At 36.8% G+C, this 101468-nt stretch overlaps 2 protein-coding genes, 1 long non-coding RNA gene and 2 pseudogenes across 4 annotated transcripts in view; 4 read left to right on the forward strand and 1 right to left on the reverse strand.

The window, feature by feature from the left end:
- The window catches only part of UTP4 (UTP4 small subunit processome component), a 25541-nt gene extending 7803 nt beyond the window's left edge, over nt 1-17738 (forward strand). Inside the window, exons 6-17 of one of the 2 annotated variants that reach the window (XM_039851786.1) lie at nt 1033-1244; nt 6152-6323; nt 6435-6526; nt 7651-7747; nt 8544-8608; nt 9547-9669; nt 10061-10217; nt 11847-11953; nt 12993-13088; nt 14661-14846; nt 16302-16412; nt 17535-17738. In XM_039851786.1, the coding sequence (XP_039707720.1) occupies nt 1033-1244; nt 6152-6323; nt 6435-6526; nt 7651-7747; nt 8544-8608; nt 9547-9669; nt 10061-10217; nt 11847-11953; nt 12993-13088; nt 14661-14846; nt 16302-16412; nt 17535-17651 (1535 nt within the window). In that variant the 3' untranslated portion in view covers nt 17652-17738. The remainder of the gene's footprint in view (nt 1-1032; nt 1245-6151; nt 6324-6434; nt 6527-7650; nt 7748-8543; nt 8609-9546; nt 9670-10060; nt 10218-11846; nt 11954-12992; nt 13089-14660; nt 14847-16301; nt 16413-17534) is intronic. The other variant, XM_039851787.1, reaches the window with a different exon arrangement.
- Nucleotides 17739-26033: 8295 nt separating this feature from the next.
- On the forward strand, nt 26034-98127 carry SNTB2 (syntrophin beta 2). Its single transcript, XM_039851899.1, has 7 exons — nt 26034-26659; nt 61260-61473; nt 71984-72194; nt 78123-78265; nt 89610-89806; nt 96088-96272; nt 97985-98127. Exons 1-7 carry the CDS (start codon nt 26074-26076, stop codon nt 98072-98074), a joined length of 1626 nt encoding a protein of 541 aa, XP_039707833.1. The 5' UTR covers nt 26034-26073; the 3' UTR covers nt 98075-98127.
- On the forward strand, nt 26666-58297 carry LOC120593921 (uncharacterized). The gene is made up of 3 exons (XR_005650463.1): nt 26666-36350; nt 37729-37786; nt 48805-58297. It is a non-coding gene; the product is annotated as an uncharacterized LOC120593921 (long non-coding RNA).
- Nucleotides 36793-36911, forward strand: LOC120593988 (uncharacterized; annotated as a pseudogene).
- On the reverse strand, nt 96781-96899 carry LOC120594017 (uncharacterized; annotated as a pseudogene).
- Nucleotides 98128-101468: the final 3341 nt, after the last annotated feature.

The raw sequence follows: 101468 nt of genomic DNA on the forward strand, positions 1-101468 counted from the left end.
TCATAATAATATTTGTCAAGTGTTCTTTACCCTGGCTCTGCTTCTTCCTTGTTATTTTTTCTCTTAGTCTGGCCCCTGCCTTTCATATTAAGGCTTTCCTTACATGTCTGGTGAATGCTCTCATTACCACATGAGTGGAGCCTATTGCACACAGGCTTCACTGAAGAATGATCTGGCTGGACTGTTCGGGGAACCTCTGTAGTCAGGCTCTTTAGACCTTTTTTTGTGTGTATGCTGGTTATAATTCTCAGAAATGGTTTTTTAGTCTCCTGTCTGATGGTAATAAGCCTGGACATCAGCATTCTAAGAAGAAGAAAACTGGTGTTCTCAGCATTCTGTTAGTAAAATTTCATGTACTCTGTTTTCCATGTAGTAGTCCCACCCTCAGTTGTGCCTGATGTCCCTCTTTAAGGTCTCCAGTTTTCTGTTGAGGTGGGGTTTTGGGAGTTGCCCGGCTTCTTAGGGGCTGGGCATCTGAGGAATCTAAAAGTTCCTTAAACTTACTTTCAGCCAGTCCTTCCTTTTCATCCTGCTTTCACCTGTTTCTAAAGTATAGGGGTCACCAGTTCCTCAGTTTTCTGAGGATTCCAAGTTGTAAATCAGGTGGCTTCTTGGCTTTTCCCCTTGTTGACTTGAAATATAGTTTCAGGGCTCTGCTAAATGAGTTACCACTCTATGTTTGCTTTCTAGTTCCTAAAATTTTGTCAATGTTGTCTCTCCCATGGAGTTTTGGATAAGAGCAGAATGTAATGGTTGTGTACAGTTGGCCAGTTTTAAGTGAAGTCACAAATGTCTCTTTTCCATTTCATTCCTCCCCCCGCCCCAAAATTGTCACCTTCCCTTCCCCCTTCCTCTCTTATCTTTAGGCAGACATTTTGGTGTTCTGAGACTGAGTTCACCATAACTGCTATTTACTGGCTGCCTGTGTTTGGTGCTCAGGCAGCTAACTTAACATATGCCTACCACAGGCAGTTTTTGAAGACTAAAGGAGAAACAAGTACCATTTAAATGTGCATTTTTCTTATTTTTCAGGGAGCGCTACTCATAAGATGCTTGTGGATAGGCAGTATATGGGTGTATCTAAGCGGAAATGTATCATATGGGGTGTAGCCTTCTTGTCCGATGGCACTGTAATAAGTGTGGACTCTGCTGGGAAGGTGCAGTTCTGGGACTCAGCTACCGGGACACTTACGAAGAACCATCTCATCGCAAACGCTGACGTGCAGTCTATTGCTGTATCCGATGTGAGTATAGTCCCTGTTTGGAGCAGTTCCTGTACAATCTGAGGGATGGGTAGAGAAGGCCATGGCATTGATGGCACCACAAACAGTTCCCTAATTCTGAATGATATACTGGACTATGCATGTGAAAAGACACGTAATTTCCCTAAACTCTCTTATTTTCTAACAATTAATTAGAGAATATTCTCTAAAAGATTAGTTAGCAGAAAGGTTTTCTTCAGATACTGTCACCCCTAGTTAATCCAGGCTGATTATAGATAGGGCATAAATATTCTAGAAGAATCTTGGATGGCACTGTTTCCTCTCCTTGTACAACTATTCTGCTTTCTATCTTGGGAAATTAGAAGATAATTTTATAGTGATTGTGAAAATGTTAATTTTCTCATATTTGAGTGAGACTTAAGGAAATTTGTGTTGAACAAGTGTGCCTCTTCCCTTTTGGTAACCAGAATTCTTAATCAAAAATATTTGGATATTTTAACAGTGAGATATGCAATTGACTTTGAGGTTCGTTGACTAGATCCTTTATTCTTTACCTTCTTAGTTTGAGAATTATTTGCTATCTTAAATGTGAAGATCTAGTTTCTAGTATAGAAATCACTTACACTTGCTTTTCTTGCCCGTAAAATATTCCTATTCTATGAGAACAATTTGATGTCTGTTAAAGCCATGTAAAACATTTAGATGTCACATATGAACGATAATAGAAGTATAAGTTGAAATGAGTGGGAGAAATTCTTTTAAAATAGAGTCTTGATCCAAAATGGTTGTAATTATTAAACTTAATTATTAAGTTTAGTATCATTTAAAGTATACTTACTTAAATATGCACTTGTTTCAAAGACCAAGGAAAATGTATATTTACAGGAAAAATTTACAGGATATATTGCATAATACAATACGTAACTGTATTAAGAGAAGGGGCAGATTTATATGTTAAATAGCCTACATTATATATTTATATGTTAGATTTTTATGTACACACAGTTTTGCCTATATATAGACTATCTCAAAAGATTTAAAAAATGCAAATGATGGTAATTTCTGGAGAGGAAAGTTGTGGGGGACAGGTAGGAGACAGGCTTAATTTATACTGTATACCATTTTATACTGTTTGATCTTTTTTCTACCATGTGCCTATATTACTATATTGCATTGAATCTTAGGTAGAAGTGATTGTAAGACATGCCATAATTTTGTTATCATGGGAAAGAGGAAACTGCCAATTAAACTATACCGCAGTGCTTTTTTTAAAAATAAAATTTGTATTTTATATTATAAGCATATAATATAAACTGACAATGTGCATTTTTAAATATAGAATTTATATTTTACTTTAAGACTTCAACATAAATTTTTGGCATTTCATTCTGTGCATATATAAAAAGGAAAGTATAAATGAAAGTGATTAAGGTATTCCTAAAACCTCTTCACATTCAGAGTTGAACTCTGAATCACTTTTTGACTCGGTCATCAGGATCCATGTTTGCCAGACATGCTTCCCAGCCGTCCACAGTGTTAGTGATGATGCTGCACTATGGTTCCAAGCTTTTCTTTTATGCTTTTGACAACCTTTCTGAAGTTTTATTGTTCTCTTTATCTGAAGATGTCATGCATGCTCAGTTTGACAGATTCAAAATATCCTGATTTCAGAGCTATTATTAAAATGTGGGAAAATGTGTGCCTGAAAAACAATAAATTGTGGTACTTTTTCAAAATTGTACAAATTCCAGCCCTTAAAAATGTTTATCATAGACTCTGCCATTGGGTAGACTTCGGTTTAAATCCCAGCTGTACTGCTTAACAGCTGCATACCTTCCTGAGGCAAGTTACTTCTTTCTAAGCCTCAGTTTCTTCTCTGAAAACAAAGATGCTAGTGATAGTTCGAAGAAGGATTAAATGGGTAGTGCCTGTAAAGTGCTAAGTACAGCTGGGTAGTGCCTGTAAAGTGCTAAGTACAGCTTCTGGCACAGAGCGAGTGTGGTATTGATATTATCATTTTCACATCTCTTTTGAAACTGATCCTAATTTCAAAGCTTTTCTCCACTACACCCTCTTACCAGAACAGCTGATTATTTTAGATTTCGTTTTATTGAATTTTTATTGACTAAAATGTGAATAGTGGCAAACACTCAGCCCTTTGATCTTCTTAGATGTCTTTCACCCTCATGAAGTAGGAGAGTACTGATTCCTGCAGGGTATTGTAGGGAACATGTGCTTTCATTTACAGAGCAATCCTTACATTTTCTGTGTGAAGCAGTCACTCTGATTAAATTAGGAGACACACCCACACCCACACCCACACACACACACATACCCAAGTCTGCTTTTCCCTTGCTTCATTCTGGGCCCTGAGAGAGCCCTTCTTTCTTTTCCTTTTCAGTTCTTTTATGATTCTACTCAGGGAAAGAGGATGTGGAGTGAGGGAGACCTGACTTCTTAATCTCTCTCTGCAGGTGGGACTTCAAGCAAACTGCCTTTTTTTAAAAAAAAAAAAAACAAAAAACTAAACTAAACTATTTAGTTGGAAGTTGGGGGAGAGTGTGTGAGTTAAGCTGCTCAGCCTTGGGCTCAGCCTTGGGCTACTGGTTTTCACTTAGAGGAAGTGAAGGGGAGGCTGGTCTGGGCCACTTTTTTTCTCCACCAACATATGCTTGCAGGTGACCTCAAAGAGGGCTGGCACAAGGTTGAGGGGGTGGGTGTGGCACAAGGTCGAGGGGGTGGGTGTGCCCCAAGCAAAGGCTTTGGAGGCAGATGGTCATGTGTCTTTACCATGTCTTTAAACCTTTTGAAGTACCAGTTTCCTTCTCTGTGTAAATGGCTCTTAAATGATTAGAAGAAAATAAAGGTGAGATCATAACTCATATAAACATGAAATGGAAATATGTCAGATTTTCTGTAACTCTTAACTAAGAAAACTGGTGAGATGTTGCAAGCACTTCAAAGGAGAATTCAGAACTATATAAGGCCATTAGGTATGCTGAAATGAGTTTTTAGATTGTTGCAAGACTCAGTGTCTACAGGGCAATAATCAGTTGCATTCCATCAGGCAAAATATTTTGCTTTTCTATGCAAAAGAATCTTTTGTATCACTCTGTTTTCTACAATTTACAGAGTTGTGAAATAGACCATCAAAAAGCTCACTAGACCAGGACACCAGTACTTTTCATGCCCATTTTAAAGTGTTCCACAGTTTCTCCCAATAGAGTAAATGATGCTTAATTTTGCAAGTTACTAAAGGATTGGAGATATGACATATGTAAAATTTCTAGCACAGTAATTGTGTATTTGATGGCAGCTCTGTGTTCAAACATATTCAGACATCTCATTTCTCTTGGCTAGCTGACCAAGTCTTTATACTATTTGATTGGTTAACTACTGTTCCTAGTTTTTCTCACTCCCCTATCAAACATCCTATCTTTATTTTTTTCTTGCTCAAAGTTACGTGTATTTTTGCAAACTGGAGTTAAAATGAAAATGGTCTTAAGAATATAGAGGGATTAAAAGAAATAATTATAGATACACTAAGACCTTTTAAAACTAACAAATCACAGTGCTCAACATCCTGGTAAGAGAAAGCCTCAAACTGGGTGCCAGGGAATCTGAGTCTTTGCATGCTACTTATCAGACCACGTCCCCTCCTCAGCCCACCCTCTCTTCATCTCTAAAAAGAAGACAGCATATTTCAGGGATTTTCAAACTTTAGTCTTTTAACTACCAGTTTTGAGATTACCCTCCCCCCATATTCTCAGTATTTACATTAAAAAAATTTTTTTTATTGTGGTAGAATATACATAACATAAAATTTGCCATCTTAACCATTTTCAAGTGTGCAATTCAGTGACATTAAGTATATTCACAATGTCACGCATCTATCACCTCTCCATTTGCAGAACTTTTTCATCACCCCAAACAAACTCTGCACCCACTAAACAACAACTCCCTATCCCTCCCTCTCCCAGCCCATGGTTACCTCCATTCTACTTTCTGTTCCTATGAATTTGCCTGTTTGGGTACCACATGTAAATAGAATCATGTAATATTTTTTCTTTTGTGTCTGGGTTATTTTACTTAGCATAATGTTTTCAAAGTTCATCCATGTTATATATAGCATACCAGAATTTCATTCCTCTTTAAGGCTGAATATTCCATTGTGTGTGTGTGTGTGTGTGTGTGTGTGTGTGTGTGTACACACACCTCATTACGTTTATCCATTCATGTGCTGATGGGCATTTGGGTTGTTTTCATTTTTTGGCTTTTGTGAATAATCCTGCTGTGAACGTTGGTATACAGGTACCTGTCTGAGTCCCTGCTTCCACATCTTTTGAGTATATATTTTCATTACTGTTCTTGCTTGATTTGGTTTGTTTGTGTTTTGTTTTTAGGTTTTTTTTGCGTATTTTTTTATATGGATTAAGAAACACCTTTTCTACTTCCAGGTATAGGATTATCAGTGTTTTTATTGGGTTATGTAGAACTTATAAATAAATTTTCTATTCAAGAATATGGTGTGGATTTTTTTGTTTAGGCCATTTTTTATTTCTTTTAGAAGGACGTTGGTTTTTTCCTTGTATAAGCCTAGCACATTTCTTGTTAAATTTATTCTTACGTGTTTTATCTTTTTGTTGTTGGATTTCTAATGAGGTTTAGTTTGTATGTATGAAAGCGCTGTAACAGTTTGAGATACATTTTGTTAAGTTTGTCAGTAGGGGGCACATTGTATTCTATGAGTGAGCTTGCTCCTATGATGGAATTGTTAGCTTCTGGAGGAAAAAGAACTCTGTAACTTACCTTCCAGTTTTGGACATGTTTTCCCCTAAGCTGCCCAGACAGACAACCTCAGGAAATATTTTTCAAAGTGGGCCCTGTTTTGCTCAAATTAAATCTTCCCTGATGATTTAATTTCTCAGCAAGAAGACAGTTTCGTGGTGGGCACAGCCGAGGGGACAGTATTCCATTTTCAGCTGGTCTCTGTGACTTCCAACAGCAGTGAGAAGCAGTGGGTAAGGACAAAGCCGTTCCAGCATCACACCCACGATGTGCGAACCGTGGCCCACAGCCCCACAGCACTAATATCTGGAGGTAGGTTCTGCTCTCAGCCAAGCTACTTCTTTACTCTGCCCAGCTCTGATTCTTTTCATGCAGGACTTTTTCTAATTCTGATGCCTTCCCTCTGCCCTCTACCCTTCCCAGGCACTGACACCCACTTAGTCATTCGTCCTCTCATGGAGAAAGTGGAGGTAAAGAATTATGATGCTGCTCTCCGAAAAATCACTTTTCCCCATGTAAGTATCACCTCTTAACCCCTACCGTTCCCTTATCTCCCCATTCCCCTGTCCCACAAGACCCAGCACAGCTCACACTTCCTGAGCAAATCTGTAGCACTTCTGTAATCACGTGCCTTCATTCTCTGTTTCTGAGGCAGGCCTCTTGCAAATACATTTATGGGGGCCAAGAGATTTTATAGCAGCACTCCTAGTCCAGTTCATGGGGAAATCATTCTCTTTTCCAGATAGCTGTGGATTATGGAGAGTTTGTTTTTAAGGCTATTCTCTTTATTATTCTGAGTGGGAGGAGGAAAGTTCAGGCTCCCAGTGTTCCTTTTTAGATAAATGGACATCTTCCCAAGCTAAAAAAACCTCCTCCCCACTGCCAGCTTCTACATTCCATTCAACCAGTAAACCTTCCTGAGTCTACATCTTCATTATCTCTTGAATCTAGTCATTTCTCATTGTCTACACTGCCATTATCCTAGTTTGGATAGGTGTCTTGATTCCTTTACAGTAGCTTGTTAATGACCTTTTATTTATTTACATTTGTGTCTTTCCAGCCTATTTATTGAACTGTTCAGAAAGCAACTTTGTGTATCTCCCCATGCTTAAAAGTCTTTGGTTGGTCCTTGCTGCCTTCAGCATAAAAACCCAGTTCCTTGGCATGGCTTATGAAACATGTCTTGATCTTGCCCTGCTCCTCACCTCTTCTCTCACACACTTGCAGCACCCCCAGTCTAGGTGTTCTGAAAGACTCTTTTTATTCTCTGTAATGGTCTTTTACCTTTGTGCTGTTTCACATGCCATTGCTCTGCTTGGAACCTCTTGCCCTACGTTCTTTGTCTGAGTAGACTTTGCCAGTGAACTTCATCTGGGCTCCTGTCTTTACCCCCATGAGACTAAAGGAAATATCCCTTATATTTTTTTCATGACATACTGTGTTTAGCCATGTTAAAATTGTTAACACATGTACTATAATTGCCTGTTTAATTCTGTGTCAGCCGTGGTAGTACATAGGAAATGTTTATCAAGCAAATGGATTTCAGCAGTAAAAGATGTGCTAAGATGTCGCTGCTATAGCTAGTACTGAGGCAGTAGATGACCCTGGCTTATTTATCACTTTCAATTCTTCGATATAGCGACGTCTCATTTCCTGTTCAAAAAAGAGGCAGCTTCTTCTCTTCCAGTTTTCTCATCACTTGGATCTTTGGCGACTGGGATCTACAGTTGCAACAGGTAAAACGGGAGAAAGTTTTTTCCACTTAGAAAACTAGAGAAAGAAGGCAGAAATTAGAATTGCAGTTGATATTCTACTTAGGGAGGTAGATTTTTGTGTCTGTTAGAACTCATGGTTTTCCCACCAACTAGATAGAGCAAAGGGGTTTGCTTCAGAGTATTAGAATAGTTAATAAGATACTAGATTATCTGGTAAAAGTTTGTGATTCCATATGGTACAGTAAGGTAGTAGAGGGGGTGCCGAAAGTAGCGAAGGTGATTGTTGTAGAATCATAGTTTGCCATGGCTTGACTGGGATCAAAACAGGATATTGAAAAATGACAAGATTTAATGCGGGATAATGATAGCCCTGCATGAAAAAGAAGGTCACATGGATCTTCTGTCGCTGGGGTGACAACCTAGTAGCCTTTTATATGACCTGTTAAGGAAATGTTTGGGTTCTGTTGCTTTGTATTAGGTTAGGTTTATATTAGATTTAGGTTCCAAAATAAACAAATAAAATTCAAGTTGAGGCCACGCAATCTCTCCTTCCACCTACCTACACGCCTGGCTGTAGGGTAGAGCTTCGGCAAATTAGCAATGTACTGTAGGCCATGTCCCAGGCACCCAAATAGAAGCTAAGAAAATGTTTATGGCGTATGTCCCCAGAAAACTGGATGTACTAAGTCAGGAGTTTTTCTGATTTCCCACTGGTAGAGGTTCCATTCTACCCAGAAATGACTTTTTAGAAGAAAAAAAAAATAAGCAAATAACCTTTCTTTGAGAAGAAACACCTCAGGGAAATTTCTTATTTTAGGAAAGCATGGAGATACTCTGCCACTCTCTAAAGATGCAGATCATTTGCTGCACCTCAAGACAAAGGTAAGGAAGTGTAACTGCGTTCAGACTCCGAAATCCAGAGCATTCTTCTCATTCTCAGTTTTTGAGAATTAGTTGTCATCATAAACTGTATAAAAGCTAGTAATTTGAATGAAGTACTGTGTTGACAGAACTGAGTTTCCTGTTGGGCATTCAAAATTTATTGGATGAATGAATACAGGAAATTGGGTTTTTTTTCCTTTGGTATTACTATGAGAATAACTATATATACATACGATGTGTGTGTGTGTGTGTGTGTGTGTGTGTGTGTGTGTGTGTGTGTGTATGTATATGTATATTTAACTCAAATGGTACAAAAGGATATGCAGTGAAAAATGAGCTCCCTTCTTACCCTAAATCCCCGGTCCCTCCAGAGATAATCACTGCCAATAGTTTCTTGCATATCCTCCCAGAAAAAAATTTCACTCATGTGCATGTGTATCTATCCTTTCTTTCTACAGTAATGGGAATATACTATACAAACTGCTTTGTATCTTTTCCAAAAAAATATTTAATTACATAAATATTTGTGAATACATTCTTACTGTAAAGAATTCAAACAATATTGGTAGTTTATATCCTTGTCCACCTCTTTAATTCTAATACCTTTTCCTGAAGTAATTATTGTTAATTGATTAACTGTATAGCCTTCCAAATCTTTTTCTGTGTGAGAATATGTGTGTATATGTACTTATTTACATTTAGCTGTTTCATGAGTTTTTTGAATTATATAGATATTACATTAAATTTTCCCTTTGTCCACACCATTTAGATGCTCTGCTTCTGAAATAATCATAGTGACACACAGATAGGAAGTGTCAGGGTTATGTGTAGGTGTTTGTAGATATGTCCAGAGTGGCAACACGTTGGGGGTTCATGTCACTGTGAACCTTGTTGTGTGAAGTTTTACTTGAATTCATCCTAATTCCTAACATTGCCAGGGGCCTGAGAACATTATTTGCAGCTGTATCTCCCCGTGTGGAAGTTGGATAGCCTATTCTACAGCTTCTCGTTTTTTTCTCTATCGGTTGAATTATGAACATGACAACGTAAGCCTCCAAAGGGTAAGTGATAAAGCAATATATGTTTGAACAAGAAGAAAATTTATGTGTGGTTTTTGTGTGAAGTGGGAATGTTCTAGATAGGAATCCTTGTTCAGCTAAAGCTGTCTGGAGACAGCTGTTACAAAAATGTCTTATTTCCACTTTGATTTGATTTGTTTTTGGAGGAATAGTGAAATGTCAGAAAGTGCCAGTTAAGTTCAGGCTTTTGAAGCGATGAAGGAGGGAGATGTATAGGTTACCACAGGCATGTCAGTATTCTAGGCCCTTGGTCAATTCGCTTCCTTAGAGACAGGAAGCATTAATGTAATTTAAGTCTGGCAGTGCTGATTTTTGATGGCCTCTAGGTTTCACTTCTCTCTCTTACTGGTTTCTACTACTGGTTCACTCCAAGGTTTCCAAAATGCCAGCGTTCCTTCGCTCTGCCCTTCAGATTTTGTTTTCTGAAGATTCAACAAAGCTCTTTGTGGCATCAAATCAAGGGTCTCTACATATCATTCAGCTGTTGGAAGGAAATTTCAAGCACCTGCATACTTTCCAACCTCGGTCAGGTAGGAATTTGGTAACTGGCTGCGGGAGAGAGCTGTTAGGGTCATCAGTCTCTGATGTATCTTCTTTCCCCGCTCCTTTTAAACTTCATTAATAGTTGGGGGTTCATTAATGCTCTTCTCCCTGCAAATATACATTCATATGTTTGCAATTTAAAGTAGGAGGAGATATCTGGCAAATGAAAATGCTTGAGGAGATCTGAAATGTTCCTCACAGCTACTCTTTTTCTCACTGAGCTTTTGATTCCTTATTTGGGACCAGAGAAGTTTCATCACCCTTCTTAGAGTTTTTGCTTGTTAGCAGGACAAGAAGAAAGTTAAAATCATCTGTAATCCTGACACCCAGAAATGACTTCTATTAAAATTTTTGTAAATTTCTAATACATTTTTGTATATAGTTATTTTATGGACCTGTTAGTTGATTGTTTTTATAAAGATGAACTTACACATAGAATTTCATTACCCATCATATAATGTTTGTGACCATTTTTCCATGTTCTTTGACAACTGGAATATTGAATGGGTGACTATGGGGTAACTTGCATGAATGGGTGACTATGGGATAACTTGCTGAGTTAATAATTGAGGACTTAGTACCCAGCTTAAGCTGGTAATTTTTTGGACATTTCCCATGGGCCTTTTCCTTTCTCTCTTGCTCTGATTATAGCAGCTTCACTATCATTTAGACTCCATCAGTGTGGAAAATCTACTCTTAATTTAAACTCACTGTTCATAAGGTGCTTGAGAAACATACAAGAAGTGAAACTCACAAGTTAAGAGTCAGATAAAGTAAACTGCCAGTTTTTATTGAGTACCTGTATATGTTTTTGTTACAAAACTTAAAATTCTTTATCTTGAATTTAGCACCCCTTAAAATTGGGCTCTGCATATGTATATAATTTTATTTTTTTCTTCTTTCACATTTCACTTTCCCCTTATAGTCAAGCTGGTTTCTTCATAACCTGCAAACTTATGTATTTCAGTCCTTGTCACTTAGCTCATATTCTCCATCCTTTTCTACCTACCTCACCCATCCTTTAGCTTCTGGTTTATTTCTTGTTTTAAAGCTTTTTTATTGTTTGGTGGTATTATTTGCAGCACATATTTGGCAGATAGCATCACTGTATGATTTTTGTACCACATGAGTCTTCGTGTTGCCAGATTGGTTTAAAATCCCCTGCTGTCAAAGATGGCTCATTTGCTGCCATGCTCTCTCAGTGCTAAATATGCAACAGGTACCCAATAAATTAAAGATATGCTTCAAGTGTATTAAATTGGCTGTTTGTCCCTAACTTTGATTAAACACCATTTGGTAGGAAAGGAGTTTGAAACAAAGTATAGATTTTAGTGGTAGCTCTTACTCTGATTCTTCATCCCCATGGTAGACTCAGCCTTGAGCAGGTAATACTTTCAGGTTTATCTCTCTGGCTCTTCTTTACATGAAGGATGGCTAATTAAATGAAGATAGTAGACAGATTAACTTATCCAGAAGTTATTTGCAAAATTATCAAGAAATTATCCTATCAGTAATTTAAACTATCCTATCAGTCTTATTGGCTTTTGCCATCATCTTCAGGGCAGGGGTGGCTGTCAACACTGAATTCAGACTTAACTGTTGTTCTGTCTTCACAGGAACAGTGGAGTCCATGTGTCTCTTGGCCGTCAGTTCAGATGGGAATTGGCTAGCTGCGTCAGGTACCAGTGCTGGAGTCCATGTGTACAGCATAAAACGTCTAAAGGTGAGCTTTGGGTTTAATAGCAGCAAACAGGAGGAAGTTTGCCCTGCAGTTACAAGACTCAAGGCCAACTGGCATGACCCAGAAAATTACTAGACTTTTTTTTCAAACCAAGAATTTTTCCTGTTTTACTCATTTAGAACCCAGAAGCTATAATCTATCACATTAAAATCAGTCAGTGGGAACAATGAAACCACTGGTGCACAGAAATTTGAAATTAAGGATTCATGAGTGATGAATCCACATCTAGATTTTTCCTACATTTTGGAGAGGAAAATTCTGACTCACCCAGATGAATAGTTGCAGATAGTAAGTTTCCTTTAATAACTGTCCTTGTAATCTCAAGATATTTTTTTAAATTTAGTAAAACCAGAAATTTGACAAAGGAATAGCACAAAAACATTTTTTATTAATCAGTAATGATATTGTCATTCATATGTGGAATCATTAATGATCCCCTACAAGTCTTTGTCTTCATCATAAAAGTGAGATAAGCACTACCCAAGACTTAAAATAGGCATTGAAAGTTTATAGAACCCCAAAATTTAGCACTTAATGGGTTTATCTGTTAACTGCATAATTTAATCTTTAACACATTGTGGCAAGAGCATGTAATGTTTGCTCTTTGAGCCTTGCCTGGCATTTAAAAATGTATTCCTGTGTAGTAGCATACATGTCTTACAATTGTACACAAGTGTCCATGCCTAGGCATTGATTTCTTTTAAATCCAGTGGTTAAGTTATAGATTTTCGGTTTAATGACATATTTATGAGCAATTCACACAGATGTAGAGATAGCAAGGAAGGCTTTACTCTGAAGTTCTCTGCAGATGCTTTCAGTTTTGTAAGCAATTAAACATACATTTTTTTAAATGAAGTTAAAGTTTATTTTGGGGGAAAATATCTGATGTTTATGGGAACTTCCATAGAACTCTTTGAGTTCCAAAGAACATTATTTAAAAACAGTTGATTTAGACCACCCAGTCTTTCCTGAGGGGATGTATCACATAGAATTGCCTTTCGTTTCTGTTATTTCTTCCCAGCTTCACTGCACAGTGCCTGCTTACAATTTCCCTGTGACTGCTCTTGCTATCGCCCCCAGTACCAACAACCTCGTCATTGCACATTCTGACCAGCAGGTAAGAGATTCCAGTGCTTTCTAATTCCTTCCTGCTGTATGGTAACTTAGAAGCTGAGATAATGACAATTTTGGAAGACCCTTTTTGTTTTAAGGGACTAGATGATACAATGGTAGTTTTCTCCTGTGCGAAGCAAAGCTTCTATATTTGGCCTAGGCAGATCATGGGCCAGTGAAATGTGAAGCACTGAGATTCTAGAGTAAAGAGGTAAAAGAAAGAGGAGGAATTTTGAAGTACTAGTTTTACTGATCGTTTTTGGACTAGAGGTGACATGGACTCAGATGTTAGGCTGTTCTCAGGGGTAGAATAAAATTTTGAGAATTGACAGTGACTAAAAGATCATTTAATTAATCTTCACTTTTTGCAGATGAGGAAATCAGGCCATAATGAAATCAGGTACCTGATACCAGCCAAAATTAGTGTTTGGTCTGCTGCTTATCAGTACTTTCATTTCTTGATTTGTAAACTAGGCATGGTAATACCCTCCTCACTGAGCTATTGGAAAGACTACATGTGATCTCAGAAGCACATTTAAGTAGACTGCTAGGCAGACAATGCTTGCTACTTTGATTAGCAGTTTTACATGCACATATGTGCACACATACACATTCTATCCAAAAAAATGAAATCTCTCATTTCAGTTTCATAATTCACAGACTGAAAGATTAGTGAAGCCACATCCTTGTCCTTGTCACATGTAATGATAATGTCTATCTGATGCCTTTTACTGGCAGTTGGTCCCATAAGTGCTTCAGTCATTAGAACTGGTGAGAAATTTTTTTAGTGTCTGTTAGATTAGCAAAGATCAATAGAGTTGATAATGCACAGTGCTTGAGAGTATAGGGAAACAACACTTCATACATTACATAAATTACTGTGATTCCTTTAGAGGACATTTTGGCAATATCTTTAAATTTTTCTAATACACATAATCTTTGATTCAAAAGTTCCAATTTTGAAAGTTCTTCCTACAGATAATATGCTTTCAGTTGTGCAAAAGACATTGATACAGAGATAATCATTGCAGCCTTGTTTGTAGTAGCCAAAGATTAGAAATAACCTAAATGTCCATCAAACAGACTAGATAAATAAAAGTGAGTGGATTATTATGTATTCTTCAAGGGGAGTATGAATGATCTATATATATATACATATATATACACACACACACACACACACACATATATACATATTGACCCATATATTGATATGGGTCAGTCTCCAAGATACAATGTTAAATCTAAAAGCAACATACGGAACAGCATGTCTGTATGCATAAAACATCTCTGAAAAGATGTAAACAAGAAACAGCAAGCTACTTTTGGGGCAGAGAGATGCCAAGATTGCAGGATGTCATTTCATTGTAAACCTTCCTATGCTGTTTGAATTATTTATTGTTGTGTAGTTTACCTTAAATTTAAAAAAACAAACAAACAAAAACAACCAAGAAAGCATAAGACTGAATGTGATTCAATCAAGGTTTGTATAGATATTTTCTGGTTAGGAACGAGGGAACCCTTTGGTCTTTCTGGGTACCAGCCTGCATTTCCTCTGTGTCATGTCCTTCCTCAGATATTTGAATTCAGCATCCCAGACAAACAGTATACAGAGTGGAGCCGGACCATCCAGAAGCAGGGGTTTCATCACCTTTGGCTCCAAAGGGATACTCCCATCACACATATCAGTTTTCATCCCAAGAGACCAATGCACATTCTTGTCCACGATGCCTATATGTTCTGTATCATCGACAAGTCATTGGTGAGTTCTTCGCCACTATTACCCATGCGATCATTGACTCTTTTTTACTTAGGAATCTTCAAGTTCTAAAAGTATCAAATATAATAAGTTAGAGGATGGAGAAACAGAATCAAAGTGCCCACTCTTTTCTTTGGTTGAGAGGAGCTTTCATTTTGCAGATTTTCTCATTTTTGTTTCCATGTTCATTAGGCTCCCAGGGGAGGAATGGGCCATTGTTGCCCTGGTTTTTGCTGATCTGACTATTTCTCTGCTTTGCCTACAAACACATAAACTTAAGGAGAAAAGTGATTAGGTCTGTATTGAGAAAGTAACCCTCATGAGGTAATACCATTGATTTGGCTAAATCACTACCACCTTTGCACTCTGAGTGACTGGAATAATGTAGTTTCTTCAAAGGAGATACAGATTGTGGTTTTGACCACTTACGCTCCCTCCGCTGAATGTACTGAAACACTGCAGCCTTTGAGGTCTGAAGGCCAAAGAAAAAGTCTAGCTAGGAAAATTCCATTCTTCATAGCTGTGATTTAGGTGGGATGTGAGACGGTTTTCAGTTCTAGATTCCATCTTCTCCCAGTTGCTGTTTAGGTTCACTCCAAATTTATGTGTGTTTTCTGGGCAGGAGCACTGTGGGCTGTGGCCGTGCCTGTAATGCACTTTGGGCTTAGATTACAAGCAACACACGGTGTTTTGGTATATCTGTGAAGGTGGGGGTGGAAGGAACATGGAGAAAGCATCAGATGGCTCTAAAGGCGGTGTGCATGTTGATGTGTCACTGGAACTCTTCTCCTGGGCCCTGTGTTCTCTGGGCGTGGGAAGCAGAGCTGGCTGACAAGTACATTCTGCAATTGGAGTGATACATGAATGGCCCCTCCCACTCGCTTGCCTCTTTGTAACTCAGCCCAGATTGGCCCATATTTTCTCCCAGGCATTAGTGATAAGTCCATCACTTCCTCTTGCCGGGTAGAGCTATTTCCCAAGGAAGTCAGAGATGAAATATCACTTGCTTGGCCAGAGGCCATCTCTTGAGGTGTCAGTGACATCAGTAGGGGTGGTTTGTGTTACAGTTTCTCCTGAGGAGAACTTCAGTCACTTAGTCCATGATCTGGTTGGGGGAGAATCTAGAAAGCAGAGCATTCATGGGCTGAACTCCTGCAAATGCCAGTTTGTGTTTCTGTCACACCAAATATTACTGACAAGACTGGCCAGAAGCCTCAGCTGGGCTCTTTGATCTTGCCGACAGAGTACCAAGCTCTCTTTGCTGCGTATTCCCGCCCTCTGCATATAGCTGGAGGAATGAGTACTGCTCTCTTCCTGAAGTAAGGAGAGTCAGGGAGGTAGTAAATGTATAATATGATGGTTAGAAGATGGTATTTGCCTGAAAAATTACTGTAGTCTTTTGTTCTTTAGAAACCCAATAAAAATAACGATTTAAACAGTATATCTTTGTCTTTTTAGCCTCTTCCAAATGACAAAACCTTACTGTACAATCCACTGCCTCCCACGAATGAATCAGATGTCATCAGGAGGCGCACAGCACATGCCTTTAAAATTTCCAAGATATATAAGGTAAAACATCTTGCATTGTATTCTGGACAGTTGGTTCTTTGTGATATTATCAAAATGTAATAAGATGTCAAAATGTCACCCTTATTTTTCATGCAGAGGACCTAGTTTTGAGAGACAAGTGACCTTTCTGAGGATGTTTGTCCTTTCCCGTATGGCTGTATTTCATTGTTCTTGCCTCAGTGTGTTAGAGGCAGGCACATCATATTTAACCAAAATGAAATACATAGGGAGTAAGAAATGATGTTGGAGCTCACGTGGGGTCTTTCTGTTAAAGCTGGATTTTATTTTATTTTATTTATTTATTTAATTCCCCCCTGCCCCTTCCACCCCTGACCTATGGATGTTGCCGCTTCCCCTTAAGAACTGGATCTCTGAAGGCAGGGCGTCTCCTCCTACAGGCTCATGGCGTGCACCAGGGGCCTGGCACACCTGGGGGGCCTGGCGCACCTGGGGTATGGGCTGTGGCTCCTCTGGGGCTCTAGCCCAGGACCTTCTGCATGTAAAGCAGACGTGCTAACCACTACTCTATGAAACCACCCCTAAAGCTGGATTTTAAATTCAACTTCTAGTTGGAGAATATTCCACAAGATAAGTCTCCAGTGAATGGAAGTCATTGACTTGATTATGATTTTCCTTTCTGGGCTAGGCTTTTCACTGTATATAAAATAAATAAATATTTATTGAGCTCCAGCTATTTGTGCCACCTCAGAAGTTCCATATTCATGCTTCCCAGATTGGAGATTCTTGGGCATCCTGGGACATTTTCTAAAGGATGTGCAAGAATTTTTTTTAAGAGGGAGATCTGTGAATTATTCAAGTATGATTAGCTTCCTCATGCATTTGTAACTTAACATTTGTCAATAATTTTGGCTCCAAAGCCCTCAGTTAACACTGATTCCTAAGAAATTAGATTTTCTATACAGAGAAACATGAAAAATCTTGCTGAATCTTTTAGGAACGAACTGTGAAAAGCTCCCAACCTTTTCAACCATTTTGAGTCCTAGGGCAGGAAGAGTTGTTAGAGATTTATATCCCACCAGCCTTGAATTAGGCTAACCTTTTAGTATCCAGGACTTACCCTGGAGCCTAACTCCTGGTAGAATCATTCTCATCTCTCTACAGCCTCTACTCTTCATGGATCTTTTGGATGAAAGAACACTAGTGGCAGTAGAACGGCCCCTGGGTGACATCATTGCTCAACTCCCACCACCCATCAAAAAGAAGAAATTTGGGACCTAAAACGGCGCTGTCAGTGTCCTTCCTTGAACTGTTCTACCCTGTTTGTTTTCACAAATCATGATAATAAAACAAAGTTATTCTTTAGGACTAGTCATTGAAAATGTTACCTTTCAGAATAGCGGGCAATAATTTCCTTCCATTGAATGAACGTGAATGGGAATGCCAAGGTATTTGTAGCTGGAATAATGTTCCGGGTAGCTACAAATTTATCCAACTTTTTCAGGATCCAGTTTGTACTTTAGACCATAATCTCAAAAAATAAAAAATAAAAAATTATAGTTAACTCTCTGTTCCCTCGCACATGTCGGAGGTTTCAGAGTGCTGATGACCTTCACCGTCTGCCAGCCTCTAGCCTGTAGCCCAAGCAAAGGTGTGAGGACCTGCCTAACATTGCCCTAGAAGGCAGGGAACCCAATCTTGCTTACTAAAGATATCCTAACTACCAGTATCAATAGTCAGCCTATACTTCAAGAAAGAATTTTAACTCCAGTGTTCCATCTGAAAAGCAGATGCTTTTGATAGTCAAGTATTAATTTTATTTAAAGGGAAAAAAAATAGGCTTTGAGATATCAGTCCCATTAACTCTCTTTTCACCTATTAATTGCCAATTTCAAAGGTTAAGGAAACATTGGGCATTTTGTTAAGAAATAGGAGTGGAAGTGGGGACCAGAAAGCCTGCCATATATATTATCTTTTCTGTCTTCCTTTACTTGCTTTGACATTGTCATTCCCGTGGGTGTTATCAACTGACTAGTTTTAATTTGATCTTTTACATTAGAAAACGAAGAACTATACTTAACCTGAACTGAGTGGATATATTTCTTTCCCATCTCAGTGAATGTATTCTGTTGCATGCCTGTGGAAACCCAGTATGTGTGGTTTTGTTTGTGTGTTTTTGGGAAGGAGGGCTGTGATACAGGTGGAGAAGTATGTGGGTTCTGCTGACATAGTAAAGTGCTGGTTAAAAAAACATTTTGCTAAATGAACCCTACTCTTGAGTTTGGAAAGGGAAAATATTAGAATTTTAAGGAGAATTAACAGAGGTAATAAGAGGCAAACAGAGCCCAATACTTTATAACGTAAAGGACAACCTATTTCAGGTTCATTTGCTAAGAGTTAACAGATACAAGGTTTAGAATGGACACTGCTTCTCAGCCCTGCCTGTTTAGATTTTTTTACAGAGATAGTAATTTAAACAAATAAGTGCAACTTTTTAGGTCCTCTGTGTAAAATAACGTTCCTTTTCTCTTACTTGGATAAATGTCCTCAGTGTGGCATATTCTCCCTGTCTGCATTAGACTGGACTGTTACAACCTTTCAGTAGACAGGAAGATCCTGCCCTTTCTAAGAGATGTTTTAGGTGCTCTTTTGTGTGGTTGAAACCAAAGTTCAAGTCACCAGTCTACATTGAATATGACCAGAAGGAGGCTGGGATGCCTTAAATATTAACTCTCTTGCCTTTCACTGACTGTAGAGCTATAAATTCAAGGAATCTTTATTGACTGGAGTCTTAAGACTTGATTTACTTAACCTTTAAACATTCCGAAACCTTGTGGATCATGGAGAGTGTAATTCTGACAGAGAGGCTCACATTATCTGAGTGAAGAAGTAAAACTTCAGAAAGTAGAAGGCATTCCTTTGCAACATTTCCAGCCACTGGTTTGTATTTCCATAAATGGAATGGGAAGGAAGAGCTTTGGGCCTTGAAATCTTCTTAAGTAGAGAACTTTTGAGTACAAATGAAGCAGAAACTAATTGGGGTGAGTTAGAGAATTTGGGGGAAGAGAAGGGGAAGCAATATTAGATAAGAGGACACATCAGTGCATGTGTTTGGGGTGATTTTACTTTGGGAATTCGTGTAACCTAAATGCCTTATGTTTCTGTTTCAGGCATTTTGCAGACTGCAGCTCATATTTGGGTTCTACAGAAAAATTTGAGACCAGCCTAGAAACAGTCTTTTTTTGCTGACCTGACTCAGATGCTTTAAAGATTCACTTTTCTCATATAGTAAATTAATAATCTGACCTCTAGATAGATAATACACCCTTCACCATGGAGATTACAATAGATTAGACTGGCATATCGGAAGAAAGTTAGAGATTATCTAGTTTGGGGGTTTTTAAGATTTTTTTAAGCATCAAAACTTTCTTCAAATGGAACTTTATCCTGAACTGCAATACATTATATAGAAAAAGGTGAAGCTGTTCTGGTGGTTGGGAGGAGGGATGGGAAGGAAGCAGAGGTTTGTGAAAGGAACTGTGTGTTTCTTGGCCTCATATTTTATGCTCATGGCAATAGAGACCCAAAAGAACAAGGGTCACACAATGGTTTGGTAGAGGTGAAGGTGGCATTCTTACAGTTATTTCCTCACTGTCTCTTGGTTATAGAGACCCAGTCATAAATGTGATGTGATTAGTGGGCATGTTATGCAAAAGATTTTTCATTTTACAGACAGGGAAGGTATTTAAGCATTACTTGCTCTGGATGAGCACTTGATTTAGCTATAACCTTGAGTGCTGTTGGGCATAAAACTGTAGAGTTATAATGAACAACCTAGTATATTGTCTGCTAGTGCTTGCATGGGACTGTGACGCGGGTGAATTTTTGGGAGTGGAATTTATAGCTCATATTGTGTCCGTTTTCTTTCACTTTTAGTTGCCCTTTGGAATGGCTGTATTTTGATCGGCAGTGTTTGAAAGTACTCATTTCCTTACACCTGGACAATATAGTGATAGACTAGTTTTAGCCCATCTAATTTCTTTTGCTAATGAGCTTGCTTAGTTTTTTATGTGTTTTGTCTGTTTAGCTAATTGTGTAAATTGCATATTCATAATCTTTTTTCTAATGCGTTTTTTTTCCTTTCATATTTCAAGGTATTTTCTGGTATAGATCAGCTCTATGCAGTAAATTGTCTGTGGTAGTGGAAATATTCTGTGTCCATGCTGTACAATAAGATAGTTGCAAGCTACATGTGGCTATTGAGCTCTTGAAATGTGGCTAATGTGACAAAGGAACTGAATTTTTTATTTTATTTAATTTTAATTTAAATATCTACATTTAAAAAATAAATAAATAAATATCTCCATGTGGCTAGCGGGTTTCATATTGGGCAGCACAGACCTAGCTGTTAAGGCTTAGCTTTGTGTCAGTCCTTTGTCTCCAGGAAGTTAAAGAACTTAATACTCATACATTTAGTGAGTACCTACTATATGCTATGTGCCAACAATAGATGAAAGATGATCTCAGCCCTCAAGAACTTCACAGCCTCGTTGAGGAGAGAAACAAGTAGATGAACAATGCTACAGTAGAGATGAGCACAGAGAAGGGGTTGGACAGAAGGTTGAAAGTAGGAGGTGGTACTAGAGCTAATAACTCTTAGGATTGGTTAGTAATTAGTAAGGTGGAAGGGAGAAGAAAAGAGGCATTCCTGGAGCATTCTCAGTGTAAAGGCCTGAAATGAGGGAGACATAGCCTGTCCAAGGGTCTGCCAGTACCACATGGTCAAAACAGCATATATTAGATATAGAGGAAAATGAGGCTGAGAGGGCAGGCAAGGCCTACCATAGAACTGAGAGGCACTCAGATTCAAAGGAATGGCACAGTGGAAATGCCTCTTCGTGTAAGTAAGGAGCAGAAAAGACTGGAAGTTAGAAGAGGGGCAGAAAAACAGGCTATTGTGTAGGTTCTTGACTTGGGCATCTATATTTGTTTGCTAGGCTGCCATAACAGTGTCACAGACTGGATGGCTTAAACAATAGAAATTTATTTTCTAACAATTCTTGAGGCTAGAAATCTGAGATTAAGATATTAGCATTGATTTCTTCTAAGGCCTCTCTCCTTGGCTTGTAGATGGCCACCTTCCAGTGTTTCGCATGGTCTTCCCTTTCTGCGTCTGTGTCCTAATCTCTTATAAGTGACTTCATTTTAGTTTAGTTACCTCTGAAAAGATCCTGTCTCTAAATACAGTCACATTCTGTGGGTTAGGACTTCAACCTATAGATTTAGAGGAGACACAGTTCAGCCATAAGAGTCCGTGGAAGGGCTTTAGGGTCTTTGTGAGCCCTGAAGTTTGAATGCTGAATTTCGCACTAGTGTGCTTTTGTTTGAGGCATGTCCACAACATTCTGATGATTCCCAAAGGGATCCATGATCCCTGCAATTGGCTAGTTCATCAGCTAACTCAGGAGGGAGTTAAAGCTGTAGGATGAAGGCCTAGAAATACCATATGCATCAATAAATATGATTTGGTGTTCAATAGTATATAAAAAATGAGAGTCGAAGCTGACTATAAGACTGCAAGTCTTATGAAATTCTGTCCCCCAATTCTGTAAATTGGGGTGCAGGGGGGTCTTATTTGAGGACCTTATTTGAATTTCATGGCAAATTGTGTAATTTCCATGATTGTCCAAAAAAAACCTGGTAATTTTCCATAACTAAGTGGATTCACTGAAACTAACCTTCTGCTTAGTATGTCTTTGCTAATATTTTCCTAAAAAGAAAGTCACAGAGCTACAAAACTGTCACCAGCTGCTTCTTATTAGTAATGTGGTTAGCAGATGTGGGGTTTCATAGTCATAAAGCATGAGATAGTTAATCCATTTTTGTGGGTTTCAGATGGATAGTGATTTATCTTGGGATTAATTTTAAAATGTGCTTGCATCAGCTAAAAGACATATGCACCTTTCTTTCCCTCTTTCACTTTGTTTCTGCTGGAAAGAAGAATACATTTTAGGATGTTTCTCCTGGAAGGCAAAAGAGTACTGCCCACCGAAAAGGACAGTTGATCTCACTGTCTTCTAACTGGAGAAGAGTTATGCGTGGATAATTTTTCAAAGTTGAATGTTTGGTTATCTTACAAACTTATTTCTCCCTTTGACCTCTTTCGTAGTAATTGAGCAGCTCTCGCTTTTGTTCCACTGGCATCAGGCTGTTTTGTGGTAGTGACCAGGCTTGCTAAGGGCTCCAATTTGGCCTGGGGCTCTTTTTCTTTATGAAATTAACACTTAAACCTTGGAATGAGCCCCAGATCTACTAATTCTTTCCTTTGACGGACTCTTGGTGATATGTACTCACTTTCAGCAGAAGTGTAGCTTTATACAAGATCTCTTTGTCACCAAAATTAATTTGGTCATTTGTCCTCTAAGCCTGGAATCAAATGATATCATGGCAGACTCATTCCTAGATAACCGTCAAAGGTTTTGTTGTTGCTGTTGAAGCTGAAGGTCAATAGGTAATAATAATAGCAGTGGGTACTTTTTATGGAACTCTTAGAGTGTGGCAGGTACATTGCTGCTAAGTACTTTGCATACGTCACTCCGGTCAACCATCCTCAGATGTAGAAGGTATCTGAATTTCTCCAAAGAAGAAACTGAGGCCTATGACCTCAGCCCCTTCATCATTGTCCTATAGCTAGTAAGTGGCTGAACTGCAATTTGAACCTTGTGCTCTTAATTACCATGCTAAATTATGCATCTACTATGAGGGAAAAGGAAAAAACACCCCTGGGTTTTGAGAGGGCATAGAATCAGAGCCTGAGTCATAGAATTATAGGAAATTCTAGAACTGAAGAGAGCTAATTTAACCCTCTAATTTTAAAGCAGCAAAGATCTTTTCCTTGTTCTGAGAAATAGTAAGATAACAGCTTCAGCAGAGGAGAATATATATTGATGGGTGACAAGAGTGGAAGGTTATTAGGAATTATTTCCACTGTTTCCTTTTTTAGAGGTAGATTAACACACCTGTTCAAAAATTATCTAAGCTTGTCTCAGCATCCCTAAAGAAGCTATGGAAACAGATGTGTACTCTTTTTATTTCAGATTTCATTATCCACCATAAGTTGATTTCCACTGAGTAATTGAGATTTCTAAGATGGTAATTTTCACTCTGCAAGGAACCAATAACCTTCCGAGGGATTATTTGAAATGACTACTGTGCAGGAGGCACTGAATTTCAATCTTATGTTTAATGAGTTCCTGTTCTGCAAGGCAATATTTTTGGAATAGTGGGGAAGAAGAAGTCGGGTGGTCTCTGCCCTTCTATATTTTAAAATCTATTTGGACAAGACAGCCAGTCATAAAACAAAATTATTTAAAGGAAAAATCCCAACAAATGGGGTAGGGAAAACGGGAATAAGATCTTACTAGGTGGAAAAGTGGTTGAAAGGGGCAGGAGGTGTGTAGAAGGATGGACTCGGGGATTTGCAAGGCATCAGTGGGAGACACTGGATGAGTTTGGCTGATCTGAAAATAGTAATGAAAGAGATTGTTGAAAATTGATTTCAGTTCTGATAGAGAACCTTGTAAAAACAGCTTGTCAATTGGGAATTTTTGTGGATGTATTTTAAAACTACTTAGTAAAAAAACCCCAACTAATCCCAATCTTCATTATCTTCTCCCAGGGTTAAATATTTTGTTACATAACTTACTGTCTTACCTAAGTGCCCTCATTTACTATTTGGTTGAAAGATCTATAACTTCCTCCAACCCTATTGACCGAAAGGTCTTGAAACTTTTAGAATTTCCAGCATTTCTCTTACTGATAAAGGTGTCCTCAAATGCCCAACCTCTGGGTGATTACATATGTAAAAGTGTTCAAAGTAGTGCTCATACTCTAAGGAATCAGCTGCCAAGTGCTCTCTAATAAGCAGAAATTTCACATAACGCAGGCCTCGGGGGGCTTATGCCTCAGCTGGAGCAAAGCCAGAAATGTCCGTGACTGAAGGTGCACTTGGGTACATTGGGACCAGCTGGAACAGTGAGCTGGCCTTCCTGCAAATTGATTAGGAGAGGGCTGAAGAGTTGAGCTTCTGCTGACATATGCAACTTGGAAAATCCTGCTCTACTAATTGCAGAGAGGATTCTGCTGTAATGATTTTTTTGGGTAAGATACTTTTCTCATTTTGAATTTTTTCTTCATTTGGGCTCTGGCTGCTTTCCAGTTTCTATTTTTATTGTTTAAACTCCTGGTATAGGAAGTTTTGCTTACAAATGAATGCGTGTTCATAGAGTGGTGCATCGGACATGGCTTACGAGCTTCAACATGTACTTCGTGAGCTAGCAGGTATACAGCCCCGTTTACAGGAATTGGTGCACACTTCCTCTACTTGCAGCCCCCCAACCCGTGCCTTGCCAATGAAAACATGAGGTTTTCACTTTTACTGAAGTCAAGTCAGAGGTCACCTTGACCTTATATTTTTGCTGAGATCTCTCTCAACAGTGTGATTTCTGGACCCTCATTTTTGAGGTCTGAGATATGTAGTAAAGAAAAGCACTGAACCAGGAGCTAGGAGATCTGAGTTTTCTGTTTCCTTACTGTGGACTTTGGGCCAGAGTCTTTGGCTCTCTGGACCCCAGTTTCCTCAGCTCTTCCAGCCCAAGAAGCTAGAGGAAGCAGGTAGATTGCATCACCCATATTTTCTGATAAAAGCCATTGCAGGCTCTGCAGAGTGCATGCAATTTCTGGAGCCTCCCATCTATACTTGGTCCAACAAAATGCCTCCAGGATAAGAAAGTCAGATCTGCAAAACCAAGTCCAAACTCTTTGATATTTGATTTTTTGAGGCTTTTCACACTCATATCCTGCTGCCTCCACTGATCTTGTGCTCTGTTCACATTGGCATTATGGAATTCTTCCTAAGTAACCATCATTCTGCAAGTAACTCTGAGTCCTATACCAATCATACCTGCAAGGACTGAAGAAGCTATGATCCCCTCTCGCATTACAGGCAAGTAAACAGGTGACTACAGAGCAGATTCATGTCTCTGGACCTTTGCTTATGCAGTTCCCTCTGCTCCACCTACCTATTCGCCTTCTATTGTGATCTCTGTGAAGCTGACCCCAGGCCCAACAGAATGTTGCTTCTACTCTGCTCTCAGGGCGTTTTCTGTGTGTCATTTAACCACATAGTATCACACCAGGTTGGTTGGATCTTCCTTTTCCTTCTCTACCAGACCGCTAGCTATCAGCTGCGGTACATTTTACTCAGCTCCTCTCCAGGCCTCAAAAAGAGCACAGCGGCAGAGCCCTAAGTAGATCCGAATGAACCAATCAATGCAAGAATGAACGTGCAACTCAGTCTTGCAGTCTTGCAAAGTGCTTCTCGAAGCTGATCTTGCTTGCCGTGCCCACGCAGCTCCCGGGAACTGCACGGTGCAGGTCGGAAGTTTGTGTGGGGGGGGTGGGGGGGACCCGTCGGTAGCGAACATAAGGAGAACATGAGATGGACCCCCACAGCGATCCTGCTGCCCACGTCCGGTGAGCTGCAAAGGAGTGGACTGCGGGCAACTCCTTAACCTCCCGGAAGCGGCTCCTCTCCCCGCCCCCAGGTGGGCGTAGCCTCATGAATAATGAATCACCGCGTGGGGAGGGGCCGGGCCCGCCCCCTCGGGCGGGAAGAGGGAAGCGCTGAAGCTGCCTGACTGGAATGAGGGTAGCTGCGGCAACTGCGGCGGCGGGAGCGGGGCCGGCCATGGCGGTGTGGACGCGGGCCACCAAAGCGGGGCTGGTGGAGCTACTCCTAAGGGAGCGCTGGGTCCGGGTGGTGGCCGAACTGAGCGGGGAGAGCCTGAGTCTGACGGGCGACGCCGCGGCGGCTGAGGCCGAGCCCGCTCTGGGGCCGGCGGCGGCCGCTTTCAACGGCCTCCCGAACGGCGGCGGCGGCGGCGCCGGCGACTCGTTGCCCGGGAGCCCGAGCCGCGGCCTGGGTCCCCCGAGCCCGCTTGCGCCACCGCGGGGCCCGGCTTCTGAGGCGGGCGCGTCGCCGCCGGTGCGTCGGGTGCGGGTGGTGAAACAGGAGGCGGGCGGCCTGGGCATCAGCATCAAAGGCGGCCGCGAGAACCGGATGCCGATCCTCATCTCCAAGATCTTCCCGGGTCTGGCGGCGGACCAGAGCCGGGCACTGCGGCTGGGCGACGCCATCCTGTCGGTGAACGGCACGGACCTGCGCCAGGCCACCCACGACCAGGCCGTGCAAGCGCTGAAGCGCGCGGGCAAGGAGGTGCTGCTGGAGGGTGAGCGGGGCCGACGGGCGGCGGGCTGGCGGGCCGGCGGGCCGGCGCTCACTTTGTTTCGGCCACCCTGCCCCTTTTGCAGAGCGAGCCCGTTCCCTCCCCCTCCGAGGCCTCGTCTTCCCCTCAGCTGGTGTGGCCCGGCTCTCCCCGGACTTAGAGCATGGAAAAACTGATGCTCCTTGCAGGAAAAGTTGGGCAGCCGCCGAAGTGTAGCTTGCAGTCCCCTAAGGAAGACTCGGTTGAGATTTAGTATAAAGCAGCCGCGCTCGAAGCCTCGCCTCTGCACATTAAGCTGACACTAAGAACTAGAGGGCCGAGTTCTGGAGGTCTCCTTTTGCCTCCTAAGAAGTACCGGGTTAGCGCTTTCTTCACTCATTTTTGGCTCCCCGGGGCGGGCGGGTCTGTTTTAAAAAAAAAAAAAAGAAAGAAAAAGAAAAAAAATCGTCTACACCGTTGCCAGCGGTATGCTTGGGCGAACCACCAATACGCTGGTTAATTTATGGGAATTTAACCCATCGTTGGCTCTCAACAATAACCATAGGAGATCATAGCATTTCCTTGAAGCGAGAAAGCTGAAACAGCAAGTTTGTGTGGTTAATGAGCCTTGTTTAACAGTAGAGGCTCACGTGTTCGAACATTTACTGCCAACTAGAGTTTTGCCCCTTTTGCAAGAGACTGGTGCCAGCTTCCTACCATTCACGGGCGTGCTGCTGCAAGGCTTTAAGCTTTTAGAAGCCTGAAATGTTAAATCGCAAGATGTGTTTGAATAGCCAGGAGTATTATTTACTTTAATATATATGTGGTCTGTAACCTGTATCTTTTATGGTGAATTTATGGAACTAAGATAGAATTAAATCTCTTCTCCTTGGAGGAATCATGCATGTTGGAGGTGATAGAGTATTGTAAATGTGAGCAGAGAAGCCAGTTGCTTACTTCAGTTTTTGAGCGATTGGCTTTCTTTCATTGGTGAGTCAGTCATTCAGTGAGCATTTATTGCTGGCCATATAGAAGAGAATATAAAAGACGATGGATCTATTTGGTCTCTAGTTGAGGAAATAATAGAAAAATGCAAGACTAACAAGTTCTTGATTATGTAGTGCAAACTATATATAAATGCCAAGGGAATGCAAAATTAGGAATTAGTGGAAATCAGGATTAGTCAGGGAGGACTTTTTCAAGGAGCTGAATCTTGAGCCAGGTCTCCAAGAAGGTGATGGACATAGGCAGAGATGAGTCAGGAGGGTATTCCTGGCAGAGGAAGAACAGAGGGAAGGGGTAGGGAGCAGGGGATAGGAAGAGACCAATCCTCAAACTGAGGCCAAAAGTCCAACCTGGCAAGGTGATTTTCACTTTTTTCAAAATCGCTGGTAAATATTTGGCAAAATATTAGTTTGCAAGTAAATGATTGAATGTGCTCCAATTGTGAAATTCCAGTGTCCCACTTTATAATATCTTATTTATAAATCTTATTTATGTCTCACTTATAGGTGGGACTAGACACTGCTCATAAATTAGTGTTAATAAAAGAAGTAGAATTACAGATTGTGGCTTGGGCGGCGTGTGTTTGAAAAATCGTTTACCTTAAACATATACCTTAAAGTTGGCCTCGCTGAGCATTTGGTTATATATTCTTAGAGCCAGAATTTGAATATGGTACTGTTTATGTAGTACTTAGTGGTGATGGGCAGACATTTCAACTCTTTACACCATAGTTTTTAAAATATAGTTTTTGTTTAAATATAATTTGAAGCTGCTATTTATACCAATTAAATGAAAATCACCTAGTATTCATTAGTCTAAAATGGACCACATATGCGTTTAGAAGGAGGGTTTGCAAACGACGGCATAACATTTTACTGAATGCCTTTTTACCTAACACACAGGTTCTGCTTTATTTTCCCACTTTGGAGAAGACAAGCAGGTTTTGTCCCTATATGTTGGGGGGAGTATGAAATTGCACTTCCAAGCCAGGGGATATAAAAATAAAATTACTTAGAATAAGCAAAAATCACTGAAAACAGTGACTTAATTGAACCAGTCAAACTATTTAAAATAGAGAGCTGATGTCCCATCTAGGTAGGCCACTTTTAAAAGAGGTTTTTATGCATAGCTCTTAAAATTTTGGAACTGTATTGTCCTTTCATTAGATGTCTCAAAACTTGAAAAACTGCCTAAACATAGCACAGTGATGCTCTTTTGTGGTGTGGGCAGGGAATTTCAGGCATGCCCTTGCCACCCCCAAGCCAAAGAAAGCTGTAGTCTCTGGTTGCCTGCGGTTAGGGGACTGAGTTAAAGTGTTCCTATTTATCTTATGGGTTGGTAGGGATTATTCATTTATATATCTAACATTTATTCAACTCTGCCCTGTGCCAGAAGCGGTTGGGGATACCTAATTCCTGCCCTCAGGAAGTTTGGAGTTGAGATAACAAATAAGTACAGCAAAGGGCTAAAGCAAAGGGCTGTTAACAGGACACGAAGGAGAGATCTCTAGAAGACCACAGTGGGGGTCAGAGGTTACAGTGCCTAGGAAGAGGTTGATGGAGAAGTTGAAGCATGAATCGAGCCTTCCCCTAAGAAGAGAAAGCTGCCACCAGTGAAGACATGCAAGTGAGAGACATTAAGAAGGTATTCTGCTGAGTGAGGGTAGAGTACAATTGTGGACTTTGTGGTCAAACAGGAGCTTATTTCTAGCTAGTGGTTTGTAACCCCTAGCAAGTTACTCAACCTTGCTAAACCTTAGTTTCCTCATCTGTAAAACCAGGATGGTGATAATGCCTCCTTCAAAGGTTGTTATTCATTTGACATTTTATGTGCTGGGCCCTTTTTTTTAGGGACTGGAGTACAGCAGTAAACAACAAAAAACAAAGTCTGAATGAGGAAGGTAGGACTGGGTCATGAAGGTGTGCCTTGCATTAACAAAGACACTCTCAGAATAGCCAGGATAACAAGTTGTTAAATCTAAGGCTCTATTTTACTTGAAAAGAAATACCTGATAAGAATAAGAGTTATTTTAAGTGAACAGGTTAAGAATGAGTTTGCATTTCTTGGATGCCAACATCTTTTTCTAATCTTATTGTCTTGTTTTCCTGTCATCTCTGGTATAAACCAACTTTTTTTACCCTTAAATTTTGCGTTTAGTTTCCCATACATCTGACTTTTCCTTCACACTTGCTGCTCAGAACCTTAAAACTAGCTGTTTACTGTGTACTTGTAGTTTTGGCTAGTGACTGTTAGGATTGATGTTAAAATTTGCAGATATACAGATTGTAAGCATAAAGGGTGACTACTTACCTATCAGATATCGTATGTTGAATTTATCCTGTATCCTGGGTGCTAGAAATAGGATTTATGCAGAAAGCTTCTAGAATTTATATTTTTAGGGCTTTAAAATTGGCTAAATGAACAAGAATTAGATTATACATCAAAGTGTTCTGGAGAAGGTTAGGAAAAACTATATTAAGTGTCCAGTTTAAGGTTTGATATTTGAGAAAAGATCAATATTTTTGAAGCAATTCTCATTGGAATGTTGTTGGAAAATCATTTTTATTGCCTAAATATGATTTTAAAAATATTGTTATCGGATCTATTAAGAAGAAAATGGTTAAGTGTATAGAGGAAGTGGATTGGTATGAAATTTAACTTTAGAATTAAAAATAATTTTTGTATGTAGAATGGTTAGAGATTTTGAGTGTTATATATAATATGGCTCGTTGTATATGTTAGGGGACATGTAACAAATACTGCTGACATTATTAGGCTACTAAAATAAAGAAGTTACTTTGGATTCCTTCACTGCCACTTTCTTCATTGTATGTTGAATAAGTTGAGAGTCTCCTAGGGAAACATTTTACATTTTCTATGAGGCTGGTGTATATTAATTAATGTAGCTCTTAAAGAACAACTAAATTGTCAGGACATTTGTGTTTCTCTGTTCTTTTATTTAGCTAGCCTCTTTATATTTCACTTGAATGATTAGATGTGTTTATATGAGAAGCTATGTCTTTGTAACCAGATTATTTCTTATGGAGTCTCTTTCATGCTAAAATATCTTCAAATTATTATCAAAATGAGAAGTTTATTCTAATACAGAGTGGTTATGAAAATTCTAAGAACATTTTTAGAAACCATAACCAGGCTTTAATTTAGATCTCAACTGATAACTCAGTAACTTGAACTGATATAGTTCCTGTTGTGTAGACCTTCTGGGATAAAGGTTACTTTACTTTGTGATCAAATGTGTGTCTTTGTACATAAGAGATGAGGTACAGCCTGTGGCTATGGAACAGTGGTCATTTAAGGGTCCAATCACTTTCCTTGGCTAGATTAATACACTGTCCTATCTGAAAAACAAATAATGCTGCTTGTTTGCTTTTTCCACTAAATAGTATAATAATGCGTTGCATTTTTATCAGAACTTTAAAATTATCTTTGCATTTTTATCTGTATTTTTTTCATTTGACCTTTACACAGTCCTTTGAAGTGGTGGGCTGTTTATCTTTGTTTTACAGACGATTACACTGCAGTTCATTAAAGTTGAGTTACCAAAGGTCTCAGAATTTCTTTTGATTTTTAGAGGAAAATTTTTAATGTTTCTTTTGGGCAAGAGGAAAAATCTTACTTAGAATTTAAAAAGTTGTAAAGGCTCATCTTCCAGATGAGGAATTAATGACCAGAGAGGTTAAGTGGCATGTTTAATTAGTGGTGGAACTTGGACTAAAACCCAGTCCAGTTCTTCTTCCCTTGTACCATGCTACCTACAACCAGTTGGTCAGATCTTTTAGCATCTCCTATGCATCATCATGTTGCATTGTGTTAAGAGATCAGTGTGCAAAAAAGTTGAACGTGGTCCCTGGCATCAAAGCACTTGGACCAAAATTGGAGAGAGAAAGCTACCACATCGAGAGTAATTGCTAAAATATGTAGTACTCGCTCTTCAAGAGTTCTCTGAAGGGACTGATCCATTGAGGGATGGAAGCGTTGAGCATGACTTCGTGGGGAAAGGATAATTTGATCTGAGGCTTGTGGGACAGGTCGCTTTTCTATGTGGAAGGCAGCCCAAGCTGAGGGGTAACCTGAGCAAAAGCCAAAATGAACATGATATATGATAGGAAGTGAGGAGAATAGGATTGGATTTAAGGAAAGAAAATTAGTCTGTGTATATAGTTTGGAGCTAGATTATGCAAGGCCTTGAAAGTCAGCAAAGGAATTTGGTCCTTTTCATTCTTCCTTAGTCAACATTTATTAAGTACCTACTGCAAACAAGTTGTTCCCATAGATGCTGGGAATTCAAAATTGGAAGTAATCCCTGCCCCTTAGGCAAATAAAGAAACAGTTATAGCAGTGCTTTAAAAGAGGTGAGAACATGGTGCCCTGGAGACAAAGAAGTGCAAAGGGATAGCACTTCAAAGATGAGAAAGTGATAAGTATACGTGTGTTAAGAGAAGTAAAAACAGATAAGGTATGGGAAGTGTATATTGGGAGAGCAGGCTGGAAAGGCCAAATCATCAAGGGCCTTGTATGTAGTGCCAAGCAGTGGTCTCTAAGTGATGTTTACATTTACTTTTCAAGAAGATCTTGAGCTTTATTAATATTGTGTAGATGACACTGAGTCTCTCATTTAGTCTTTTGAGACAGTGCCATTACACATTCTATATACAAGGTGATGTCTTGAGGGAAAAGTGGAAGCTTCACAAGGCAGAGGGATTGAGAGTAGTGACTTTACTTATTTGTCTTTATTATCACATTGCAACTTATTGCAGTTTACTTCTTGAGTCTGAGTGGATTTACATGATATTATCAGCTTTTAACTAAATTCGTCTTTACACAGCGAACAAGTGGCTTAAAGATTTGCACAAAGAAACCATGGGTTGAAGATAATTCTAACACCACAAACAATAACAAAAAGATAGAGCTGACATTTCTTGTAGTAGCTCTTTGACCATATCTGTCAGGAAAACAGCCTAAAAAATGAAATTGCCAAGAAGACTATTTGAAATGTGGATTAACACATCATTAATGAATTTTACCCTAAAAATGTATTGTACTTTGAGTCATATAGTAGCTAATGATAGTATGACTTCATCAGGGATGTTTGTATTTATTTCATCTTTATCTTATTCTTTCTTGAGTTCTATATTTTATGTATCTTTTATAACATATGCATTAATAAATATTCATAGATGGAGGGTGTCCACTCACATTTTTCCTGATGAGTGTGTACCATTAAACATTTTAGGCCTGGAAAGGCACTCAGGCTTTACAGTCCTTTAAATGAGGAAGTGCTTCAAATGAGGGAGTGATGTCTTACAAAGTTCAGAGTGGCAGATGGAGTGTAGGAGCTCAAGACATGAGGTAAGAGAAAGCAGTTATGAGGGTGTTGCAAGACCCAAGGATAATGAGACTAGATAGTACAGTATAAAGCTGAAAAATATTGAGGAGATAGAAACAACAGGTTTAAATAATCAGTTTGTTTGGGGGCTGAGGTAGAGAGAAAAGTGGAGGATAGCTCCTAGATTTTTGGCTTGGGAAAGTGGATAACTATGAAACAAAAATGAACGGGAGAAGCACTAGTTTCTTGAGTGAAGATAAGTTTGATTTTAGACATTTTGAATTCGAGTTACCTGTACAACAACCTGGTGCAAAAGGCCAGTAGCTGGTTTGAAGTACAGGTCTGTAATTCAAGATAGATGTTAGAACGGAACTGAAGATTTGAGATGTAATCATCGAGAGAGAGTGCAAATTAAAAAGAGAAGTAGAATTAGGATGGAAGACCGCAGAACTCCTCCATTTAAAGTGAGAGTGGAAGAAGAGGAATCTGGAAAGAAATGAGCCAGAAGGTAGGGACAAAGTCTGAAGCAAATGGTGCAGTAGAAGTCAGGGAGGCAAGAGTTTCAAAGAGAGAGAGAGATGATCAGTATCTTCACATGCTACAGAAGCCAGGAAAGTCAAGAACAACTAACTAGTCCATTGGATTTGGTAATGAGAGAACAAGATTGTTAGAGTGCTCATAAGAGCAGTTTCAGCAGCGTGATGGGAGCAGAAGGCAGTGAGTTGACTGCGCTTTTTAAAAGCTTCTCAGAAAAATAGAAGAAGCAAAGATGGTAACTAGAGTTGAATGAAGTGTCCAAAGAAGGTTTTACTTTTGTGGTGGCTTGTTTTTTATTTTGTTTTAAATGAGAAAGAATTAGCACATACTTGTATAGCAAGGAGAAGAGGCCAACAGAGGGAGAAAGAGGTTGAAGAGATAAAAAGGGTGGAGAACTGATGCAATCTATTTTTGAGCCAGGAAGTGACACGATGGGAACAGAATTTTGGGTTGGCAGCAGTGGATGCACTGAATGCAATGCAAGGAGGAAAGACCAAAGGTAGGAAAACTACAGCTGTTGTAGCAAAACACAATCCACAGAGGTGATAACCATTGAAGAGGTGGGGGTGATAGTGGTGGTAGTGGTAGCACTGGGAATACAGAGGAAGATTCAGTTCAAGAAATATTTTAAAATAGGCTATTCTTGCCAGGGGAGAGCAGAATCCATTGGGGACCTTCTCCTACCCAGACAGCCTCTTTCTGACTGCCTGTACACCCAAAGAATCTCTGGCAGTGAGCCTGTGTTACTAGCACAGGCGTTTGATTCCTCAGAGATATTGGGGTGGAAAATTGAGAGCCACTGTTTTAAAGGAAGAAATGACAGGATGTGGGGGCAGACTGGATATAGTGAATTAGCCCTGAGATTTCTATCTAGGGACAGTGGAAGATTGGTTGTTACCAGTGGTGGTTGGGGGCGGGGGGATGGAATAATTGGGAGGGTGTTAAATTTATATCATTTAGCTTTGTTATAAAGCACTTAGGCAGAGTAATTCTGCCAGCTGTGGGGAGTGAGAAGAAAAATTTTAGTTTATAAACGTTATATAGAGTTACACAGCATGAGAACATATCCTTCCTTTAAAGGATATTTTTTTCTGGATGAGAGAAATGAGCTTTTGGCTTCCTCTGGAGAAATGATAGTGCGTTCAGGCGAGTTTAATATTTTGTGCCTGGAGAAATACAGTTAATTTAGTTATTTTATTTAAGTACTATTCTAAGGAAAATACACTGATTCCTTCATAAAATTTGTGTTTGATCTCTATGTGAAAACAAAACTCATGAAATAGTTTTGTATATGAACAAAGTGCCAGTGACTATGGTGTCAGTAGATTTGCCTTGTGGAAAGAGTAAAGAGTTACAAAACGCAAATTTGCTTTTGTTTCTGTGACTGGCTCCCAAGACATTGCTAGAATGCTTTGATATATTTTGAATACATGATGTGTAGGTTTTTGTTTTTTTTTTTTATTCCTTTGGCTTTTCTACAACATTTTTTCTTTCTACCACCTTCTGACCCTGTTGTTTTTAAATTTGCAAATTATTTAGAACACTTTTATGAAAAGTAAACTTAATGGGATAGAGATGAGAAAGTTGAATCGTGTATCTTTCCACTTAATTAATCTGTCATCTATATATAAAATGTTAAAACTCACACTTGGAAAAGAGAAGCTTTGGTTTTTTTGTTGTTGTTGAAAGAGACTCAGAAAAATTTTAGATTTATTTATTTTTAGTAAAACGAGTTGATCAACTAACAAAAATTTTTAAAAAGCACAGAAATCTATCAAACTAATTCAAACAAAAGGGTGAGGGTTTTGTAAAGATACAGACAGGTCCCAGGACTCAAGGAAAAGCTGAGCCGCCAGGCTTTGGAAATTTTAAAAACCACTGAGGATCACCGCTGAGGATCACGCTCTCTCACACCCTCTCTTGTCTCCTCATCTCAGAGCTTTTCTGTTTCTGAGAATACCTTTTGCAACAGCTTTGTTCTAGTCCTTTTGTGATTTTATTTTTTACATTTAACTCTTTAATTTATGTAGAATTGTTTTTGCCATATGGTGTGCAGTGGAGATTTAACTTTATTTTTTTCAAATAGCTGATTGTCTCAACATTACTTCTTAAATAATCCCCTCGTGTGCATTATCTGTTAGATTTATGGGGCTGCCTGGAGTGCCATGTGGGGAAGGATTCCAAAGCCATGTCTGGGTTCAGCAGAAAAGCATGCTACTTAATTAGTGATGTCTGCAGCGAATGTGCTAGAGTGAGGTACAATACACATGCTACCTACCCATCACTGTAGGAATGACCTGTTCTTTCCTCATTGATTTGAAGTGCATCTTTTTTTATATACCTGATTATTTATATTCTATGATCCGATACTGAATTTTCTGTTGTATTCTATTGGAGTGTTTTGTAACATACCATACTATATGTTGTATCTTTAACATTTAATATCTAATAATTCAAGTGGACTATACCAGTCAAGAAAAATTTGAAAAATAACAATAAATAATTGCAGACTGATATTGTTACTTAATTCTCCAGGTAAAATTTGGACTGATTTTATCATTCTTTTTAAAAAAATCCTTTGGTATTTTGATTAAAATTATATTAAATTCATAAATTAATCTAAAGAGAACTAATGTCTTTGTAATATCTCTCCCATCATTCTGGACCACATTCATCTATGTTCCAATCATATGGCAAGGACTATGGGATGTTTGGATTGGCCAGACTTCGATCAGGTACTCACTTTGGAGCCAGAGAATATGGCAGCCTCTCCTGCACAGCCTCCCACATGGACTGAAAGTGGGGATTTCTCAAAAGAGAATCAAGGTGATGTTACCAGAAGGAGGGCATGGATGCTAGGCAGACATATAAAACAGACATTCACCACAATGTTCTAAAGACATCAGAAGATAGTTACAGAATTAGAGCTTAAATGAGAAACTACCATATTAGTTTAGAGATTTAGAAACTCCATAGATAGTTGTAAAAGAAAACAAGAAGAATAAGTGTGCTTGGGTACAGGTGAACTAGTTAGAGTTTTTTAAAAACTCTTGACACTCCAAAGTAAATAAGAAGTTATTCTCAGCATTTATTTGTGACATTTTGAACACTGCTTTTGTATGAAATTCAAGCAACTTAACAATATACACTATGATTATCATTTTATAATTAAGGACAACAAAAATATAAGAGCTTAGGGACAGGCCCTGAAGTTAGAGATAGATTGGGATAGGGAAAAATCTTTGTCTATCAAAATAAACACTTTTTTGTCTACAACCATGCTACCCTGAACAAACCTGATCCTGTCTGATCTCAGAAGCTAAGCAGGGTCAGGCCTGGTTAGTACTTGGATGGGAGACCGCCTAGGAAGACCAGGGGCTGTAGGCATAAAAAATAAGGGATTGTAAGTTGACAAGGTCCTTGCAATCTGTGAGGTCAACTAAGGGTTGCCTCACCTAAAACAAAACAAAACAAAAAACCCAAAAGTGCCTTTCTCACGTGTTGTTGTGAGGATTAAAGGAGGTAATACCTGTAAAGTGCTGAAACAGTTGCTGGCACATGGTAAAAACTCAATAAGTAAACCAAAATAGACACTTTTTTTTTTTTAGTAAGAATTATTTTGTTTGCAGAAAACCAAACCAAACTAAGGAGAGGTGGAATGTATTGCCTCATAAAACTCCTAAGACTGTGGGTGGATCTAGGTTTAGGTCCAGAGCGATCCAAAGGCTCAAATTATCTTGGTTGCAACATCTGCTATAGAGAGTCTAATTCTGTATAGTCAGCTAAGATGGTGTTGGCAGTTCTGGAAATATATTGCCCTACCTTAGTTACCCCTGCTAAAAAAGAAAAGTTTTTCTTCTAGTCCTATGGGAAAGACTCTGGTTGGCTGCGCCTTGTCTACCCCTTGGACCTATCATTATTTCTAAGATGATGGAGACTACCGTGATCTAGGCTGGGGTCACATGCCCATCTGTGGTATATTGAGATTGGCAGACTCACCACATTATAAAGTGCAGAATGGATGGTTGCTAGGCAAACTTATGTCCACTACAATAATGCAGATGTTAAAGCTGTGGAGCTTAAAATATTTTTGTTGCTAGATTATAAATTTTTAAAAATTAAAACAATACAAATAATGACATTATTGAGAGCTTACTCTACTAAAGATCTTTACATTTATTCTTTTAATAACCCCATGTGATAGGTAACATCATGCCCATTTTAAATGTGAAGAAATCGAGGCCTGGAGTGGTAGAGACAAGGTAATCACTCAGATTTATCATACTCTACAGCTCTTGGTATTTAACATTATAATAGACTGCTTTTCTGATGGGTCACCTTAGGTTAAGAAACTCGCAAATCTAAAGACCAACAGGATTTATTGTTATGATTGGCTTAATGTACAGGAAATTATGCTCTGAATTCTGTATGGCCGTGTCTGTCTGGAGGTTATTGTTAATGTCTCCCAGTCTTTTCATTTCTGATTTTTTTATGCCGGGTACAATTGATAGTTGTATGTGACTAGAACACTGTCTTGGATTTGTCTTCTTATTTTGCTGTAATTGTTGGCTAGTAAAGGTACTGTTAGCTGTTTTCATTGCAGCAAGAGCTGTCTACATTTTACAAAATCACTAAGTTGCTTTATTATATTTTAGAGTACTAAGGGTAAAGATTGTGTATTAGTCTCTTCAAAGATTATTAATTATATTCTAGAATAAAACTTTTTACAATGAACATAAAGTAAAATTGAAAAAATTAAGCTGGCTCTAGGCAAATATAAATTTTGCAAAACAAAAAAATGCTAAAGCGAATTTCTAAAAATCACTGTTCACCACAGATGTTTTAATGTTAACCTGCTTTGTCCACTTACGGTGTAATAAAGTTGATTTTTATACTCATTAATTTCATTTTAGGATATAGAATTATGATGGTATTCACAAGATTAGTATTAAACATTTATATTGAAAATAAATGAAATAATTTTAAATGCTGCCAAGCTGGTTTTTAGCAGCCAGGTCTAGCAGGTCGTGTCAGACAACCATATTTATGTGTGTATTTCCACAGATGTATTTTGATAAGAAAAATGTTTTCCTTGCATGTTTTTCTTCTGCTTCTCTCCAAGGAGATTGTAGTTAGGAGGAAGAAAATCTAGCCCCCTCTTATTTCTCTACCACCTACCAGTTTCTTAACACTATTCTTTTATTTCTCAGATTTCCTCCAACTTCCTCTGTGCTTGGGTCTCAAAGGAAGTCTGCGGGATCATTAAGGCATCTCTAACCCTCAGGAAGTAGTTAAAGAAACTACCTGAGTCTTTTGGTGCCCAAAATGCTTTGATTCTAAACTAAAGCATGAGAAGACAAGATATTTGGGGGGGAAAATACAGCAAAGCATTTCTGACGGCCGTTAGCTCTCTTTGTTACCTTGGGAAAAATAATTTCAGCATTACAAGCCTTAACATTTCTTATCTATTAAAAGTATGATGCCTTCCAGTTCTCATATTTTAGAATTGTAAATATGAGATAATTCAGAGAATGAAGAATTGTGGTTAATATAAACTGACTATATACAAATACATAGATTGCTGGAGAATTAGAATGTAATCAAATTATTTTTAATACTAAAAATATTTTAAATACAGTTGAATCTTTGATTGTGCCGATGGAACTTCAGGATTTATAATACCTTATTGTGAACTTTACTGTTGTAATAGAGATGCATGGAAGTGCCAGATAATAGATTTTATATTAATAGATTTGCAGATAAATCAGCTTTTGTTTTTCCGCCTTTCACTATAACTAGTAACTCATCTTCTTTAGGCTAACACAAGCTTTAGGCTAAAACGATCTTTTTCTTCAAACAGAAAAGAATCACTTAGAGAAGAGATAAATATTGACCCACCTAGATTGCAATTAATTTTGTCTCTGATTATTGTATAACTTGAGGTTTCTTTAGCATATGTGCTGCCCAAGTGAGCCCTAACTTGAAGTTTCTTCGTTGTTTTTTAGTGAATGAGGGCAGGACTCTTTTAATGAATATTGCAAAGTAAGGTCAAAGCCTAGAACTTAGATGCCAGGTAATCCTTTTTGCCCTTTTTAGTGTGAGAAATCATGAGAAATTGGAAGATTATTTGCATAAATATTGTATTTATTTGTGTTGGCCATTGTTAAGCAAATTTACTCAAACACGGTTTAGGAATTTAGATGCTAGGAATATTTTGACAAGGTGGGGAATAAATTTCTTTTGCAAAGAAATTAATATATATCTCATTTAGCATTAGCACACTGGTAGGAAATTATTTTTTTATCTGGTGTTTTGCTCCTCTAGACTGTTCTTGGCACCTAGCAAAGTGCTGGTCACATCACTGGTATTACAGGGCATCAAATCTCAAGTATAAAAAGGGCATTTAAAATATAGTTGACCTAAACAAACAAACAATAAGAAAAACAAAACAAAACAAAAAAGAAACAAAAAAATACAATATAGGTGACCTAAAAATGCTCTCGCAATGCAATTTATTTTTCAGGCCCAGAGAATTGAAATATAAGAAAAACAACAAATTTGTGATACATTAAGTTCAGGATATGATTACTGCTAGGGCAGAAAGAAGATGGATGGAGTCAGGGAGAGGTTCAGAGGAGCTTTTTGTTAGGAAATAAAACTGAGCAAATACGACAATGTTAAGACTGTTAAAGATGGGTATGTGAATGTTCATTATATCGTACTCTTTTAGCATATTAAAATATACAATTTTAAAATTCAGATAAAATAAAGTCCAGTTTTTCTTTGTGCTGGATCACTTAACTATCACTTTAATTCTGATTCATTAACTTTTTAAAAAATAATATGTTCTTAGGTATTCAGTATGAGTTTTGACAATTATATTCATCTGTGTAACCACTAGATAAGCTCTAGGCCACTTCTATCACTCTCAGAAGGTTCTCTCATTACCCTTTCTAGTCAATTCCTCTTCCCATCCCCACTTTTCTGATTTCTTTCACCATAAGTTGGTTTTGTCTGTTCTTGAAATTTGTAGGAATGGAGTCATATAGTAGTTGTTCTTTTGTATAAGCCTCTTTCCCTTAATATCATGTTTTTGAGATTCATGGTTGTTACATGTATCAATAGTTGATTATTTTTCAGAGCTGGTTAATATTCCATTAGACAAGTATACCATAATTTTCCTGTTGATAAAATTTGGATTGTTTTCAGTTTCTGAATGCCATAGGTAAGACTGCTGTGAACATTCTTGTGTTCAGTTTTGTGTATGTGAATATATGTTTTCATTTCTCTTAGGCGAATATTAAGAGTGAAATTGGTGGTTCATAGCGTTCATGTTTAACTTTATAAGAAACTGCCAAACAGTTCCTTAGAGTAGGTATGCCATTTTACACTCTCAACAACAATGTATGAGAGGTCCACGCACTTGCTAACATAAGATGTTATTAATCTTTTTTTGTTAGCCTTTTAGTAAGTGTGGAATGATATTTCTTTGTGATTTTTAGTTTCTGTTTTCCTGATGAATAAAGATAAGCCACCTTTCCATGTGTTTATTGGCCATTCAGTTATCTTAAAAAGTATCTGTTCAAGTGTTTTACCTGTTTTTTTTTTTTACTGGGTTGTTTATCTCTTTATTGTTGGTTTGTAGAACTCTTTATATATTCTGGATACAAGTTTTGTCAGATGTGTATGTTGTGAATACTTTTTCCAGTCTGTAGCTTGTCTACTCATTTTCTTAATGGGGGATTTGGATTAACTGACATTTTTCTTTTATGGTTAGTGTTGTGTGTCCTGTACAGCAAATCTTTGCCTACTTCAAGGTCACAAAGATCTATGTTTCCTTCTAGAAGCTTTATGTGTGCTTCAAGTTTAGACCTATAATCCATCTTGAAATAATTTTTATATATTGACTATTTTTCTTTGCTATTACTTTGCCCCCACCTGACTGACAAGGTCCTTTGAACCCTAAAGATCCTCATTATTTCTCTTTGGGGGGGTAATTGTAAAAGACTCCTCTGTAACTTGTACCAAACACTTTACTAAACACTGCTGCCTCCTATTCATTTATTGTGTTCCCTCTTCAGTGGGGTCTCACTAAGTCTAAGACAAATCGAGTCACCCCTCTGTGTTTTTATAGTTACTCCCTATCACACTTTCTGGTTTTAAAGCAAAATATTCAGGAAAACCATAGGAAAACAGCATCTTGGCCTCAGAGTTGCCACTTGGAATAATGATATTATATGTGAATGCATGCTTATTAAAAGGATTTTGATGCCTTCTTTACCTTTGATTTAAATCTTGTGCAGTGTTAGCATTGTGATGGTATTGTCACAGAACCAAAAGGGCTACTCATTAACATTACTAAATGGGAGAGAGTGCATTGAAGCAAAAGTTGAGGTCTTATAATTCGTGAGACTCTCTTAAATGCAGCTTTGTACTTAAACCATTAGGCTACTTTATTTTTTTGATGTTGATGTGCTGAATGGGGAGGGCGGAAAAGTGGTGAAATTGAAAGGATTAAGGAGGTAAATACAAAAAATCCTTTTATACTGGCTTATCTGTTTTATACTGTTATCATTTTATCTGTTTGAAGAAATCTAAAATTATTTATGAAAGGAATACATTTTTAAGTCGAAGATGGGAAACTGTTGCTAAATCATTGGGTGTTAACTGGGTTAGGATAGAGACCAGAGTATGCTGAAAGGAATGTTAATCCTGCTAAATTTTATTTATTGTCAACAACAATATGCCAAAACAAACAAAAACAAAAAATAAAGTAAAAAACCGACCTGAGAAACTATTCTCAGACTTTAAGAAAAAAAGATTGAACAGTTATTTTGGATTTCTTATAGAGGGTAATAATCTTGAGTTTGGTTAAAACATTTTCTGTGAGCAATCAACTCTTAAGTATTTATGTGAGATTGATCAATTTTGCTGTTTATTTTCCTAAAATATTTCATCTCAATCAGTTTTATCTTGCCCTCTCTGGTTCTGCCTGGTGAGCGAACTGCTACAATCTGCTTTTACTATGAGAAGAAAGATGAATTTTAATATTTGCTTGAGCATAATGTAATTGGAGAGGTAAAGCTACTGCTTACAAAATAACAAAAAATTCTCAAGATTTAAATCATTTTTGAAATATCCACTGTCGTGGACTTTTTCCATATCCTTTCCACTAGTGAGAATGGTAGAGTTAGAGAAGTCTTGACCTCCGTAGAATTCTGCTTTTTACATGTTTTTAACTTGCTGGCTGTTTATGCATACCACTTCCATGATATTATGCTAGCAGTATCTCCTCAGCAGTAGGAGTGAGCTGTACAGCTGTCGTAGGCCAGTACAGGCACAGCCTGGGAGCCTTAATCCAGGCAAGAGCTAGGGTGTCAGTGGCTTATTGTGGTCTAGGGGCAAGTAAAAGGTCGAGAAATCTATAGGTCAACAAAGTAAGGCGATCAGCACAGGCCAGGGTTGCCTGTCTTTCAGGGCAAGAAAAAGGACTAATAAACAATGTACTCAAGTGAATCTATGCCGATGATTGTGTTGTATTATAGAAATAGCATTGGCTTTGGAGCCAAGCAGACCTAGTGTTCTGCATGATGTCGGGAAGATAGCGTATACTTGTAGTTTCTTTTTCGGTCAAATGACTGTGAAGCTTACATAAAATATTTTATATAATGTACCTAGCACATAATCGGTATTTGAAAAGTATTTAATATCCCTTCCCTTCTATATTTCATATCTGGATGGAAAATTGTTTCCGGATTTCATTCTGCCCGTCTGGAGAAACTGGTGCTAGCTAGTTTAGGAGCAGGTCAATGAAACAACCCAGCAGACAGGGCCCTGATTCATCTCCCTCATGTATGCCCCATGTTTAGGTCATCTGCTCCTATAGTGCCAGCTCTTACCTGAGTATCTATAATGTTCAGCTACAAATTTTTGTTTTTAGCATTTCTGTGATCCCTTACTAGCATATCAACTTTAACCATGACCTGGGCAAACTTCTTCGCAGCCACTTATTATTTCATTAAGGGGCTGTCTTCTCTTTCTCTTTGGCTAGGAGGCTTTCTCATTGTTCTTTTCCCTCCCAATTTTTACCTCCAAGTTTGTGAAGAAAGCAAGAGTAACTCCTCATATCTCCCCAGTTAGTAGGCACCGTTTTGAACAAAAATTCCTACCTCTAAAGAGCTTATAATGAAAGGTAATATGGTGATTACTATTCATACCAAATGTAGGTTGTGAATTTTATATACTATTGATATTTTTTAAAATAATGTTAACCTTTGAATTTTTGCCTTTTCTCTTTCATTTAAAGATAGTTTTCTTAAACCCTTTCCTTACCTTTTTAATTGCAGTAGGAATCTGTTGTTTCGTTGTTTCTTGAGAACCTCCCCTTAATATTGTCTTTTAAACTGACACAGGTGACTGGCTTTGCTCTGAGTACGAGGAACCAGAGTGGATAGATAGCATTGGGACTCAGCTGCATTTGCTTCCATGTGGTCACTAGGACCACCAGAAATCTCCTACTGGGCACCAGATTCATCGAATTGTATGCCATCAGGTCATATTCCATATATGGAATTTTATTGCTCCTCAAAAGAAGAAACATGTTGAGACAATAGTTTCTGAGAAGTCAGACTTTGCCCCAATTTCTTTCAGACTAAGTACCTCAGGCCTTAAGTAACATAGATTTAAAATTCTTTCAGGAGCACAAATTCTTCACCGGGACAGATGAGTCATTGATTTTGCTCTGTGGAAAGAAAGGATCTCAAGTTAATACATTGCCCACAACCTAAATGCAGATTTAAGCTTTGGGAAACTTCAAATACATTTAAGAACATTCAGTCTTAAACTGAAGCACAGTATTTTCAGATGATCCACCAACATATGGAAATTTGCAACATCGGCCTCTTCAATAATCCATCTCAGTTGAATAGTTTAAGCAAGTATTTTCCACTCTCCAGTTAACCACATTTTTCTTGGCATGAAATTACTTTTCTACTAATTCAAATTGTTAGTTTGACTGTTGGGCTGAATTCAGTTATGGAAATGGAAATAGAAATTATTTAGTGATCTTACTGCTGTGTCATTCACATATGGTCACAGCGTTTATATACTGATGCTTTTGGGTATGTAGAAGTTTTTATTATTTACTTAATTTATTTTTCATGAAAATATAGCAGACATACAATATTATATTAGTTTCAGGTGTACAACATAGTGATTTAACATTTATATACTTTACAATATGATCACTACAGTGTCTACTAACCGTCTGTCACCATACAAGTTATTATGATATCATTGACTATTTTCCCTATGCCATACATTACATCCTTGTAACTTCTTTATTTTATAACTGGATGTTTGTACCTCTGATTCTCCTTTACCTTTTTCATTATCCCCCTACCTCCTTCTCCTCTAACAACCATCACTTGTTTCTCTGCATCTATGAATCTGTTTCTGTTTTATTTGTTCATTTGTTTTGTTTTTTTCAAATTCCACATATGAGTGAAATCATATGGTATTTGTCTTTCTCTGTTTAACTTATTTCACTTAGCACAATACCTGCTAGGTCCATCCATTGTTGTCGCAAATGGCAAGATTCCATTCTTTTTTATGACTGAGTATATTCTAGTGTGTGTGTGTATGTACATAAGTGTGTACATACACCACATCTTTATCCATTCTTCTATTTATGGACAGACACTTAGGTTGCTTTCATATCTTAGCTATTGTAAATAATGCTGCCATGAACATAGGGATGCATATATCTTTTCAAATTAGCGTTTTTGTTTTCTTTGGATAAATATGCAGGAGTGGAATTGCTGGGTTATAAGGTAGTACTATTTTTAATTTTTGAGGAACCTCCATATTGTTTCCATAGTGGCTGCACCCATTTACAATCCAACCAACAGTGCACGAGGGTTCCCTTTTCTCCACGTCCTCACCAACACTTGTTATTTGTTGATTTTTTGATAATAGTCATTCTGACACATGTGAAGTGATATTTCATCGTGATTTTGATTGGCATTTCCCTGATGATTAGTGATATTGAGCATCTTTTCCTATGTCTGTTGGCCATCTGTATGTCTTCTTTGGAGAAATGTCTATTTAGGTCCTCTGCCCATTTTTTAATCAGATTGTTTTTTTGATATTGAATTGTATGAGTTCTTTATATATTTTGGATATATACTGTGATGTTGGTTCGTTACCCTCAAATTATATTTTTAATTGGCTATATACCTCCTAGCAATGAATCATATGCATGACTCAGTTTACTTTCTTAGAGTTCAGGGTGGAAATATTAAGTACTTTTATAACTGCCTTCAGTTCTATCCTAGGTAAGGGATTGTTACCAGAATTCATGTTTCACAGATACTTCCTGTGACCGCTTGTAGGGCAGGGAAAGAGACCTCCAGTTAAATCTTTTCTCTTTCCTTCCCTCTCTTGCCCACTGATCCGTGGTTGTTTGTTCTGGCATTTTGTTTGGTGGGTGTGAGTGACGTAATGACTTTTCCTTTTAATTGGGTAATATTTTTTTTACCTGTTCTTCTTTCCTGCATCTAGCATTTCCAGCCTACTTCTTTCACATTTGACCAGCATGGTCTCTTAGTGATCCCAAACAAAGAATTTTAAGATTCTGGCAACTTTAGATTGGTTTGAGAGAGGAAAAGGGCAAATTTGGGGTAAACTGTGCAGGTATCTTTGGAGTGCACAGAGACAGCCCCTTTCCCTGATTATGTGTTATTACTAAGGGCAGGAGCCCTGTAATACACATTTTACACTAATGTCCAGCTCACAACAAATGTGATGTTTTTGATGCACGAGATCCTTTCTTTACTCAAAAGTTATCTTAAAAAATACACATATATCTATTATCTTATGAAGTTTTTGATCTGTGTTTTAGTAGTGATCTCAAACTCTGCTCTGAAGGAAAAGTCTTAGTTTTTAAGGTACTTCTTTCGTACACCTACCTTAGTATCTCTTAAAGGAGAAATAATCCATAACAACCAACACTACTTTTCATGATGTCTGATAATCTTTAATATCAACAACCCTTCAACAGCAGATCACTGTTTTTCACCTTGAACCCTACACTCTAGACTTTCTTAACTTCTTACATTTCTCTGAATGTTTCATGTTCCTCTGTGCCTCTGTGCTGTAACCCCAGCCAGACTTGCTTATTTCCATCTTGTCTGCCTGTGGCACTTCTGATTATCTTTCAATGATCAAGGGCCCTCCTGAGCAAAACCTTTCTTGACTGACTCCATTCTACCTTTCCCTTCAAAGTTGAGCACTTTTTTATGTTACCTTTTTTACTTTGTGTAATACATTTTTATATATATTTCTATAACAGTGCTTAATATACTGAGTTGTAATTATTTGTTCATTGGTAAAATATAGTAGTAGTTACATGCTTGGTCTTTCTTTCCATCTTTGCTATTTAATGGCAAAATGGCAAGTGGCAAGTTTTTTACCTTCTCTAAGACCTTGTTTTCCGTTTGTGAAATAGTAATGTACCTATCTCATAGGGTTTTTATGAGATTAAATGAAATTATACACATAAAACAAAACACTTAAAGGTTTATGTATATGGCTAGCCATGTTTGCAAAGAGCAGATTGCAATACTTTTTCCTGAATAAATCCTTTGCGGTGACAAAAAATAAATAAAGAAAACACAACTCTGTTTTTGGCATATATTGAATATTCAATGAGTAGTGAGAATGGTGACCGCATATTTGTGTCCTCTATTATATTCTGAGCTTCTTAAAGACATGAGATTTGTTTTATTCATCTTTTGTTTCCCAGTATTTTGTCTTTAACAGGTTTGATCAGTAAATGGTTATTCAACGGGAAAATAACCATTCAACATCATGAGATCTTTACACATATTTTCTTTATGTTCTTCTGTACTTTTTTCTTTTTTTCTTCCCCATTCCAACAGATTGTACTATGAGATATACTATTGTTTTAGGGGTTTTGTACACTGTGTATGGCTTCAAACACAAATAGAACTCTTAGAAACATCTATTTTAACCTTCAGTAAGAGTTACTTATCTGTTAATTGTAAATTAAAATATGCTATGTTTAATATTAGACTAGGATTTCACGACTTAAGAGTCTTAGAAGTTCTGTTCAACTGTCTTAGCATGTTTTTGAATGTGCAAAGTACATTCATTAGTTCTTGCAGAGTGAGAGTTATTTTACATGAAAACAAGGAACCATACTCTTGTCTCTTGAGGGAGGGTGTACTGTAGATGATTGAGAAAGAAGATAAGAGTGACTGGGCTCTTCTAATTTTGTATGAGCCGGGAAAGCCCAACACATATGTATTCGGAGATTTCTAGTTCTTATTTTTAACCCACATAGAAAAGGGAGACATTTCCTATTAAAGGGCCTACTGTGGTTCATATGTGTATGCTTTTCTACTCATTCCATTGCATTGTTGCTGAGATAGTATTTGTTTCACACTTTTCTTCTAGGATTTCCACCATTAGAAAATAAAAACATAATTGTAAAATTAGAGCACCGAGGCATTTTTAAAGATTTGCATTTATAGTATCAAAACATTTTGTTCATTCACCAAACTTTCAGCAAAATAATCCAAGTTTAAGAATTATTCAGTTTTCTTCGCTAGCACAAGGCTGTTATCACCACTTGAATTTTGAGCTTTATTTCAGCCTTTGTGCTATCGACGTAGTAGGCTTATACACTCGAGAATGACGGTGCTGAGAAGAGCCTGTTTCCTCAGAACCTTGTCTGCTTTGTGAGCCTTATCTCATTAACCCTCACAGTAGTTCTCTGGCATGTTATTGGTCAGACTCAGAAAGGGACAGTGGTCATTTTTCTGAATTCCCACTACATGTAATCCATTTTGTTATATGATAATGGTCTTGGGAGGAGATTTTAATCACTGCATACACTAATTCACTTAACAAACACTTATTGAGCACCTGCTTTTTGCTATGTACCATGTTAATTTCTGAACTGGTGAAAATGATTGTCAAGTTCTACATTAGGTAAGAATAGTAATTTCTCAAATTCGTATAGCTTTTATAATATCTAAAATCCTTTTCCATACTTTAATTCATTCAATCTTCACAATACCCCCCAAAGGATAGGTTTTATGATTTTACATTATAATCAAACTGAAATCCAAAGAAATGGAATTAAGCCACTTGTATGGAAATAAGTTCTGAAGAGATGGGCACATAGAAGCACAATCTCATCTAAAAATAACTTTCGTGGAAAAAACAGTATCCTTATTTCATGCTCTTTGTTTAGTTTTAGCTTTGCTGGGGCTACTGTACTGCTTTTCCAACCACTCTCTCCCCCACCCATTGCCGCCAAGCCTACGACAGCAGGGAAGGAAACAGTGGCTGTGACTGTCCAGGCTCCTGTGTTTCTCATGGCTCAGAAAGCACCATTTGCTATCTGGGTGGGAATTGGGAAGATGCTGGTCAAAGAGGACAAACTCTAGTGAGTTCAATAGTGATACTTGATTTTCTTTTTAAAGTCTTATGTCTGATATAGAAAAAGTGAATCACTGCAGGGTGAAAGGACTCTGGCCTGAGTTTTTGAAATATGTTAATGGTAAAGTAATAGAAATAAAATATACCTTCCTGCAAGATTGTTATCATTCATGTTTTGCCCTTTTTGCTTTTTTTCTCATTCTTGAAAGGTGAATTGAAATGCTCACTTGCTTTCATACATGGTGAGTTTATCACGTTAATCTTAGAAAAAACCTGACTACTTCATTTTTTAGCTAAAAGACCCAGTGAGCAAGTTTGAGTGCTGACTCATTTGTACTGCCTGCCGAGTAAACTATACAAATAGTGTTTTATGATTTAACTCTATCTAAAAAAAACAATTTGAAAATTGAAGATGTGTTCGGGAAAAGACATGGGTTTTTAGCCGTGGCTTTGCCACAGACTGACTATGACTTAGAATTCTGTTTTCTAATTTATGAGCCTCATTTTCTTAAGGTTTCAGTTTAGCATTTTTATAAATGAACAGTTCGGATTGAATTATCACTAAGGTCTCCTCTAGCTCTATAATTCTATTATACATTATCTATTTTTTGATTAGTATTTGTACTCAGGATACTCTGGATGGGGGCCAAACATAATACACTTGAAATTAATAGCTATTTTATTCACCTTCTCTAAATATTGTCATTTATTAGGCTATCTTAAGTGTAGCTATATAATTCATGTGTACTTACTATACTGATGAATCTTTCTCCTTTCCTAGAATAATCTCCAGGAGAGAGAGAAGGATTTAGCATGCATGAAGATAAATATAATCTCAAGATAAGCACTCTTACTGATTATACGAAGCTAATATTAACACAAATTGGCTGTCAATTCCAAGGACAAACTTTCACATATCCAAAGCTGCCCTGTAATTTTTACTTTAATATTATTTGACAAGAATATTTGTCATGGAATTTTGGAATTGAATGCAGATTCCTATATAATGGCAGTATTCTTTGTTTTTCTTTTCCATTATTCTAACACCTCAAATTTATTCAGGCTCATTAAGAACAAAGTAAAAGTGGGTTGAGGAAGTGAGAAGATGCTGCTCAAAGAGTACAAACTTCCAATTATAAGATGAATAAATTTTGGGGATCTAATATTTAACATGGTGACTATAGTTAGCGATACTGTATAGTATACCTAAAAGTTGTTAAGAAAGTAGATCTTAAAGTGTTCTGACTTCAGACAAAAAAACTGTAATTATGTGAGGTGATAGATGTATCAACTGACCTTATTGTGATAATCAGTTTCGAATCATTTGCATCATTTTGTAGAATGCCTATCAATTTGGATTTGTCTTCTGTTTTATCATAAATAGACTGAACTTATGTATTTTTAGCAGGAAAAAACAAACTGATATATCCTCAGTGTATATGGGAGAGTAGGATGCATGACATTGGTTTGTCTTAATACTGGTGATGTAAACCTTGATTACTGCGGGATTTCTTCACATAACGTTACTGTTTTTCCCTTTGTAACTAATAAATATCTTGGGGGAGATTTGTTGAGACTGCAAATACCTTGTTACTCTTTAAACTTTTCACTAATTTTATCATTCATCAGTGGATCTTGCCTACAGCAATTATTACTGTAGTGTTTTAATGATTATTTTCTATTTCTCGCATTCCTTTGACATTTATTGTCATTTATAAAAACTGTTCCTTTTCCCCATTTGTTTATTTATTTGCATCAGTATAGACTTAAGAATATTCGTTTTATAGGTTATAATCTCATACCACTATTATTTATTTTGATACTCAAATTGTATCAGCTTTTGTTTTCATTACCTTTTAATTTAAAAAATGAATAAAACATTTTCACCGAGTATAGTTACTTTATGAGGGTTGAGCAATATATTGCACGATAGCTTAATGTTCAATAGTTGATTTCTATGAACTCTGACAATTCTCAGTCTCCTACCACTGAACTCCTTAGTCATGTGTTATATAAGAATGAGGAGGGAAAGAACATGAACACATCTTTGTCTTTTCTCCTCTTCCTGAACCCAGTTAATTCTGCCAATTTGGTCAGAAAATCCTTAATGACAACAAAAACTTGGCAGTTACTAAGGGCAGTTCTTTTGCACAATAAAAAAAAAAAATTACAAAGTGTTTAAAGATATGGAAACTTGGATGGAATTCTTGTTCCCCAGTGGTGACTCTGTGACTGGGTGTTCAGGATGGAGTGCTTGCTGACCCCCGGAACACAGCTATTGTGCATGGTTAATATTGTGTTTCCGTCTGTATTTTATCACTGGGAGTGCTGATCCAAAACAAACTATCTGGTGTATCCAGCTAGTCCAGGACATACCCACTTAGCAACAAAAGTACGGATAAGGATTTCCTTGTGCTTAAACTGCTAGAGTTTTGGGAGTTTTGTTTTGTTTTTATCTAGTAAAAGAATTGCTGTTTAGTATTTTTAAGTATTTTTCGATTATTTCATTTTGTTGGCTGTTGTATCCAATTATGTGTAACATTTCATTATAGTATTTATCACATGTTATCTTTTATAATTTATACTTTATGAGTGGTCTTTTTTGAGGGGTGCATGAGAAGGAAAAGGATCCTTCTCAGGTAAACAACTTGACAAAGTCTGCACATCAAGTGTTTGAATATCCCACATGCTTTGCTTATAGAGAGTTCTTTGCTGTTGAAAAGGGGGAAACATTATGGTTTTTAAGGATAAAAAATTGTTCCTTATCAATTCTATTAGGGATAGATAAAAGCCTGTACATTGGGTTTGTGAGGCAAGCATTTTCTTTACTTAAGGAAGAATGCTGTAATCCATTATTGACTTCTCACAATAAGATTAAATTTGTATGTCACTGCAAGAGCAAACTGTTCACCTTCAAGCCATGTGTTAAGTTGATAATAATTTATTAAGGAGAATTTTGTTCTAATAGATTTGTTTTGATAGCAAATTTAGCCGAAGAGATCATATATATATAGAATTTGATAACTTTCAGTAAATGGAGAGAGTGACCATGTCCCGCATAGTCAAAAGGCACATAACAGGATCGAACAAGGACCCTTTACCCAAATATTTGCAAAAATCCTTACTCTGGAACTATTAGCAATGTTTTTAAACTGGATTTTATTACTCAAGCTATAAATATTTCTCACAATTTCACAGGGAAATCAAGACTACAAAAATATATCTGTTTGTGACAGAATTTTTCATAATTCATCTAACCAATATTTACAGTACATCTTCTGTGATCCCTGCCAGATGTTGACCAATGTATAAAATTCATTTGTGCTACAAATGAGTATACATATTGTTATAGTGATGTCATGTGAAGTGGGGTGCAACTTGCTCTAAAAGGTTAGAAACAAGTGTAATGTCGAGCCAGAGTCACAGAAAGATGGTATGAATTTTACCTTGTGAATGTGCAAGAGAATGTATGCAGGTCCTTAACTAGCCCTTCATGAACTGCAACACAGTTCTAAAGAGTTACTAAAAGAAAAAAGTAAAAGAACCTTGGATAAATAAACACTGTAGAAGTGATGTATTGTAGTTATTGTTGACTTTTTTGGTGTCTTCAGTTTTAATCCCTTCAACGTACTTTGGTCAAGTAGAAAAGGAGGGCAAAACAAACTTTGGAAGTAAGCAGATGGAACAATTGTTTCATTTCACATTAAGTAATACTTCTTTTTAGGCAAGAGACAAGTACTAAAATGGAATGGGCTAATAAAAACAGACGTGGCATAGAAAATAAATATAAATTTCAATGCCAAAAGGAAAAGAAAAATATGTAATTTGAAGTAATTTTTCAGATGCAGCATTTCCCAGTTTTGGGATTTGTTATATAAAGGCTTATAAACACACATACTTAATGTATGGCAGTTTCCACAGGGAAATTTGCTGGTAGCTGTCTTTCTTACAAAAACACTTAAAATGCAAACCTAAGATGTTTAAAACTTTTTTTTATAAAATGTTGAAAATCTTGCAGATTATTTTGCAGTTTGTGGAAGCATTCCAAAGAGAACACTTTTAAAATTCATTCCTAAAATATTTACTTTATAAATGACCCACAACTAGTTTTACCATATAAGATTAGTAGTTAAAGAAGAAAACCAAGGAAAAATTATATAGTAAACAGTCCCAAGACTCAAATTATTTCAAACTAGCTTGTTCTGTGTTTATATATATAAAAGCATGAAAGCTAATACTTTTTTATAAAATAGATATCTATGTTAGAATTTGAGGCCAAAATATATTTTTTTTTGCCAATTTACATAAATTTATTATAAAAGGTCATAATTTAAAAATCCTAAAATTTTAATTGCTGGGAACAAATTTCAGAGCTACCTAATTTCTGGTTTATTTGGACCTGTTCCTCTAGAGTCAGAGGTTTAAAAGGAAACTTGAGTTCTTGTCATCCTGATAGTAATTTGAGATCGTCGGAAGGATGTATCTCCTACTTTTATTGATTTGGACAGGCCTTGGATTGAAATGGAGAAGGAACGATGGGTAATGAAGTGAATTGAAAATCCCAGGACCATCATAAACTACAGATTTTTTTTTTTAACCAGAAAATGTTGAAATCACATCTTATAAACACATGTACTGACTCCTTCTAAGGACATGCTTGGTTTCTTTGCTGGGGACATTTATTTTTCTCTCCTGATGAATAACAAGAAGAAAGGAGCTAACTTCAGAGTTAAATGATAAGGCAACAATGGGAAATTAAGTATGACTTTGGAAAATGCTGGTACAGCAAATCCAGAGAATTATAACTCAAATTTGTGTTTGATCTGAGGTGTTGGTGATCGTCCTGTAACTCCTCACTGTTATGACCTCACAAATCATTCCTCACATGTCTTTAGATAAAAATTAAAAAAGTATAAAGAGACAAGGATTTCCTGCTTTTAAAGAAGAGAAAATAATAACATCCTGTGTTTGTTGAGGCAGGAGATCAAGGTTGGGTGGGCATACATACCATTTTTCAACCATTAAAATAGCGACGATTGTTTTAAATAAGATTACTTGATGTTGGCAAGTGTACTGACACGGATGTGCTCATACACTGCTGGTGGAAGTGCCAAATAATACAATTGTTTGGGAGAGTAATTTGCAATATTTATCCTGAGCCATAAATATTCCTTTGACTCAGTAATTTTTCTCCTGAAAAATATGTTCATTACAGTATTATTTAAAGTAAGTGCCCAATAATTAGGGATTGCCTAAATAAATTATGGTAAATACAATGGAATGCTCTTTAGCAATTTTTAAATCATGCTTATGAAGAGTTTGTATAACATGGGAGGGTGTGTCTTACTATGTTAAGCAAAAGACTAAGAAATCTGGAAGAAAATCTGGTGGAGTAAGGAATTTTTACATTTATCTTTTCAGTATTTTCCAGTTTAATTATCTGAGGGAAAAGGGTGAGGCCAACAGGAGGTAAGATGGCGATTGCCAGGGGCTAGGGGAGAAGACAGTGAGGGATTATTGTTTAATGGATTCAGAGTTTCAGTTTGGGAAGATTTGAAAAAGTTTTGAAGATGGATGGTGGTGATGGTTGCGCAATAATGTGAATGTACTTTATACCACTAAACTGCACATGTAAAAAAAAGTGGTTAAAATAGTAAGTTTTATGTTATGTGTATTTTACCACAATTACAACAACAAGGCCGTCACAGTGGTTTGGGTGACCCAGAACCCTGCTGGCAGTGGGAACTGGGAGGAGTAGGTAGGTTAGAGAAAATTTTCAGAACTGAAATGGGACGGTTTGGCCTGTGACTGGATGTGGGGGCTAGGGAAAGGGAGGGTCTGCAAAGGTTTCAAAAAGTGATACCCAAAGTTTGATTGGGCCTGAGAATCAACCATTGGGGGGAACTTTGAATAAAATACACATTATTGAGCTAGTTGGCTAGAAAGATGCTAATGCTAATAATAACTAAAACAATGCACACAGGAGGATTTTAAAGATAATGAAGATTAATTTACATTTGGATATGTTGAATTTGAAGAGTGAAAACAACACTCAGGTGGAAGGAATCAGGGCCAACAAGAGATACTGGTTGTAGAGATCTAGCACTGAAAGTTGCTAGGGACTGCAGGGTTAAAGTGAAAAGAAGGTGAGAAGAAGGGATAGGAGGAGAAACGAGGAATTAGAAAATAAATGATCATAAAGTGAGGTATAAAAAACAATTGATAGAATGCATTGTCAGCTGTTGGAATGGTCAAGAATAAGGACTGAGAAAAGGCCTTTGGATTGGGTGAAAACATTAAGAAATCAGCGACTCTGGAATTCAGTTTTATTCAGAAGAATTAAAGGGTAACAGGAGAAAATAGAAATAGCAATAGCTCACATAAACTACCCCCCACCCCCACCCCAGGAGTGATAAAGCAAGGAAGGAACCAAGTCAGGATTAGTAAGATCAAGGCAAAGCTTTTTCAGTTTGGATAAACTGGTACTATGTTAAGCCAGTATTGCCATAGAGTACTTGTCTCTCGTGGGTCTCTTGTCCCTTTTGCTGTTCTTTCTCTTCTCTCAACACTTTAATGGTGGGATGTCCTCTTCATCATCTGTACTTGGTTATTGTGCCATCTGGCCCTCCAGGTCCACTCTCCTTTCTCTACCTGCTTTCTGTCCCAGGACGCTGATTTGCATAGACTACATCAATAAGCTTGCTTGCCCTTTGGCTATTATTGAGTTCAAGGTGGAACTCCAACAGGATGCTGGAGGGGAGGGGAGGAGAGAGAGGTTGGAGCGTTTATCCCCTTGGCTTCCAATCTGCAGGGGCACTTCAGTTCTGCAGAAATGACTGAAAGTCACTGCTCCTCTCAAGTCAGTCCTCTATAAGACTGTCTGGGTCTGGTAACCACTTCCTCTTCTAGCCCCTTCAGGCCTAGGTGTGGAAACTGAATATCACACTCTATTTTCCCTTATGGTTTCCTGAACACTTGCTCACAACTTTATAAATTGTCCCTTTATTAACCCTGTGCCATCTGTTTCCTGCTGGGACCCTGATTGATACAGTGATCTTATCCAGCCTAATGGCTTTAAATATCAACCACATGCCAATAACTCCCAGATTTATAGCTCCAACCCAGACCCATCGCCCAAACTGCAGACTCTTATATCCAGCTGCCCGTTAGATTTGATCGTCTAATATATGTCTTAACTTACTGATCTTTCCTCTTAAAACTGCTGTTGATGGCAACTGTCCTTCCAATTGTTTAGGACAAAAATCTCAAAATCTTCCTTAATTCCTCTCTTTTTTCTCACCCCCCTTATCCAGTCTGATCAGGTCTTCCTTTAGTAGAGAATCTGACCAGTTCTTACCACCTCCACTCCTATCACTCTGGTCTCTCACCTCTAATAACCTCTCAGTTGGTTTTCCTGCTTCTGCCTTTGCCCTCTTTCACTTCATTTTCATTATAGTAGTGAGAATGATTAAAATACAAGTTAGATCATGTCACTTCTCTGCTTAAAACCTCCTCTCAATGGCTCCCCATTTCAGAATAAAAGCCAAAGTCCTTACAGTGACGTAAAAGGCCCTACACAATCTGCCTTTTACACCCTTTACCCCTCGATTACCCTGTGCTAGTCACATAGGCTTTCCTTACTTCTTTAACACAGTTTTCTCTGTCTGGACTGCTTCTCCCAGATATCCACAAGACTAACTCTCTCACCTGCTTTAAGTCTTCATTAAAATGTCCTTAATGAGGCTTACTCTAATCACCTTATTTAGAATTGCAAATTGACCCCCCCCTTGCAGCACTCTTGATGCATTTTCCCTTACTGTTTTTTCTTTTCCATAACACTTAACATCTTCTAACATACTCTATAATTTACTTATTTATTTTTTATTTTTAAATTATCATGCAATAAAATTAGCAACACCCCCCCCACACACACACATCCGTTTAGGTATACAGTTCTGTATATTTTAACACACGTATAACTGTGTCCTACTGCCACAATCAGGATACAGGACAGTTCTGTGCTCCAAAAAAATAATCACATCTTCCATCCATAACCCCTGGCAACCACTGATCTGCTTGTCGTATAGTTTGTCTTTTCAGTAATGGGATTATGCAGTACATAACCTTTTGACACTGGCTTCTTTTACTCAGCATATTGTCTTTGAGATTTATCCAAGATGCTGAGTATATCAATCAATAGTTCATTCCTTTTTATTGAGTATTATTCTATTCTGTAGCTATACTGCGATTTATCCATTCACCCATTGAAGGACATTTGGGTTGTTTCCAGTTTGGGCACTTATGAATAGAACTGCTGAAACATTTATGTACAGGCTTTTGTGCAATTATAAGTTTTTATTTCTCTAGAATATAATTTACTTAGTAATTATATTCATCTTTTTTTGCATGTTCACAGACGTATTATTCTTAGCCTCTAAAACAGTTCTTGGCACTTACCAGGTGCTTACTAAATTAGTAAATATGCAGTGTTACTTAAAAATGGAAAGGTGGAGTGAAACCAGAGTTACTCTGAACACATTCAGGGTCTATTCAAACCCCAAGTGGCAGGGGACTTGAATTGAAAGATACCTGCTAGTTGAGAATGTCAAAGGCTTTTACTGAAAGTAAATGTTTTTGGTAGTCATTTATCAGATTTGGAGGAGGAGCTTGAGATCAGGTTGAGGAGAAACCTCTTGGGAGAATACTTTAATAATGATGTCAACATAACTAATTTGTGAGCAAAATGAAATGCCAGTTCTTTTTCCCTAAGGGATAACCCAGAAGAAACTTGCCTACAAAAGCAGGGGAAATAATGACACCATTCTCCCTACATTGTCTGACCCATTTAGTTTCACTTAAATTCAGTAAAGGTTACCAGATGGGATAAGAAAAAGAAGAGCTTTCGAATAAAGAGGAAAATAATGATTAAATGAAAGGTCAATATTTATAAGGGAGAGTGATCGATTTACTGGAATACTTGTGTTAACAGCCATAGGCTATGAAGTATCTTTTGGATAAGCTTTTAAGTGACATTCAATTTAAAATCAGATGCTGCTTAATGCCCCAAACTGGAATAGCAGTGTACCTCATTAAAATGCATGGACCTCCTGTAACCCTATTCTTTAGAGTATGGAATTCAGTAAGGATCAGTTGGATCTTGGATCTCATCCAGTGCATTATAGTTTTTGAAGGCTCAACAAGGTTTCACTATAAGGTGATTCCATGTGTAAAGTTTGAGCAAGGTTTCAGAATAAGTTTTTTTTATTTTAAAAATAAGTTTCTATTGGTATAAATGTTCTGAACTCATAAAAATTTCAGGGATATAGAACTATATGAAGAAAGAAATGCAATCCTACACTTATATATAAATACTATTTTGATGAAAATCCTTCCAGACATCTTTCTGGTGGGTATATGGTACATGTATATATTTTTGTTACTCTAAAGAGAAGGGACTGTAGTGATGCTTTTAATGTGGGGGGGAAGCCCCCCTCATTTTCAATAAGAGTGATCAGTGCATAGAAGAAAGAAAATTAACTTCAGCCCTAAACACCTAAAACACTAGAAACATCAGTGTTTAAACATTTTGAGGATGATCTTTATCAGGAAAAATGAATTCTGAAACATATTGTAGGTTCCGAGTTGACCTGAATGCCATGCGGGAGTGTTGGGGCTTTGCTTATCCATCCAAGTATCCAAGTTAAAAGCACTGTGGCAACTAGGGAGGCCTAAGTATAGGACTAAAACAAAACACCATTAACTTCCCACCTTTCCCAAATCTCAGGTAAATTAGAAACAAATATCTATTTACTGTTCCTCAGACATTATGGATGGCCAGGTAGATGGGGATGTGGGCATCATTGTTGTCAGCTCATGTGAAACTTATTGGTCTCTTAAAGCTGTGCAACTGACTGTGTATGTATGTCTGTTTTATTTAAATATGTGTGCAGTAATCAGTTCAGTGATGCTGCTGTGCTTGAATGAACTTCTGAGTAGATCCTAAAGGGTCTTTTTCTAACCACTATAATAATCGAGATTAGTCATTTAGAATGTCTTTAATTTTACCCATTTAGCCCGATAGTTGTTATACTGCCTTAAATAGTTCAAAAAGCAAGTCTCTGCCATCGGCAGTGACTGGAAACTGTAGGAATGTCTGCCAAAGTTCTTGTGATCTAATCCTCTCTTGAAAGTACAAAGCTAAAGCATGTATTGAAATGCCTGAGTCGGCCGCTCATTTTTCTAGGATGAAAAAATCTCCTTGGCGACCTGAGGCAGCTAGCGTTAATTCTCTCCACTTAGAAGTACATGTATTATAGCTATGCACAGAAAGCACATACATATATATATGAACACACCTATACTATATCTAAATGCTGGTATGGCATTATTATATTTTCTAGAATTATGCTTCATTTAAGCAGATCTTTTGTTTAGTAACTTATAAGAAAATAACTTCACCTTTTCTTTTGATTGCTGTTTAAAAATTTTAACTTCTCAAACTTTCTAACTTAGAGAAGGAAAAGAAGGACACCTACTATTTATTGAATTTTTAGTGCGTACCTGGAATTTTTACTCGTTTAACTCTCATTTTATACTTGAGGACCTCAGAACAGGCAAGTGAAGTCACATAGCTCTGAGATGGCAAGCACAGTCAGTATTTAAACCAGGTCTGTATGATTCCGAAGACCTCTCTTTTACCATAGCATGCTGTAGAATGAACTATAGGATGCTAAACTTATAAAAGACTATTATCAATATCATTAAGTAAAAAGATATAAGATGCAGGACAGTAAGCATAATGTACTGCCACAGTGTGAAATGTGTGTATACATATATATGTATTCACATGCGTGTGTGTCTGTTTTACATACACTTAGAATACCTAGTGTATCTGTGGAAGACCATGTGGTGTTTGCCACCAGGGATGGGAACTGGGCTGCTAGAAATCTAGGCTTATTATAAAATCTTTTATACCTTTTGAATTTTGTTTTATGTGCGTCTTACCTATTTTAAAAAGAAATTGTTTTGAAGACTGTTGTTAGTGTTTTTAGAAACATCTGATTATTTTTCAGATTTACTAATCTATTAGCAAAATTTCATAGGCTTGTAAAGCTTCTAATCCTACAAAATGTTAATGCTAGCTATTATGATACTGATAAGCATTGATAATGATCATATCTTTCTAGTTTTCAATTCCCATTAGATGCTACTCTAATGACCTGCCACATTGGAATTTGAGAGGGAGGTAGAATACTGATGTAACATAGTGATGTTAGAAGAAGTAACGGTGACTGATTCATCTACATTCAACCATTTCTTTCCTTTTTATTGCTATTTAAGATTTTAAGAATCTTTAGTTTATCTAGTTCTGGAAACAAGCATACCATGCCTCAGATGACAGTAGTTGCTGGTCATGACTGAGGGAAAGGAAGTATCTGATATAAGTCCTAAAATTGAACTTAAAAGAAAAAAGTTTCCCGTATACTGAAAGCTGTATTTTAATTTTGGGCTACCATTCATGGAAATACCTTATCTTGAATACACTTTATTTTTGTACTTCTTTGTTCTTGTTTTTAAAACTGTAATGATCTATTTACATAGCTGTATCCCTTACTAGACTGGTCATTCCTTGAGAGCAGGGCCCATGCCTCATTTTCTCTTAACGCTTAGTAGTTGGCTAAAATATTGATTGAGTTGATTCAAATTGAACTAGAGATACTTAGCTTAGTTGTGGCTGGTCAACTACCTTAACAGTTCAAGTATTTAATTATTCATTTGTTCCTTCACTCATTTACTGAACAGATACTGTTCTAGATGTGGATATTAAGATTGAATAAATCACAGCCTCTGCCCTCGGGGAAACTCAACAGCCTGCAGGGGGAACAGAAGTTTTAGCAAAGGATTATAACCCAGGGCGCTAAGAGTTTTTTACAGAGACATAATGGTAACACTCTGGAGAGAGTGGACAGGAAAGTCTGCTGAGGAGGTGACGCTTGAGTAGCCTTAACCAGGGAGACAAAAGGAGAAAGGAGACCTAAGCAGAAGGAACAGTACGTGCAAAGGCTTAGAAGTTAGTTTTTAGAATAGAGTAATGGCATTTCATTTAGATTACATGCCCTTAAAGGACCCTGCAATCTTAAGATACTGTGTGCTGGCTCTTTAACTTAGTATATTTTTTTACTTCATGCCAAATATTTCATGTGCGTGTATTTCAGTTATCATATTTTATAGGAAGCAAAAATACTAATCTTTGATTTTTGTTCACAGTCAAGTTCATCCGAGAAGTAACACCGTATATCAAGAAGCCATCATTAGTATCAGATCTGCCATGGGAAGGTGCAGCTCCCCAGTCACCAAGCTTTAGTGGCAGTGAGGACTCTGGTTCTCCGAAACACCAGAACAGTACCAAGGACAGGAAGGTCATCCCTCTCAAAATGTGTTTTGCTGCTAGAAACCTGAGCATGCCGGATCTGGAGAACAGGTGAGCTGTTCTTAAGCAGAGCATCATACTTACAGCTTTGCAAACTTAAAGACATGTCACAATATTACTTATGCATATTATTATGTGATAATACAACTGTCGACTAAATTATACAGAAGAAAACATCAGTCTGAGATGAGAATAAATTTCGGAGTTTCATATTTAAATTCCTTATACATATATGTACGGTACATATATAGAAAAAGTTTGGACAAACACATAGGAAACTTAATGGTGGATTCTCCTGGGGAGTGAAATGGGATTAGAAGGTAGAAGGAAAGAAGGGGCTTCTACTCCTCATTTTAGACCTTTCTGGAGTGTCGTTATTACTTTTTTTCACTATGAACATTTTTCAACTTTATAGTTGAAAAAAAATCGTATTAAAGAAATTTTTTAAAATGTCTCTTTAGATGGAAATTTCTTGCACTGTGGATAGTGTAAAGAATCAGAGATCTGCATCGTAGATCTGGCTGCATCAGCTAGCAGTGTGACCCTGGCGAGTTAGTTTCTCTTGACCCAAGTTTCTTCATTTGTAAAATGAGAGAGTTGGATTGGATTATTTCTGATGTCCCTCTTAGTTCTATAATCATTTGGGATCTATGACTTTGTCTTCATGAACTCCATGAAGTGATACTGATAAACCTAGTGTTAGGTTAGAGATTAGGGGGAAAATAAGAGATAAAGAAACTTGTCCAAAGACATAGTTAATGACAAACTTTTTATAACAAGCTTTCATTTTTAAGATCTCCTCTGAACTGAATGCACAGCCAGGTGTCTAATCAGAATAGGATGGATCATAGAAGACAGCAAGAAGCTGAATGATTTTCTTGGGTATTTTACGCCCTAGGAACATTAAAGCTCCTGTTCTGTAATGTATCGTGTGGTATGCTCTAAAGAGCTGAGCTCTACAATCAGACAGACCTTGATTTGAATCCTTACCCCATCACTTGCTCAAAGGAAGGCTCTGAGCAAGTCGCTTCACCTCCATAAACTGCCATATCCAACTCATCTGTTATAAAAAAGGAAATAATAATACTTAACTCAGTGTATAGATTAAATCTGAAAACCTTTGCATAGAGCCAAGCACGTAGTAGGTTCTCAAGAAATAATACCTTTAAAAAGTCTTAACTGCCAACTCTATACACATTTTGAAAATTATATTCTGATATACTTGTATTTTTGTTACCTTTTATTTTTATCTTTATTTTTTATTTTTTTTTGTTGCCTTTTAAAAGTTCGAGAAATTGTTATTTTACATTTGTATTCATGAGAGTGTATTTATATTGGATCATATCTAAGTGTAACAGCTTGATCTTTAAAGAAATGCTATATTTATTTTTTCATAAAGTAAGAATTTAATTTGTAAAGTAAATAGTCACTTCTGCCTCTTAAATTCAAATTAAAATTTTTTTCTTCAAATGAGATACATTTATGTAGAACCTTTGGTCTGTTACTCATGGACTTAAGGAAAAATTAGATAATAGAGACCATAGAGAAAGAACTAGAATAGAGAAACAATGCAATAAAAAACAAAAAGCAGTTAAATTTTTCAACTGGTTGTCAGGCTGAGGAAAGTATTCAGGCTAAGGCCCTTCATTATAAATCATTTCCGAGAATGAGAATAGATAACCTGTTCGGGCTTCTGTTACAAAATACCAAAGACTGGGTGGCTTAGAAACACCAGCAGTTTATTTTTCACAGTTCTGGGCAAGACTGGGAAGTCCAAGATCAAGGCTCTGGCAGATTCAGCATCTGGTGAGGGCCTGCGTCCTAATTCACAGATGGGTACCCTCCTTGCTACATCCTCACATGACAGAAGAGTCTAGAGAGCTCTCTGGGGTTTCCTTTATAAGAGCAGTAATCCCATTCACGTGATTACCTCCCAAAGGCCCCATCTGCTAATATTATCACATTGCGGGGGAGGTAGGATTTTAACATATGAATGGGGGAACACAGACATTTAGTCTTTGGTACCTGTAGTGCTGCTGATATAGCTGGATATTGGATAAAAAGGCAAAGTATTTTAAAGTTTGCGTAGAACTCGGGTTGTGCGAGTGGGAATAGAAAAGGAGGAAGGTGATATGAATTGGCTATATTGCTGAAAGTTGCGCTACGTTATCATCTACTAAGACATCTTTAGAGCTCAGTGACTTTGGCCTTCATTAACACTTGGGGCTGCATTCTCTTTAGCGTTTAAATATACTAAAGACATACGATGGATAGTCAGGTTTGAAATAGGTCTTCAGAATGAATTGGAGAGGGCAGTTTGAGTTACAAAAGTTGTATCACACCTTACTCTTCAGTAAGATGGATCAGTCTACTTAACCATGGTGTACTATACAAGGAGAGGTCTTAGAAGATTCCGGCTATTGCAGATTCCGAGTCATCATGCTGCAAAATAGTGTTTCTAATTTTACTTGAAATATCAAGATTTAGAGATGATGTGTTTTGTGTAAAATATAAATTGAAAGAGATTCAAGGTTATTTCTATATCATTCTTACTTGCAATCCAATGTGCTTTCTAGAGAAAAAGAAAAGCAGTAGAATTACAAGTACCTGACAAAATTATGCATAACTTATACCCAATGGAATGTGAACATCTGTTAGGTCTTGACAGAAAAAAAAAATAGTGAGAACCACTGACTAATTAGACAGAAGTTAGGATGATGGTCTTTGTAACTTTGGCTAAACTATTTGTTTCCCACAAGCCTTGGTTTTCTCTTGTACAAAATGAAAGGTTATGTGAGGATTAAATAAGAGAATAATTGTAAAATTAGCATGGTAATCTCGCAATATATTATTATAGGTGCTGTTAGTGTCCTTATGACCTCAAATAAGTCCCTTAATTTTTCTTTTCTCCTGCTTTCTCTGTCTGTAAAATGGACATAATACTACCTGCTTAACTTTACTCTTTAAAACTACTTCAAGGATAAATAAAATAATATCTATAAAATCACTTGGACTCTTTGATCCTTAAATTCATCTCCACTCTGTCAAAGAAAGTGTCATGACAGGTAACACAGCTTCAGCATTTAAGCCATGCAGAAAAACGGTTCATATAGGAACAGCAAAAATAAGTTTCATCAGAACATCTGTCACCAAGACACTTATTAAATTGCAGCTTGTAACTAACTGACCATGTTTCTATTTGAAAATCTTAATCTTCCACATAGTCTCTTGTAAAACTCTGGGCAAGAAATAGGCTTAGATGCTCCCTAATCTGGAAAATACTTATGAATCTGTTTTTAAGCCATAGGTAGGCATGTGGTTTCCCATCATTCTTCATTTTTTTCGTAACATTATGAAAAACTTCAGATAGCAAAGTCAAAAGAATTTTATAGTCAACACTCATTTTTCTACCACTTGGATTCTACCATGAACATTTTACTATATTTGCTTTATCACAGATTAGCCCATCCATCCATTTGCCAGTCCATCAATTTTTTAGATGCATTTCAAAGTGAATTACAGACATTAATATACTTCCCTTTAAATATTTAAGCATGCATATAAATAACTATATGTTTTGTTATAGTTTTTCTCTTTTGAGGAAATATTTATATAACAGTAAAATGCACAAATCATAATTTCGACAAATATATACAATTTACACAACTTAAGCCTATTAAGATATAGAACATTATCATCACCCTGGAAAGTTTTCTTATGCCCCTTCTTAGTCAGTTCCCTCACCCACCTCCCAAAGCAACTACTATTCTGACTTTCTACCATTAGATTAGTTTAACTACTCTAAAACTTCATGTAAATGTAATCATACCATGTGTTTTCTTTTGTGATAGAATTCTTTTACTCCACATTAGGTTTTTGAGATTCATCCATCTTGTTCCTTGTATCAATAGTTCTTTCTCCCTATTCCTGAGTAGTGTTGTGTTGTATGACTATATTACAGTTTCTTTATCCATTTTCCTATTGCTGGACCCCTGAGATATTTCCATTCTGGGGCTAATATTAATAAAGTTACTATGAATATTTTTATATAACCCTTTTTGTGGGCATACATTTTCCTTTCTCTTGAGTAAATTCTTAAGAGTAGAATTGCTGGGTCAAAAGGTAGGTGTATGTTTAGTCTTTTAAAAAACTACCAGACTTTTTCCCAAAGTGATTGTGCCATTTTACATTCACACCAGCAGTGTGTGAGAGTTTCCGTTGCTCCACACACAGCCTCTCCAACACTGACAATGTCAGTCTTTTTAATATTAACTATTCTAGTGGGTCTGTAGGAATCTCTTCGTGTTTCATTCTTCACTTTCTAAACCAAAAACTTATTCGACATTAGAGGGAAACATCCTTTTCTTCTGTTTTACTACTTCAAGTTAGTTTCACTGTCTAGAGCTAGAAAAAATGCTGACCATCAGAATGAGTAAGCAAGGAGGGGGAGGAAGTTTGTTCACTTGTTCCACCTCATGACCTCACCAGATGCTTCTGATAGTTACAAGCAGTTCATTCTGGAAAGTGAAAGCTAAATAGATAATGATGAAGTCCGGGGAGAGAACATGAGCCCATTGTTAGCAAACAGCTTCGTGGGCATTGTGGAGTTTAGCAAGGACAAGATGTTCTTAAACACTGTTTTTCGGAAATGTAAATCTCTTGCCTTTGAGCTGGTTCATCTTCACATTGGCTCTTTTCCGTGTAAGAGGTAAATTTTGGCTTTATGACATATAAAACAATATGAGTATTACTAAATTATACATGTAGTTCAATTTTGTCAAAGACTTTACTAAACAGAAGAAATAAGCAGGCTGGACTTACTCTGCTTCTGTGTACCTAAACATTGATTTGATTCATATGATCAAAATGTAATTGCATTTCTCAGGAAATCCTCAGTGGTTTGACTAGAAGCCAAAACGCTTCACACTGTAGCTGTTTCCTCCTCTCTCCTGTGAACCCAGACAATTACTGGCAGATTGCCTCCAAATTTTTATGAGAGGAGTTTTTATATGAATTTTTCTTTTAAAACAGCAGTAGGCTTTAGGAAATACTTTGTCCCCTTTATCAGCTCTAGGGGCTGCTTCTTCAAAGGCAGATTCTTCTGGAATTTAGAAGAATCAGGATTTTGGAGTTTCTCTTTTTTTTTCTTCTAATTTAATTTGCTAATTCACAGAATCACTGTAAAATTTTTCTTTTCATGAAAATTTAGTGATCCTGGCCTGAGAACTAATTTACTGCCGGTTTTCATCTTTTTCCAGCTCAGTGGTCCCAATCTCATTTCCTTTTTAATCATGCTTAGTTTTATTTTATAACAGACTTATTTTCCATTCTTCCAGTTATTAACAACTGGGATCTTTGACCTCAGGACTTTTAGAGTTTAGATTTGTCGAAGGAGATGTGTCTGAGAGACTATCCCAGGAACTGTATGAGGTGTAAAAGCTTTTTCAGAAGGTGAACATTTTGTGCCCAGGGAAAGATGAACTGATTCCTATCTCTAGTGCTAAGTAGGTTAGGATGAGTGAAAGGCATTTCTTGTCATGGTTTTGCGACTGAACTTTTAACATGTGTTTAAAGGACATTAAGCTGGTTATAGTGCCAAAACAACCAGGTGGAAATAAATAGCCCTTGTAGAAAACAATTATCCTGATAATAAAGGGTCTGAATTAAGGATATCACTGGCTCTTCCACCCAATAAGGTGGGATGAAGGCAGGTTTAAGGGTAGGCTACCCACTGGCCTTTGGGTGTGAGGGATGCTGATACAGACTCTCAGCCAGCCCCTTTCATTTTAGCTGCGTGCTTTACTCTCACTTCCAGTGGTAACTGGTGCCTCCAATTCTCCAGCTTTTTTTGGATTCTGCAGCATGGATTGGCTGGGTTTGACTTTTCCCACTTTTCTTAGGTCTAATATTAAGTCATTTAACTTTTTTGTTTGTTTGCTGGTTTCTAAAATTTTGTTGTAGTCATTCTTCTCCTGTTTTCCCTGAGCTTGAGGAATTATGCTTTTTAGAAACTCCTTTAAAGATTGCTGATGAATTCTTGGATACAACAAAATCACATAAAATAAAAATTGAAAAGTTGAACTTTATTAAAGTTAAAAATTTCTGCTCTATAAAAGACACTGTATTAGAGTTCTCCAGGGAAACAGAACAAATAGGAAAGATGGATGGATGGATGGGTAGGTAGGTAGATGATAGATAGATAGATAGATAGATAGATAGATAGATAGATTTATTAATTATAGGAATTGGCTCATGCTATTATGGAGTCCAAGAATTCCCATGATCTGCTATTTGCAAGCTGGAGAACCAGGAAAGCCAGTGGTATAATTCAGTCTGAGTTCAAAACCCAAGAACCAGGAGTTCCAGTGTGCAAAGACAGGAGAAAATGGATGTCCCAACTCAAGCAGGGAGCAAATTTGCCCTTCCTTCATCTTTTTGTTCTATTCGTGCCCTCAGTGGATTGGACATTGCCCTCCCAAGTTGATGAGGAGCATCTTCTTTACCCAGTCTACTGGTTCAAATGCTAATCTCTTCCGGAAACAGACACCCCCAGAAGTAATGTTTTACCAGCTCTCTGGGTATCCCTTAGCCCAGTCAAGTTGGAGCTTAAATTAACCATCACACACTGTTAAGAGTATGAAAAGACAAGCCACAGATTGGTAGAAAATTTTCATTAAATATGTATCAGATAAAGGGCTGATATCCAAATTAACGATTCTTAAAACTCTTAAAAATGGGCAACAGATCTGAACAGACACTTCACCAAAAGAGGAACACGGGTGGCAAATAAACATATGAAAGGTGCTCAACATCACATGTCATTAGAGAATTGCAAATTAAAACAGCGAGATACCACTACACACCTAATAAAATGGCCAAAATCCAAAACATTGACAACAACCAATGCTGGTGAGGATGTAGAGCAACAAGAACTCTTATTCATTGCTGGTGGCGGTACCAAAAGGTACAGCTACTTTGTAAGACAGTTTGTCAAAGCTAAACATGGTCTTACCATATGACCCAGCATCATGCTCCTTGGTATTTACCCAAAGGAGTTGAAAACTTGTGTCCATACAAAAATCTGAAGCTTTATAGCAGCTTTATTCATGATTTTCCAGACTTGAAAGCAATCAAGAAGTCTTTCAAAAGATGAATGGTGTATCCAGATAATGGAATATTATTCAGTGATAAAAAGAAAGCAAGCTAGGAAAGACATGGAGGAATCTTAAACGTATATTGCCGAATGAAAAAACAAACAAACAATCCAAAAAGGCTACATACTGTGTAATTCTCTGGAGACAGTAAAAAGATCAGTGGTTGCTGAAAGTTCAAGGCCAGGGGGTAGTAATGGGGGAATCAGTAGATGGCACATGGGATTTTTTAGAGCAGTGAAGCTATAGTATTCTGTTCGATACTGTAATGATAGATGATGTCATTATACATTTGTCAAAACTCATAGAATATACAACACAAAAAGTGAAATAGGACTTTAGTGAATAATAATATATTAATATTGGCTCATCGATTGTAACATATGTACCACACTCTAATGCAAGATGTTCATAGTAAGGCATACGAGGGAGGGTATTTGGGAGCTTCATTTTTTTCTCATTTTTTTCTGTAAACGTAATACTGCTAAAAGAAAAAGCCTATTTTAAAAAAAATTCCCTTCAACTATTGTTTTTAGTGGGATTTCAGGAAGGAGTAGAATGGATATGTGTGCTAAATTGCCATCTTGTACAGAAAGTTCTAGAAATACTTTTTAAAATTGGTATAAGTAATAAAATATAAAATAACTCGCTTTGGGTTTATATTCATACATTACCTAATAATCTAGCATTGCATTTTATAGATAACTACTTGTCATCAAGTAAATTACTCTGTAATAAGTTTAGCTACTTAAATGATTATTTGAGCAGTTTCTCTGAATAATACAATTGTTAAATCATCAAAAAGATTATGAGATGACTCTACCTTTAAGTGCAAAATTTTATTGTTATATAGTGTAATGTACTGTTTTAAATCTTCTCATAACAAATGTAAGGCTATTTTTCTACTAGAGAATGTAATCAATGTTTTAGCCAAATATTTAAAGGACCATGACAGCAACAATTGATATAGTGAAAAATAACATCAAAAAGAATAAATATTATAAAATACATAGAGGACTAAATAAAGGTCAATGTGAATATTAAGTTATTGGTCAGAAATCTCTTATCTTCCTCTTTCTACTTTTGTTGGGCTTTTAGGATGAGGAAGTCCTCCTGTGTAGCAGTCTGTATCCTACCGGTGAGCTCTGTGTAGTCTCATCCTTGGATCCAAATAAATTTCCACAGGCCATTTCTCTCTCTATCGTAAATCATCTTACATTTCACCATAGATTATTTTTTAATTCATTTATTTTTAAATTTTTACTTATACATATAACATTAAATTTACCATCTAACCATTTTAAAGTGTGCAATTCAGTAGTATTAAGTATATTCATATTGTTGCAATCCTAATCTTCAGAACTTTTTCATCTTGCAAAACTAAAACTCTACTCGTTACTCTTCCCCCTTCCCACTTCCTCCCAACCTCTGGCAGCTACCATTCCATTTTTTGTTTCTATGAGTTCGACTACTCTAGACCTCATATAAGTTGAATCATACAATACTTGTCTTTTTGTGACTGGCTTATTTCACTTAGCATAATGTCCTCAAGATTCGTCCATGTTGTAGCGCATGTCAGAAATTCTTTTTTAAGACAATAATATTTCATTGTATGTATAGACCACATTTCGTTTATCTGTTCTATCAATAGACATTTGAGTTATTATACTTTCTGGCTTTTGTCAATGATGCTGCTATGAACATGAGTATAGAGATTTCTCATAAAATTATTTTTTTAATTTATTGTTTTGATTGTGTTGTTCCCAAGCTACTTCTCACTAGATTTAGCTATAAGATAGGAAATCAAATAAATAACTTCATCAGAACTGTATCTAAAAATCCTACTCTAACTAATATGAGGTCTCAGGTACAGGCTTTAAGTGTTTTGGCTGTTCACAGATCTTATTTTATGTTTCGGCTATTTTCTAGAACTTTTTGGCCCATTTAGCTACTGCTCTAGACCTGTGAAGGCATATAAAACATGGATAGGACTGGTGGCTAGACCTCAGTGGGAGGGCAGGTGAGTAGGTGAGATAGGTACCAGGTCGATGTGTTTATAAACTGTCTCATAGCATGACACCATTTTGGGGAATGTGCCCCAGAGATTTAGAGGCTTCCATTGTAGTCCTTTGCCATTACCATTTTAAGAATGCCTTTTTAAGACAAGAACTTCATAGTAGTCATCACAGTCCTTTATAGAAGCACTTTTCGTAACCTATAATTGTGTATTAATTAATTGTTAATTTTCCGCCTTCCCCATTAGACAGACTATAGACCTAGTGAAAGTAGAGATTATGTTTTCAATCTTTTTCACCATTGCATCTCTAATACAAGTGTCTACCACAGTATCCGGTATATAGTAGGTGCTCAATAAATGTGTGTTTAAGAAAAGATAGACTGACCAGAGTTTAAATGAGAATGAATATTTTCCATGTTAAATGTGGCAAATTAAAATAATTGGCAAAAGAGAGGGATGCAAGCTTCAAGGCAGAAATGCTAGGGAGCATGTAAACTATTTTTGATAAGTGGTGCAGGATCTGGTAACAGAGCCTCAAGGCAGCAAAAAGAATGAAGAGATCTCTCCTTGGTCACTCACAGTTTGTCAGTTTCCAGCCTACCATGAAAAACACGCCTAAGAGCTTTTTTTTTTTTTCCATTTTGAAAGATATTTATGTTCACTGTTAGAACACAGCATTGTGTATATTTTATGTTATTTATTTATTTGACTCTTTAAACTCATCTCATTAAAAACTTTGGCCAAAACGCAATACCTACCCAATAAATTGCTGTATAAGGAATTTGTTCAATGTACTTAAAATTTTTTAGCTAACTTCTAAAGATTACTTTTGAAGTATAGATTGTTCTCAGTTGAGTATTAACAATGATAGTTATAGAGTTAAAGATCTCTTAACTATTTTCTACTATGACTCGGTGGATGATTTAATCATATGATGTTACCCAGATACTAAAACAGTTCCAGATTTTCATAAAGAGTCATATTCTTCAGATATTTTCTCTTTTCTTTAGTTCATACAGTGGAGATTTCAAAATTTTTAAAAAATATCAATTCCTTATTTACAGTCTGTCTATGAGATTCAGCAAGCATGCTTTCCGTTTCTTTGACATGGAAATTAAGGCAAAGTGAAATGTTCTATTATAGACTATACAATAGATCTCTTCACTCTAGGTCATTACAGTAACACATTGAAACAAAAGACTCAGCAGTTAGTCTTTCTGATGATTATGTTTCAATATGTGGTTTTTCTCTGGAATTGGACCCTTGGGAATTAAAAGAAAGTATCTCTATCCTGGAATGTAAAATTACAATAGATTTCCAGTAATGTATGTTAACTCTGACAGGTTTAATGTCTCCTATTCTAGCTCACTTTCTTTTTTCTTTTTCCACACAGATTGATAGAGCTACATTCTCCTGATAGCAGGAACACACTGATCCTACGCTGCAAGGATACAGCAACAGCACACTCCTGGTTCGTAGCTATCCACACCAACATAATGGCTCTCCTCCCACAGGTGTTGGCTGAACTCAATGCCATGCTTGGTGCAACTAGTACAGCAGGTGGCAGCAAAGAGGTCAAGCACATTGCCTGGCTGGCAGAACAGGTAGGCTGGGAGGCAGGGCAGGGTCTCACATGGTTGCCATTCGGAGCCAGGATGCTTCCCCCATTTCATATTTATCATACAGTCAGGTCCTGGATATCTAGCTTGCAGATCTTTTGTCTCTCCTCCCCACCATTTAGCTATTTGTTGTTAATTATCACCTTCGTGGGAAGAATTGACTGTCATGATAATCATCATCACAGTATAAAACGATGTTCTTATCACGATCTATGTTCTTAATGACAGAGGATCATTTTCATGATTTTAGAACAGGATCAGCAAACTGTTTCTGCAAAGGGCCAGATAGTGTCACAACTTCCTGACTCTGCCGCTGTAGCAGGAAAATAGTCATAGACAATATGAAAATGAATAGGTGTGGCTGTATTTCAGTAAATATTTGTAAAAACCGGTAGTGGGCTGCGTTCAGCCCACAGGTCATAGTTTCCTAACCCTGTGCTGGTCCATTGACAGAGTTTCAGGAACAGCAGTCTTACTCCTCTGCTCCAGGAAAAGTATAAATATAGAAAATATTTTACAAGCCATTGGACAAATGTCTTCCACAATTTATCTTCCACAATTGAAAAATGAAGAGAAGAGAAACAAGTAAACCTAATTGGATATGGGTTGAAGGGAAAGGAAGAACATACTCCAAGTTATTTTAGATCCCAAGTTTGACGAAAGGGAGACTAAAGGTTGTACGTGACATTATGGTCCATACTTTTTCTTTCAGATTCTTCACTGTCAACTGGGCTAGAAAGAGCTAAAATAGATGATTGGACTTGGGGTTCAGAGATGATTGTTTAAGTGCTAGTTTTGTTTTTCACTGGTTTTAGATCTTTTTAAAATTTTCTTCATTTCTTTGATACTGGTTCCCTCATGTATGTGTGAGGGGGCAGGGATTGCGTCAGGATCAGCCCTAGAAGGTTTTGTTCTTTTGTCTTAAAGAGAGAGTTTCCCAGGTCTGGCCCTTTATCATGCACCGCAACAGGATTCCGATTTGATAGATCAGTCCCCAGGCCTGGCAGTCTCGTTTAGTAGCTTTTGGTGATTGTGTGGTAGATTAATTTTGGACTCTACTATTTTTTTTCAGCTCTGAAATTTTATGAGTGTTTCAAATAATAATTATGATAAATTAGAACACAGGATTACTACTGTGATGATTTCTAGGAAGCATAATTAGAATAAATAAGCAGAGAAACTAATGAAAATCATGATATAAGTACTTATAACTTGTGAAAGTTTTAGTATTTTAGTTATGTTTATCATTGTTTCTGTATTTTTATGTACTGGTTGAAAAGCTCTATTGTAGTAAGTGTTCCATGCCCTCAGCAATCTTCCTGATTTTAAAAAGGCAATATACTAATACATTCACATGGTTCAAAAATCAGAGGTGAAAAGTTTTACTTTCCTTCCTGTCTTGTCCCCCATCCACCGAATTCCGACCCCCTTTTTCCCAGAGAGGTCATTAATTTTATTATTATCTAGTGATTTTTTTGAGAGTTTCTCTGTGCAAATAAAAGTAGATATGAACATATCTTTCTTTTTCTCTCTTATATTACATGATAGCATATTATTTTGCTCTTTTTTTTTTTTCATTAAGCAGTATTTCCTGGACAGCTTTCCATATCAATGAACAGAGGCCATTCTTTTTTCCAACTGTATAGTTTTCCACTGTGTGGCTATAATTAAATAAGCATTCGTCCAGTTTTGTTGTTATAATCTTTTGCTATTACATATGATGCTATAATAAAGAACCTCATAGTTTGTCCTTTTACAGATTGCTATCCAAACTCTTTGGTTCCAGAGCTCAGATAGATCAGAAAGCAAGGGAACCAACATTATCTGAATATATTTGGTTCTTAAGTTTGTGTTACTGAGTAGTAAAACTTTGGTTAGAAAGGGATTTATCCAAAAATTTGCATCAGGTCCTGAATTTGGAGAGTTCAGAGAGCAGGAGATATTTCTTTACCCGTAGGATAAACCCAGAAGTGCTGAGTCAAAGGGTGTATTGGTTATCTACTTCTTAGTTTCTAAGGATCAGGAATCTGGTTATGGTTTAACTGGGTGATTCTGGCTCAGGATACCTCATGAAGTTTTAGTCAAGCTGTCAGCCAGCGTAGCAGTCATCCGAGGGCTCAACTCGGGTTGGCAGGGCCACTTCCAGCATGATTCATTCACATGGCTGTTGGCAGGAGGCCTCAGTTTCTTGCTATCTGTTGGTAAAAGTCTTTAGTTCTTAGCCATGTAGGCCTTTCCACGGGGTTGCCTGAATGTCCTCAAGACATGGCTGCCGATTTTTTCCAGAGCTAGTGATCTGAGAGAGAAAACAAGATGGAAGCTACAGTGTCCTTTATGACTGCTTTGTTCTTTTCACTAGAAGAGAGTTGCTAAGTCCAGCCTATATGCAAGGACTTCACCTCTTAAAGAGAAGAGTAGTAAAGAATCAGCAGACATATTTTTACACTACCACAAAGGGTATATGCCTTTGTAATTTTGATAAATATTGCCATATTGCCTTCCATCAGGTTTGAACTAATTTAGATTCCCACCAGTAATGTATGAGAGTTGCCAGACTTTTAAAGTGAACTTAATTTGATCTATGATACATATAGACTAGTAGAAAGGAGAAAAATAAAGCCACCAGTTCATCACAATCTGTCTTTTATGGACCATATCATATTTCCTTTACTCAATTGTGAGCTCTTGGAAGACAGGAACACACTTTTTCCAAGTGTTTTTTTGCCCCAGAGAACTTAGCCTAATGCTTTATATGTAATAGATGCTCAGTAATTTTTTTCTTTTTGTTTACATATATATGAAGAGCAAACAACCAAGTCACTTTTTATAAAATATTGTCCAACGATACAACTCAGGGTTAGGAAATAATACTAAGTAGAAAAGTTTCAACTACTTTAAAAATAGTACCACTGAACTAATTCAAAGAGCTATTTCTAAAATACTCTTGTTTTTTACTTTTTTGAAGTAGGTGTTTGGGTTACCCAAATCAAATATCACTCTCAGAATAAGGTGTTCAAGCAAAATTGGATGTATTTCTCAGATGTATTATAATGAATCAAAATTGGATGTATTTCTCAGATGTATTATAATGAACTTATGTATCTGATAAAAGTAGAACCCATTTATGACTCTAAGATTCTTTTATGAGTGTAAAAATGGTCAAGATAATTTCAGATCATGTAATCTGTTTAATATAGGTAAGCATTTCTTTTGGCAAGAGGTGTACCTCCTGAAAAGCTTGCATGTAAATGAAGCTTTTTCATTTATATTTAGAAAAGAGTCATTTGGGGCAGATAAGAAAAAATCTTTAAATGATTTCTCCTTAATTTATCTTTTTTGTTATTTCACAATGTCATAAATTGAGTTTGTTTAAAACAAGTAAGACCTATAATACAGATATTTGATAACTGAGAGATCATCTGTTCTGTGCATAGGGACTTCAGCCTTCTTTTTTGATACTGATTTTTCTGTGACTGATAGTTTACCTTTTAGTTGGTTATATACTTTAAGGGTAATTTTAAGTACTCCAAATGGGGGGACATGTATTACCTATAAAAGCAGTATTTTTAAGCGTTTGAGTATAAATTAGAAAAGCCAAGTCAGCCAAAGAAGGCTTTGTTTCTATAGTTTTGACTTTGTCCCTGATAATTCCCCAAATATGTAAAGATTCAAATTAGGATTAGTGAAATGGTTTATTTAATGTTTGCTTCTTTGTTTTCTTTTATAAAAATAACAGAAGTACATCACCTGTCAAAAAGATTTATAAGATAAAAATATTTAAGGAATGACTAATAACTATTAGTATTTTTTCATGTTAATGTTATTGAACTCTATTTATTAGAAAATAAAATTTGTAGAAGGTTCTTGTTGGCCCAGAGTGTATGCATGTGTATGCATGTGTGGGTGTTGAAACACAAACAAACCAGAACCCTAACATTAGTATCCCTTTTTTCTCCAGCCAAAAACTGAATAGTGGAGCCCCAAGGCTGCTTGCACTGATACAACTGAAAACACATGCTATATATAGCAGGTAGCATTTTGATTCCAGTGAAAGCAAACAGTATCTTTATAAGTTAAGGCAAATAGATAAACAGAATGTCTTAAATTGCAGTTTAAATTTCCCCCAGTGGTAAATAGAAGAGGAAAAAGATATTTTCCAAAAATAAGGACTCAAGAGAGCTAAAGAATAAACACTTTTTAAAAATGAATTGAACAAAACGTTTTCTCTCTTGAAATTGGTTATTGCTTTTATTGCCATTAGCAGTTTTTTGTTTTGTTTTGTTTTTAGAGCCTAAAATATCTTCTTTGGGAAGAAATACATTTAATTTAGGTTTTCCAAATAAATATGCTCTGATCTAGCCTTCAAACTAGCTCCCTTATAATACAAAGGAAAATTAATTTTTAAAAATCAGATTATCATTTGAACCTTTTGGGAGGATAGATTTTTCATTATTTTCCCTATTGAAATATTACTTATAACAATCTCAGACACAGACTTATTAGTGCACATAAACTAGAAATCCCTTTGGGGTGTCTATGACCCAAAAATATAAGAATCTAAGAGAACCTCTTTAGAGCTGATAGTCTCCCTCTAGATATTACAGAGTTACTCATAGACTAATATAGAAGTCTTAGAAAACTTGGGTTTGCCAATAAGAAAATGTAATCATTTCTACAATACCTTGCTTGAATTCTCCAAGTCAGGTCATATATTTTATGCTTTTAGCACATGGTAGAACAAGGGTCCCTACAATAGCTGGAATTCATTTCCCACTCCTGGGATCAGCTTGTGGCTCCAGCTAAGAGAAAAGAGTCCTGGTGATAGATATTATAATACAGAACTGAACCACCGCTTTTCAGACTATAGATGTATTCTTAAGGTACTCTGACATGTTCAAATTACCTTCAGAAGTCACTGAGGAGAAGAAACTAAAAAGTGGCTCTGGAGACAACTCTTTAAGAGACAAGTGATTCATCAATTTGGATCCTTCTTGAAGCCACCCACCAGTGATAGTGAGCTGAACGTTCAGTGTTCAGAAACCATTGTTAAGCATTCTCTGCTCAAAGTTCTTACCTCACGAGGGCAGATGTTTTGATGATACCAGAGCTTTTCTTGAACACAGGCTTTTGCTTTTTGGCTTTGGATCCTTGACAATATGGATAAACAGTGGTTGTTTTCCGACATTTTTAACTCCTCACAGAGATAACTGGAGCTTTATGCAAGTAAATGCAATGGCATATTTGAAACTGAAACATAAACTTCCGAAAGTGTAATGGAGAAGTCTGACAATAGTTTATATGAGTGTTTTCCAAAATACAACATAGTAGGTCATCAGCATTTAAAAAAAAATAGAATAGACATTATCAGAGTACACTGCATAAAATATAGGGATTGTGTTATTTTGGAAATTTTTCATTCAGTTATTTACATAAGTGTATATTAGGTTGCAATGTAAAGTATATTTCTTATTATAGGTCGACAAAAAATATTTGAAAAACACTGATGTTTAGATTATGCAGACTTATTTGGTGGTAGAATTTTGTTTCTCTCTTAGATGATGTTTCTCTTACATCAGATACACTAACATCATTATGAATTTTAACAGATTAGTGTGTATTTAATCAGAATTGGTGATAATTAGTTATTATAGAATGGGAAAAAACTGTCATATCACTAGATAATATCTGTAACTTACTCAGGTTCAGCTTTTTCAAACTACACAATCCACCTCATACCTCCCAATGAACCCCTGCCCTTGGGAAGGAACCTGATGGGATGTTCCCTGTTTCTCAAGTCTTTTGAGATGGGGAAACAAAATGGAGACCCCCTATGTTAAGCCTTCATTTAAGGGACTTTTACAAATACATATCGTTATAGTTAGCTCTGCTTTCTGGATTTCACCATTGGAACAGGCAAAACTAGATGGTGGAAGACAACAATGGAGACCTGTTCTCATGGCTGTGACTGAGAAGGATTTGCTGCTTTATGACTGTATGCCATGGACAAGGGATGCCTGGGCATCACCATGTCACAGCTACCCTCTTGTTGCCACAAGGTAAGACAAAAGACAAAAACATAAAATAAAATATCTATCTTACTCTAAATCTTCTAAAGAATTTTAAAGTGAATTCTATTAAGTGCCTAAAATAGCATTTAAGTAGCTGATATAGTTGATTTAGACAAAGACTTTTTTTTTTCCAACCTTATTGATTACTTCGCCTCTCCTAGCTCAGAATAAATGGTTTCTGTCATTAGTATTTTTGTGTGCATTTTTAAGTTGAAGCAGCTTCCTAATTGCTTCCTCCAAGGTTTGCTTAGTCATGAAGATAAGTAGTATTTTTTTTCCTTTACTTTATTGACTCTGACAAGAAAACCACTGAAATTGTGGTAGCCTTTTGACTGAGTGATGAAATCATTTAAACCAGAATGTGGTACTGTGGATAAACCACACAACTCAGCCAAAACATTCTTCAACTTCTCTTTCTGGTATAAGAGCACATAATTTTGATTCTATCAAATAAACATTGATTTGACCTGAAGCAACAGGATGTTTCTAGCATGCCAGATGTCGGGAGTTGGAAGGCAAAGAACAGAGGAATGTAGATTTGGGGGCCAATATATTTTAAGAGATAATTAGAAACTAGTGTGAAACTAGAAAACATTCACATTCAGTTTTATTTGGGCTTAAAAAAGAATCAGATCTTTTTGTAAATAAAAAACTATACCTTAAAAAGGAGCTCCACAGAAAAGTATTTGGCAGTCAAAAAAACTAAATGCTGAAACCATCTGGAACAGTTGGGGTGGGGTGGGGGTGGGGGTCCTGCCTTGAGCAAACAAAGATTCATGTGAGGAAGAATATTCTTTACAAGAAGACTCACGTTATATAGGATTTTCTTCAACTTGCCGAGTTCCCTTACATTTATAATTTTTTAAATAAAATAATTTTCACATAGTTTTTCAGGAATTCCTCTGTAATTAAGAGCTGGAGCACCTAGATCACAGAACAGAGATAAGAGATTTGGGTTTTTTTGTTTGTTTGTTTTTTTAATTCCCCACTAAATTATAACCTTCTTGAGGTCAAGAACTGTGATTTAGTTATCTCAGCACTTCCCATAATGCTTTGCATATAGTAGGCCCTCAATAAATCTTAGTTGAGTTAAATTCTATTACTTAAATTATAGTTTGTTATAGTTACATTGAGAGCATGATAGAAATCCTATGAAAACATGTGAACATATCTCAGTCGGTATAATAGAGTAATTAAATTTATATTTTCCAAAGATTTTGAGCTTTAAATATGACTGTAGAGGTCTCTTAGGTTTAAATTTCATGGGAAAAGCTCATATTCTAGTTGGGAACATAGAATGCAAAGTGGGTAGCTTTATCCTTAGACATTTCCTTAGCTGCATATCACTGGAGGGATGGAGCAGAAACCTGTGACATCCCATAGGTGAGCCTTTGTTTACTACTAGAAATTTTGATCCCATAAACAAATAATTTTTGGTCATAGACTAGACTGGCCTAGATCACCAAAGCACTTTGGTACTATAGAAGGAGATGAGGTAGTTGTGTGTGTACTATCACTGTGGTATTAATTTGCAACCAGGGAAAAGATATAAATAAGATTTAAGAGCTAAACTATAAAATTCTTAGTTTTATACAGGAGTAGATCTTCATGACCTTGGCTTAGGCAGCACTTTCTTAGATATGACACCAAAAATATAAGCAACAAAAGAAAAAATAAATAAATTGAACTTTATCAACATTAAAAACTTTTGTGCTTCAGATGTCACCATCAAGAAAGTGAAAATACAACCCACAAAATGGGAGAAAATATTTGCAAGTCATATATCTTATCTGGGACTTGTATCTAGAAAAATATAAGAACTCTTACAACTCAATAATAAATAGATAAATTACCCAATTAAAAAATGAGAAAAAGATCTGAATAGACATTTGTCCAAAGAAGATATACAAATTGCTAATGAGCACATGAAAAGGTAGTCAGCATAATTAGCCATCAGGGAAATGCAAATCAAAACCACAGAGAGATACAACTTCCCACCCACTGGGATGGCTATAATTAAAAAGACAGATAATTAAAAATAAATAAATAAATACAGAAAGACAGATAATAGCAAGTGTAGACTAGGATGTGGAGAAAATGGAACCCTCACACACTGCTGGTGGGAATGTAAAATGGTGTCTTTATTGAGGAAAACAGTCTGGCAATTGCTCAGAAGGGTAAACATAGCGTCACCACGTACAATTATACTTGTATGTTGTGTACTCAAGAGAAATGAAAACTTACGTCTGCCCCAAAACTTATACGTGACTGTTTGTAACAGATTCATAACACCCAAACAGTGCAAACAACTCAAGTGTTTGTTAGCTGATGAATGGATAAACAAAATATGTCATATCCACACAATAGAATATTATTCAGCAATAAAAAAAAAGAATGAAGTTTTGATAAACTGCAACATAGATGAACCTTGAAAATATTATGCTAAGTGAAAGGAGTTAAACACAAAAGACCACATATTATATGATTCTATTTATATAAAATGTGCAGAATGGGCAAATCTATAGACAGAAAGTAGATTAGTCATTCATTGCCGGGGTGGGGTAGAGGACGGGTTGGGAGAAATAAGGAATGACTGTTAATGAGTACAGGATTTCTTCTTGGGTAACAAAAATGTGCTAAAATTGAATGTGGTCATGGTTACATATCTCTGGATATATCAAAATCCTTGAACTTACACTTTAAATGAGTAAAGTGTATGGCATGTGAATTATATCTCAATAAAGACATTGTAATGAATAAAACAACAAACCAAACAAGATTTAATAGAAGGGACTGAGGTCAATCCTTAATAAACTTGAATTTGAATCCCCATTCTACCATTTGTAATAGAATTGAAAGCATGTTACTTATATTTTTTGTGCCACAGATTTTTCATTTGTTAATGAAACCCTAATGGACCCTAATAAGATAGAGTGGGTATGACTATTAAATGAGTTAATACTTGTAAAATGCCTACAGTGGTACCTGATAGGTTGTTAGTTGCTTTCATTATAATTATTATTAAGTGAATATATGTCAAAGAAGAATTCTGTGTAAAAAGTGTAATTGGTTTAATTTGGCCACTGTTAAAAGAAGAGCATAGTTCTACCCAATAGTTTTTACAACTAGTGAAAGTTTCATATTAAATGTGAAGAATTCAAATGTATTATTTGGATCAACCTAGACATGCAAATTGAACATGGCCATTAATTAAATGGGTGGGGCCTATAGCTCTCTGAACATGTTTCTTAATAAGTTTAATTCATGTAACAGCAGGGATTCTTAACTCCTTGTTCAGGAGCAAAGATGACAGGCAGATGAGAAGTTTAGTTTTTCCATGTGGCCATGTCGGCCAGGTGGAATTGGTTTAAGTCACTGCATGATAGAATTAAGTGGGACTTAATCATCCTCTGCTTCTCAGAGCGGGTAGAGTATGGCCACTGAGAGAGGCCAGAAGACAGAACCAGACCACGACATGTGCCGCAGAGAAAGGCAAGACCAGAAAGTGGTATACTTTTGTCTTTTTAGTGTGGTGAGGGAAAGAGGGTTTGAAATTTATATGAGTAACGAGAAAGGGCTGAATTTTCACTTTCACCAATTGTATTTCTAATACTTTGGAACATGTTCTCATGAGCGAATGAGTCAGAAAAAAAGATAGTATAAACACATGGAAGAAAAAGAAGTTAAGGAGCTTGATTATCCACAAAAGCAGATATTCCCTGATAAATTAAGAATTAATTATTGTTCAAAAATCAAAGAATATTGTTAGGGTGATGTAAATTAACACGAGTTATTTATATTGGCTTGCATGTTTACAGATTCTTGGAAGCCAAGGCCGTATGTGTGTGTGTGAGAGAGAGAGAGAGAGAGAGAGAAAGAAAATGGCTGGTGAAGAATTAAATAAAACATGAAAGTGATAAATGAAAAGGATATTTATTCATTCATTCATTCATTCATTCATTTTACACATTTCTTGAGATTAAAGCTAGATACATGATAGAGGTAGAAGAACGCATTGGTTTTAAAGGTGCTGTGAATTTTGCAAGATGTGCATTTTGTAGTTTTTTCTAATATGCTTTCTTTGACTGAAGGAGAAAAAGATCCAAAAAAGTGTAGCTACTTTACAATGTGGAAAATTGAGCGATATTGTACTTATGGGACTTATGGGGCAAAAGCTGCTAAAACGCCTTTGGATGAGCTCATCTGGTCTCCTCGCTAAAGGGGGCCTTTTGGCAGTATGTTCTAACCAACTGCTGCACAGCAAGACTCCAGCAGCTGGTTTGAATTAGATTTCCTCTGCCAAATATTTCATAATCAGATCTGTAGGAAAAATTCTACATTTTATATTATTTAATGTCTGACTTGGGATTAGCAATCAAACTGAATATGGTAGACTACACCCTGCCACTTTCCCCACCCTCTGTCTTACTTGGATCATATTCTCACTTGGAGTAATTTTGAAACTTATTTAATTCTTGCTGAGATAGCTAATGTCTAACTGGCGTAATGGTTCTATGGAAATCAGTTCAGTGAGAAGGTTCTCAAAGTCTACTTTCATGGACCTCTAGGGGTCCCCTCTTTAGGAGGTCTGTGAGTTCAGAACTATTACTAAGATGTTGTTTGCTTTTTTTTCACTGTTGACATTTGCACTGAGGATTGGTAAAATTGCTGATGCCTTAGCATGAATCAAGGCAGTCGGCACTAAACTGTATGGACTAGCAGGGAGGGAAATGCCAATTTAACCTCAGAACGTCTTTGGTGAAGCAGTCAAAATTATTAATTTTATTTAATCTCAATCATTGAGTACTCATCTTTTTATATTCTGTGAGATGGAATGGGAAGTACTCACAGAGCTCTTCTGCTGCATACTAAAGCATGATGGTTGTTTCAGAAGCATGTGTATAGTTGAGTTATGAGCAGAACTGGCAATTTTTTTTTATGGAACACCATTTTTTACTTGACATAACAACTGGCTGACAAACTGTGGTTAGTGATATTTAGGTATTTGTCAGACATTTTCTCTAAAATACCAAAATGAATTTGTCACTTATGGAAAACATGGATAGCATTTGTTGCCAATTATAAAATTCTAGCTTTCAAACAAAAATTAGAATTCTAGAAAATTTGTATCTCTCACTGTGAACTTGACAGCTTTCCTATACCTAAAGAATTTTCTGGTGAGATCAGTGGTGATATTAGCAAATGTGACTTCTTGATATTGTAGAATGCAATCTTTTAACATTTGGAAAATATGCATAATTCAGTGAAAAATATTTCTCTAATGACCAATATATGATGTTAAAAAATCATGCAAGGATATAAAAAAGATACATTCAAAGTGCAGGAGAGACCAGTGGATTTTTAATGTAGCAGAATATAAAAATTCTATTGATAAGGTTTCAGATTCTCCATTGTAACTAACCTTTAATAAACCACTAGTTGAGTTTTGGTTTGGTGGGCAGAAGGATATCCACAAATATCTGAAAAAGTTATTAAAATACTACTTCCTTTTCTAACTATATACCTTATGAGGCTGGGGTTTCTTCATATACTTCAACTATATACTGTAACAGAATACAGAAGCAGATATGAGAATTAAGCTATCTTTCATTAAGCTGGATATTAAAGAGATTTGCAAAAAATTTAAATCAGTGCCATGCTTCACATTAATTTCTTTTTGTTTTGGAAAATATTATTTTAAATAAAACTGAGTTATTTCTGTTAACATGTAACAGATTTGTTTTTTTTATTTTTAAATGAAATAACAAAAATTTTTAAATTTCTGTTTTAATGTGTAATTGTAGGAGATATCAATAAATATAACCCAAAAGTGGTTTTGGAGTTCTCAGTAGTCTTTAAGAGTATAGAAGCGTACTCAGACCAAAAAGTTGACAAACCTTTAGTTTATTGCTTCTCAACTGTGGCTATATACTTGAACCGTCAGGAGAAATTTTAATAAAATAAGGTTGACTGGGCCCCACCCTAGACCAGTTAAATCTAAATTTTTGAGTATGTAAGCCAGGCATCAGTAATTTTTAAAAGCTATGCACCAGGTGATTCTAGTGTACAGCCAGGTTTGAGAACTATAGTAATTAACTTGGCTAAACCAGTTGGTAGATTAGAAGAAACTGCCTTTTCCTTGAGAGACACACTCTTGCCTTTTATCTGAACCAATAGCGACTCCCTGAAAACTAAAGGAAATGGAAAGGAGCATCCATTTGCTCTTAGATGGTTCTTGCTCAGGTTATTAGAAGAGCGAAAGAAGAAACCAACACATTTGTAGAAAAATATTACAGGCATACAGCCTACAATGAAGCCAAGAACAAGTCATTTTATTTATTTCTCTTTGTTGTACATTCATTCCTCAGCCAAGTTTTTTAAAATCTTGTATGGAAAACATTGTCTGCTGGATTTCTTATAAGTGAGGAAGTATGTTTGTTCTGTTATACTGATCTACTTAGAACTTCTTAAATATAGTGAAAATACTTTTGGAAGAAGTGAATAAATTACACTATATTAAATGGTTGTCATGAAACAAAACATTGAGTAGTTTAATGACTTTAAGGAAAATTGCTGTTCTCTTGTTTATTCCACATGTATACATCACTATTATTTTTTTAGCAGCTTCATTGAAATATAACTCATACCATATGATTCACTCATTTAAAGTATAATATTTAATGATTTTTATTATGTTCACAGAGTTGTGCAGTCATCACCACAATCAATGTTAGGACACTATGACACCCCCCAAAAGAAGTTCCTTACACATTAGCAGTCACTCATTTTCCCCTCCTTCAGCCCTAGGCAACCACAAATCTACTTTCTGCCTCTATAGATTTATCTGTTCCATATAAATGGAATCATACATTTTGTAGCCCATTATTTCTGGCTTGTTTCACTTAGCATAATTTTTTCAAGGTTCATCCATCTTCTAGCATGTGTCACAACTTTATTCCTTTTTATGGCTACATTTTCTTTATTCATCAGTTAATGGACATTTGGTTTGTTTCTATTTTTTGGCTATTATGAATAGTACTGTATGAACATTTGTGAGCAAGTTTTTGTGCTAACATAAGTTTTTAGTTTTCCTGGGTACAAACCAATTAATAGCTATCCTAGACTTAATATTGCTAAAAACAAATCTTGTGCTGTTCTTCCTGTACTCTTCTCCATTAAATAAGTGGCATTTTTCCAGTTGCACACATTAATGTGCAGGTTTTTTTCTATGGATGCACATTTTTAACTCATCTGGGTAAACACCAAAGCATGTGATTACTAGATCATATGGTAAGAGTATGTTTCATTTTGTAAGAAACTGCCAAATTGTCTTCTAAAGTGGCTGTACCATTTGCATTCCAGCATGCAGTGAATAAGAGTTCTCATTAGTCTGCATTCTTTTCAGCACTTGGTGCTGTCAGTGTGGTGGTATGTAATTGTTTTAATTTATAATTCCCTTATAAAATCTTTTCATATGCTTATTTACTATGTCTGTATCATCTTTGCTAAGGTATCTGTTCAGATCTTTTGCCCATTTTTTTTTAGTTTTGCTAACTCCAGATGTTTTTTTATAAAATTGTGGTAACAAACATATAACATAAAATTTACCACTTTAACCATTTTTAAGTGTACAGTAACGTTAACTATACATACATGGTTGTGGAAACAGATCCCTAGCACTTTCTCATCTTGCGAAACACGTTTTTCCCCTTCAGCCCAGTCCTTAGTAACCACTTCTGTTTCTCTGAATTTGACTAATTAGAGTCAGGCAGCGTTTGTCTTTTTGTGACTGGCTTATTTCACTTGGCATAATGTCCTCAACATTATGTGTTCATGCATGTTGTAGTATATGACAGGATTTCTTTCTTTTTAAGGCCGAATGTATTCGTGTGTGTGTGTGTGTGTGTGTGTGTGTGTGTGTGTGTGTACACACACCATATTTTCTTTAGCCATTCATCTGTCACTAGACATTTAGGTTGCTTTTACCTCTTGGCTAATGTGGATAGTGCTACAGTGCACGTGGGTGTGAAATAGCTCTTCGAGAGCCTGTTTTCAGTTCTTTTGGATATATACCAAAAAGTTGGTCTTTCGTCCATTTTTTTAACTGGATCTTTTTCTTATTGTTGAGTATTAAGAGTTCTTTGTATATTTTGGATGCCAGTTCTTTATCATATATGTGTTTTTCATATTTTTTTCCTACTACTCTATGGCTTGTCTTCTCATTCTCTTATCAGTGTCTTTCATGGATTGTACTTTTGGTGTTGTATTTTTTTAGATCACTTACATTTTCTCTTAAGATGTCTTCTAGATGTTATATACATTTGTGTTTTACATTTAAATCTAAGATCCATTTCGAATTAACTTTTGTGAAAAGTGTGAAGTCTTCCAGAACAGAAAGCACCAGGCCTAGATGAGTTCACTGGTGAAGTCTACCAAACATTTAAGGAAGAAATTTCTTACAATCCCTTTCAGAGGATAAAAGCAGAAGCAATACTTCCTAACTTATTCTGTCAGGCCAGCATTACCCTAATACCAAAACCAGACAGGCATTAAAAGAAAAGAAAACTACAGACCAATATCTTTCATGAACATAGCTGCAGAAATGTTCAACAAAATATGAGCAAATAAAATCCGAAAAAGTATAAAAAGAATTATACACCACAACCAAGTGGGATTTATTTTATGTATACAAGCCTTGTTCAACATTCAAAAATCAATTAATGTAATTCATCATACAAACAAGCTAAAGAAAAACAATCACATGATCATATTAAGAGATGCAGAAAAACATCTGACAAAATCCAACACCCATTCATGATAAAAATTCTCAGTAAAATAGGAATAGAGGAGAACTTTCTCAACTTGATAAAAACTATCTACAAAAAATCTATAGCTAACATCAGACTTAGTGGTGACAAACATGAAGCTTTCCCACTAAGATGAAGTACAAGGCAAGGGTGTCCCCTCTCGCCACTCCTTTTCAGCATCATACTGGAAGTCTTTGCTAATGCAATAAAGCAAGAAAAGGAAGTAAAAGTATACAGATTGAAAAGGAAGACATAAAACTTTCTTTGTTTGCAGATGACATGATCATCTATGTAGAAAATCCAAAAGAATCAACAAAAAAACTCCTGGAACTAATAAGCAATTATAGCAGCGTTTCAGGATACAAGGTTAATATACAAAAGTCAACTGCTTTCCTATATACTAACAATGAAGAGGTGGAATTTGAAATTAAAAACACAATCCCATCTACCTTAGCACCCCCTAAAATGAAATGCTTAGGTATAAATCTAACAAAATATGTTCAAGATATGTAGGAGGAAAACTATAAAACTCATGAATAAAATCAAAGAAGAACTATGTAAATGGAGAGGTATTTCATTTCCATGTTTATGGATAGGAAGATTTAAATATTGTCAAGGTGTCAGTTCTTCCCAAATTGATCTGTAGATTCAATGCAATCCCAATAAAAATTCTAGCAAGTTATTTTGTGGATATTGACAGACTGATTCTAAAGTTTTTATGGAGAGGAAATGACCCAGAATAGCCAACACGGTATGGAAGAAGAATGAAATTAGAAGACTAACACTACTCAACTTCAAGACTTGATATAAAACTACCCTAATCAAGACAGTGTAGTTTTGGCAAAATAATAGATAAATAGATCAATGAAACAGAATGAAGAGCTCAGAATTAGATCTTTATAAATATAGCCAACTGATCTTTGGCAAAGGAGCAAAGGCAATACAATGGAGCAAAAATAGCGTCTTCAACAAGTGGTAAAGGAACAATTAGACGTCCACATGCAAAAAAATGAAAATAAAAAAAGAATCTAAACACAGATCTTACACCCTTTACAAAATTAACTCAAAATGGATCATAGACCTAAATGTAAAATGCAAAACTATAAAACTCCTTGGAGATAATGTGGGAGAAAACCTGTATGACCTTGGGTATGGCAGTGGCCTTTTTAGATACAATACCAAAGGCATCCATGAAAGAAATAACTGATAAGCTGCACTTTATTAAAATTAAAGATTTCTCCGCTGTGAAAGACAATATGAAGAGAATCAGAAGACATACCACAGACTGGGAAAAATATTCACAAAAGACACATCTGATAAAAGACTGTTATCCATAATATACAAAGAACTCTTAAAGCTCAACAATAAAAAAAGAAATAACTCAATTAAAAAATGGGTCAAGGACCTGAACAGGCACTTTACCAAAGAAAATATAGAGATGGCAAATAAGAATATGGAAATACGCTCCACACCATATGTCATCAGAGAAATGCAAATTAAATCAACAGTGAGATACCACTACACACTTATTAGAATGGCCAATATCCAGAGGAATGACAACAGCAAATGCTGGTGAGGATGTGGAGCAACAGGAATTCTCATACATTGCTGGTGAGGATGCAAAATGGTATGGCTACTTTGGGAGACAGTTTGGCATTTTCCTACAAACATACTCTTACCATACAAGCCAGCAATTACACTCCAATGGAGCTGTAAACTTGTGTTCACACAAAAAGCTGCACAAAGTTTTTTATAGCAGCTTTATGCATCATTGTCAAAACATAGAAGCAACCAAGATGTCTTTCAGTAGGAGAACAGATAAATAAACTTCTGGTCCATCCAGACAATGAAATGTTATTCAAGCCATGAAAATACATGAAGGAACCTTAAATGCATATTACTAAGTGAATGAAACAAATCTGACAAGTCTACATACTGTATAACTTCAACGATATGACATCTTAGAAAAGGCAAAACATTGGCGACAAAAAGATGAGTGGTTGCTGGGGAGGGAGAGGATGAATAGGCAGGGATTTTTAGAACAGTGAAAATACTCTATGATATTATAATGATGGAAATGTCATCATACATTTATCCAATTGTATAGAATGTATAACACCAAGAGTAAACTCTAATCTGTGGACTTTGAATGATTATGATGTATCAATGTAGGTTCATCCTGGTCAAAAATGTACTATTCTGGTGAGTAATGTTGATATCGAGGGTGGCTATGCCTGTGTGTGGGTTTATCATTCATTTCCTAATTGACACTGAATCATTTTTTGGTATGCATAGCCTCTAGGGAGCATAAAAATGCCTTGGCCCACCAGCCGAGGGTTCAGGCCATCACTTTATTGGAAAACAGAATAGTATCTACTGAAAAGACTATAATCTTATTTTGAAATGTACTTTTCCAAACACTGCTGGTAGCTTTTATAATTTCTTTGTGTCAATAAACATCAATTGCCAACATTTTCCTCTGACTATGCGTTAATTACTTTTGATCTTTGCTCTGTTTGCACTAGGTTGGTTCATTCAGGCTCTGGATGTCGATCACCCTCACTTGGATCTGACCTTACATTTGCTACCAGGACAGGGTCTCGGCAGGGCATTGAGATGCATCTCTTCAGGGTTGAGACACATCGGGATCTGTCCACCTGGACCAGGATGCTCGTTCAGGGCTGCCACACTGCTGCTGAGCTGATCAAGGAAGTCTCTCTAGGTATAGATCCTGGCATTTCATTTCTATAGTATTAAGTGGAACTGTTATACATACTTTATTTTAAAATAAAAACCGTTATTATGTGTGCCAGGCTTAAAAATGTTTTGAACTATGACAGCTTAAAGCAATGATGATGGGAAGAAACCTGGTTTCTTTGTTTCAGTAGCAAAGTTTTCCTAAATTTCGTACATGTCTCTGACCACATTCATAAACCCTGTGTACAAGATGGCAGTTTTACTGTTCATCATTTTAATCTGTATTTAATAGTATAAGGACTCATTTACTAAGTACTAGATGCACTGACCCTCTAGTTAAGAAGATTTGGAATCTAGGATATGGACAGACACCCTTATAAGAATATCTGGCAAAGTTTATGGTTATAGCAAAATAAAGAATTAGGAATAGGAGTTTCTCTTCAAAAGTTTGAAAATGTGTGCCTAAAATACTAAAATCAGCATCTAAAGGAAATAAGCCTATTGGTCTCTTTTCATTCTTGAAGCGCCCTCTTGTGGTTAGTCTATATGAATTTGGAAGTATGGTTTCGTAAGTATATATTTGTATGTATTTGTATGTATTATGTACTATGTATATGTGCAGATATTTCCAGATTGCTTTTAATTTTAGCAAGAACAGAATAGTCAAAATGAAGATAAAATTATGTTTCTAATATGGTTTGAATTACTTTGAATATCTCATTTATAAGTTGGTTTACTTAATTTTGCTTCTTTTATCTATGATTTTATTATAAACCTAGTTTTAACAGAATTTATATAAAAAGAGAAAATGTTTTAAGAGCAGAATATCTTGTGGTTTATCTTCCTTTAAGTTGCTTTTTGAAAATGAGGGAGCTCTATGGCTTTAGAACTTAATGGGCACCAGGGACAGTTTTTATAATGTCAAAATGACACATTTCCTCATCTATTTAGGACCTGCTTGATATTTTCCTCCAACTACAATGATAATTCAAGCAATGACACCAATGACTAGTAAGAACCCACTATAGATTTGGACCAGAGCCACCACATCCACGTTGTCTTTCTCACTTGTCTGTCTCCTGCCTGTTTTCTCTCTTGAGTGGTTGGTCACCACATTAAGGGCTATGGACTTTGGTTTTTGTCTTTGCCACAGAATGTGCTTTCTGGGATAGGTGAGTCCTCAGGATGAATGTCTGTGATGCTCTGTGTTCCTGTCAGAAGCCCAAGGGTTCAGGGTGATACACTCCTCAGGCCCTTCACTGGCATCTGGGGCCATCCTATCTTCTTTGATGATCCAGAGAGATATGCTTCCCAAAACAAAGTATGCAACTTGGATTTTTAACTTTTTTTTAGTTTTGTGTTATTTCTTTGGTTTCTGGCAACTAAACTTCACATTGCAGAAAATCAGAATCTATCCAGTTGCTGGCTCACAGGTATTTAAATATAGATGGCTTGAGGAGAGGGAGAATAAGACCCAGTCGATAACTTCTATTTTTAAATAAACAAAAGAACATATTTTTAGAGAATTTTGAACAATTTTTTTCATTCACAGCTGTGCTAATATTTTCATTTCCACAATTCAGGTCAACTGATATGCTGTACCTATTAATCACTTACTCTGTATTTAGAGCTGTGCCAAATATGTTAAACTGGCTGAAGGTAAATTGCTTTGATGAGAGCCAGAGTTTCTTTAAAATTTGTTTGTGTATATGTGTGTGTGTACGCATGTGCGCATGCATACATAATCATGTGTGCACACACTTAGTCCGTTATGTCTTAATATGTGTATCCTTAGTGTGTACATCCACATATGTATACACATACATAAGAGAGTACATCCTTCAGTTACATGTTACCACCTTCTGTTAAATTGTTGGGAGATTCAGAAAGGTTCATTTAAAACTATAATTGTGGCACATTGTACCTTAAATTCAGATATCATGGCCTAAAGAAAGTCAAGAAGTTGACAAAAAGAAATCACTTAAACTGTTTATTTTTTCTTATGTGTTTTAGTTATAGTTTGTCCATTTAGAAAAATTTCAGTGACTACCTACAAGATTTGACTAATGAATGTAATACATGATTTTCATAAGGTTTAGTTTTAAGCCTTGATTAGATTATAGTTGTAGTAGAATTGATCTGTGATCCTTCTGGTACACCAGGACTTTTTCCTTCTAGCAAATACGGATTTCATGATGACTAAGCAGAGAATGCAGATAACTCCCTCAGGTACATACAATCATTTTCCATTTGTCATAGGAATTGAAAATATGAAAATATATTCTGTGTGTAGTTGAAGATACTTTACATTTCTCTAGCTTTGGTGGTACGAAGACTAAGAAGTAGTAGATATAGGTAGGAGCTGCATTAATAAATATGCAGAAAATCTACAAGAGAAGAAGAAACATGGGCATTTAGAGGTAATTTATATTGTTAGCACATGTGAGGAAAGAGTTTGCTGTAACCGTGTTGTTCTCAATTTCAGAGAAATTCTCTTGAATCCCTTTTTATTCATCTACTCAGCAAATATTGATTGAATGTATTCTTTGTGCTTTAACTGACTATACTAAAGCAAATAAAGTAGGCGTAACCCCTGTCTTTGAAGTAGGAAGGACAGAAATAGAAAGAATAGTAGGTACATATCAGGGTCTTACAAGTCATAAATGAAATAGCTGTTATCTGATCGTAACAGGCAGCCCTCTAAGGCAAGTTTTATTACCTCCATTTTCAAGCTGAAAGAACTGAGGTTAGCTGGGACTTGAGCTGGCTCTGACTCCAAAATCAGTGTCTCAGGCCCCTGGATTCCCTTCTCTAAATGACCCATTCTAATGGTCAGATTAAACTTCTGGAGGACACACACATTATTAGTTTCTCTTAATTCATTAAATTGACAAATATTTATTGAGTGTTTTATTATTTACAAAACTCCATGCTTTGTAATAAGGCAAGTTAAAATAAATAAGGCCTACTTTGTGCCTTTGACAAAAAAGCTTTAAGAAAGGAACAGAGTGTCATGTTCTTTGTAACCGAAAGTGTATTTAGCCTATTGATTATACTTGATGGACGGGCTTTTCCTATGTGCAGTAACAGAATATTGCCCCAGTCTTTCTCTGAGAGAGTCTTGGGCAGTCAGGCCAGGTGGAACCTGCAAAGCCCACTTCCTCTGGGTTGTTTTGGAAGGCCCAGAGGAACCCACAACACCATCCTGTAGCTGCTAAAGGGTTTTGCTGGAAACATTGGATCCCCACCTGCCGCCCCCCGCCAGAGCCCTCCTACCAGGTAATCAGCCCCAGAGCAGCAGAAACAGGATTCGCAACATAGAATTTCTTTGACATTTGAGTCCTTGTCCTTCACTCTGCACTGGCAACCACGAACAGTTTCTCATTGAAAAAGACACAAAATACAAAACATAGGTTGCTCTTACCAGTACTCATCTTGGCGTTAACATGAATGGATTTATTATTAGTTAATGAGCCTTTTTTCTCTTAGCTTTAATTTTTCTTTTTTTTTTTATTATTATGGGACTGCATAGAAAGTTATCTTTACTGTATGCCATTACACTCAACAATATCCTTGTGCTTGGAAAAAGCCAATGTCCCTTCCACTTAGCAGATTGTTAAGTAGTATCCAGAGCAGAAGGAAACCAGGGTAGGTGGGAACAATAAGTGTCAGGAAAGCAAAAGGAAGAGTATTTCAAGTAAAGGAGTGGCCAGCAGGGTTAAATGTATGGATTGGGATGATTTAGGTTGAAATTAACAAAAAATGCCCTCTAAAACTAAAACTAAACACTAAAGAAATACATTCTCTTACATAAAAGAAAGAGATCAAGAGTAAAAGGGGTGTGAGGTGGTGTTTTCTCTTCCCAGTCGCAGTTCTTTTCAATCTGAGCCAGTTTGGTTCATATGCACACCCTGGACCCCTGCCAGTCACCAGGGAAAAGCCAGGCTGACCGGCCCAGAAGCTATCTACCCTTGCAGCTGAGGTCACTCCTCCCTGAAACACGTTAGGAGAAAGGAGAAACCTGAGTAAAATTGGAGTTTGGCTGTAAAGGAAGAATGGAGAAATAGAAGCTGGGTGGACAGCCAGCAATGAGCACTGCAAGTATCAAGTAATGTGAGGGAGGAAGAAGAGGGTCGGATTTAGCATCCTGGAGATAATTGAGACGCTTGGTGTGATGGCAGATTGCAGACTACTGAGGATTGAATGAGGTGAAACATGGATAAACTGAGTATAGACATCTCTTTCAAGAAGTTTTGCTGTGAAGGAGAGGAAGGTGAAGAGTTGAGTAGTGGCATTTCTTTTAATAATGAGAGAGACTCGAAAATTTTAAAAAGTTAATGGGCGGGCTCTGGTTTAGAGGGAGATGTTGAAAATGGCAAGATGAAGAAAGAACCATCAGTCTTGTCCAGTGTCTGAGAAGGTAGGAGTGGATGGGATCCAAAGCAGAGTTGGAGAGATTGGCCTTAGCCTGGAAAAGGGACAGATGGGATGGGGAGAGGATGGCTGGAGCTGTATGTTCACACATCTAAGCTGGTGAAGTGGGCGCCTTAACTTTTTATCTACTATTTAGGGAGAAATCGTTTAAGACTATTAGGGACAAAATTTTTATGGCCAGTTTATAATCTCATTCAAACTTATCTGGTATTAATTAAAAGTTTTAAACTAAAACAAACTCAATTTTAAACCTAGACACATCATTATGACCTTTACTCCTTTTCAGGGTTGAGGTAATCATAAACAATATTCTGTATTTTTAAGTCACACACCAGACACTGACACTTGCTTTCCTTTCCTTCCTTCCTGAGGGGAAGCAATACTAAACAGAACATTTAAGAAATCTTTTACATAACAAGCTTGTTGAAGGGTTAATGGCTTGCCTTTGCTAGCTGTGATTGTGGGATATCGCCCCACTGGTGACATACTTGCAGGCACCTTCTCCATGTAATGCTGCAGGGACTTTGGCGGATCCTTGTTCTTGGAGCTTCTCTTTTCTAGACTAGACCTGATCCCTCTCTTCTCATCAAACCTTAACACCACCCTTCACTATAGCTTCAAGGACGTTAACGGAATAAAATCCTCTTGAAAACTGTACCCTGGTTTCCTTGATTGGGATCTCTCTGTTCTTTCTCCAAACCCCTCAGCCACTCACTTAGAGAGTATTGCATTGGATCACATCTACGGGTAGTTAATTTTATCCTTGTTTTCTCCCAAGGTTCCTTTTCTGAGGGTAACTAATATTTCAAAGTCCATTGTCCAAAACTCTTCTTTGCATAGTGCTGAGAAGGGACACTGCTGATATTTATCTGTTTTTCTTTTTCCTTGTCTCCTAAACATACCAGCTGCTTTGACTGATTGAATGTTTTTGCATGTCCAGTGAAAGAATTGGTCTGAGTATGAGGACTTGCTTTTTGGGAGCCATTTTTTCTGTTTAAAGTGACCAGGCTTGACTCTGATCTTTTAGGTGATTTTAAGTTCACCTCTCAGAGGGCTGTATTAGTTCCCAGGTCTCGGAGGGCCTGTCACTTATAACCCCTGTACTAAAAACAGAACTGTGCTCAAATGTCAGTGAAACAGGGATGTCAGCAGTGATAGAGGACATTGGCTGTCTTGATCAAAGTTTTTTTTGTCCTATCAATTCAGATGTATCCTTTGAATTTTATCTTGATAGGACTGACAGTATGATTTTGCTAACTATAACTTTTATCTTTGATAAACACTATCTTTATCCTCTTCCCAAATACCATCCCCTGAAAGGCATCTCTGCCTTCTCCTTTGGTCATTCTTTTTTCTTGCCCACTTGAAACCTTCTCCCTATTCCTCACTGCCCATCCAGTTTGATTGATTCTTTAGAGCCTATCTGAAATCCCATCTCTTCCAGGAGATCTTTCTTGACTTTGGCCATATTTAGTTTGGTGTTTAGTTATATTCTATACATTCTATCTTAACACAGTTAGGGATTTCATGTTTATGCCTATTCATTTATGAGGTCCTTGAGAGCAGAGACTGTGCCTCTTACCTCTCCAGTATCACACACAGGCTACTGCCAGCACAAGTGTTCAGTTGATACTCACTGAATTGAATTGAATCAGATCAGATGTCAGGAAGAGTTATGGTAATTTCTTCCTTATCTCAATCAAGATGTTGACTTGAGTGACCAGAACAAAACTCACTTTAGGAGGTTCCAAATAGGTTAGGTCTCACACATCCTCAAGAAAAGATTGTTTCCTTTTTTGAAGTCAGAAGAATCCCCTTCCACTTAATAACTGAAGTAGGAACTTTATTAATGTTTTTGCTTGTCTTCAACAGGCTGCACGTTAAATGGCCAAGAGGTAAGACTCACTATCCACTATGAAAATGGGTTCACTATCTCCAGGGAAAATGGAGGTCCCAGCAGCATATTATACCGCTACCCCTTTGAAAGGCTGAAAATGTCTGCGGATGATGGCATCAGAAATCTGTATCTGGATTTTGGTGGTCCTGAGGGAGAACTGGTAAGAGAGTTTCTGAGAAACATGTTTATTCTAATAGGTATTCTCTTTCTTTCTTTCTTATCACTTCTTACGTCTTGTATGGAAAATTATGGACTGATATTCCATTTTTGGCAAGTAACTGTTCTTCAGGTTTCAAGGTGCATTGGGTTTTTTTTCCCTTTTCCTCACATTAGATTATTCCTTTTTTAAAAAGTTTCATTTGAATCTTAGAAAAAATAGAAAGCCCTTTTAAGAAATAGGCTTTTATAAAAAATAAGATATTAAATACTAAATAAATTCCATCCCTTGCTATTATCAGCGGTTTGTTGGGATAAGAATTAAAAGTAATAGACTTGGTTGCTACAGAAATTCTACTGATCAGAAAAAAGATGCAGCAATATGTCCAGATAGCTATCATTTTTTTTTTCTTTTTTCTTTTTTTCTTTTTTTAGGTGAGGCAACCCTTGGTTGACCTTACAGATTGCAAGGACCTTGCCAGCTTACAATCCTTTATTTTTTAATATTTTTACACCTACAGCACCTAGTCTCCCTAGGTGGTCTCCTATCCAAGTACTAACCAGGCCCAACCCTGCTTAGCTTCCGAGATCAGACGGGATTGGGCTTGTTCAGGGTGGCAGGGCTGTAGACAAGCTATCATCTTTTTTGACCTCCTTGTCTCTTAAAGGAACTATCAACAGGAATTCATGATTCCTCTTACAGAACTAGAGATTTGGAGAGTATACTTCAGAAATCATAAATTATAATCATAAAGGAGTAAAACAATGCCTTTGTCTCTTATCAGTATTGAGCCAGTAGTTCAAGTCTTACTATACGTGAAATCTTATGTCTGTTGACACAGTCACAAGAGGAATAAATTTGGAAAACAGAATCTTGAAAATTTAGAACTGAAAGAGATCTTAGAGATAATGTAGTTCAACCTTCAAATGAGAAAACTGTGGCTAAAAATCTTATTTTAAATGATGTACCTTTAGGAGACTATGGAGAGGCCATGGACCAGGGCTTTCAAAAGCCTGACGCATTAGAGTTAAATGCTTATGTCTGTTAAATTAACTTCTATTAATAGCAGTTGCCATTTAGCAAGTAAGGTGTTAGAGTATTATTGGCTATTTATATATTTTTAATCCATGCTTTGTATTTAATATGTATAAAGTTTAGGGATTTATTCAGTGCTCTATAATTTATATTTTTCATAAAGTTGTATCTGGTGCCAGCTGTCCAGATTAGAGGCCTGTGCTTAGGAAGGCATAACTAGCCCTCCTAAGTAGCCTCAATAGTTGTTATTCCCACCACAAACCTATAAGGGGTGTCAAAAATCATACCCACACATGGTCACTCTTCAGCTGAGTTTACTGTGGTTCCCATCAGAAATATAATTACAACTAATGGTCTCCATATAGGATATTCCTTTTGTTTACATCCTCTACTTTCTCGTACTTCCTACCAGGCATGGTAGAACCCAGTATAGCACTAGTTGTATCCTAATTGTGAATGTGAAACTTCACACTAGTGTTTAATTATGACATGGAATAACTTAACTTCAGAGTTCTTTCATTTGTGGCTTTAAGTTCCCAAGAGTTTCTAAGCTCTGTCACATTCTTTATCCAAGTTCTTTTTAAGAAATAGAACATCACGTCTAAACCTTTTTATTTTGCATGTTTGTTTATTAAAGCATCTGTATATGGCAGTGATATTTAATGTGCTTTCTCTTACAGACCATGGACCTGCACTCTTGTCCGAAGCCGATTGTTTTGTGTTGCACACGTTCTTGTCGGCCAAAGTCACTCGCACTGCTGCTTGTATGAGCGGCAAAACAAATCAGAAAAGAGCCTCGATGTACAAGAAGTATTTCCACCTCTTCAAAAGCTCTTTGCTCTCTCCTCCAGCACAGTGCCTTGACAAGGACCTGCAAATCACTGCTGAACCATAACCATGTTTAAAGAGCCTGCCTTTCACAAGCTACCTTGGCTAGAAATTCTAGGACTCTAATAAGCTCCAAAATGAAGCTGTTGATTTATTGTCTAGTTTCCCAATGTGATTTCTAAGTAATTCAGCTTATTTCCTTTGTTAAGAAGGGTGGCTCATTGTTTTTCTTTTTGGACATAGTCAAATATCCAAGTTGTTTTCTTTTTCTTCTTCCTATAGGATTTATTTCAGACTTAGCCTTCGTTCCTCGCTTAGAATGACTATCTCTTCCCAGGTGCTAGTTTGCAGCAGCCCGTGCTTCTTGGTCATTCCTGAGAAGTTGTACATTTCGTTGGTGTTTACCGTCTGTCTTCACTTGCTCCTTCCATCCTAGGAAATCCTTGAGGTGCATCACCAAAGCGTTCTCCCATCTGCCCCAGCTCTCGCTGCATCCCACCCTGGCCATCACTTCCCGCAGCATCACAAGCTTTGCACTCCTAAGTGATAACATTAGGTCTTAGAACTTGCAAAATTTGATTTGCCTTGCCTTCTACTCCCCTTCTAGTGGTGACCAAGTTGAAAAGCAAATTGGAAACCACTGCTTTGACAGAAAAGTTTTGCTTATTTTAGGGTTTTCTGATTTTATCTTTGGTAGGAGCCAGGGGATAAGATTTATTTTAAAAGAAAATCCTCATTTTAGCCTAAGCCATTGTTTATTGCTTACCAAATGTGCCTTTGGTTAGGGTTAGTGGAGCTTTATTAGTCACTCTTTGAATAACTGGATATCACTGCCGTTCCAAGGAGATCATTCTATCCTAGATCCCACTAGGATAGTCTTTGAGGCGGGTTTCCTTAGTGGTATCTTTTCTAGTGGGCAGATATCTTTGAGGAAGATCAATTCTGGAGAGCAAGCGTATTTAAAGAGTAGAATTTGTGGGTGAAGACAGCTTTGCAGCACAAACAACATGTCAAGCTGCTTTGGGCTCTGTGCACCCATGTAGGATCCTGGCTCTGGCCCTTTATGGCAGCAGAGTGGCATGAACAAGCAGGTGCTAGTTCAAGACTCAGCCTTGGCTTAGCAATGCATCTTATAGTGGGCAGGGTGACAAGACCATGGAACGGCTTCCTGGGTTTTGCCAAGCATTGCCAGATGTCATTAAGACATAGTAACAGTAAGTTTGCTGATTTTGTGGTACTGAAGAACACATTCAGCTTGTTATTTCTAATCATGAAGGAGATATATACCTGAAAACATTTAAAATAGTATAATAGCTATATAAAATGTCAAGATTAGCAGAGTCCCAGGAACTGAAAGAAAAGGTAATGACTTGGATGTTTTCTATGCTCTCTGAAGAAAGGTCTAGGAATAGTTCTCACTTCCTAGATTTATCAGGAATGCCATAAAAGGATGTAAACACTACAGAATGTGGAGGAGGGCAGCGCTCCAAACAGGAAAAGAAAACACAACAGTATGTGCAAAACATGAGGTGTCTTGTTTGAGTGCAAACTCACCATATAGGTGGAACGTGTGAAAGAGATTCGTGAGCAGAGTTCTAGTTAGACATTGTAACCCCATCGCCTTCACACTGTCCATAAGTCAGCCCTTGCCCGTGTGTGGTGACATTAACCATATACAGAAGTTGGTGAGAGATGTCTGTTCTCCTCGAGTTCCAGTCCCAGAAATGAACTGTCTGATTCACTTAAATAACTTTTCAAGCCAGGGAAGAAAAAATATCTTGAAATGATTTCTGGAAGAAGAGTTTCAATACATAATACCCTCAGACAGGGGAGTTTAGACACTCTTTGCAGTGAGAATGTTGTTAATCTGAGAAGTCGAAAACGATGTCACAGACATTTGCAGCAGCTATTTGGTTGAGGTTTTCTGTGTTAGTGTGGAAGGCTAAAAAGATTTTCAGGGGGAACTTCTGAGCTATGCTGCTCATTAGTTACATGAAAAAGATCTGTAAAAAGGGTGTGATTAAAAATGTAGGCAGGAGAAGTAAGACACGTGTGCATTTCAGGTCATTTTGCTCAAGCTTAAACTGTCATGTGTAAGACCAAGGTCCATAGGGTTTTCGATATCTTTTGAGTCTTGATGTAAAAGGAAATTGTATGAGTGGTTTCCTTTGACCATTAGCACCCACGCGAGCAAGGGCCCTTAAGCTGCTTGTTTAACGTACTTCAACAGCTTTCCAATCGTGGGTGACCAGGTTGTTCTTCAATTAAGTGTGTTTGTGGGATTTTCAAACCACAAATGAAGTACTTTTTATGAATGAGACAGCCGTGAAAAATATGTACGTATTTTCAGTCCCTGGTTGAGAATCCATGCATGAGGAGGGCTGACTGTATACGTTACTCCACAGCCATTTTATATAAGGGACTTGACCATCTGTGGATTTCGGTATCCGTGGGGGGTCCTGAAACCAATCCCCCATGGTCACCAAGGGATGACTGTCATTAGGTTTTGCGGGGAGTCAAAAGTTAAAATGGATTTTCGACTGCACAGGGAGTCAACACCCCTAGTCCCTGTGTTATTCAGGGGTCAACTTGTATTTTGTATTTAGATGCCAAAATTTGGCAAATTATTTTCAAATGATAACTAAAAATGGGCATTTTTGATATTTCACATCTTTTATAGAACAGCTAACTTTTCATTTTCATTTCATATTAGGAAAATCGTTGAGAATGTTGTGGGCTTCCATGGGTAGAATGTGTAAAGGACTTGAAGAGTAGTGTCCCCCTCATTTCGATGGACCACTTCCTGTGTTCCCAAGACCTGGGGCTTAGAAATCTTCTCCATATTCCACACAGATGCCTATAAAATAAAAGGTTCAGTTGCTATTTTTCTGGAAAAGGTAAGTCCTTTCCTGAAGTCATCAAATGAACCTTACCTGGAAATTAGTATCTAATATTTTATATGAAGAAATACTTTATGTTTATACAGTATTTATTAGATAGTTGTAACTGTAAACTCACCTACCTAGTAGATAGAGTTTCAGGTTAAATATTGGGACATGTACAGGAAATCAAAACTATTACTTTAAATGTCATTCACCTATTTTAAAGCCATGTTTTAGCACTTTTTAGGCCAGGTAAAGTCTGATAGTGCCTGTTTTTATCATCTGTAGTCTTACAAAGTTTATTATTAAAAATTATTGCATGGCAGAAGAGATTGAATTATTTATTTCTTATATTTTTCTAAGTGGAAAAATCTCTAACCAACAAATGATTAAAGTTTTAACTGATTGTTTTAATTTATCCTCCTAAGCAGAATGGTAACAAAACTTTTTTTCA

The sequence above is a fragment of the Pteropus medius genome, unplaced genomic scaffold, assembly GCF_902729225.1.
Source record: "Pteropus medius unplaced genomic scaffold, Ma_sr-lr_union100, whole genome shotgun sequence".
NCBI lineage: Eukaryota > Metazoa > Chordata > Mammalia > Chiroptera > Pteropodidae > Pteropus > Pteropus medius.

Coding starts and splice junctions, on each gene's coding strand:
- SNTB2 (XM_039851899.1), top strand. CDS start 26,074: ATGAGGGTAGCTGCGGCAACTGCGGCGGCGGGAGCGGGGCCGGCCATG. Junction 78,266..89,609: donor TACCCTCTTGTTGCCACAAG/GTAAGACAAAAG, acceptor TGTTTGCACTAG/GTTGGTTCATTCAGGCTCTG. Junction 96,273..97,984: donor GTGGTCCTGAGGGAGAACTG/GTAAGAGAGTTT, acceptor TTTCTCTTACAG/ACCATGGACCTGCACTCTTG.